The 144,179-nt window shown below is 44.4% G+C and overlaps 1 protein-coding gene across 1 annotated transcript; it reads right to left on the bottom strand.

Annotated features, from left to right (window-relative positions):
• Positions 1–71,025: 71,025 nt before the first annotated feature.
• Positions 71,026–133,457, bottom strand: LOC147426684 (methyltransferase). Its single transcript, XM_086498531.1, has 8 exons — positions 133,142–133,457; positions 78,587–78,660; positions 78,357–78,499; positions 77,715–77,761; positions 77,457–77,565; positions 77,319–77,380; positions 77,128–77,242; positions 71,026–71,541 (listed from the first exon to the last, which is right to left on the bottom strand). Exons 1-8 carry the CDS (start codon positions 133,325–133,327, stop codon positions 71,390–71,392), a joined length of 888 nt encoding a protein of 295 aa, XP_086354657.1. The 5' UTR covers positions 133,328–133,457; the 3' UTR covers positions 71,026–71,389.
• Positions 133,458–144,179: the final 10,722 nt, after the last annotated feature.

Genomic DNA, 144,179 nt, shown 5'->3' with positions numbered 1-144,179 from the left:
ATGTTTGCCACCGTATGTCCGCCACATTGCTACTTGATTGTGTTCATGCACGGTCTGTCCATGATCTTGCGAGGAATGTCCATCCTATGCAAGCAAAGCACCAGGGTATGGCGAATCGGAAAAAACACACATGCTATCGTGTATATGTGCGTGTATGTGTGTGTGTGTGTGTGTATTGGAGGAAGCATAGGGAGGGAGGGACTGCTCCACTCTGTATGTGCGGATCCGGATACTACCGGTCCCTCTGTGTGTGTATGTGAGTGTGTGCGTACCCGCTAGAGCAAGAGAGAGATATAGAGCCTGCGTGCTCGTGTGTGTATGAGCGGAGAAGGATAGACCACTTATCTGCGAGAACCAATCAGCAGGGGCATTGTAAATGTGCCCGCTCAATTTCCAGTGTGTGTGTGTGTGTGTGTGTGTGTGTGTGTTGCCCTATCATGTAAAGCATTTAGAATTGAATGCCAAAATGGGCTTTTAGTTCAAACTAGCCCATGCCAGCTATACCACTAGCTTAGGATGTAATCACTAGATTATGAGTGAGGTGGTGAGGTAATATTTTTAAGATGTATAATGCGTGCAACAAACCACACAGAGTGAGTGGGTGGGTGGTTAGCAGTAATCGCTCGCTTCAAAGTACGTGTGATCTGGGTTTAGCAGATCTTGGCTACTATCACTGAGAAGGCCGGGCAACACCAAGTTGTACCGCCAAACCAAGGGATCCCACAAGGACTTCCAGAATGCTGTCATAGCATAGATATAGGAATCAACATTGTCAACCCATAGAGTGAGAATAAGGTAGTGACTGGAGAAGGGCCGAAATAAAGAATAGTAGAGAATAGCAGCTCTAATTTGGCACACCAAAAAGGGAAGCTGTCAGCCAAGGGTTAGCCAATGACTTGTCAGCTAGATAAGTGTGTGTGTGTGTGTGTGTGTGTGTGTGTGTGCGTGTGTGCGTGTGTGCGTGTGTGTGTGTGTGGATGCATGTGTACGTGGTGCGGATGTGATGCAATGTGTGCCTGCAAGGAGGGGAGAGGGAGAGCGTAGACCGTTGTGTGGGTGGAGTAGGGCTCAACATGAGCTACTCCTTATTGTTGTATATATGTACACAAAATAAGGTGAGCATTGGACGGGTGCCCATAGCCTGGGCGGTCGGACAAGTCACAGACGTCTTTACCCCAACATCTCTCTCTCTCTCTCTCTCTCTCTCTCTCTCTCTCTCTCTCTCTCTCTCTCTCTCTCTCTCTCTCTCTCTCTCTCTCTCTCTCTTCCACGTTCTAGCCTTGCAAAAATTCTAAGAGCTCGTTCAGATTGCACGCCGAAGGTGAATGTACATGAGGGTGCAATTTGTGTGGCACACCCCCACTCATTCAAAATGTAGGAGAGCTTTTCCCGGCCCACCGTCAACATGGATGGCCTCACCACCCCTGGACATGCAAGAGTTACACCCACTTTTCAACGTCATAAGCGGAAGATTGAGGTGTAATCTTCTTGGAGAGCCTAAAGAAGTTTTTGTGTTGTATGATCTTTTTTCTTTCCGAGAAAAAACTCCTTCTATTAGTTAATGAAACTACCCATAGGGCTACAACCACCTCTATGAGAGAGGGCTACAACAACCATGATGGGGAGGCTCTCCCAATGAAAAAATAGCATATGTACAATGAGGCTAAATCAAGAAATGGGAGGGGGGAAAAGCCACACAGGTGGACAGTAGTGCCATCTGAGTACACCCTGGACCATGGTGAAAAAAGGCCCAGGACGCCAAAGTCGAAGGAAGGCCTCTCTGCGCTCCCTCATGCGGTTGGAGTTGCCCCGAAGTCTCTCGAGCTGTCCTCTAAGAGTGTGTATCAGCTCTAACCAAAGATCGCGAACAGTCTCTGCTGGTGGTACAGAGCAAGCCTCAAAGATACGGAAGCAACGGGCCCGCCAGATGAACCAGAGTGTCAAGACACTGATGAGCTCCCAGCACTCCTCTCTCTCACTGCACCACTCCTGTGGAGCAAGCTCTATGGCAGGCTGGAGTGTAGGTCGCCCCCCCTACATCACTATCATCCTGCTGGTGGAAAATAGCTCAAACTAAAGTGCCCAGCCCGTGAGTGTGGACCAAGCAGCTGCCCCCCAAGTGTACTGCTGAGCCGTGGAGAGAGCAGGCATCAGCCGAAGAACACGAAGCCACACCTGATATGCCAATGGACAGTCCCAAAGACACTGACGCTGACTCTCCACAAGATGGTCACAAGTTGCGCATGCAGCCGAGAGACCACTATGCACAAGCCATCTCCCAACTGTTGTGGCTCTGTGTGCAACTAGCCACTGATAAAAAGTGACTCGCCTCGGCTATCTGCAATTCCACAACCTCTCCCAAAAAGCTGCCAAGAACTCAGTTGTGAGACCCTCCTCTTGCCAATGAGGTGTTGCAGCAGGGCGAGCCTCTCTCTGTGGTGCTGCCAGTATGTGACGTCCCAATCAAACAGTGTACTAAAAGAAAGGGACGCCTGGGTGGTCTGCATAAGAGAAAGGGTCCCTCCAAAGCCACTCTCCAGGATCCCATTGTACTCGTGCTAGTGGACGGCACTCCCAAGCCCACAGTCTCCAATGTCCCGTCTCAAGAGATGCTGGGTCAAGATCGATTACACAAGTCCTCCAAGAGATGCCCACCACTCGAATCCTCTGAAAACAGCACTCTGCCACCTGTGGGGCCTCTACTGTAACTTGCTATAATCGTCCCTCACCCTGTAACTTGAAAAAGAGGGAGGGAACAGTCTCTGAGCAAGCCCAAACTGAGATGAGAACCTCTAGTCGCGTGAAGGCTCCCATCCATCTGGGTGTTGCTAACTCAAGAGGTGTGAGCCACTCAGCTGGTACTACCTCTGAGATGTCCTGGCACATGCTCTGCACCCCTCTCATGCCCTGTAATAATTGACAGCCTTGCAGCTCCTCTGACAAGCCTAAAAATTGTAACCAATCACCTAAAGAGCGTGTTAGACCCCCTGCCATGGGACCCCAGGAAACATGAGGCCAACTACCAACCAAGTGGCCTCTCCGAGTGCTAACCATGGGGTTCCAAACAAGGGGTTGTCACATGTGCTCCTCTGTGCAAGTAGGCTTCCACTGCTCCAGGCCTCACCGCAAGTGCTCCCAAGATCAAAGAAAACCCACAACGAAGCGGTCCTCCAGTCTCCTGCTCAAACCAACTATGTGCATCTTTGTGAAGATCCATCTGGTCGAAGGTTTCTAGGGGCCTCCTTCCTGAGGCACCCTAGCATGAAGCCGCTGTAGCAAGAATTCCTTCCACGGATCCTCACCTGGAAGAAGTCCTTGGACAATGAGCTTCCCAAGAAGGGCTCTGCTCTGTTGTGCTAGGTCTATGATCCCAAGCCCTCCCTGAGAACAAGGAAGAGTGATGACCTGCCAAACCACTTTGGCCCAGGCTGTCTGAGTGTCACTCCCGGACCAAAGGAAGTTCCTGATCATCCTCTCTACCTGGCTGATACAAGACCTCGAGAAGATTCAGCAAGAAGTGATGTATCACATAGTATCCAACAACACCTAGTTGGCCACTACAACTTTTCCATCCAAAAAAAGTCGTGTGAAACTCCAATGTAACAACTTCCTCGTGATAGACAAGAGGAGGGAAGCAAACTGCTGCTCGGGAGACAAGTCCAAACCAACCTAACAACCCAAGTACCAAACTGCAGTCCCTAGGGGAATCCACCTAAAACCCTCACCTGGCATCCAATCGGGTACAGGAGAACTAACAACCGAGAAAGCCACTGTCTTTCTCCAGTTGATCAGTGCACCAGATGCACAACAAAAGTTCTCAAGAGCCTGCTCATAGCTATAAAGGTTAGCCTCCTGGCCATCCAAGTACAAGGCTCATCAGTCGTTAGCAAACTCAGCTCTAGTATCTCATCTCCCCAAATGGAGAGTGCTAGGCCTCGTAGACCACCCTGCTGCGACACCAAAAACCTGCTCATCGCCTTAGCATAGAACAGCAAGAGGAATGGGGCAAGAGGGCAGCCCTGTCTAACTGAATGTGTGAGCATGAAATTTGTGAGCCCTGTCTAACTGAATGTGTGAGCATGAAATGCGGAGCTTCAAAAAATGGGAGCTTAAAACGAGAAGAATGTATCTTAGAAAGGGATTGCACAGATGAAGCCTATGTACCTGAACCCTTTCCAGAGCATTTGTTTGAGCCATTTGAGTGGACTCAAATTTTAGCAACAATGGATGTATGTGTAGATACGTCCATGCCTACTCAATACTGCAATGAGGACGGCTATGACATAATTCCCTTCCAAATGATCTCAACCCTTCACATTGAAAACAAAATTCACAAATCTAAGAACTTGATGAAAGCTCAACAAGTCTTTTCAATCCTTTACTATGATGCAACAGATGAGTTAGAAGAACATTCAGCTACCTCAGATGATTCGGGGTCTGAAAAAGAACATGTGAGAGCTAAGCTACTCATGAAAGGAGGGGAGGAAAAGTTTTTTGACTTTCCTAACCAGAAACCGAGAAGACAAAAATGGTATAGACAGAAAAGAGACACAAAAAACTTGAACTCTAGACCTATGCCATCAGGTTTTAGTAGAACACAGTTCCTGATGTTGATAGATGCACATGATTGTGTCAAAGACAAAATCACTGGTAGATATCCTTTAAACAAAAAGCAGGAAATATCAAAAACATCGAGTAAAACAAGAAAGGAAACTCAAGAAAAACATAAAAACCAGGACAAGGGTTTAATAATGACACGAGTTGAACGAAAAAAGAAATATCAAGAGTTGAAAAAAGCTCTGAAGGAGATATATACAACGGAAATGGAAACCACTAAAGAGGATGGTAAGGATGTAATGAGTGTTCCATCCCATTACAAGAAATATACTCTCCAAGATGGAAAAATCATAGTCGAACAATCTGTCAGGGAACTATGAAAACACGGTGAGTCCTACAAGGACCTGAAAACGCAAAAAAGATAGATCTGGCTGAACCAGGAGAAGAGCTTAGACCAGGCTACATTAAAAATGACCTTACGGAAGAAGAAGAAGAGCTTTTATTAAGCTTACTGAAAGAATACCGAGATATCTTTGCTTGTTCTTGTAAGGATCTCAAGGGTGTTGATCCAGAAATTTGTCAACATACCATACCCATGAGAGATGATGCTAAACCAAGTAGACAAAGGCCATACACATATAATGAAACATTTGCTAGAAAAATCAAAGAAGAGATTGAAAAGCTAAAGGAAGCCGAATTCATTTATGAAATTGAACACACAGATTGGGTTTCTCCAATTGTGGTAGTACCCCAGAAAAATGGGAAGTTAAGAGTGTGTGTCAATCTCAAGAAAGTGAATGCAGCTACATCAGAGACAACTTTCCTCTTGCAATAACTGAGCATATTTTAGAACGAGTTGCAATAAAAGAAGCTTATAGCTTTTTAGATGGCTTTTCGGGATACGATCAACTTTTGGTTGATCCCAAAGATCAGCATAAAACTGCCTTCACAACTGAATGGGGTATTTTTGCCTATCGGGTTATTCCTTTTGGGTTAACTAATGCTCCGCCACCTTTCAAAGATTGAGGAGCCATGATTTTAAAGAATATCTTAGGAATTTCTTGGAAATATATATGGATGATCTATGCGTACATTCATCAATCCGGGCTGATCATTTTGAACACCTCAAAAAGGTATTCGAAAAATGTAGATTTTATAAGATTTGCTTAAATCTTGAAAAGTGCACATCCATGGGTAGACAAGGAAAAATTCTTGGACATATAGTGTCTAAAAATGGCATAGCTACTGATATGGATAAAATTCATGTTATTGCTGATTTGCCTAGACCGACAACAGTCAAGGGAGTTCAAGCCTTCATAGGACATTGTGGATATTACAGACGGTTCATTTACATGTACGCCATAATTGCAAAACCCATGTACAGTTTCATCACACACTTTGAATGGATTGATGAGTGTAAAGAATCTTTCATGAAGCTTAAGCAAGCTCTCAGTTCAGCTCCAATATTGAAAGCACCTGATTGGAATAAGATATTCTACATACATGTAGATGCTTCCAATTTTGCCATCAAATGTATACTAGCTCAACCAGGAGATGGGAAAATTGATTTTCCTATTTATTATGAACATGGCAGAAAAGAATTATACCACCACCGAAAGGGAAGGATTAGGAATGATCTATGCCGTAAAAAAGTATAGACATTACCTATTAGCAAACAAATTTATGTTCTTTGTGGACCACCAAGCCTTATTGTACTTGGTCAACAAGCCATGCAGCAGAGGAAGAATAGTGAGATAGTTCATCATTCTTCTAGAATTTGATTTCATTGTAGTTGTGAAAAAGGGGACCACTCATCAAAGAGCAGATAATTTATCAAGGATTGTTTCAGGAGAACCACCTAAGGGAGTGGACGATGATCTACCAGATGCATATCTGTTCTCCGTAGAAATGATACCTCGATGGTCAGAAAACATGGTATCATTGATGACCATAGCTCAAGTGGACATGCAAATACCACTTCTTATCACAATTGGATTAATTGAGCAATCGGCTATGTATCAATTACTAGCTGGAAGGTTATACAAAAGAAATCCGGATAGAATATTGCTTTTATGCATTAATCCTGAGGAGAAAACCCCATACTTAAGTCAAGCGCATATTACCATAGTAGGACTTCGCTTTGTGGAAGATCAAACTATGCGGCCGATCTTGAGACTTGGCGTATTTTGACCAACTATGAGGAGTAATGTTCATTCTTTTGTGAAAAATTTTCCTCAATGTCAAAACAAAACACCCCTATCTCACGTAGCATTGTTCCAAATGTCGGGATAACTATCTAGTTACTTACTTATCAAGCCGAACATTTCCTGACGATATGAGTAAACACCGTCAAAGAGCAATTGAAACGGAAGCAAGAGACTATGCTCTTATCAGAAACCAATTGTATCAGAGAGGCAAAGATCAACATCTGCGTCTTTGTGCAAATGAAGACAAATATATTCCCATTATAGAACAAGCACATGCTGGATTAGCTGGAGGTCACTTTTCTAGTGAGACCACCGCGAGAGCAATCTTAATGGCAGGTACATGGTGGCCAACACTTTTTGCAAATGCCAAGGAGTATGTTCGAAGGTGTGATGTATGTCAACGATCAAAAATGCCAACCCATGTAGATAGCATGCCCTTAAGACCAATGATGGGGGCTAGAGCTTTTGCAAAATGACGTATAGACTTTGTTCGCCAATACAGCCACCTGCTTATAGAACCCAAGCTCAATATATCATTGTAGCCACTTGTCTATTTGACCAAGTGGGCTGAGGCTAAAGAAACTTAAAAGAATGATGCCAGAACCACCGTCGCATTCTTATATGAGTATGTGTTCACAAGATTTGGACTGCCAATAGAAATTTTCAGTGATAGGGAAACTCAGTTCCTCAATGAGGTAATTGAGTATCTACTTAATGAATTTATGGTCATCCATAACAAATCGGCTCACTATCGCCCACAAGCAAATGGACAAGTTGAGCATACAAATAAAATTCTTAGCTCGATTTGACTGAAATGGTTAGTTCAGGACGGACATACTGGGAAATGAATCTCCATGCAGCTCTATGGGCTTATAGAGTTTCATTCAAAATAGCTTTAAATGCTACACCTTCTAACCTTGTATATGGTCTTGATGTCATACTGCCAATAGAATTTCTATTGCCGACACTAAGGGTAGCTAAGGATCTTGAGTGGACTGGACATGAATTTTCAGAGAGACTTGAAAATTTTAAAAAGCTTGATGAGCAAAGGCTAACTGTTGTAGCTCACATCTATGCACAAAAGTGGAAACAAAAACAGTTTTTTGATTCCCATCTAATTACAAAAATCTTCAAAAAAGGGGACTTAGTTTTAATCTATTCCCTTAAGCAACACATTCCCAACTTTACGAAAAAGGGAAACGGACCTTTTGTCATTGAAGATGTATCTCCAAGTGGAGCAGTTAAGTTGTCCACCCTAGATAGTGAACCAATGGCTAACTGGATTAGTGTATGTCGTTTAAAGAAGTACAATTTTCCACTAACCAATGAATTGCTAGAAAGGATGCATGCAGCTAAGCAAAGAAAAATAAAACAACAACAAGTTATTGATGAAGCCCAAGAAAAATCTCAGCTTCGAGTACTCAAAAGGAAAGCTGCTTTGAAGAATCAACAAATACCTATTCCTATCAACACTCTAAAACCAGATGATCGACAATGGGAATTGCAGAAAGATGCAGTGTCAACAGATGATGAATGGTTAGATGGAATGGACCTTCGCATCAAAGTACAGCTAAACAATCATAGCACAAATGCATTGGTCGATACAGGAGCTCAAGTAAATGTGGATATCATTCCTCGAGGGCAACAAGGATCTATGCTATGACCTAAGCAGCCAACCTTCCGAAGAAGTCCTTTATGGCTTCTACGCCCGCTGCATGTTCTTGCCATCTCATAATATGTTGGCGTTTGAGGAAGCATTCTACACAAGGTTTTTCACTTAGCGAACAAAGACTTTTGGGCCACAGAAACCTAACTTCCAGATTCGTAGGCTACTCAGCCACATCGAGCTCAAGAATAGAGTCACCATGCAATTTTTGCAGGTTCCAGACAAAGAAAGAAAGATCAAAAATGAGAAAACTTTACATGCACTTAAAGATCGCCTTGCCAACCGTCAGTCCAAAGATTATTTCAGTCCATAAATCTGTGTCAAGGGACGACACAGGCGAGGGGGGGGGGGGGATGTTAGCAGCAAGCTAACCTGGATACCATTTTTCGAAGCTCTCTTTGTAACAACATTTATTATTTTGATGAATCGAAAATATTGTAACTCGTATTTTCCGGATAAACTTTGTAATTGATGAGCCAGGGCTACAAGCTTTCAGATTGAATCAACCTGTCTTTAGTTAGAGCTCCCAGATTATTAGTTTTGACCACGAAAAACCTTGGCTAAGGTATAAAATTCAATTTTGTAAAGTTATTATTAAGTTTTTGGATAATGAAATACACAACGTGAGCTAACCACGCTCAGTTCTCTCCTTCTCGCGCCTCCTACTCCCTCTCCTATTGTCACATTGCAGTCACGTCTATTGCGTTGCAACCGCAGGTAAGAGCTCTATGCATTGACGTAAGCATTTCACAGTATTTTGTAGCTTTGGCCATCATCAACCCGCAGCCTATTCTCATCATAAGTAGGAATTTACACTTCAAAAACAAAAACTAAGCATAGGCGGGGTATGGGAGCATCATTGCTAAGCATTTAGATGCATTCTGGGTCGAAAACTAGGTCAAAAATCCACTGTTGTTAATAATCGCGATTTTTGCACTTGACCTAAAGTGGGATTTGAGACCATAAGCATGTGTGCTTAGGTTTATTAACAAATCCTAGAAGCTTCATTACGTTTGGATGTCATTTGATGCTGTAACAGATGTGATTTGTTTATCGATGAGTGATTGGCTCTTGATGATTTCAGTCATTTGAGTGTAGCTTGAGTTAGATGCGAGTTGTTTGTTGTTTCTAAGAGATTGACAACCTCTTGTAGCCTCTATGCACTAGTCGAGTCAGCTTCGTCCCATGGATTGACAATTTATTCGTGGTTCTTGCTACATCTGCAATAAGATAGGAGTGAGGTTAGACACCCGTCCCATAGCACATCATCCACAAAGGGTCTTAGAAGACTCACGTGAAATGCAATATAAAAATTCCAAGTGTCAGATAATTTCAGCCTATAAGCAACATCGTTGATCTTATCAAGCATTTGAAAAGGCCCATAGTAACGCATGTTGAGGTTCGAAAACAATCTTTCCTTGCCCTTCATCTTCTTTAACCTTACCTTTTCAAACCATAACAGTACCCAATCACCAAGTGAAAACAGTAATTCATGACGATGACGATCAGCAGCCCTTTTCTGCTTTGCGTGAGTCTTCTTGAAGGCAAGCTTAATCTTCTTATACATTTTATCCATGTTCTCAACATATCGATCTGCCTCAAAGATCTTGTCCTTTGTATGCAAAATGGGAGGAACTCTTTTGCCACCTGAATGATCTCAAAAGGTGCCGTGTCTGTGAACGAATGCACCGGATTGTTGTACGCATACTCAAGCATAGGCAAATATTGTTCCCACTTGCCCTTAGTATCTAACACATTAGCCACTTCTGACTTTCTATCAGTTTGTGGATGAAATGAGGATGAGAACTTGAGCGTGGTGCCCATGTTTTCAAACAATTCTCTCCAAAAAAAATCTCGTCATGCGAGGATCACGATCACTCACAATTGACTATGGCATACCATGGTACTTAAACACGTTGTACATGAACAACCCTGCCATTTGGTCAGATTTTATCTTCTTCATGACAGGAATGAAATGGGCCTGCTTGTTGCTGAACTTGCAAATAATGGTCCATATACCATCATTCCCTGTCGGCGTTGTTGGAAGATCAAAGATAAAATCCATAGCAATGCTTTCCCATGGCTTATCCGGAATTGGCAGTGGCTGTTATAACCCTGGTGCCTTTTGCCTGTCAAACTTGAACTTTTGGCAAATCACGCACGCTTGCACAAAGGCATCCACATCTCTCCTCAAAGTAGGCCATAAAAGAATGTCTCTACCGCTTTAACTGTCACATCAATACCACGATGCCTTGCATATGGTGGGACATGTCTCTCTACCATGACCTTATGTAGCAATGGCCTAATGACACAAAGTTTTCCATGCATCATCATAAAACTGTGTCTGAGGTTGTAATGCTCATGGCATTGCCCATCTTGAAAATGTTCAAATATCCTTGCAAAATCTTCATCAGTAGCATATTGTTCCTTCATGTCATCAATCTTATGATGATAAGGAGTTGACATGGCTGAAATTTGTGGCTTCCTAGATAACGCATTAGCGAGAACATTCTTCTTGCCTTTTGCATTAATCTAGAAGTGGAACATAGAAAGAATGTTTGCCCATCGCATATGCTTTTTGGATAACTTTGACTATGTCAACAAGTATCACAAGGTTTGATGATCTGTCTGGAAAACAAAATCAGCACACCTAATAGGTAGTGCTTCCAACTAGAGAGCGTATGAATGACGACCAAAAGCTCTTTCTCATAGATTTTCATAGTCTTCTCTGGCCCTTGCAAAATTCTGCTTACATAACCTACTACCCATCCATCTTGCATTAGCACTGCTTTGATGCTATTGCCACACGCATCACATTGAACCACAAATGACTTCCTAAGATTTGGTAAAACAATCACGAGATTTGAAGTTAACTTTTCCTTCAAGAGACTGAAAGCTAAAATCTCTCTTTGGGTCCATCTGAAAGTGACCTCTTTCTTTTGCAAAGTGTGAAGAGGTGGAGCTATCTCTACAAAATTCTTGATAAACCTTCGATAGTATGAGCACAATCCCTGAACGTCATGCACAATCTTCAAGTCTTGCCATGTCTTAATAGCTTCAATCTTTGCAGGATCCATTCAGAAACCATCCTTTGACACTATGTGGCCAAGAAAGTGGATCTCTTCCAAAAAGAATTTGCTTTTCTTAGGATTGAAAAGTAACCTGTGACTGTGTAACTCTTTGAACACAATGGTCAAGTGACTCCTATGCTCCTCTTCATTCTTCGAATAGACTATCATGTCATCAAAGAATGTGCCAACAAACTTTTGACGCAAGTGAAAAATCTAGTCCATCATCCTATTGAACGTAGCAGGAGCATTTGTAAGACCAAACGACATCACTAAAGATTGATAGAGACCAAATATCTTCCTAAATACAGTCTTGTGCACATCCTTTGGCCTTATACAAATCTGATGGTACCCACTCTTAAGGTCTATCCTGCTGAAAATTGCAACACCTTCTAAATGGTCAAGAATATCATCAATCCTTGGGATAGGAAACTTGTTTTTGATGGTATTCTTATTCAACACACAGTAGTCAGTACATATGCACCAAGAGCCATCCTTCTTTTGCACTAGGAGCACTGGGGAGAAAAAAGGTGAAGATCTAGGCTGAATCAGCCCCTTTTCTAAAATCTCCTCAACCTGGCCCATAATCTCTTTCTATTGAGCCTCACTAACCTTCTAGGGAGGTTTGTTTGGTGGGATACACCCTGGCACCAAATCTATCGCACTGTCCTCAGGACTCTTTGCTGGCGGCAATTGTGATGGTAATGAGTTAGAGAAACAATCATTAAACTCTCGCAAAAATGCTTTTTTATCTAACACATGGAAATTTGACTGACAAGTATCTAAAACAACACGTGCAAAAATCAAGTAGGCAGAAAGATGATTCTTAATTACAGAAGTGATAGTCGAAGCTGATACAATAGGGACAGACTCCCCTTTGAGCTTTACATCCAAACCATGAGTTTTGCCCCTATGCTAAAGGGTGATCTTTTTGTCGAAGACATCCAACAAGCCATGTGTTTGTAACATCCATGGAATTCCCAGCAGTGCATCGCACCCTTCCAATGGCATGATATAGAACTCTTCTATGTCCACACATAACTGCATTCAAGATCATTTCTTGAAGTTCAACGTAACTTATGGGAAAACTTTTGTGGATAAATGAACCGAAAAGTAGCTTTCTAATGATGGGACTAACACACTCTGAGTGGCTAGGACATGCCAACCATGCCTCTATCGTGTACCCCATCTCTTTCACTCTGATGCCCAGCTTCATAGCGAACTCTGGGGAGATAAAGTTTTCTTTGGCACTTGGATCAAAGAAAATAAGTGACGTCTGATCTCTGACTTTACCCCATGCATTGCATAACTCACTGGCATCTGTGCTTGACCTATGAACTTAGAGAATAGCGGAATTAAGAGAATTAGAGTGAGCAACTTTGAGAGCATAGATGGTGAACTTAATTGGTAGTAGCAACTTAATCATAACACTTAATTAACTAGGCATGAGCAATACCTTTACGAGAGAGAGAGAGAGAGAGAGAGAGATTTTAGAGAATATGACAACAGTTGAGGACCGGATTTATGTGGAGCCGGTCCCCCCTCTAAAAGTAATTTGTATTATAGATTCTCTCATTAAGAGAGACTTGGTACAATACAATCTTTTTGTTCCTTGAGACCTCTTTGGCAGTATGGAGATGGAAGCTTCATACACCAAGCTTTTGCATAATATCAACAATCAATCTTAGCTTGAAAACAATCAAGAACTCGTGAACATCATTAGTCTTTGTGTTCCCTAAATCATTTGAGTGCATGAGGATGTATACTTTTATGCATCAACTTGTGCCTAAAGCAACAATTAATCTTCCTTGCAATACAATTAATCGACTTGCATTAAATAACTAATCTACTTGCAATAAACCATTAGCCTTCTTGCAATAAGCATAACATGCACTTTGTGGAAAGCATTAACTATCCGAAGCCTCAATCCCAAGACCTCAACCACCTTCGAAGGTGGAGAGAGCTAGCAGGGAATGAGGGTAGGGAAGAGGAAGAAGAAGTATTCCATAGGAGAAAGAAATAATTCTTCACATATCATCACTCTTCTTGCTTAGCATACATAATAGCATAGTAATGAAGATGGAGAAGATGGAAAGCTTAAGCATTGAAGCATAGCTCTTGGTTGGATTTGCATTCCATAGCCAGGAGTGTTGGTGTAGGCTCTCAACTTCTCAAGGAGCTTGGAGAAGGAGATGGAGCTCTTGCACCTTGCCTAGCACACCATGAGAGTGTTTGTGAATGTGTGTGGGTGAGTATACCCCCTAAGAAACCCCCTAGCTTGCTTGGGTCGACCCCCCCTTGTAGCTCATGCTTGAAGCTCATTGGACCCCTCCAGGCCTAGCCAATCATAAGCAGGAGGCATTACAAGCAGCAAGGGTAGCCTTGAGACAAGTGTCCCCCTTTCCCCTTTGAGAGAGAGGACTTGATAAATGCAAAATCAATTAATTAAATCCCCTAAATTATCATTGGACCCCTTGGGTGGCCAACCAATAGGCTTTAGGCACACCATGAGGGCAACATGAGGAGGAACTTGACAAGTGTCCCTTTTGCTTTCTTTGTACCATGCATGCCTTGTGTGAGTGTGTGGGTGTTCTCTCTGATCCCCCCTCATGTAGTGCTCGACCCCTCCTTGTAGGGATTGAATCTTTGACTTTTTGACACCTCAATCCCTCATGCATAGGCCCAGTTCCCACCACAAGCTTGGCCCTTAAGCACTCTAATCTTGGGCTGGGTTCTCACCTCAAGTGCAACCCTAACATCTCAAGCATGTCAAGCACCTCAAGCATCTCAATCATTAAGCACCTCAAGCATCTCAAGCACGTCAATCATCAAGCACCTTAGTCATCAAGCAGGACAAGCACCTTGAGCTGGGTCGGGTTCCCGCGCCTCAAGCTCAAACCCTAGCTTACCTAAGGTCAAAGGACTTTTACACACATTATTGGAGGTCTTCAATGAAGCTAACCCTAAGGTCTTATGCTCCATTGATTATCCTTGATCTTTGATAGACCATCTCTCATTTGGGCTCCTTTACCATTAGCCCCGTGTTGAGATAGATCTATAAGCACATGTCTATATCTTAACCCTTGTTTCCGTTTATTCTCCCACATTAAGTGATCAGTTTAATATGAGAAAATCATTTGGGTTGGTTAGATATTAGTTTTTATGACATTACCTCTCTCTTGAAATCATAGTCGCCCTCGACTATGAGGTAGAGATGGTAAAGTCTCACCCGTTAGTCCATTGGTCTTAGCGGGTAGAGGATCCATTTTTACCCTACGACATCATTCCAGAGTGGATGACTAATCCACTTGGTGCTTGAGAGACATTTTCTGCCGCAAGCATGTCTGCTCTTTTTAGTCCATATCCTACTTCCAAAGTAGAGTGACAAGTTCTACTTGGTGTTTGGGAGACGTAATCACCACAAACATGATCCTAAGTATGCATACTTTTTAGAATTTGTGCACGAAACATAAAAAGAAGGTCTTGTAAGACAAAAACATGGATCATTCAAAATGCATTTCTTTTACATTTGCTTCTTACCATTTCTTAATACCTTGTGTTCCTGTCGAAGGATGAACTTGGGTTGGAGCTTGTTTGCTTCATCTTCGATCTCTAATGGGTCTACATTTATAGCCTCTATTGGTGGCTCTCCTTAATAAGGCTCGAATAGGCTCTCATGAAAAATGATATATATGAGCCAATAGTTGGGAAACTTTAATTGTTTAGTAAGACCCAAAGACAGATTTCTTTTTCTTGAAAGGATAAGGCTCTTTTATGCCTAATGGCAGGAGCCTCTTTTGCCTAGCTAAAAGATGGATATAGCGTGTTTAATCTTCTAAAAAGATTCGTTTTGATCTCGGCTATACTCCTTTTCAATGAAGATCTTCACAGGTACCTTAAGCTACAAGGGACGTTTGGATCTTCCGTCTTTAGCCTCGAAAGGTACTTTCCCCTTTAGAAGTATGTTCATGTTATTAGAGACATATTGTTGTTAGGGTAAGTACTTCTCCCATTTTGAGCATTGATCTGCCTTGAATCACAAGCTTTTAGTAGATCAAGGATCATTAGTTTTCTAATTTTCCTTTTGTCCTTCCGTTGGAATAGTAGGCCAACATAAGAGGGTTACTCTAGTTCTGATAGAGACTCTATCAGAAATTAGTGGTCATGGTAGGATTTCTATCCGACACAATTAGATGTTGTCATGCCATGGTCCTTCTATCATACTTCATCTTTTGGTATACCATACATTTTGAAACAAACTCTTGTATGTTCTCGTTTCTTGGTAAGCCAATACAAGTATGATTTTACTCCTAGCAGAGTAAATTTGAATTCCTCTTTGCCCCGCATATGGGAGGAGCATGGGAAGTGAGGAAGATATAGCCTATTGAGGTATGGAAGAGAACCATCCTCTAACGTGAGTGGTTCTTTTTCTTCCATTTGTAAAGGGGTATAAGCATGTTAACTTGTCATACTTTTTGGTGTCCCGGACAATGCTAGTAAGAGGTGCTTGTTAGCATCTATTCAAAACCAAAGAGCAAGTAAAGTTTGAAATTTTAATAACCATAAGATATATTATTTGTTCCCTCCCATATGGGGTGTGGTTCTTTTTCTTCCATTTGTAAAGGGGTATAAGCATGTTAACTTGTCATACTTTTTGGTGTCCCGGACAATGCTAGTAAGAGGTGCTTGTTAGCATCTATTCAAAACCAAAGAGCAAGTAAAGTTTGAAATTTTAATAACCATAAGATATATTACTTGTTCCCTCCCATATGGGGTGTGGACTCTGTTTTCGGTTATGATGACGACGTGGGGTGTGGCCTCTGTTCTCTCTCTCTCTCTCTCTCTCTCTCTCTCTCTCTCTCTCTCTCTCTCTCTCTCTCTCTCTCTCTCTCTCTCTCTCTCTCTCTCTCTCTCTCTCTACGGCGCAGACTCCCTCTCTGTCTCACTCTCAGACCAGTTTACAGTTTGCCCTGTTCCTACTCCCTCCTTCCCTCCCTCTCTCTCTCTCTCTCTCTCTCTCTCTCTCTCTCTCTCTCTCTCTCTCTCTCTCTCTCTCTCTCTCTCTCTCTCTCTCTCTCTCTCTCTCTCTCTCTCTCTCGCATTGCTTCTTGCCTCGAAGTTGAGTTGTCAAAGCTTAGCAGACTTGCAGATATGGAAAACCAGCAGACAACATTATTGCCACTAGAAATGGAGGCAGAAGGGATCCATTACAGGAAATGAATCACAAATACCAGTATCCAGCTCTTTCTATTATCAGGAAATATGAGACAGAAAGAAAGCATAAACAGCGGGAGCACCGATAGATGACAACTAAACGAGGACATCATGTCGTCGACAATGAGGAGAAAAGGAAAATCTCCTTCGAGATTGTGAAAGCTTTCAAGAGCAGGACTGAAGGTCTCAACAAAGAAGCAAAGTGCGAAATCTGGAATCTTGTTGCTCAACATCCTCTTGTTCGGGCAATCCGTGATCAGTCTTTAGAGGAGGAGGCTGATGTGCGGACTGCAATTGTCTCCAATGTCCGCAACACACTAGCTATTGTCAAGCAGCCAGCTTCTAACGACGAGCTGTTTTTTAAGAATGCAGCATTGCAGATGATGATAAATTCAAAGGAAAACATGCCTATTGCCAAATTCTCCAAGGTCCTAAAAGTCGACCGCCGCAGCTTGTTCAAAGCAAAATCACGGCAGGTGAAGTCTGGTGTCAATGCTCGACTATTTTCATTGGCTGAATGTCACAAGCAACACCGTCATAGCCCTATCACATATGAAATTAAGGAATTGGTCTACACATTTTGGACAGAGGAGACTCGTGTTTCACCCAACAAGAAGGATGTTTGTCGAAAGAGAGTGGGAAGGAAAAGCTACATAAAACACCTTGTGCACCTCCTGGATGAGTCTCAGGTGATCAATGACATACTTGCGCCATAACTTATGCATTATAGCATGCTAGTAATCTACCTAGCATACAGAGCATGCTAGTTATCACAATATGTTATGCTATGTATGCCGTGCTAGTTAGCATAGTCTCACTCCTAGTATGGTGGGTATGTTGTTTAACATGATAAGTATTCTGTCCAGCACAATATGTAAGCTACTGTAACACCCTTTATGCTAGTTAGCATACCTATTATGCTAACTAGCATGCTCTGTATGTTCTTTGACACAATGAGTATGCTAGCTACCTTTCGTAGTATGCTAACTAGCATTATGGGTAAGCTGGTTTATGGTATATGCTAGTTAGCATTCCTGTATGGTGGGTATGGTGTTCAGCATAAATCTTCTGCTAGTTAGCATGCCTAGTGATCTTGAGGACTACGCTGGTTAGCACAATATGTATGCTACTTTAACACCTTTTATGCTAGTGTGTTGGCTATTCTATTCAACATAACAAGTGTGCTGGCTAACACAATATGTATGCTAGTTAGCATACCTTCTATTCTTTTTAGCACACTTTGTGTGGTTAACCATGACTCATATGTTAAACTACACACTGATTTTGCTTGTTATCACAGCTAGTATGCTAGTTAGCATACTCAGTTGTGCTAACTAGCAGTAGCATGCTTGTAAGCATACTCAGCTAGCTAACTAGCATGGTGAGTATGCTAGTTAGCACGGCTAAGAATGCTAAGTAGCATAACGGGTAAGCTGGTTTATGCTAGTATGCTAGTTAGCATATTCAGCTATGCTAACCAGCATACTCAGCATGCTAACTAGCATGCTCATGAGTATGCTAGTTAGCACAGCTAAGAATGCTAAGTAGCATAACGGGTAAGCTGATTTATGCTAGTTAGCATTCATATTGTGCTGGCTATGCTGTTCAACATAATAAGTGTGTTGGTTAGCACAATATGTATGCTAGTTAGCATACCTTCTATTCTTCTTAGCACACATTCATGTGGTTAACAATGACTCATATGCTAAATTACACATTGATTATGCTTGTAAGCACGGCTAGTATACTAGTTAGCATATTCAGCTATGCTAACTAGCATACTCAGCATGCTACCTAGCATGCTGATGAGTATACTCAGCATGCTGATGAGTATGCCTCGTATCCTAAACTACACACTGATTGTGCTTGTTAGCACAGCTAGTATGCTAGCTAGCATACTCAGCATGCTAACTAGCATGCTGATGAGTATGCTAGCTAGTATGCTAATGAGTATGCTAGTTAGCACAGGTAGTATGCTAACTCAGCATGCTAGTTAGCATACTCAGTATGCTGATGAGTATACTCAGCATGTTGATGAGTATGCCTCGTATGCTACACTACACACTAATTGTGCTTGTTAGCACAGCTAGTATTCTAGTTAGCATACTCAGCTATGCTAGTTAGCATACTCAGCATGCTAACTAGCATGCTTAGTATACAATGTTATATCCAGTTACATGCATGTTAGGACCATACAATGTGTTGTTTAACACACCAATTTGTTTCTATGGTGGATGTATTAAGTAGCAATGCGTATAGTCCTGTTTGGATTATTTCTCCTAGTAAACATACTGATCAAATATGGATATTGCAGGTTGAGCTCTTTCAAAGATTCAAACAAAAACATCCAGATTGCAAGATTGGCATGAGGATGTTTGAGATGTTAAAGCCATTCTTTTGCAGGAGGCCGAAGGATAGGTACACATGCTGCTGCGAATACCATGTGCAGATGACCTTTTTGAAAGACGCACTGAACCACATGCTCTCTCGTGCTTTGGGGCTGCATGATACATGTTGCAACTCTGTATGCAATATCTGTGCTACAGGAAAAAACATTAGCAGCGGCTGCCTGGCTTCACATCACACGTTCAAAGGTGTCACACAGATGTGGGAGTCCGTTCTCTATCCAAAGCCAGCAGATGCAGTTTTCCATAGAAGGGAATGCCTGATGGGAGACTGTAAGATATGTGGAGTAAAGAAGTTAGAATTATGTTGCTTAGAAACAGCAAAGGTAGGTAAGAGTATTAATGTGAAAGTATTTGCATATGTAGAAGCAAAAGACAGGCATGGAAACAGTAAGAAAAGAAAAGATCTGTTGCATAAAGAAATGCAGTGCTGGGAGTTTCTTTGACTGTTTGCAGACCAAGTTGAAGCTCTTCATCACTCATAACTATGTGGCACGATGGCAAGGACAACAATTTAAGGATTGTATACTTCGCTTTCCGAATGATGTCATTGTCTCAGTTGTTGACTTTGTTGAAAATTACGCCTTCAAGGAGAAAAATGAGATTCAGTCAATGCATTGGCACTCTAGTCAAGTAACTATTTTTGACACATAACGTACTACCGCAAGGCAGGGGAGGTAGTCAAAACAATCCACTTCTTCATATCAAATGATAGGGTCCATGACACACTGTTTGTGCAACATTGCTTCATGCTACACCGTGACTCGTTACAACAAGAGGGTGTCACTTGTAAACAACATTGGGTGTGGTCAGATGGTGCGGCCTCGCAATTCAAGGGAGCCAGGCCTTTCTATTTTGTTGCAAGATATGGTGGACTCACAGGGATTGGGATGAGCTGGTTCTTCTTTGGATCAGGGCATGGCAAGGGCGAGCATGATGGTGTAGGAGTAGTTGTGAAAAGAACCTTGACCCATGAACAACTAAAACCTAATGGAGCTATATTGCAGTGTGCAGCAGATGTGGTTGCTTATTGCCAGGCCAACCTATTGCATGGAGCACCTGCATCATATCCTTCAAAAGAAGGGAATGTGCTCGTGTGTTCTAGGCGGTTAAAGAGGGAGATGTTAACAGGGAAGTTAAGTGGAATTGTGCCACTGTGGCAAAAACTCGCTCTTTGCATGCTATTCGAGGTCATTGTTGGGGTGTAGGCCAGGTGGCCGTGGGAAACCACCCTTGTACACTTGATTCTCACCTAATCAATATAGGGAGAAAAAGAGGTAGAGTTGACTCTTCTCTTTTCTTCTCCACTAACCCAACACAGACTGTCTGTGTATTATCCCCTTCCCCATTCTCTTCTTCCCTTCCCTTGCACACACTCTGTTCACGCACTAGACATTCACAACAATTGGTATCAGAGCTGCGGCGACGAACCGCACGCGCGACTGCTCTCCGACGATCGACTCGGAAGCGACAGAGCTCGCCGGCTATGGCGGAGCTCGGAGCTTGTGCTTGAGCTTGGTGGTGGCAGCGGATCCGACACGGATCAGAGCACTCGAAGGAGATCAGAATGTTTCTCGGATTCTTGACGCGTGCTGCCCCTCCAAGGCGGAGGCGGAATTTTGAAACAAAATGTGGATTTGCAGATAGAGCTTGAAAAGGGTCTCTGTGTTGAGCTAGTAGAGCCGACACTAAGCAAGCCGAGCAAGGACATTCAAAGTTTTTTGTGTGGCATTGAGGGCTCATTTGAAGCTTGTCAGCAGTTCAGATAAGGCCAGCAGGTCGAGCAAAAGGGGGAATTTGCAAGCATTTGAAGGCTCAGAGCACTCGACGGGCACTCAAGCGAGAACAAGGCATCTGCAACTCACGAGCCAATTGACCTAAAGCCGATTAGAATTGGGCAAGCAAAAGGAGCAGCCAGTGAGGATAGAATTAGGCTACAGATCCGAGCAGAGATCGAGACACATAAACACAATGCAGTAGGGTAATTGCAGCAGTCGGATAGGCGCAATTGAGTAGCACAGCTGCAGGCAGAGTAAATCTAAGCGGCAAATTAGAGCAGTCCGGCAACACCCATCGTGTGCAAACAGGGGCAGTAAACCCGAGCAGGTAAACTCAATTGGGGGCTCCGTTGAGCAGCAGCAGCCAGCTTCATAGCAAGGGCATGAACTCATGAGCAATCGGTTGACATTGCCGCGCAGCAAATCGAGCCTCCTATGGCCATAGCAGTGGGAATTCGGGCAGAACCGGGCAGCATTAGCTTGCAGCACTGCTAACAAAACGAGCTTGTGTGGTGGTGTTGCTCACACACACACACACACACACACACACACACACACACACACAGAGTGCATTCAGGCAGCGCTGGTAGAGTGCAGCGAGTAGAGGGGAGAATTTGGGTAGTACCGGGCAATGAGCCGTGCTCGGAGAGCTTGTGATGGTGGCTGAGAAAGAGGAAATGGCAAAAGTACCATATTCTTCAGCAGTTGGCAGTTTGATGTACGCTATGGTAGCCACAAGACCAGACATTGCACATGCAGTGGGAGTGGTTAGTAGGTACATGGCAAACCCTGGCAAGAACCATTGGGAAGCAGTAAAGAAAATCCTCAGATATTTGAAAGGTACAGCTAGCAAGTGTTTACACTTCGGAAACAGTGATGCATCTATTGTAGGTTACATAGATGCGAATTATGCGGGTTGCGTGGATCCTAGAAGATCCACATCTGGCTATGTGTTCATGTTTTCTGGGGCAGCTATCTCTTGGAGATCGTGTCTCCAAGATTGCACGTCTTCATCTACCACTGAGGCAGAATATGTTGTTGCGTCTGACGCCAGCAAGGAAGCCATATGGTTGGCTCGTCTAGTGCGAGATTTGAGCATTCACGAGGTTCCAGTACTACATTGTGATAGTCAGAGTGCCATTGCTTTGGCAAAGAATCCAGTGTTTCACTCAAAGTCAAAACACATAGAGGTCAGATACCATGTCATACGAGATGCATTGGCTGGCAAGCGTATCGAGCTTGTCAAGGTTCACACTGATGACAACCCCGCAGATTCTCTCACAAAGAGCCTAGCCTCGGAGCGATTTACACATTGTATAGAACTTATGGGTGTAGGATGAAGCCTCGGCAATGCTTCATCAATTTTGTATAGTACTAATGCCACTATTGGCCACCATGACCTTCAAGTGGGAGGTTGTTGGGGTGTAGGCCAGGTGGCCGTGGGAAACCACCCTTGTACACTTGATTCTCACCTAATGAATATAGGGAGAAAAAGAGGTAGAGTTGACTCTTCTCTTTTCTTCTCCACTAACCCAACACAGACTGTCTGTGTATTATCCCCTTCCCCATTCTCTTCTTCCCTTCCCTTGCACACACTCCGTACACGCACTAGACATTCACAATAGTCACAACCCGCAGGATCCAACTGCCCTTGCAACAAGAAAGTTGGCATGCTTCTGTGATGCATGCATGAACGGAAGGTGGAATCGCTGCATCAATAAAGCTCACGTGGAGGCTTGGGATTGTCAGATTCCGCAGCCATTCGACAGAGGAATTCTTTGGCTATGATGACTTCACATACGAAGGTCATCATGATGTGTTGAGTAGCGCTCTATGTTTTGGAGACACATTTACTGTAAATCCAGATGCTTTAACCAACGCCGAAGATGTGGATTTCTATCTGGTCAAGTGTGTTGCAGAAAAGGAGAAGGTGGAGAAGGGGTACATTGATGAATGGAGCAATGTAATTGACAAAGGCTCATATGTTGTGCAAGGACTGTATTACAAGCAATTGGATTCATACACCTTCAAGCTAGACCACAAGCAGCCTATCATCCACCTACTTTCACATCTGGTGCGATGTATCAAAATACCCATGGAGCACGTCCCAAGGAGAAGGCAGGTGTACACAATCACTCCAGAAAGCTATGAAGCAATCTATAATAGCATGCCCTTTAGCTTTTAAGTTGTATCCACTGGATTTTCTATGTACCACTTTGTTGTAAGGGTATGCAGTTTTATTATAAAGTTGGTCAGCATGCTAACTATCAAACTGTTTACATTAATTGCCAGCATGCTAACTCGAACTGTTTACATCTTGTGTCAGCATGCTAACTATCAAACTGTTTACATTAATTGCCAGCATCAAATTATTTACATAGGGTTCAATTTTACAATGACAGTCACTGCCCCAAAAACCCTTAAGGCCTCCTCGAAGGGCGCTTGTAGTGACCGGGCTGTCCTCGCTGTTTGTCTTCTTCCTGCTGCCTCTTTTATTTTCTCTCTGCTTCTAGGTTGGCACTATGCTGCTCACTTTCTCTTCTTTCCCTCTCCAGCTTTTCTTTCTCTCTTTCTGCTTCTAGGTTAGCTTCCCGCTGTTTGCGACGAATTTCTTCCAGTCTTTTAGCCTCTATATCCTTCTTTTCAATGTCAAGCAAACGTTTGACGACTGCATCAGAAAACTCATCTGAGCCTATCTCAAACACATTATCAACAACATATGCTTTCCGATCATCCGTTTGCAGCCAAAGAAAAAGCCAGGACTTCAAAGTTTCTATAAGGAACTTTTTCCTCTGCTCAGCACTCTGGTGCTCTAAACTGGGAGTAACAAGCCAAGTTTGTGGTGGGTTCTGAAACACTTTGTAGAAGCTATTATCGATTATAAGTGTGTTTTGGGCGTTGTACCCCGGAGTGTGTTTCCAGAACAAGGATAAGTCTTTCATAAACACAGGTTTTCTTTGGATCTGCCAGGATTGCTTTGTACAGTGTGCTTGAGCAAAAAACCCAGTAATCTTTGGCACCTGCTCTTTAAAAACAGTATGGCAAATACTCATGAATTTACTATGGAGGCTTGTGCTCCATATAAACACATTAAAGAACTGCAGGTACCATTCCAAAAAAAAATGGATGTCCTTGCGACAGAACACCTGCTTATCAAGTACATCGTATTTCAGCATTTCATCTGCATATGCCGGGGGCTTTTCACAAAAACGAGGCTCTACCACAGCCACCAAAAGACCGTTCAGGTCCAGCACTAGAGCCCTTTTTTCATCACATAAACGCTTAGGCACCCATATTAGGTTTGGTAGAGGATACCATTCAGCAAAAATAACTGGCCCACTTGGGTGCACATAATTTAGGCGTTCAATAATACTACGGGCAAGCTGTGAATATTGTTCAAGGCGTTTTTCAATCTCCATTTTCTATCTCCTTAACTGCCTGGCTTTGTGGACTCGCCATCTCCGTAATTTCTGCAGTTGCATCAGGCATGACGATTAATGCCTGTTTCTCTTTCTCTGCAGGGAAACCGCGATACGAAATGAACAAGTTTAAAAAAGAAAAACTGCAAAATTACAATGAACTATTACAATGAACTGCTGCTCAGATTTATATTGCACAAAAATACATTTTCATTGGAAAACAAAATGCATGTCAGTTACAATACGCATTTGGGTTTCAAAATGGTCTAGCATATACAGTGAAGGGCACAACCAGGTAGGGAGCAATAAGTCTTAACACAATTTTTTGCAAGCTCTTGAGTGGGTGGCTTTCTTTTCACCTTTGGAGCTTTCAGCCTTGTCGGAACCACAGGCTGTGCTTGCAATGTCTTCGGGTACCTCTTCAAGGACAACTTTTCTTTTCAGCTGAGCTTTACGCAAAAAACCCTCGAGAGGGCAGTTGTCACCAACTTCTTGCTCATCTTCTATGTTGTCATTCTTCAAAGTTTCCCCTGAGCCACTAGCCACTGTCTGCTAAGAAGCTTCTGCTTTGTCAGTTGCAGCAGGCATCGCTGGCACATGAGGCACACGAGGAGCCGTGACAAAAAAATCATCTTCTTTTTCATCTTCTGAGTTCTTGCTCACATCACCGCCTTCCTCAGTTGTTTTCATGCTTTCATTTGGCATCTGCTGGGAGCCCTCATCCACCCCTTCACTCCTTGCATCCAGCTCAACACCCTTCTCCGTCGAAGGGTTCTCACCTATATCCATCTCATCACTCTCCTCGATCGAAAGGTCCTCCATTACAGCCTTTCCCTTTCCCTTCGTGTCATGCACACTGCCCACATCACGGAGGGACTGCTGCCCCAGGCCTGCAACAAAAAACGTGGATTAACACTCATATAAGCATGTCATGTATGCTAGAAAATGTTTGATATGCTGTGACTATGTGTGCGGCCTAGCATACATTGGAATCCATTATGTTGACAAGCCTAGTATGCTAATTCGAATTTCTGAGTATGCTAACTAGCATATCCAATATGCTAGTTTGCATCTGGAGATGGTAGCTTAGTTACTAGATTTGCCATTATGACAAACTTACTCTAGTCTGTACACTGAGCACAAGTATGCTAATTAGCATACAAGATATGCTAATTAGCATACTGGGTATACTAATGAGCATACTGGGTATGCTAATTAGCATACTGGATATGCTAATTAGCATATTGGGACTGTTTGTAGCTAGCATACAAGGACTGTCTTCAGTATGCTAATTAGCATACCCAGTATGCTATTTAGTATTCCCAGTATGCTAATTAGCATAGACAGTCCTTGTATGCTAGCTACCAACAGTCCCAATATGCTAATTAGCATATCCAGTATGCTAATTAGCATACCCAGTATGCTATTTAGTATTCCCAGTATGCTAATTAGCATACCCAGTATGCTATTTAGCATATCCAATATGCTAATAAGCATATCCAGTATGCTAATCAGCATACTCAGTACGTGAATCAGCATACCCAGTATGCTAATGAGCATTCCCACTATGCTAAATTAGCATATCCAATATGCTAATAAGCATATCCAGTATGCTAATCAGCATACCCAGTATGCTAATCAACATATACAGTTTGCTAGTTAGCATTTGGATATGGTAGTTAACTTACTAGATATGCTAATATGCCAAACTTACTCTAATCTATTCTCATTGAGCACACGGTATGCTAATTAGCATACAAGGTCTGCTAATTAGCATATCCAGTTAGCACACTCAATATTCTCACCGGGTATGCTAATTAGCATACCCAATATGCTAATTAGCATATCCAGTTAACACACTAAATATTCTAATTAACACACTGGGTATGCTAATTAGCACACCCTGTACAATCTTACCAGATGTTGGTGTGATTGGATGTCTTTGCCATGTGGGTTTCCAACACCATTCTTGTGGTATCCTTTGCTGGCAGGTCACAGCTCTACATTTTGTCGACAAGGAGCATGCAGCTGCAAAGCAGAGAAAGTGGTAGCTATGCCCACAGGGCATCTTGACCGTGGCGGAGATTCCCTTTACTTCAAGTGGAAAACTGCAGCCACTGCACGGGTTGATCATCGTCCCATCGCATACCCCTTCTATACTTTCTATAAAAGTGTCCATAGACATATTACACAGGGCAGTGGGAATGGAGGAGCCTTGTAGCATCTTTCTCATGTGCATTAGGAGTTGCAGTTGACCTTCACATGCATTCACTTTTGCTTCCATAACCTCCACATTAATTTGCACACCCAAAAAAAGAGGAGCATGGTAAGTACATAGGTTTGTTGTGCACATATTCCAATCATACGATAGAAGCATAAAAGTCACGCACTTACATGCTGACAAGTTGAGTCAGCAGCAAGAGTTTCCTCACTGTCAGGAAATTCCAAACCTTCCAATGTCTCTATTTTTACTTTACACTCTATTTCCCTCTTTGCATCCACGTTGTCGCTCTGTAGTAACCTCTGTAATTCATTTTCAGTGTCGTGAAGATTTTGTCTCATAGCAAGCACAATTGGGGTGACCCTAGAATTGCTTGCTTGGACAACCCTCGCAGCTTCAAAGTCTGATTTTGCAGTTAGAAGATGTTCTTTAGCATCTTGCAGTTGTTTGCTGAGAATTTCAGAGGCAGCCTTTATGTGCTGCAAATTCTCAACACCAAAAAATGACACGCTTTCAGCCTGCTTGTGAGTGCTGTGGTGAGAGATGGGTGTCTCCTTGGTATTCTCCTTCATTTCAGCTTTCTCCTCCTCGATGTTTAGACATACATTGCGCATCCTCCACTTTTCGACATGGGCCTTGTAGTACCCTTTCTCTTGGAGGTCCTGCAAATGCTGGACATCGAATTCAGCCCAATTGAATTGCATGGTTGAGCTACTTGCAATTGCCGCCGGGCTGAATTCTTTTACAAACCCCTTGGCAAATGCAGAGTTGATCTCCATGTTTGTTGGGGGCTTCCGGTACACCTTGTAATGCAGCTGCATCACCTAATCGAACATATCAGTACGCAAACAACTGTATTTAATGCAATAGTGACTACAATTCTTTGACTCTCTGAAAACACTGAACCACTCCACATCACTGATCTGATCCCACCTCACTAGTTTGGGGTTGGCACCAGCCAGGGAGAGTCCATGAACATCACTCAACTCCTCTGCTGTAATACGGAACTTGCTCTGTACTGGGACTGTAAACTTTGGAGCTTTCCATCGGCCTGCACACCCCCAATGTCACAAGATTAACAGTAGGAAAGTGCAGTATTGAGCACTTCCTTCCAATTTCAAGGTTCAAATCAAACACTGGTTTGTGCTTCTTGAGCCAGACTTCGACTTGAGCGATTGTATTTCAAGTGACTATTCACAAGATGTCCTACTGCTAAAGCCAACATCAAGGGACAACTCTCCAGCCAAGACAGCACCATCTACTATCCTCGCAAATCATAATGAGGTAGAGAGAGAGAGAGAGTACCTAAGTCATCCTTCCCCTTTGTATGCAAGGTCTTTGCCATTGGGGATGCTAGGGAATCAGAGAGCTTCACCCTTTTCCGGGGTGGAGAAGAAGCAGCAGAAAGTTCAGGGGTCGACTTTGTTTTTGGTTCTCTCTTACCTCTGGCCCCTGCGTCCCGCTTCTCTCCATGCATGTTGACTGGCCCACTCCGCTTCTCTCCACGCATTTTGATTGCCCCACTCCCCTCAGAGTAACACTACGTAAATGGTCTGGAAAGTGGATTCAGGGTGGTCTCCCTATTTTGAAATATTCGATGGATTCCCACACGTTTGAAAGGTTACACTCTCATTATGCTTACAAGATATGCTTGTTGCCACATGATAACTAGCACAAAAAGCATGACAAGTTAACATGCTTATACCCAAAGGCTATTATCATATCCCTAAAGCTTGGGTTAGAAGCATTTTTAACTATCATAAAACATAGTTCATTGTAAGTTGCTATTGATACCCTATCTGCCCTTGGCCATCGGGAAAGTGCATCGGCTACATGTTGTGCTTGCCAACAATGTGAGCAATGTAAAATTTAAATTGCAAAAATAAATTTGCCCACCTCATTTGATTGTCGAAGAGCTTGGTTCGTATCATGGATGGAGTCCACAAGAAGTACTTCCATGTGTCAACGGTATGTAAAACAGCTCGTAGTTCCTTTTGTATATGTCCAGCATTCGCTCATTGGATTTGAGTCTTTGAATCTTGTATTCTATGGTATTCCCTTTTTGAAGCAAATTTTTGCTTGAAGGCATGCATCCAGGCATTACATTGGACCTCAAATAGCTTTGAGAGATCCTGTAGTGTAAGCATAAGCTGAGAGATAAGTTTCTCTTTGAACTTTTCAAAAATATTTTTCTCTCTTTGTAGTTAATGTACACTTAACGTTCATTTTTGTTAAGTCATCTATTGGACCTGCTATAAGCATGAATTTTTCCTGTGAAGCATCTCTAGTATGCACTCATACCTTTAGAGTTTCGCAACTCATGTAGACTCCTTGGATTAGGCCATCTTTTTATTACCTCTACCTTTTGTGGATCCATACAAATACCACCTTTAGAGATAATGTGACCTAATTATTGAATCTCTTTAAAAAGAATCCACTTTTCTGTTGGTTAGAGGAAAGCCTAACCTCTCTCAAAACTTACTAGTTCATGCTATTGCCTTTTGAACTCCTCTTGTGGAGCTTATAAAGCTCAATAAGGAGGCTTATTAGGCAGTGAGCTTCATGGTAAAAGCTCCATTGCATGGTCATTGTCCCCTCATTGTGGAGATAGCTCACGGGGGTATCATCAATAAAAACATTTTGGAATCCATTTAGGAATGTAGAAAATTCTAATTCCTCTTGATTCCCGACTTTTTTTTTATTATTGTTATTGGTTGAAACATTGAATTCATTTACAAACTTTTCAACAAAAATCATGTATATGAATATATAGATTTTCATTAACTTACGAAAAGCATGCATATTTACATGGTATAGGATGCTACCCGACTCATAAACATGTATGTACATATCTCCTAGCTTAGGAAAAACAAAAGCCTTTTGCTATGAGCATCCTCTTTTGGAGTTTCCAGCATAGAAACTCAAGGCGTTCTCAAGATTTTTTTGGAGCAAGGGATTTCGCATATGTACATACACATGCATGGTGCATCGAATAAAGGATTGCCCAATTTCCATAGCCAGGTGGTTACGTGGGGCCCACATGTGTACAGGTAGGACAGCATGTACATAGTGCATCGATTTTCACTATCACCAGTACCAGTATATTTTTTCTACAATAATGAGGAGTTGATAGCGCGTAAAACTTCTCGAGGAGGCTATCCGCGGGCCGACGACATGAGGTAAGCAGGTGCGTCAGATGGCATCTAGTGGCGTCGAGAGGGCGAACGAGGTCAATATTTGCACATGGATGAATACGGACACAAAGTTGTATTTTCTTGTGAGAGTTATGCAGAAAGGTCATCATTAGGACCACTTTTTGGGGGAACTTCACGTGGTTGCGAGATGCATTATTGAAAAGAAATGAGTGCCAGGTGTGCACATGGATGCAGCAGGGTGACAACTATGCACTGTGAGGTCAGTTTTTGGCCTGTTCGGGGTCCGTTTGAGGTCATCTAAAAGGCCAAGGGTGCCCAACTAATAAAGCTAAGTGTGGGAGCTGAAAAAACTGAGAGAAGACCAGAAGAAACGTGGAGAAGAGAGGAGGAACAGCCGCAGGTGTGTTTTTGGGGTTTTTGGAGCCTGTTTTGGTCGTAAACTACTCATCCGAGGTCGGATTTGAGCACTTTGACATTGTAGACTGGGGTTTTGGGCCGTTCTGGACGCGATGGCGCTGTCCATTTTGCCAAATTCCTCCCTCTTTTTCTGCTGTTTTTGCTGTGTAAGTTTCTCCTATGAGCGAAGTTTCTGCTCTAGTTTGTGATTGTATCTGGCATATTTTACCCATATTGTGTGAGCTGTTTGCCCCATTGGTGTTGGCCCAAGCTCATTTGTATCTAATTATCAGAAATTCTCCTCTTTTGAGCTGAGCTTTTGGGTGTGTGTGTGTGTGTGTGTGTGTGTCTCTGTGTGGAGTGGGCAAGTGGATAGTCTCTCTCCTCTCACTCCATAGGTGTGTTCCCTGTCTCGGCCAGGTGTGTTGTGTAAGCCGAGTGGTGCCCCATAGTGTGTGTGTGTGTATCATCCCAAGAGTGTGTGTCGGGTCGTTATAGAGGCGTTCTGTGTGTTTTTATCCCGCTCACATTCTTTTGGTGCCCCCATTGAGGATCTTCTTCGAGTACCTTCTGCTTCGAGCTTTGAGCTTCGAGATTGGGGATTACAGATTACAGGTTACAGGTTGCAGGTTGCAGATTACAGGTTATAGGTTACAGGGATACGTACAGGTACAAGTGATTCACACATGTACACGTAGCTGGAGTACAGTGATATACTAGCAGTGATGTCACTTGCAGTTGTTGTGGGTATGCATCACTTGGCGCCTATTTGAGCGCATTGTCTGTTGGATTGTATGTTACTTGTGGAAACTGCCATTGTACGCATTTGTGGAGCCATACTTGGTTGTATTTGGCAGTCCCAGCCATTTCTGAGACTTGGTCTGGAAGATAGTCATTTCTGAGACTTGACTATACGCGATTTGCATTAGCCTTCGTGTGAGGGTCGATAGCGTGAGGTTTTTATTGAGCTGGGGGATTCTCAAATGTAGAGATCCTTTTGGTGATACAGGTAGCTAGAGTACCCTTTTTGTGACCTCGCCATAGGCTATGTACTAGTGAGTCCTATTTGATGCTCGGGTTCTATTGTTGACAGTTTATGCATACATATACAGTCTATATTTTGGGTTCCTACTGCTCTATTTCTGGGGAAACTCTGCCAAAATTTTTCCAAGTTATGATGGTTGGTTTTTTGGTCTTTTGAGCCATTTATGTTGTTATGCTGCTGAAATTTTGGAAAAATCTGAGGTTAAGTCAGGTGTGCCTTCTTGGGAGTTTTATGGTTGGCTTTAATGGATGATCAAAATGGCCCTCAATTCACTCCATTTCATTTAACTCAAAGAATCCAAATAAATGTTCATGTGTCCAGGAAGATTTTTTTCCAACAACGCATAGTCTTTATGTTTGGGCCAAGAAGATTACGAGAGATCTTGGAATGTCCTTTGCCTGTTGTAATTCCGATGATCAACTATGAAAACTCATTTGATGTGCATGTGTTTGTCCTTATCTAAAGTTGAGCTCCATTGAAGTTTCTGGGGATTGGGTAGTCAAAAGTTTTGGGTTCTTGCACGTGTGTTCAAAGGGGTTCTCAAAGCATTGAAACTTGGGTAGCCATGGCTTTCTCTTATCCGGAGTTTCATGGAAGAAGTGATGAAGATGTGGAAGAATTTTTGGAAAAGATGGAGGTTGCCTGCATTAGCAACCAGATTCATGACCCTGCGCAGATGTTACGTCTTCTCCAAATTTGTTTGAAGAGTGATGCACGAGTTTTCTCTAAAGCATTTGAAGAGGAGTTGCGTGTGGCTGATCCACCTGTAAGGTTGAGTTGGGACAATCTACGACATGGGTTGGAAGTGGAGTTTGTGAAGATAGAAGATCCTGACAAAGTGTGGCAAGAAGTACAGGCTTTGGTGCAAAAGGAAGGTGAGCCAGTAGATGCGTACATACGTAAGTTTTCATTGGCATGGGAGCGAATGTGCAAGGCCTTAGCACCACAGGTACCCCCGCCTGACATGATGAAGAAGGACAGGTTCTTGGCTGGTCTTTGGGAGAATATACGTTGGAGAGTGGAGCTAAAGAAGCCTAGGACATATGAAGATGCACTAGAGGTAGCAAGGAACAAAGAGTGGAAGCTGAGGAAAATGAGCCAGTTAGGGGTGGAGTCTTTGCCCATGAGGTCTGAATTTCAGCCTATAGAGTCTTTACAAGGTCGCATGTCAGGGGTTCATCACAAACCAGTGGTTCCTATTACTACTCAGGTTATGCCAGCAGTGGTCACTACAGCAGTGCAAGATGATGGGCTAAGGCAAGACATGAGGCAAATGGTAGATTTGATGAAGAATCTCAGCCTAAACATGCTAGGTCAAGTGGGAAATAATCGAGGTCGAGGGAGGTATGCAAATCAGCCAGGAGGTGAAGAAAGACCTAGGAATGGTGTTGGACAAAGCAATGGTAGGTTTTGGAGGCAGACGCCCACCTATTACAATTGTGGAGAGTTGGGTCACATCAGCCCGCAATGTGATAAGCCACCAAGGATGGGGGGAGACTTGTATCCATTGCCAATACAGGTGTTAACTAGGTCAAATGATTATGGCATCGAAATTAAGGGAGACGAAGGAACCAGTGGACTGACCCAGGAGGAAAAAGGAAAGACAAAAGTGCTAAGTGTAGTCACCTTGGAGAAGGCATCAAAGCTAGAGGATACATTAGTGATGCCTATTGGGAAGAGGACCACAGATGATAAGGAAGGAAGAAGTGCCCCAGGTCCTAGTAAGAAGAAAGGAAAGAGCCATGAAGGCGAGGATGTCAAGGCCAAGAGGAAAAGGAGAACTCGTCGAAAGTTTCATGTTTCAGATTTTCCACTAAGGGATGGGCAATTAAGCTATGACTTGAAGGAGGATCTAACGAGCAGGAAGGCAGATGTTACTTTTGGGCAGCTTATAGAGATGGTGCCTAAGCTAAAGCAACAGTGGAAGAGGATGGTTAACCAAATGGAGAAAGAGCCAGAGAGAGGTTCAGTAAAGGTGTTGGCAATGGATGAGCTACCAGACATTTGTCCAATAGTAGATGTGTGACATAAAAGGAAAAATTTGGGACAAAGTTATGTGGATGGCGGAGCCCAAATATGCATCATAACACACTCATGCATTGAGAAGATGGGTCTCACAGTGGCTGGGGTGTCAGGTTTTCGGATCAGATTGGCAAACCATCAAAAAGTAAAATGCTTGGGTGTTGTAAAGAGCTTAGAAGTGGAGGCATATGATGCAAAGGTAGTGGTTGATTTTCATGTGATGCCAGCAGGGTTGGGAGCATATCCTATTATACTGGGCAGACCATGGTTACGTGCAGTGGGAGCTGTTCAAGATTGGCGACATGGTACGATTAGCCTCTATGGAAAGACAGGTACCAAGAAGCTTTATAATATGGACACAAGGAAACGATTAGAGGAGCTTTATGAAGATGAGGATGAGTCTAGTGATGAAGACTCTTCCACAGTGACAGATGAGGACAGTGATAGCACTACCAGCAGTGATGAGGATGTTGATGTTGCATTTCTTTTGATGGACAAAGAAATCCAGGAGTTTGATTTAGTTGCATTTGCGAATGAGGTTGAAGATGAAAGTGAAGGGCCTTATGAAGTGATTGAAGGGCTGATGCAAACCAAGGTTGAGTTGTCAAAGAAGCAGGAATTGATGACACAAATGATCAGTGGAGACCTCTCAGCTATGGAGAAGGATATATATTTGAACATGCTGGCTAGTTTTCCTGATTTGTTCATTACTTCATATGAAGAGATCAGAGGGTTCAAGGGCGAAGAGATGCATATAGAGCTGAAAGAAGGTGCTAAGCCAGTGCGGCAAAGGCTAAGAAGGATGGGTCAAGAGCAAATGGAAGCCTTGCGAGAAGAGGGGGACAAGTTGTTGAAGGCAGGGTTCATAGTCCCTGTGGAGACCAGAATGGGTGAGTCCAGTAGTAGTCAGTCCAAAGAAGGATGGGAAGTGGAGGATTTGTGTAGATTTTAAGCCCTTAAACGCAGGCACTAAGAAGAACCCATATCCTCTTCCATTCATCGATCAGATCTTGGATTCAGTGGCAGGTTATGAGAGGTACAGTGTGTGTGATGGTTTTTCAGGCTATTTTCAATTGAAGATTTCTCTTAAAGACCGCACAAAGACCACTTTTATTACGCCATGGGGCTGCTATTGCTACACAATATTGCCATTTGGGTTGTCAAATGGACCTTCCTTCTATCAAGAGAGAGCGAATTGGGTGTTGGAACCATTCATTGGTAGTTGTGTTAAAGCTTTTATGGATGACTTCTGTGTTTATAGCAGTAGGGCTGAACACCATGAGAAGCTGCAGATGGTATTGGCTCGATATGATGAATGTGGAGGACAACTAAATCCAAAGAAATGTCATCTAGCACAGCCAAGGGTGAAGTTATTGGGCCACATGGTGTCAGAAAATGGCATTGAGGCTGATCCAGACAAGGTTAAGTCTATTATTCTTCTTCCATCACCTACGAGTACGAAGCAATTGGCAACCTTTATACACAAAGTGAAGTACATGGCAAGGTTTATTCCATTGTCTTCTCAGATTCTTTATCCATTACAACAAGTGGCAAAGCATGATCCATTGCAATGGGATGACAAGTGTGAAGAAGTGTTTCAAGAGGTGAAAGAGGTGTTAGGGGGGTTGTCAGCCATGCAGGCTCCTGATTGGGAGAAAGTGTTTTATGTAAATCCATCAGTAGGGGATGATGCCATTGGAGCCATGCTATTGCAAAAGGGGAAGGGCAGCCATTATATGAGGCCAGTGTATTGTGCAAGCCGAGTGAAGTTGGTAGCGGAGAGAAAGTTCTCGGAAGTAGAGCTAGTGATGGCCAGTGTAATATTTGCTTGTCGACGATTTCGTCATTACTTGCTAACACAGCCTTTTGTTTTCTTGACGAGTTATGCCTTTTTGCCACAGTTAATTAATGGTACTAACATGTCAAATGTGGTGAAGAAATGGGTAATTGAGCTGCAAGAGTTTGAGTTCTCTTTTCTAGTGGAAGATAGTACAAGGGCTACCCTAGCTGATTTGTTGACCTACAAGGAGAATCCCCTTATTGTTAAGGAAGAGGTGGTGAGAAAGGTAGTTGAAGAAGTGCCACACATTAGCAATGCACATGTGTTGTTCTTTGATGGTTCATACAGAAAGAGCCATGATGCAGCTTCAGGGGGTATAGCACTTTATGATCCAGAGGGGAAGCTAGTATGCAAGAGAGGGTTCAAATTGGATGCTCATAGTAACAATGAGGCTGAATATGCTACTCTGGAAGCCGGATTACACATTTGTTTGAAGCATGGGGTTCGAAGGTTGAGCATAAAAGGTGATGCCTTGTTAGTGGTGAAGCAAGTGCTGGGTGTGTGGAAGAGCAAGAACACCTCATTGAAGGAAATGTGCTTCAAAATTAAAGGCCTGTTAAAAAAGTTCGAAGCATGGATCATCAGACACATTGAACGTGCTCTAAATGGAGAGGCACATGAAGCAGCTCAAGGCATGATTGGGGAGCTATTTGTGTTGAGGACCACTTTACCTCTTTATCATGGCCGGGAAAGTTTGGCTCAAGAAGAGGAGTTTTTGCTAACAGGAATCATTCCAAAGGAGATTCAGAAGTCTAAGAAGTATGGCTTTGTGCGTAGAGCATACAGGTACAAATTGATTGGTGATGTCTTATACATGAAAGGGGCTGATCTCGTGTTGAGACGTGTACCTTGGCGGGAGGAGCTTTACAGAGTGTTAGAAGAGAATCATGAAGGCGCATGTGGTGGCCATTTTGCTCTAAAGATCACCTTGCATAAGATTTTGCAAGAGGGGTATGTATGGCCTAGTTTGCACAAGGATGTTCACCATTGGTGTAGGTCTTGCAATAGGTGTCAAGCATTTGGGAAGAGAGTGTTGAAGCCAGAGCTACGAAAAACCATTATGGCGTTTGATGTGTTTGAAAAGTGGGGGATTGATGCAATAGGCCCGTTACCTATCACAAGCAGGGGCAAAAGCTATGTCTTGACGGCAGTGGACTATCTCTCTAGATGGGCAGAGGCTATAGCAGTAAAACAGATCACTGCAAAGGATGTGGCAAAATTTGTGTATGATGAAATATGTTGCAAGTTTGGGGTGCCATTAGAGCTCCTTTCAGATAAGGGGCCAGGATTTAGAGCTAAACTGCTAGACTTCTTATGCACAAAGATGAAGATTAGGCATCAGCATACCACTCCTTATTACCCGCACTGTAATGGCTTAAATGAAAGATTCAATGGTGAGTTGGTACAAATTCTTTCTAAAGTACAGAGCACCAAGGAAAGAATTGGGATTTGGAATTGCCTAGTGCATTATGGGCTTACTGTACTTCGGTGAAGACATGTACAGGGTTTACTCCATTTCATTTGGTGTATGGAAAGGAAGCACTATTGCCTGTGGAGGTAGAGTTGCCTGCGGTCAAGATGTTAGAGAAGTTGCTTGGGCCGCCTAGTGATGCATTCAAAGAGAAGCTCTTGCAGTTACAAGAGGTCCAGTTGGATAGGATGAGCGCATTGGAGCATTATGGGCAGATGCAGGATAAGGCTTTGGCAAAGATAAATGAAAAGGTCAAAAGTAAGGGTATCAAGAAACATGACTTGGTTTTGCGCTACAACAGTAAGCTGGATAACACCTTCCAAAAGAAGTTTCAAATTAAGTGGGAAGGCCCTTTCAAGGTAGTGGAGTGTTTCCCGAATGGTACATATCAGTTGGCTAACCTGGATGGGTTTCTACATAAGTCAAGGGTAAATGGATTGCGTCTTAAATTGTATCATGCCAGGTTGATGATGGTCGAGCAGGATGAGCTGTATGTGGATAAAGGAGTGTTGGTGAGGGATGAGGAGACCTGTGATGCGGCGAGTCTCATATCTCTTTTTGCTGTTGCTGATCATGAATGATCTAGCAGGCTAGGGGATGGGCAAATTATGTCAGGAGTTTTTTGGAGCAAGGGATTGCGCATATGTACATACACATGCATGGTGCATCGAATAAAGGATTGCCCAATTTCCATAGCCAGGTGGTTACGTGGGGCCCCCATGTGTACAGGTAGGACAGCATGTACATAGTGCATCGATTTTCACTATCACCAGTACCAGTATGGACAATAATGAGGAGTTGATAGCGCGTAAAAATTCTCGAGGAGGCTATCCGCAGGCCGACGATATGAGGTAAGCAGGTGCGTCAGATGGCATCTAGTGGCGTCAGGAGGGCGAACGAGGTCAATATTTGCACATGGATGAATACGGACACAAAGTGGTATTTTCTTGTGAGAGTTATGCAGAAAGGTCATCATTAGGACCACTTTTTGGGGCCACTTCACGTGGTTACGAGACGCATTATTGAAAAGAAATGAGTGCCAGGTGTGCGCATGGATGCAGCAGGGTGACAACTATGCACTGCGAGGTCAGTTTTTGGCTTGTTCGGGGTCCGTTTGAGATCATCTAAAAGGCCAAGGGTGCCCAACTAATAAAGCTAAGTGTGGGAACTGAAAAAACTGAGAGAAGACCAGAAAAAACGAGGAGAAGAGAGGAGGAACAGCCGCAAGTGTGTTTTTGGGGTTTTTGAAGCCTGTTTTGGTCGTAAACTGCTCATCCGAGGTCGGATTTGAGCACTTTGACATTGTAGACTGGGGTTTTGGGCCGTTCCGGACACGATGGCGCTATCCATTTTGCCAAATTCCTCCCTCTTTTTCTGCTGTTTTTGTTGTGTAAGTTTCTCCTATGAGCGAAGTTTCTGCTCTAGTTTGTGATTGTATCTGGCATATTTTACCCATATTGTGTGAGCTGTTTGCCCCATTGGTGTTGGACCAAGCTCATTTGTATCTAATTATCAGAAATTCTCCTCTTTTGAGCTGAGTTTTTGGGTGTGTGTGTGTGTGTGTGTGTGTGTCTCTGTGTGGAGTGGGCAAGTGGATAGTCTCTCTCCTCTCACTCCATAGGTGTGTTCCCTGTCTCGGCCAGGTGTGTTGTGTAAGCTGAGTGGTGCCCCATAGTGTGTGTGTGTGTGTATCATCCCAAGAGTGTGTGTCGGGTCGTTATAGAGGCGTTCTGTGTGTTTTCATCCCGCTCACAGCGTCTTGTTGCATGCATTTCTTTGGGGACAAGCACGATAGACATGCCCTTGTTGTCCACACTTGTAGCATTTGTTATCCTTACGATAACACTCTAGCTCTGTTGGAGAGAGTCTATTCTTACCTTTGTAGACTCCTTTCTCCTTAGCTTTGTTATCGGTGTTGCTAGAGTTGCCTTTGGAGGAAGTTTGAGCATTATTCCTTCCTCTAGGCTCATTTTGATCCTTCACTTCCATGGGCTTAGAGTTTCTCTTAACCCCTTGTTGGAAGTTGATTTGAGAGGCGACCATAGTATGGTGTATGACCGCCGATATGGCATTAGGCCTTTGTGAGTTGATATACTCGGCCATCTCATCAAAAAGACCCGCACAAAATTGTTGCTTTTGCTCCTCAAAGCCTATCTTTTTGTAGACACTAGCCTTGAGAAGTAAATCCCAAAACTTATCTACATACTTCTGGATAGACTCATAGGGAGAGAGTTTCAAGCATTGCCATTCTGTGAGGACATTGTCTTTAGTGTTGCTTGCCAGAAATTGTTTCATGATGGAGGCTCTTAAAGCATTCCATGTCCTTGGAGCTTTCCTTTGGGCTCGTAGGCTAGCTCACCATTCACGAGCGGAGCTCTGAAAATGCATAGATACCTGACGCAGTTTAGAGGACTCCATAAAGTCCTCATCACCAAAAGCCACATCAAACTGTTGGATGAAGTCCAAGATCTTGTCCGTAGCACCAAAGGTGCCATCATAGGTAAGAAAAGTGGTGTCCTTTCCTCCCTCCTTGAACTTCTTCAGGTTCTTGGACCTTCTCCATACCGGATAGGACTTGCGATGGCCTTTCCTTTTGGGATCTTTGAGAGAAGAGCCGCTACCTTCATTGGAATATGAGGAAGGTGATGAATATGGAGAAGAGGGTGACCTCTTTCTCTCCTTTTCCTTCTTTTGGTACCTCTCTTCCTTTTTGTGATAACGAGGAGGAGGACTTTCCGGCAATCTTTCTCTCTTGGGGGGGGTTGGAGATCGTTGAGGCTGTCGTCTTCTTGGAGCCACATCTTCAGACGTATTGGGGGACTCACTTATTTTTCCTTCTCTTGGGGAAGGCTCTATAGTAGAGACTTCACCTTTCTTCTTGGATGGAGGTTAGCCTGCTAGTAATCATTTAAGCACTTCATATGGGTTCTCCTCTTCTCTCACCGTAGAGAGCCCTCTCTTGGAAATCTCTTGAAGAGACTTCTCAGGTGCTCTCTCTTTTGGGGGAGTTTGGAGAATCCCATAACTATGAAGTTGCTGGAAAACTTCACCTTGTAGGGCTGGGTTTCCCATAGCTTGTTGCAGCTTAGAAACAAGACACTTGATAAACATGGGAGCATCATCATTAGCACCTTCATGTGCAAAATCAAAGTTATCAATACTCGTTCTACTCTCTTGATTATTGTCAGCCATGTTAACAAAAGTTATGTATGTACTTAGTGTATGATTTGGCAATTCAAAACCTTAGTTGCCACTCCTCTTAGCCTTTGAAAATCGGCTCTTAAGTATCTACACCCATGGCTCAAAGTGGTTAATTATAGAGAGTAGAGGAGTAGGTCTAACATAGCAGAGTTACCGAGGGTTATCTCCTTTCGGACTTCTTATGGCTCAATAATGGTAAAGCCGTAGGGAAGTCTAAAAAGACTCCATTATTAAGTCCAAAGCTCCCGAGGTGTGCACCATATCCCACATAGTGGACTCAACAAAACCGATAATAGATCCCAGTTCCAATTTCCCTAATATAATTAACAACATCAACCATTTATAGGATACTTAAGGACCTCTCTTCTTAAGCAAGAAAAGAGAAACCAAATGCTCTGATAACAATGTAATGGAAATGGCCTATGAACTTAGAGAATAGCGGAATTAAGAGAATTAGAGTGAGCAACTTTGAGAGCATAGATGGTCAACTTAATTGGTAGTAGCAACTTAATCATAACACTTAATTCACTAGGTATGAGCAATACCTTTGCAAGAGAGAAAGAGAGAGAGAGAGAGAGAGAGAGAGATTTTAGAGAATATGACAACAGTTGAGGACCGGATTTATGTGGAGACGGTCCCCCCTCCAAAAGGCATTTGTATTATAGATTCTCTCATTAAGAGAGACTTGGTACAATACAATCTTTGTGTTCCTTGAGACCTCTTTGGCAGTATGGAGATGGAAGCTTCATACACCAAACTTTTGCATAATATCAACAATCAATCTTAGCTTGAAAACAATCAAGAACTCGTGAACATCATTAGTCTTTGTGTTCCCTAAATCATTTGAGTGCATGAGGATGTATACTTTTATGCATCAACTTGTGCCTAAAGCAACAATTAATCTTCCTTGCAATACAATTAATCTACTTGCATTAAATAACTAATCTACTTGCAATAAACCATTAGCCTTCTTGCAATAAGCATAACATGCACTTTGTAGAAAGCATTAACTATCCCAAGCCTCAGTCCCAAGACCTCAAACACCTTCGAAGGTGGAGAGAGCTAGCAGGGAATGAGGCTAGGGAAGAGGAAGAAGAAGTATTTCATAGGAGAAAGAAATAATTTCTCACTTATCATCACTCTTCTTGCTTAGCATACATAATAGCATAGTAATGAAGATGGAGAAGATGGAAAGCTTAAGCATTGAAGCATAGCTCTTGGTTGGATTTGCATTCCATAGAGTGTTGGTGTAGGCTCTCAACTTCTCAAGGAGCTTGGAGAAGGAGATGGAGCTCTTGCACCTTGCCTAGCACACCATGAGAGTGTTTGTGAGTGTGTGTGGGTGAGTATACCCCCTAAGCAACCCCCTAGCTTGCTTGGGTCGACCCCCCCTTGTAGCTCATGCTTGAAGCTCATTGGACCCCTCCAGGCCTAGCCAATCATAAGCAGGAGGCATTACAAGCAGCAAGGGTAGCCTTGAGACAAGTGTCCCCCTTTCCTCTTTGAGAGAGAGGACTTGATAAATGAAAAATCAATTAATTAAATCCCCTAAATTATCATTGGACCCCTTGGGTGGCCAACCAATAGGCTTTCGGCACACCATGAGGGCAACATGAGGAGGAACTTGACAAGTGTCCCTTTTGCTTTCTTTGTACCATGCATGCCTTGTGTGAGTGTGTGGGTGTTCTCTCTCATCCCCCCTCATGTAGGGCTTGCCCCCTCCTTGTAGGGATTGAATCTTTGACTTTTTGACACCTCAACCCCTCATGCATAGGCCCAGTTCCCACCACAAGCTTGGCCCTTAAGCACTTTAAGCTTGGGCTGGGTTCTCACCTCAGGTGCAACCCTAACATCTCAAGCATGTCAAGCATCTCAATCATTAAGCACCTCAAGCATCTCAAGCATGTCAATCATCAAGCACCTCAAGCACCTTAGTCATCAACCAGGACAAGCACCTTGAGCTGGGTCGGGTTCCCGCGTCTCAAGCTCCAACCCTAGCTTACCTAAGGTCAAAGGACTTTTACACACATTATTGGAGGTCTTCAATGAAGCTAACCCTAAGGTCTTATGCTCCATTGATTATCCTTGCTCTTTGATAGACCATCTCTCATTTGGGCTCCTTTACCATTGGCCCCGTGTTGAGATAGATCTATAAGCACATGTCTATATCTTAACCCTTGTTTCCGTTTATTCTCCCACATTAAGTGATCAGTTTAATATGAGAAAATCATTTGGGTTGGTTAGATATTAGTTTTTATGACAATACATAAGAGAACCTATCGTTGCAGCATATGGAACCTTTGACATATAGGCTATCTCCTCTTGTGTCTTTGGACACGTATCCTTGGTTAGTTTAAAGTGACCAGCCAAAGGTGTAGAAACCATTTTTGCATTTTGCATTGCAAACCTTTCTAGTACCTTCTTGATAATCCTCTTGAGATAGTTTTATTGTCTTCTTTGTCCTTTCCCTTGATATCTTCATACCAAGTATCTTCTTTGCAGCACCTTAATCTTTCATTGAAAAAGATTTAGACAACTCCTCTTTTAGGTCTTTCATGTCCTGCATGTTACCACTTGCAATCAGCATGTCATCAACATACAGCATTAAGATGATGAACTTCCCATCTCCCAAATTCTTTGTGTAGACACAATGATCTGAGTTGCATCTTCTAAATCCATGATCTAACATCCATCAATCGAACTTCAATTACCATTGTCTTGATGCTTTCTTTAAACCATACAAGCTTTTCTTTAATCCGCAAACCATTTTCTCCTTACCTTTTACTTCATACCCCTTTGGTTGAAGCATGTAAATTTCCTCCTCTAAGTCACCGTGAGGAAATGCCGTATTTACATCCATTTTCTCAAGATTTAGATCATGAGCAGCCATAAGGCTTCAGACAAGCCTAATTGAGTTCATCTTTACAATAGGAGAAAATATTTCATTGAAGTCAATACCTTTCTTTTGAGAAAACCCTTTTACCACAAGCCTAGACTTGTACCTTTTCTTCCCACCTTCTTCTTGCTTCAGCTTGTACACCCATTTGTTTTGAAGTGCCCGCTTACCTTTAGGCAACTCAACCAACTCCCATGTTTGGTCGCGATGTAGTGAGTCCATCTCCACTTGCATGCTCTTCGTCCATTCTTCTTTGGATTCGTGTTGCATAGCTTCTTCATATGATTGTGGCTCTCCAAAATCTGAGATCAAGAGATGGTTGAAGGAAGGAACAAACCTTTCTAGAGGTCTATTTTCTCTTGTAGATCTTCGGGTTATAGGTTGAGGCTCCTCATTTGGTTGACGTTGTTGCACATTGTCACCGTTTGCAGTCCTTGAGTCTTCACCGTCCTCAAGCTCCATCTACGCATCACCTGTTTCTTTTGTTTGTTTTCTTTCCAAGTAATCTTTGTACATATTTTGTTTGCGTTAAAAATTACATCCCTACTTCTTAAGATTTTACCATCTTCAGGATTCCATAGGTGATGCCCAAAGTCACCTTCTCCATAGCCAATGAAGGAACACTTTTTGGACTTTGCATCTAGCTTTGGTCTTAGGCTTCTATCTATGTGCATGAAAGCCTCACACCCAAACACTTTGAGAAATGCATAATTCACCGGTTTACCTGTCTATGCCTCTTCTGGAACTCCCCCATCCAATGTCGTTGAGGGTGATCAATTGATTAAGTACACAGACGTACTTACAGCTTTCGCTCAAAGCTCAAGCAGTAGGCCTGCATGTAGCCGCATGCTTTGTGCTCGCTCCATGATTGTCCTGTTCATCCTTTCCAAAATCCCATTTTGTTGAGGTGTCCTTGGGGTTTTCCTTTGCCTCCGAATGCCATTGCTAGCACAAAAGCTTTCAAAAGTTTGGATGCAATATTCGCCTCCATTGTCGGATCTGAGGCATTTAACCTTGGTACTTGTTTCATTCTCCACAAAGGCTTTCCACCTTTGAAATATGGAAAATACATCGGACTTATTCTTCATGACATAAACCCATGTTTTTCTAGTCGCATCGTCTATGAATGTTACATAGTACAATGAGCCACCAAGTGCTGGTGTACTTACAAGACCCCAAACATCAGAATGAACCAACTCAAGCTTTTTATTTTTTCTTTCATTTCTTGATGTTTGAAATTTTACCCTCTTTTGTTTACCATAAACACAATCTTCACAGAACTCTAAGTCCACTTCTTTCAAACCTGGTAGAAGCTTCTTCATTTGAATGATTTGCATTCCTTTGGCACTCATATGCCCAAGCCGGTAGTGCCACACTGCACGATCAACTTATGTAGTTGCTGCACAAGCTGAAGGTTGCGTGTTGATATTACACAAGTAAAGTGTACCGACCTTTTCTCCCTTGGCAACCACCAAAGATCCCTTTGAGATCTTCCACCGTTTGTTTCCGAATGCAATGTTGTGACCTTCATCGTCCAATTGTCGTGTAGAGATCAATCTTTTCCGAAGAGAAGGAACATGCGTAACATCTTTAAGCTTCCATTCATTTCCATTAGCAGTTTTGACAGAAACTATGCCTTTGCCAACAATCTCACAACCTTCATCATCTCCCAAGTATACATACCCAAAATTACCTTTGTGTAATCTTGGAAATGTTGCTTGTGTGGTGTCACATGGGATGAAGCCCTGGAATCTACTATCCAAGAATTAGACATATTGTCTAATGAGAGAATTAGAGCATCTTGCTCTACTTTACCTGCCGCATTGGCCTCCGATGTTGGCTTGTTGTCTTGAGACTCATTCTCCTTCTTCTTCTTAGACCAGCAATCCTTCTTGACGTGTCCCTTCTTGCCGTTCCAACATTCAAGAACTAACTTTGTGCCTAACTTGCTCCGTCTTGAGCGATCACCACCCTTTTGGCTTTTGAACCTCTCCTTAGGTCTTCCTCTTGAGCGATCACCACCCTTTTGGTTTTTGAACCTCTCCTTAGGTCTTCCTCTTGAGCGATCACCACCCTTTTGGTTTTTGAACCTCTCCTTAGGTCTTCCTCTTGTTTCCACTGACAGTGCAGCACTTGATGATTCTCATGTGCTTCTCCTTCGTATTTCCTTGCTTAGGAGAACACCCACGACATCATCAAACTTAAAAGTATTTGTGTCCAAAATAGAATTACTTACAGCAATCACAAGGCTGTCCCAACTATCTGCTGCTAGAGATGATAGTATAAGGAGAGCTCACACTTCATCATCAAAATGAATTTTCATCGATCCAAGTTGACTTATGTTTGTGTTAAAGTCATTTAGGTGTTCTGCAACTGAACCATTATCTGCCATCTTTAGATTGAACAAGCGCTTCATAAGAAATACCTTATTGGATGCCGATGGTTTCTCGTAGAAGTCGTCAAATGACTTCATCAAGTCCTTCATGGTCTTCATATCCAAAACATTGAAGGCCACCGTTGACGCCAAGCTTAACCGGATTGTTCCCAGGGCCTTTCAACCAAGGACAAGCCATGCTTCACCTGCCATTGTTACGGGCTTCTTTGCAAGACTGCCTAGTGGCAAATAGAGGTCCTTCTGGTAGAGATAGTCTTCAATCTACATCTTCCAATGTTGGTAGTTTTTGCCGTTGAACTTATCAATCTTGAGCTTCCCTTCCTCCCCCATAACTCCCACTCAATTCAAGGAATCCTTTCCTTGAGATACTTTAGCTATGAGCAAACCTTGCTCTATTACCAGTCCGCTTTTGAATTCGTCCATCGGCCATTGACTACCAGCCACCGGCCAACCGATTGGTCGTTTTCCGACCACTTTTCGACTGTCGTCCGGTCATAATATTCCGGTGAAAAGGAATATTTTGGCGAGGGTGTTAAAATTTTGGTTTCCGGGCAAGTGATTTAATTTTCCAGCGAGTTATTTTTCTTCACGCACGATGGCTTCTCCTCATAATGGGGGCCTTATAAATGTGCCTTTTTAACACAAAAATTACAAGGGGTAAGTCAGGCTCCATACTTAACAGTCCCAATCCGTCTTCACATTGGCTTCAATTTCATTTGACAGCTACGTAGATGCAAACATTTGCTTGAAGTATACCCATGTGGTGGGTGTGTGTCCTTGCATCAACACTATCGTCCACCATGTAAGCACATTGTCTTTCAAGAAAGTGGCAGCTTTCCTGACCTTAGAGGCCGCTGTAAAATTCCCCCCCTACATAAGTTGTACCAAACTGCTGTGGAGTAAAGTAAAAGCCTTTGCCTTATCCTCAAAGCCGCTGAGAGTGCTAAACTTTTCAGTTGCACCACCTTCTTTGTAGGCTTTTGGCTTTTTCAATGCCATAGCTAATTGTTTGCAACATGGGCACTGTAGTAGGGATCATCAACATTCCTTGGCCATTGACATTTTGTGTCATAAGTGCCATATCTGGCTGCTATCTAGAAAAACCAGCCATGCCAAAATTGCCTTGTGGCACCCCAAACTAGCCTTGATTGCTTTGAAAGCCTTGTTGCATGCCAATATTACCATACATGGGGTTTGGCATCATGCCTTGTGCACCCCCAAACACTGTTCCTGGCATACATTGATGGTTTCTAGGCACATAACTAGCCATACTTTAGAACACAGATCCACTCCCAAAATACCCAGGATTTACTGTGGCTGGTGGAAAAACCTGATGCATTGCCTGGAAACTAGTTCCCTCTCCATTTAATGCAACATGTGAACTTTAAAAGGTGGCAGGTTGAGCTGGCAAAACCTGTGGAATTGGCATCCTAACCACCTATTTATGGACAAAAGGAACCTATCTTGGAGCCCTTGACTCCACAGCGTGTGAGTGCTCCCTATCCTACTAGGATGCATGAAGTACATGGGCTTGAGCCTCAACGGGTTGTACTGGCTGTGTGAGTTTCCTTGTTTGCTGTGGCATTGGTGGCGCTTGAAAAAACTCCATAAACCTTGAGTTTTGGACCAGTTGAGTGAAAACATTCATAATGACAACCAACTATGTTCTGAATGCATCATCTTCAAGCTGCCCAGTCATAAAGCCCTACACCGGTGGAGCATTCACATCAACAAAAGGTACAGATAGGGGTGGCCTAGAACTCTCACCAACCTCAAACACTGTAGGAATGGACTGCCTGTCCTGCAAAGAGGAACCCTCTTCCATAATTCCTTTCCCACGTACTCTGTGTAGTCACCAAAAACCAATCGAGGCTCACTTCTTGAGGAAAAAGAGCTTCTGTCCCGACGAACGGAACCATGCAATCGACCCGTAGGGTGATAGACTTTGGCTTTCACCTAAAACTTTAATTTAGACTTTAGGACACAGAGAAACTTTGCCAATAAAATCATGTTGCTGGAATTAACACCTCAAACACACACGACTTGGAAGCTAGAACGCTCCCAAGGAGACGCCGACAACCAGTTGGCCCCAAAGACTGGAGCCCCTTTTGGTATTTCTTTATTGTATTCAAAGAGGGAATAAAACCTGCGATTTCCTACGAGCTGTCCCTCATTATCCAGGTTGAAAAAGGCCTATTTTGGCATGACTTTGGCAGCATAACCATACTAGGAAGCTTCACCGACAAAATCCCCACTGGATGACATTCTCGGTGCACACGAAAACTTTCCCAAACTTAGCAAGAATCTGCAACACGCTGAATTCTCAGTTTTTTGACTCAAAAATGCACCAGATCGCATGTACAACGATCCCCTCGCTTCCTCGAACCTCCTGGGGGTATTAGGGATAGATTAGGGCCAAGGTTATTAGGGATCGATTAGGGCCAAAACCCTAAACCTGCAAATTTACACAACAGTATGTAATTTCCTATTTTGGGCTCTATTTTGCGTGTCGATCGCATCCGTAGCAAGCCCTCGAGCTCCCGCACGTGTAGGGATACTTGCCCTTTGAATTGAACGAGATTTCTTGTGTGAAATCTCTCTGAATTCACATGTACCTATGGGAAATTAGCAACTAGCTAATCTAGTACTTGTGCAAGAGGCTCTTGCCTCGGCAATCGTGCATGAACCCACATAATTTTACATACAGATGAAAAACCTTCAAGCAGGGCATCATGTTTCTATATTCAAAGGGGGAGAGAGATGCACGAGAGCAGAATCATCGCGCTACATAAGACAAGGGAGAAGGCAAGCTTTCCATTAAAGCTGTGAAACCTACACCCACTACTCACCCACACTCTCTAGTCACTTAATGAAGAAAAGGGAGCCTCAAATCAGCTTTTTCTCTCAAAATGGACACCCGCAGCTAATGTGGCTTGCGGAATGGCTCACAGGCTGCCAAGTTTCTAGTTTGCCTCTTTTGAGATAATTTCCTAGTAGCCACCAACTTATAAGTGTAGCGAGGGGGCCTAAATGACTTTGAGTTGATCCTAGACACCCTTTTACTGCTTGGATTCTAGTGTCGGTTGGCTCGATGACAAGGCCTTCTCGCCTGCGGGTGAAACTCACGACCATCAAAAGTTTCACAATGGCCACACAATGTCCACAGTCTGTGACTTCAAAACGAGGGTCCCAAAAATTAAATAAAAATCATCGAAAAGAAACCAACAACTAAGGTTAGCAGTTGGCACGTCCTGGTGACAGTAATTAGCAGTTGCCACATCCTTGTGACTCTCTCTCTCTCTCTCTCTCTCTCTCTCTCTCTCTCTCTCTCTCTCTCTCTCTCTCTCTCTCTCTCTCTCTCTCTCTCTCTCTCTCTCTCTCTCTCTCTCTCTCTCTCTCTCTCTCTCTCTCTCTCTCTCTCTCTCTCTCCCCCCCTTTTCTGGCTGATGGCGCAAGCGATCCCTCTCTCTCCAATTTTGGTGCCCCTCCTTCTCTTCTATTCTCGTCGGCAAGACTGCCCCTATTCCTATCGTCTGCCAAGACCTACAAAAGAAGACTCTCTCACGCTCTCATGAGACAGAGAAGGCCAGCGCTAGCAAGAAGAAAACGTTGTTGCAAATTTTAGTCGCAAAGATGAAGCCATCAATGATTGTACATGGCTGCCTCGATGAACCATATGATGTCAAGACCCGATAGGCGAGTTCCAACACAAAGAAGTGCCTACAGAGAGTGTTTCATCGCGACATGCTCCTATTCTTTCTCTGTTTTCAACCTATAAATGTCATAGATGGGGCTCATTTACAAGAAGGAACCCGAGAGCACACATCTTTTGTGTGTAGGATTGGAAGAGAGTATTCTCTGCGATGAGAACTCTTCCGAGGGAGTTGCTTTCCAAGAACCAGGTTGCGTTTCGAGCATCAAGACATCAAAGGTTTTGTTTTTCATGTTATGATCTCTGAGTATTTGTTTGCAGGTGTACTTCCTCTTCGTCAGGGACTAGGATCACAAGAAGGCATAAGCCTTTGCAGGAGAAAATGTGCTCTGAGGGACTCGAGCCATATCATCCCCAGGGTTTTGCACCTTGAGTTTGGGAGTAGATTTACGGATCCAAGAGTGGTAAGACTCTCAAGTTGGGAGAGACTCCCAAGAAAGGACTTTGCATTCATAAAAGCATAGTTTTTCTACAAGAAGAGGGTTATGGGAACACAGTCGAACAAGAGTAACAGGAATGCTATACCTTGAGTCTGGAAGGTGAGATCTAGAGGTGAGAACCTTGGTTCTCAAGGATTTGGAGTAAGGAGTGAAAGTTCCTTGGAATAGGGTTCTGCCTTAGGAATAGGAAGTTGCGGTTTCCAAGAACCATCCAGTTTGATTCTAGAATGAGCATGGTAATACGTTTGGTTCAAGTGCTTGTATAGACTTTCCCTAGTAACAAAGATATTTTTACGAGGGGGTACCAACCTATCTTCTGATTCTCAGTATTGTGTTGATCTTCTCTCTCTATTTCTCTCGATATTCGTTGGCTTTAGTATCAAGTGATAAATTCTATTTATTTGAATATGTTTTATTTTGTTATGTGCTCCTGTTTGTGAAAATTAATCACTTAGAGTTGTAGCTCTCTAATGATTTTCGGATAGACTCTCTCTAAGCTAGAGATAAATTGCCAAGGTCTCCGAGTTTGTTAAAGTTGTGAAGACTAGGGCCCTATATATAAAAGTTTCTTGCAATCATGCTTGATTTTAGCAACCCTAGGCAACCCTCCATCTCAAGGAAGTGCCTTCTATTGCTATTTTAGTCCCTGACATGTCCAAAATATCCTTTGTAGCACCTGTGTAGCTTGATATTAAAATTTGCCAACTTTAGTTTCATTTTACTACTTTATGTGGAAATATATGGTCCATGTAATAAAACATCTACTAGGCCATATGAAAAATGCATGTGATTTAATAATTGTAAAGGTTTTCAATTGTTTTCTTTAATTAAGTAACCATGAAATCTTTCGACAAGGATTTGGGGGTCAGTTTTTATCCAAATTTGATTCAACAAATTTCTCGTTGAAGTAAAGTTGTGCTGAAGATTCTAGAAATACCAGATTCAGCTATGTTCATGTTAAGGGTTTACTAGCTTGTATGTCCGGTACTCTCAATTAAAGATCATAACTCCTTTTCTTAATGCCAGAGAGGTGGAAACCTTACAATCACCCCAACTTAAGAATTTGACATGTCCTCATCTCAACCAAAGTTAGGGAATTCTTTACAAACAAAATATCATGAAGCATTTTTAGTGGAATCATCTTTCCATAAGACTAGATGCTTCTTAATTACTTCAGTTTTAATAGTTCTTTATCTTTCTTCAAGAATATCATCTCGTATGAAACTCCATAACTCTTTACTTTTGCCCTTACTAACTGTTCACAAGCCAATTTATCCAAGAACCTCTTAGTGTTGAGCCATCTTAATTTTTTTCAAACCAAATGGATAAACTCAAAGCGAGGTCAAATCTCTTCCATATAAACAAAAAGATCCATATATCCGACTTGTCAACACGAACGTGCTTGGCCTAACTGACCATTTAGAGAAACCTCCATTTGACAAGTATTATACATCCCACCTTTGCCAATCTAAACGCGCTCGGTGTGTTCTTTCCTTTCAGAGAAATCTGCGTTCGGCTCAAGCTACTACCACTGCACTAGAGCTACCCAATATGTACCCTAACCTGATTGACAAAAAATAAGTACAGGGTTTTAACATACCAATAGTTTTTTGGCTTTCAATAAGTCTTTTACATTAATACTTCTATATCTAATTCAGAAAGGCTATCTTGTGCACAAGGAAGGTGTGTTGATTTTTGGATATAATTAGTCCATTCCTAAGATGCCATCATAGATTCTTGCTAGTAAGGTGCAAAATAGGATGATGGTGGGATTTCTTTGAGTTCGAATTCTACCTTATTAGCTAAGAATTGGGAGATAACCTTTTCTCCATTCGCTAGTTCTACTCCTTAAGTTTTTTATTGAATACTACCTTATTAGCTAAGAGTTGGGAGAGAACCTCTTTTCCATTTGCTAGTTCTATTCCTTAATTTCTTGAGTTTGAATTCTACCTTATTAGCTAAGAATTGGGAGAGAACCTCTTTTCCATTTGCTAGTTCTACTTCTTAATTTCTTGATTAAATACTAACTTAACTTTATATTCCTTTATTTTGGAAAAAGAAAATAATGTGCATTACTACAATATTTAAGTAACTCAAGTTTTTCACATTATTGATTCGTAGTGGTATACAATAACTGCCTATTGTTGTTGAGCTCTAGGATTGTTAACTGGGACAATTCAAGTAACTCTTTCATCTTCCTCCCTGCATTGAAATTGGTTCTTCCACGGTTACGTAAGCTCTTGATCCTCTACCTCTTCCTCTTCCACGTCCTTCATTTCTACCTCCTCTTTGATTGTCCCCTTGATTTATATAAGGTTGAGGAATGGCTCTAGCAGTAAATCCATGGTTTTTCTCTTCTAATCAATTATTTCTCTAATGTCCCACCTGATTGCATCCATAACATCCAACTAAACAAAAACTAAGAGAGAGACGACATGGCACGACAAAGTTCCGCGTCCAAAGAGACTGCCCCAAACCCTTTTGATACTTCTTTATTATTAATGCTTCACAAAGTATAATGTCTGAGGGTCCTTGTCTCAGCAATGCTCCCAAGATTATTTGTCCAAAACTGAGGCCCTGACAAAAAGATTCAAGTCAAAAAGCATTAGTGTCCCAAAAGCTAGCGCTAGGTTGCCAGTACAATTTGGAAAGATCCAGATAGGTGCCACATCAACAAGGTAAACGGTGCAAGTTTGTACGGCTTGCCACATCATCAACAGACTTTTTAGGTGTACCAGGTCATCAGCCCTTCCACATGTTTCTTTTAGCCTTTTGTCCCTTGGATCCCACCAAACAGGACCCCATGAGCTAGTATAACTTATAAAATTGGATGTCTTTCCATTTTTGGCTTCTCGGATTGCTTATGCAAGTTTGTAGAACTTTTGCATTTTTCAATAGGGCTCTGACCCTCTCTATCCAGAGTCTGTCCTTTAGGTTATGCCACATCATCACTTTGTGACATACCCCCCTCTTGAAAGAAATGTAATTGCCCTTGATTATGACTCCAAAACCAACATAAGCCAAAAATTTGATAGATGTTGATTCTAAGTATTTGTGCAGTAGACAAGACATATCCAGTACTTGCACAAAGAAGACAATCACTAAACATTCAAATTTACAATCACATAACTATCTACATTGAGATCTTAGATGAGAATCACGATCATTGTAACTAGTGAATTTCTGGATTGGCTAAACCTTGTATCATATCCACGTCACCCCTCAGGTGAGCAAGACTAAAATGGTGCAATCATTTTGTCTTTCAAACATGCACTCAAACACGACACACATGAGCAAGCACATATAACAAAGTGTTTTAAGAAATTTCCATTTCAAAGTATCGCTTTTCATAAAGTCATGCAATAGAATTCTGTCAGCCCATCAATACCTCTAAAATCTCAAAAGAAATCAGTGACTTTAATCTATCTGAGTAATCTATGGCAAAGGAGCAGAGTAAATCCCCTCTTGTGCAGTCCATTACTACACCAGATTCAACCCGCTAATCATCAATAACTCTTGGAACAATCGAAGATAGGCCAAAATCCTCAAGGTAAATCTCTAAAGTTGGAGGAGTATCTGCAAGATCCTCCTCCTCCATTCATTTTGCATCCAATGCTGGATAGTTCTTGAACTTGACTAAATACCAACGTATCAACTTACCTTTCACTTTTCTTTCCTTGTGAGTCAATATATGTTCTGGAATGAGAATCTCCTTGGTCTCTTTCACCTCAAGTTGCCCCTCTAGCTCCTTGACCATTGGTACCAAACCGTAGATGTTAGACAAGGGGAACTAGAACCTAGGAGTCCACCACCCAACCACCCACTATATAGCATAGCCCCTGGCCCTTTGCCCTAGTTGGACTCCCTTTCCACACTACCTAGCCCGGCCTTGCCCTTGTCTAGTCCGGCCTTGCCAGTGTCCTGACATTACTCCCCCCTTAAGAAGAGTTTTCTTCCTTGAAGACAAAAGTGGGGAACTTCTTCTTATGAACACTAATGTTTTTTCGAGTGGCACCTTCCTCAAGTCGATCTCTCCACTTGATTAAGGCTTGTTGACGTACATGATGACATGTACGCAACTCATGATAATCGAGAACACGTTCAGATTCATGCGGTAAGGTAGGAGGTTCAATGAAATCAACCAAAATCTGTTGGTCAATGACATTGTCGTCCCCATGTAACCGCTTACATAAATGGCTTACATGAAACACCGGATGAATACAATCATGTGAAGGTAGCAATAATTTGTAGGCACTATCACCTACTCGCTTGAGTATTTTGAAAGGCCCACAATATTGGAGAGATAATTTAGGTGTTGGCCTAGTTTTCAGACTTTCTGAATGTTCTAGCACACGTAAAAATACTTCCTCCCCTTCTTTGAAGGTAACTTGCCGACGTTTCTCATCAGCATACTTCTTATACCGATTTTGTGCTTGTTTCAGAATATCCATGTGGTCTTGGAGAAAACTTGTTGGAGTTTTTCGGTTGCCAACCCCACCGTAACTGGTGACCTAAGTTGAAACCCATACATGAGCATGAAAGGACTAAATCCAGTTGTGACATGCTTAGCACTGTTGTAGGCAAACTCAAGAATACGTAAGTATTCTTCCCAATCTGACTGTTTTTTGCTGACATATGCTCTTAGCATATCCTCTAGCACCTGGTTAACTCGTTCAGTCTGACCATCTGTTTCTGGATGATCGGTTGTACTGAGGTTCAATTGTGTACCCAATCGTTTAAAGATAGCTCTCCAAAAGTGATTGTTAAACTTAGGATCACGGTCGCTGACAATGTTACTTGGCAAACCATACAATTTGTATAGATTGTCCACAAATAACTTGGGTAGTTCTGGTGTCTTAACCGTTGATTTGGTTGGAATAAACTTACATAGTTTAGTCAATCGGTCTACGACCACCCATACCGAGTCATGACCTCTTACAGTGGTTGGTAAACCCACAATAAAGTCCATAGAGATGCTTTCCCATTTTCCATTGGGAATCTCCAAAGGATGTAAGAGTCCTCCTGCTTTCAGGCGCTCTTCTTTGTTAACTTGACATTTTTGGCAATGCAAGACATAAGCTTGAACAAAGCCATGTATACATGGCCAGTAAAACTGTTGTCATACGAGAGCATAAGTTTTTCTAATACCCGGGTTCCTTACACTTGGACTATCATGACATTCATAAAGAATTTGACGCTGAATGTCTGTGTCCGTCGGTACACAAACTCTCCCCTTATGGAGTAGATACCCATTGTCGATGGTGAAATGCTTCCATCGTTGTAGTTCATCACTCGATAGAGGAGAACTAGGTGTGGAGGTTAACGTTACACTACCATCATTGAAGTGAGAAGGATCCCTCCATTTGAACATGGGTCCACACTTTCTTCATCATGCTCATATTTGCCTTTGAGAGAATCCAAAAATTCACTACGAAGTTCCGTGAACAAGAGAGAATTGATCTCCGGCATACGACTTAGAGCGTCAAACACCACATTGTATTGACCTTTACGATACCTTAGCTTGGCGTCATATTCCTGAAGAAACTTGGCCCACCTCGCTTTTCGACCCTTCAAATCCGTTTGTTGTGTAAACCATTTGATGCTTACATGGTCAAACACAATCTCAAACTGAGCACCATACAGATAAGGCCGCCATGTTTTTAAGGCAGACACTATTGCATAGAGTTCGTGCTCATAAGCAGAGTAGTTCTACTGAGCTGCATCAAGATTCTTGCTTTCAAATGCAATCGGCCGTCCGTCTTGTAACAGGACTGCTCCAATAGCATGGTCACTGGCATGCGTTTCCAAAATGAATGGCTTCAAAGGATCTACTATAGCCAGTATGGGAGCTGTAGCTAATGCATCCTTGAGCGTATCAAAACTGTGTTGTTGAGCGGATCCCCACTGAAAAGCTTTGTCTTTGCCTTTTAGTTGATCCGTCATGGGAACATCAATATTAGCATAGTTTTTAATGAACCTTCGGTAAAAACCTAAAAATCCTTTAAAAATCTGTAACTTTTCCAGATTTTTAGCAGAAGGCCATTTTCGGATGGTATCCACTTTGGATTGATCCATATATAGCCCATTAGCTGAAATAATATGCCCTAAATAGTGAATTTCGTCTTTTAGAAAATCACACTTAGATTCCTTGGCATATAATTTGTTTGTTCGTAACAACTCAAACACCTGCCTGAGATGTTGTAAGTGTTCTTCTTCAAAAGCACTATAGATTAGAATGTCATCGAGGAAAACAATGACAAATTTGCCCAAGTACGGCTTCAAGAAACTATCCATAAGTGTCATGAATGTTGCTAGTGCATTAGTTAACCCAAAGGACATCATCAAGAACTTGTAGTGTCCAAACTGTGTTCGGAATGCAGTTTTGGGTATATCTGCAAGTCGAATACAGACTTGGTGATATCTTGACCACAATCTATTTTTGTAAAAATGCGAGCATGAGTGAGTTTATCAAACAACTCATCTACTCGGGGCAATGGGTATTTGTTCTTAACCGTAACCGCATTTAAGCCACAGTAGTCTATGCACATGCACATATTGCTGTCTTTTTTCTTCACTAATAGGATAGGAGAGGCCCATGGTGAAGAACTGGGTTGTATATACCCTCTGCTAAGGTGGTCAACAAGCTGATGTTCCACCTCAACAGCTTCAGAATAACTCATATGGTAAGGCGGTTTACTGACGTGTTTACAGTCTGCAGCCACGTCGATGCTATGTTGCACCAATCGTGTCGGCGGTAATCCTGGTGGCAAATCATGAGGAAAAACATCTTGAAATTCCTTTAATAATTTCTATAATTCACTAGCAACGTTTGCTTGTTTAGAATTAGCCATTGGTGGAAGAGATGAAAGAGAAGCATGCGGCGTTGAGGAATGTTCAACGGATTCAATGTTAGAAAGAAAATAAGACAGTGAGTAACACAAGAAAACTTGATCTATTTCATTATCAGAAACGAGCAGCATAAGCTCAGTGGTACAAATCAATGGTGATGAAGGTATATCCTTCTCTCCTAACAACACATGTGCGCCATGGGATTCAAACATCAAGTTGTTGTGCTCATAGCTACGCTTCAGTGATGGTCCTAGGCTATGCAACCACTCCCTACCAAGAACCACATCTGCCCTTTCCATGTTCATAACCTAAAAATCCAAGCATGTGGAGTAACCTTGTACTTCCAACGGAACGGCTCGGCATTGAGTATCCCAAATTTTGGTATTATGTCCATTCATCATTGCTACCTTGTAGCGGTGGGTACTCGAAGTTTGAGCAATTTGAGTTTTTTCACCAATCCATAATTGATAAAATTGTGAGTAGCACCGTCATCTACCAAGATGCACACCTTGTGGCCTTGCAAAGATCCGTGCATATGTACTAACTCATGTGGTCCAAAGGTTTGTTGCCACATGGAAGCTGTGAGACAGCATTCATGTACCACCTCTGTGTGTTACTTCCACTGTAGAGAAGCGTGAGGAAGACTCAAGAGGTAGCAATTGCACCATGTGCACTGCTTTCTCCTTGCCATGAGCAGAAGATTTTCCCTTGGGATAATCCTTTTTGCCATGACCGCTTCCTAAACATTGAAAACATTTCTTAGCTTTATCAAAGTCCTCAGGAGAGAGAGGACCCCTGGACCCCTTGGGTTTTTTAGATGCATCTGAATTGGCAACTATAAATTTCCTTTTATTGTGCCCATACTGAGTGCGTGTATTACCATGTGTATTAGCAGGCACGTGACTATTATGTGCTTTCTTTTCATCTGGATCATCATGAATATGTGCTTTCACTATGGCTTCCTCAAGTGTTTTAGGATCTTGGGTCTTGACGTACTTCTTAAGCTCTGGTGTCAGACATCGTACAAACCCCCGTACTTGTTGAAATTTATCTAAGCCTTCCAATTGAGGATAACATCCCGATAGTGAGAGATATATTCAAGCAATGATGGGTATCGGTGCATGCAACATGTGTCCCAAGCCGTCCAATTCCGATCTGCCTCATTTGTAGGCAAAAATTCTTTGCTAAACATAGCTTCAAAAGCTGCCCAACTCTGTGGTATGATGTTCTTCTCCTTGAGAGACATCCACCATTTGTAGGCCTTGCCTTCCAGAGTTAAGCTCGTTTGCAGAGCTCTGACTACGTCCGGAGTACGCCGTAAGGCGTGAATTCCATCCCACGTGCTGAGAAAAATATTCACTGCATCCTTATTGCGGTCTCGGTCCTCTCCCTTAAAAATCGGTGGTTTGGTGTTTTTCAACAATTCATCCACCTCTTTTGCAGTGAGAGTATGCAACGTATCAACATTTGGGCCTTGCCCTTGTGTAGCAACATGCTCATGCATGTGCGTGTCAGCAGGACCCTTGGACTGCTGTTGCATTAATTGAATTCCGAATGTGGATAGGTTAGTAACATTTGCATTTAAAGCTTTAAAATTTTCATCCATGACTATCATGCGTGTCTGAAGTGCACAAAATTCTTGAATATCAAGCAATTCATAAGTGTCATCACCTACCGTAGCGTCGCGGGTACTCTCCTTGAGAGGATCCGGCCACGGGCCATCGTTGGCATGATCAGGCGTACTTTGCTCAAAATCAAATGTCATATTGATATTCGAACCCATGGCGACACAGTGCGGTGCAAGGAGTAGTCAAGAAAAAAACCTGAGATTGAGAGCACTCGCAAAGTGTAATTAGCCTTGCTAATTCCGTCAAAATCGATAATCCCGGTGGAAATCAATTCGAATTGTCCATCGTATAGGGTTTTCCGCAATTCCTTGGTAGACGAATCAATTATACTTGCAATCGTTGATTGATTTTGAAAGGTATTTGTACTTTGAACTCCCGTCGGAATGGTTTTCTTAAATCTCTGAGTTTCTGCCGGTAATACGCAGAGAATTTGGCGCTCGAAGTTTGTGTCGGCCGTGTCGAGATGCCGCACCTCTCCGGACCTTCCCGAATCCGCACACGAGGGAGGGGGTGGGGTACCCCATTGTGGGTACCGCCCCTTGTTGTTGAAAATAGGGTGTGGCCACTAACCCCCAAGGGGGTTGGGCGCCTGTGTAGTGAGAAAAAACAAGCACACAACGGCTATGGCCGCTTACAGCAGCATGCGAGCAAGGAAAGGGGCCATGGTGGCCACTGAGGTGAGCTAGGGGCTTCGGCCCAAGGTCATGAAATGCTCCCTCGCCCAGCGCGCAGCCGTAGAGCCCGTGCTGGGTGATTTTGATGCAGGTCCACCTCAGTGGCTCCTCCTTGCAAGGGGGGTTGCCCACAGACTGCCTGCCTGTCGTCCTCCTCACAGGAGAGGTGTTCCACGGTTTGGTGACCCCGACATGCAACTTGCTCATGCAAGGCTGTGTGGCTCCCCTCCTCCACAGCTGTGGCATAGCCGTGGAGCCCGCGAGGGGTGATTTTGACGCAGGTCTGCCTCGGCGGCTCCTCCTTGCAAGGGGGGTTGCCCACAAACTGCCTGCCTGTTGTCCTCCTCATAGGAGAGGTGTTCCACGGTTTGGTGACCCCGACATGCAACTTGCTCATGCAAGGTTGTGTGGCTCCCCTCCTCCACGGCTGTGCCTTTCCCAAAAAGGAACCAAGCTCTGATACCAATGTTAGACAAGGGGAACTAGAACCTAGGAGTCCACCACCCAACCACCCACTATATAGCATAGCCTCTGGCCCTTTGCCCTAGTTGGAATCCCTTTCCACACTGCCTAGCTCGGCCTTGCCCTTGTCTAGTCTGGCCTTGCTGGTGTCCTGACAGTAGAAGCACCCAATCATCTTCCTTCAACTTCAAGTCACATCAATGCTTGTGTGCTGCCTTTTTGTGTTGCACTTCACACTTCTCAAGAGCTTCACGCACGTTTGCAAAAGCAGTCTCTAGAATTTGAACATACCGATCTACTTCAAAAATCTTATCCGTGGTGCTTAGAATAGTTGGAACCTTCTTAGCACCCTCGATGATCTCAAATGGCACCTTCCTCGTATGTATTGTGTTGTTGTAAGCAAACTCCACTAAGGACAAATACTTCTCCCAGTGAGCCTTGTGATCAAAGATGTAAGACGTCAACAAGTCAAGAACCATTGAATTTTCCATCTCCAATTGCCCATCTCTCTGTGGATGGAAAGAAGATGAGATCTGTAATAATCGAACACCAATATTCTCCCAAAGTACCCTTTATAACAAAGTAGTAAAATGGAGACTCTATTTGAAACTATAGATTGAGGCATTCCATGGCGTTGAAATATCTTTGAAACAAACAGTTTAGTCAAATGATCTGCCTTAACCGTCTTCTTGATTGAAATAAAATGATTCTGCTGCTAAATTTGTTGATGACTGCCTAGATGCCATAGTGCCCATTCTGAGTGTTGTTTGCAAAAGACCTGGTGCCTAATGCCTATCAAACTTGATGTTCCAACATAGTAAACAAATGCAAACAAAATCATCCACGTCCTTTTTGAGCCTCTACCAATTAAAAAAACCATTCCACACCTTTCAAGGTGGTTTTTATGCCGCGATGGCCCCAAAAATGGTGGACAGTGGCACTCTATCAAAATCTTATTCTGCAACGCTTGTGTCATACACAACTAGATATTCCGCATCAAATAGCCTTTCTTGAGATAATAGCTAGTAATCACTTCCCCACTTTGTAATTGGTCAAAAATGTTTGCAAAATCCGAATTTGTGGCATGTTGATCTACCATATCCTTGAAGCTGTGGTGATGAACCAAAAAAATAGCCAAAACCGCAGGCTTACAAGCATTTGCCACCACATTCTTCTGTCCCTCAACATGCACAATTTGAAAGTGAAATTGTGACAAAATGTTTGTCCACCATATCTGCTTGTGCAAAAGCTCTTTTTGAGATAAAAAATAGCGTAAACTCTGGTGATCGGTGAACACTATAAAATCAGCTTTGAAGAAAAAGTTTTTCCACTGATTAAGAGCATGAATAATTTCCAAAATCTCTTTCTAATAAATTTGTGCAACCGATTTTGGTCTAGAAAACATTCTGCTCTCATAAGCTATAACAAGGCCCTCTTGCATTAAGACCGCTCTCAGAGTAGAAGTTCATTGGTTTTTCTCAAGTGTAATAAGAATAAAGAATTACTGAAAGGGGCACCAGTCTTTGGGGTGAATAGGGTGTCGCTGTCCACTTGGAAGCACTCTAGCTCCCAGGTCGTGTTTTGTTTGAAGTGTAATTTCTAGTCACAGGCTTATTCATGAAGTTCCTTTGTGTCATAAAGTTTACAATGTAAAGATCAGGTGCAAGCCAAAGTCTACCACCTTACAAACCGGTTTCAATGGACATGACTTTTCAAAAGTATAGGTCATTTGTGGGCATTTTTTTGAAGATATCATTGTATTCTCAAGAATGACGTAGAACATTGACACCACCTATTACAGATTTTCTAGACACTAAGGCAACATGATTTGGTGGTGAATGGGAAGAAGAGTGAGTTTTTCTTACGCAAGATGCACTTTTTGAGACACGTCGTCTTTGCGAAGGGTGTCAAAATAGATTCGACTGAGGTTGAGACCATCAAAAATTGGCCCAATTTGAAGAATGTTCATGAGATGCAAAGTTTTTTGGGTTTGTGCTCTTACTACCGGTAGTTTATTCAAAATTTTGCGAAGATTGTTTCTCCTTTACATGCTTTGACACAAAAAGCAATTCCTTTTGCATGGGGACCATGTGAGATTGCAGCCTTCAAGACTCTCAAGGAGAAGTCGACAACTAATCTTTGTCGGACTTGTAAAAACCATTTGAGATTTATTGTATGCCTTTTGTCGTAGTCTAGCTGTCCCACTTTTATCGGGCTGAAATTCCCCTACTCTAACCCGATTTTGGTAGCATAACCACAATAGAAGTCTGCACAGACAAAATCCCAAGTAAACAATGACTTTCCACGCACCTTAGAGCACTTTACAAAACCTGGCGAGAAATTGCAGCACATTGAAATCTCTATTTTTGGCCTCCAATTTGCACCAAAACACCTGCTTAGTGATTCCCTAGCTTCACCAAAACTCTTGGGACATGTAAGCATAAAAAATGGCCAAAATCCTAACCCTGCAAAAATTAGAGCAAGTTGTAACTCTATGTTTTGCACTCCAATTTGCGTGTTGATCACTCATGTGGGTAGCCTTGAGCTCTTATACATGTAGGGTCACTTTCCCTTTGAATTAGACAAGATTCCTAGTGGGAAATCTCTCTATATTGTCCTATACAAGCACACAATTCTTTCTCGAGGCTTGCTTGGCATTTCCTTGCAGTTTAGGTGCAAAACCCTACACTTGCAAAAAACCATAGTAGACTGTAATTCCCTCTTTTGCATCATTTTGGGTGGATCAAACGTGTCTACGCATGTCTCAGAAGCTTTCGCATGCAATGGGACAATGCCCCTGTAAATTGGACGAGTTTTCACACGAGAAAACTCTTTGTTTTTGCAATCCTTCATGATGGAATTGTGCATACCTGAAGGGGATTAGGAATTAGCTAATCTAGTTCTTGTACAAAAGGCTATTGCCTTGGCAAACACGCATAAAACCCCCAAAAATGTACATGGTCATGTGAGAAGCCCAACAAGTGGGGCATTACCATATGTACAAGGGGAAAGAGAGATGAGCAAGAGCAAATCATCGTGCTACATGAGACAAGGGAGAAGGAAAGCTTTCCATTAAAGCGGTGACCACGTGCACCCACTACTCACACACATTGTGGAGCAATAACTTAAAAATCAGCCCCAACCTCAATTTTGGGCACCCCCTCTTGGGATGATATATTTTGGACTTGAGTTGACCTCCATGTTGCTCTCCTACAGCCATGTGTCCAGTTTGCTCCTTTTGGTTAAATTCCTAGTACCCACCAACTTATAAAGTCCGTTCGCGGGGCCTAAATGACTTTAAATGAGCCTAGCCACTTCTTTACTAGTCAAATTTTGTGTCGATCGGCCCAACCATCTTGTGGCTACTTGGCCTGACTTGTGAGTGAAACTCTTGTTTCACACTAGCCATGAATGTTTGGGCATTTGTGATTTCAACAACAGGCTCCCAAAAATTAAATAAAAATCAAGGGAAAGAAACCAACAAATATATATAGTGGTTGTTACAGTCTCGTGACATACCCCCCTCTTAAAATGGCAAACGTCCTCAATTGCACACTTGGAAGATTTTGTATCAATTGTGAAAGATGACAAGTACAAACGTTATGTATGGCTAAAAATTATGACACCAAAAAGAGCACCCATTTTTGTAGCCAGTTGCTACATTCCTCATCATGATTCTCCCTTTTATGCTTGCATGGATAGAGATCAACCATTTTCTGATTTGGAAGAGGACATTGCTTATTTCAAAGGTGAAGGTGATGTTATTGTATTTGGGGATATGAATGCTCGCACAAAAACATTGCAACATGATACTCAACAATTTGATATGCCATACATTTCAAGGGAGTTGGAGGAAGTTCACTTGTATGATCGTACTTCAATGGATGAGAAAGAGTCGGATCACTATGGAAAGTTACTTTTACACATGTGTAATAGCACGGGTATGCTCATTGCCAATGGTGTATCTTTGTGGAGTGGAACCAATGGATTTACATGTAGGAGACATAATGGGGATAGTGTGATTGACTATATGCTACTCTCGGAAGCCATCATGTATCACATAAAGAGTTTTATGTTTGGTCAATGGACCCCGGAATCCAACCATCGCACCTTATGTATTGACCTTTCATGTGGAGAAGCAACTAAGCATGATAATCTCAGCCCAAGGAAAGAGAAGTTATCACTATGTATGGATTTCAAACGGGCACCAATGTACATTGAAATGGTTGAGCAAAAATTATATGGATGACAAAGCTTCAATGTGATGCACCATTGGAAACTAAATGGGAAGCTTTCAAGAAAGCTATTTGTTCTTGTGCGGAAGAATGCTTTGCCATAAAGCATCTCCATGGTATCAACAAAGATAGATCTCGCAAAAGGTGGTTTGATAAAGAATGTCAAGATGCTCGAAAGTCCTTGATAAAGCTTGATGCAACTATGGACAAAGACAACTATCAAAGTCATTTGCATACATACAAGGCATTGATTCAAAAGAAGAGAAGAAGATGGGAAGTAAAGCAACAAGAATTTCAAGTCCAAGAAAAGGCACATGCATGTGGAAGATTTTGGAGAAACTTGAGAGGCAAGCGGGTTGAGAATTTTGGTAACTTGAGTCTAGTGGATATGTACACACATTGTAGGCAATTATATGAGCAAGCAAATACTGAAAAAATGCCATTTTATGGTTCACTCCCATGTATGTCGTCTTTTTTTACTATTGAGGATGTATGCGGTGAGCTTGAAAAGTTGGCCACTCGCAAAGCGGGAGATCTTCAAGGTATCAAGCCGGAGATGATCAAATGGACGGGAGATTTTACCCATGAGTGGATGTGTGATATGTTCAACCTTGCACTTCAACATGGTATGCCTTATGATTGGAGTACTAATTGGGTTAAGCCTTTGCATAAAGGAAGGGATGTAAAGAATGTAAGCAACTACTGGACTATAATGATTGGGTCTCTTATGGCAAAGTTGTTTGGGTGCATAATGGAGATGAAATTGAGTGATTGGGCTGAAGAGAATGACAAGCGTGCAAAGGGACAAGCGGGTTTTCGTAGATGCCATAGCACCATTGATCATCTTGTCACTCTTCGTGTTCTCATGGAGGAAAGTCGGTTGAAAGGCAAGCGATTGTATTGTTGTTTTGTGGACTTTAAGAAAGCCTTTGATATGATTCCACATAACAATTTGTGGAGAAGGATGGAAGAACTCCAAGTGCCAAGTGAGTTTATGCTTGCGGTTTCTCGAATCTATGAGAAGGTGATTTGTCAATTGCGCATGGGAAGAGAAATTTCTGAAATTTTTGTAAGCACTATTGGGGTTAAACAAGGATGTCCATTGTCACCAACTCTCTTTGGTCTATGCATCGATCAATTAAAACAAATGGTACTTGACTTTATACAAGAAGAAGGCATTGAAGAGGTCACTATTTGCAATGCGGTAATCATGCTTTTGTTGTATGCGGATGATGTAGTGCTTCTAGCACACACTTTAGAAGATGCACAAAAGCTTATGGTTGTCCTTGAGAACTTTTGCTTGCATAGTGGGCTGATTGTAAATGAATCCAAAACAAAGGTTATGCTTGTGAAAACCAACCATAAGGAGAAGCCATGCATTGTGTACAACAACGAGACACTTGAAGTTGTTGAGAGCTTTAAGTACCTTGGCCTTGAGGTTCCATCCAATCACAAGTGGCATGAATGTGCTATGCCTCGTTTGGAAGCGGGAAAGAGAGCATATTATGCATTTGAGAACATGTGTAATGCGGGAAACATCAAGTGTTGGGTTCTCAAGAAGTATCTTTTTGATGCATTGGTGACACCGGTTCTTCTTTATGGAGTTGAAGTGTGGGGCGGGAGCATCTCAAAGTCTACTTGGAAAGAGTTTGAGAATGTCCAAAAGCGTTTTCTTACAAACTTTCTCCAAGTTAAGACACAAACACCATATATATTCCTACTTCTTGAGTCGGGATCTCTTCCAATTGAAGTTATGGACATGGAAAGGGTTGTGGAGTACATGATAAAGATGCGTCAAAACCCCTCACATCGACTTCCTACAATTGCATGGGAAGCAAGCAAAAAAGTTCAAAAGACGCATAAAAGCAAGATCTTGAGCACGGGATGGATGCAAGACATAAAGAAGTGGTTTGGGAGATGGGATGCATTACACTTGCTCCATGATGCTTCAATTGACTCTCAAGTGAATGAAGCTTTTCTACAACGCCAATGTATTACGGCTTGGGAGAAATCCGGTGGGTCACGCTTCATACATTACACCACCTATATTGCCCCCAACTACAAAACCATGTTCTTCGCTGAGAGAGGAAACCGTACTCACACTTACATGCTTGAGCCTATTCCCTTGTCCGCGATACGCACTATCGCAGCAATTCGGCTTAGCTCCCATTTCCTTCGATGCGAGATAGGGCGTTGGGGCAATGGAGAAGAGTCAAATCGATTGTGCACATTATGCTCACTGCAAGTTCGAGAGTCTGAGTACCACACACTACTAGAGTGCTCAGCTTTTGATCACATCCGAACTTGCTTCTCTCACATTTTCAGCCATAACTTAGACCTACACACTTTCCTCTCCCAGCCAAAGTGTGGGCTCTCCATTGCGACTCTCATCACTACAATTTTGGAGCATCGAGAGTCACTCATCAGCCATACACATACTACATCACATGTAACTTTGGTCCCATAGGTCATATTTGACCTCCGAGGACGATAATAAAATCTATCTCTCTCTCTCTCTCTCTCTCTCTCTCTCTCTCTCTCTCTCTGAGATCGTCAGTCGTAGCACTCCTCATTAGCTAGTTGGGTAGCATGAAGCTATTCCGATGGCTAGCCGATTGAGGGTGAATGAAGTCCATCTGCCGGAGGCCTGCGCACATGCTCCAACTCCAGCCGTCAACACGACGCAGGTCAACGCTTTTGTTGAGCTGTCTTGTGCCACAGCCAATACCAACGCTCAAATCCAAGGAAACGGCTCCTCGTCGGCGGTGACCGTTAAGGCTCGCCTACTGACGTCTCGGTGGTGCCGGTGAGAGCCCCGGTAGCTAAGTGCAGGGGCGTGGTGGGGTTCTGGTGGGCTTCATGCACTTTTGGGTCGGAGGCAGAGACCGGAGACCTGCATGTGCGCAAGCTATCTCTCTCTCTCTCTCTCTCTCTCTCTCTCTCTCTCTCTCTCTCATAAAGGCAGTCCATTCGTTTTTTTCTTTTTGGTGTTACTAGGTGTCACAAGCTTTGAGAAAGATATATTTTTAGCTCATTTCACCCTCCAGATGTGTAGCAAGCTTAGGACACGTTCACACTCCCCAAGTGCAGCATGAACTTTGTGGCATTTTTTGTGATTGCTCATTCACACTACGCATAAACGATATAGAAACACAAGATTTGTTGCATTTATCAATGAGTGAGAATGCTCAAGTGGTTGGTGTTGTTTAATCTTCCTGGAGGGGTCGTAAGATCGAACAACACACAGCAGCAGACACAGATGGAGGCTCAAGCTCCGCCACAGAGGGACTCTGATGAAGTCCCCTCGCCCGACCCCGTTGATCCCACCATTCAACTTGATCTTACTCCGACATAGCAAACGAGCCTAGCCGCAAAGGGGATTATCTGCAGGTGACTTTCGTCATCTGTAAGATTCTCGGCACCAAACCCAACAGAGGAGAGCTACGTGACCTTCTCTAGGCCCGCCTTCTTGCAGAGGTGGGCAAGATCTTGGACGTTCAGTTCCTTGGACGAGGCTACTATCAGATCGAGTTTGAGACCTTCAAGATGGCATCCAAGGTCATAGCTATGAGCCCCTTGACCATCTGAGCAGTTCAAGCCCACTTTCGACAGTGGAGACACAGTTTTGACCCTGCTTCAGATGTTGTGGTAGAGGAGGCAGACCTTCCCATTTTTGTCTGCTTTCCTGGTTTGCGGAGGGAGTACCTACCACTTTTGTCCAAGATAGGCTCAGCGATTTGGACTGTCCTAGAGACACCTCGCACGGCAGCCTCAGTAGCTGCCAAGGCAGACGACATTCCCTCATTTGGCATTCTGTTTAGGGACACTCACACTCTTCTGAAGGTCATCTTCCTTCCTTGGGTGAGTGGGGGTTGGTTTAAACAGAGTGTGGAGTACTCGGGCCTCCCGAACCAGTGCTTCATTTGTCGACAGATGGGCCATCTTGCAAAGGCCTATCCATGGAGGAGGCCCCGACCTACACCACAAACTCAGCCCCAGCCTACAAGGGCTGGCCAGCAGCCAGGACAGAGACACAGAGCACACCGATAGAGCCACCCTCCAAGCCTGGGGCTTTATCGGAGGAGGGATGGCAGCAGGTTCGTGGTCGACGATGAAAGGGGCCACAGCGACAGCCTGGCACTCAGAGTGGTCCTCAGGTGCCTGCCCAGCAGCAGTGGGTTCCCACGGGGAACCGATTTGGTCTTCTTGAGCAGGACGAGGCCCCTGCTCCAGCCCCCACCTCAGCTTCACCCTCGACGGCCCCTCCTCCCCCCGAGTTTCCCCCCTCCTCATCAGCTTTGCCCCCGCCTCCTGCCCTCGCCGCCTCTCCCCCTCGCCCCTCTACCTTTGCCGGTCCCCCCCTGCCCCTCTTCTCCCCCACCTCCCCCTGCTCCTAGAACCCCCCCCCCCCCCCCCCCTCCCGCTCCAGTTCCACAGTCGACCCAGGGAACAGGGCCATCTCCGACTGCTAGGAGATCTCTTGGCAGCACCTTTGACATCAGTCGCTTGACGAGAGAGGGACAACCTTTGTTGTGACCCCCTCTACAGGTACAAACGTCTCCCTTTGCATCAATCCCTCGTGGTCTGACGAGTTTTGACATTAGGCACCGATGGGACTTCTTTGCTTGCAACTTTACAAGTTTTCTCGGCGACTCCTCATCAAACCTTGAGGCAGCCTGCTTCAGGGTTCATGTTCTGTTCCTTGCAGCTAGGGGGATAGAGGCCTTGGACTCAGTGGTTGGCTTCTCTTTTCTCCTTTGCGGCAGGGCCCAGACTGAGTGGACTCTCGACTCATTGTTGGAGTGACTGCATACACAGGCCCTAGAGTTTTCTCACCACATGGGAGACCTAGGAGTTACAGACATGCTTCAAACTGTGTCCATTGGCCAAGTTTGCGGTGACCCCTCCAGATGCAGCAGGATGTAGACACATTGTGGTTCACTTCTTTGCTGATACACAGTGCTTGCCATGCTATATACACATTCATGAGGACTCCTGGACAGAGGAGGTTGCCTTACGTATGGCTCGGTCTACTTGGGCTTGGGCCAGGCTCTCTTTGCAGCCACGTCTATCTAGAGGACACTCGGATGCGGATTCCTCCCCATCCAAGCCACCCTCGAAGATAGCACCTTTAGCTACTGCGGCAGCATCTGTTCTCTCTCGCTCCCCATCACGATCGTCTCATGGAACGTGCAGGGACTAGGTTGGGCCTAGTTTCAATGTCAGAGGGGCCGACTGCGTCGGGAGCTTCAACATTGCCTTGTGGGAGGAGAGATTGATCTCCTTATGCTACAGGAGAATCATCTGTGTGAGAGCCGCATTAGACGATGTGGTCAGCTCTTGCGTGGACGATATGATGCTTTTTGGTCAGTTGCTTTTGGACCTGGAGGCATCCAGGGTGGGGTATGTATGACTATTGCGGATTCTTTGCAGTAGGCCATTGTGGGCAAAGGGATTGTTGTGCCAGGTAGGGCTCAGTAGATCACTATACAGGTTCAGGGTTGCCTTGGAGGCTTCCTGAACATATATGCGCCCAATGTGGCGAGTGCACGAGCAGATTTTTGGTCACAGATTGTTGAGTCTCTACCGCAGGTAGAGCAGTGGTGCATAGGGGGTGACTGCAACATGTTGGAGGACCCTTCTGGTAGGATTGGTGGCATCTAGGCTACTATGCATGGATTTGAGTTGGCATCTTGGGAGAGGTTTTGTATGACTCTGAGGGTTTTGGATGTGTGGCAACACTCTAGCTTTGTGAAGACCCTAGACAGCCTAACCTTCTCTTGTTCGGACTGCAGAGTGGGAGGAGTGAATCTATCGCGGATAGATCGCTTCTACACTAGTGACCATTTATGTGCTTGGGTGGGACACTTGGCATCCTGGCAGGGACTTCCTTCTCTCGGACCATGCACTAGTGATCCCCACAATGGCAGATAGGCAGAGGAGGGGGAGCATGATGCTTCGCATACCTGAGAGGGTTTTGTTGGACTCTGCACTCAGAGAGCGAGTAGAGGCTCTCTCGACAGAGAGCTTGGACATGCAGGATTCTCCTGCTTACAGAGTGGCCTCAGGACTAGCTCAGCTTAGTTGCTTCTTTCTCCAGGAGTCTTTGACTCGCTCGACTGCAACGAGAGAGGAGGAGGAGTGTCTCAGACGGGGTGTTGCTTCCTTGCAGAGGATGTAGGAGCAGCATCCAGACAGTCCTTGGTTGGAGGAGCAGTTACAACAGGCTCGCCAAGAGCTTGTTAGCACAGAGGAGCGGTGCCATGAGTTTTCTTTCCATCGATAGGCATCTCAGTGGACACAATTGGGTGACATAGTGACTGGTGCTTTCTTCGAGGCAGCGGGACCTCGGCATACGCATGCCAAGGTCAGTTAGTTGAGGAGGCCCAACGGGTCAGTTCCTTTTGAGCCAGAGAACATGCGTGCAGTTGCTACTGACTTTTACCGTGAGTTACTATCTGCAGAGCCTCAGTCAGAGCGTCAAGATGCATGCAGGGAACATGTGTGGACACAGATGCCTTGCCTTGTGACTGAGGAGATGCCTCAAAGGCTTGAGCTGGCACTTCAGCTTGAGAAGTTGCACACGGCTCTTAGTGCACTCCCCCGTGGTAGCTGTCTAGGTAAGGATGGCTTGACTCAATTTTTTCTTGGAGTACTGGGACTTGCTTGGCCCAGATCTCTATAGTGCTTTTCAGTACATCTTGCAGCATCTATATCTTTGGGGAGGCTTCTGCCCTAGCATGGCTCCGAGGTGAGGATCTGGTGATTCTTCTTCTCGGTTTTGAGAAGGCCTATGATAGAGTTGATTGGGACTTTCTGGAGGGCACTCTACGCAGGATGGGCTTCTGATATGCTTGGATCAGAGGGTTGTCAGCTTTATACAGACAGGCACACAGTCAAGTACCTTTGTCAGGAGGTAGGTTCATTCGAGTTTGTCTAATGGCTGGTTGTCCCCATGATTCCCATATTGCTTTCGTGGCTATGGCTATGCCTGCTCCACTATGCAAAGGATGAAACATTTTTTTGCGCTTTTGTAATCATAGATGACAAGCTTGCTCCAACCACAGATTGGGACTAGTTCTTCATAAGATCCACTTAGGCAAGTGATGCCTACAACTACTACCATCTTTAATAATACAGGCATGACAGTATCCAAAGGTAGAATGGTCCTCCACAATTTCATCAAACATAGATTGATAACCTCCAAGATGCTTTGACGATGAGCGGGGCATACACTTGCTTGTCTTATCTTGTATGTACCGTTCTCACTCTACTACAACTGTGTTGAATAATGGTTAAAGCACATTTTCTCCACCTCCTGAGGACATCATCATAATTGTCAAAAGCTTGGTCTTGCATAAGATACAATTTGGGACCCACCCCCGATGAAAGGGGGAAGGGGGAAAAGGGGGGGGGGGGGGGGAAAAGGGGGGGGGGGGGGGGGGAGCCTGCACGCGTGACCATGGGAGTACCACGTGTTCTCTTTGAAGAATATTTATGACTTACATATATATATATATATATATATATAAGAATAAATATGAGAGAGAAGAAGAAGAAGAGAGTTCTAATGTCCTAGGAAACTATCCCAAGAGACCTTAAAGACCTAGCCAACAAGGAGTTGAACTCAAGACCTGTTACTCAAGAGGGAAATGGCATAACCAATCTACCACACTTGGGTGATAGAAAGGTTATACCACTTTCCTCTTTTTATTAGCACACACCCACACACACACCCGAGATGAAGAGAGAGAGAGAGAGAGAGAGAGAGATGCTCACCAAACAATTCATATTTGCCCTATTGAACATATTTTTGCCAAACCATCACTAACACTCAGCATTACCATGTAAGGACCTAATTCTCGACATGACGCTAATTTCTAGGCACTAATCGGAAAAGAAACATGCAAAAGAATGCCACCATAAATAATGGCGCAAATGAGACACATCTCTACCTTGCACAGAACTGGAGCTAGTTGATAGTGCATGTCATATGTATCAGGCAAGGTGTTGTGATCAACCCCTGATGCTTGGCTACTCCCATTGGAATACGTTTCAATACAAAATCCTGAAGCATTATATAGGAATTTTATTGAAGCAATTACAAAACTTGGTTTATGAACCTTCATCCTTGCCTTTCTAGTAAAAAAAAGGACCAGAAAGACAATTGAATTATGGTGTTGGGGCATGTAACCTGCTATAGAACTAATATTCCTATCCACCTAGCATTTTCACTAAGTGATTTACGAGAGTCAGCTTCTCAAGTGTTCCCAAAAAAAAGGGACTTTTGGGGGTTGGGGGTTAAGGATAGGGATTGAAAACATGCCCATGAGCTCAACTTCTTGACCAAGGTAGCTAGAGTTCCCACCTGCCGCCATAAGCAGCATCTGTCTATAGGTCGTGGACCAACATCTCGCAACTGCCATCTTCAGCTCAAGTTCCTGTAGAGCATTGTGAATCACCTAAGAGTGTGACAGCTGAGAGCATCGCTATCGCTGCAGTCTCTACACGAAGCCTGCGAGGCCCAAGACCAACAGGTAAAGCACCAGCTTTGATGATGGCTTCTTTCTCCTCCTCTGTAAAGTCTGCATAGTGTAAACCATATTGACACGTCTCTTCAGCACCACAAAGATGAAGTTATATGAACAGAGATATAAGAGCACATGAATAAAACCAGTGTACATAGTTCCCTGTAAAGTCTGCTCAGGAACGGGGGGGGAGGGGGGGGGGGGATATAAAGTGCATGGTTCAAACCATATTGACATGTCTCTTCAGCACACCACAGATAAAATTATACGAACAGAGATACAAGAGCACAAGAATAAACCGTGTACGTAGTTCACTAATCAAAAATCATTTGCTAGGCTGGAAAAAATGAGCAAAACTGTCTACAAAACCTTTACCTGGCTACACAGCCAGGATGTCAAGTTGTACGCTACAATATATAAGCTATATTTAGGCCCCTGTCACACATGGCCGATGGCCATGACTGAGCTGGCAGCCTCTGGGCAGCAGTCCTTTCTCTTGCGTAGATGGGCAGTCCGGGATGCAAGTCACACACATGCGGCATCCATAGCCTGCACAGCCAATCAGCAAAGCGATTCCAGCTTTGAGCGTGAGGAGGGCGGTCTGGGGGGGGGTCGCCCATGATTCTTGAGCAGTGGTCATGAGTTGGCAAGCCAGCTCAGCTTTGCTGTGTGCATCCACCGGATGCATGTGACTGCAGTTCGACCATGACGCCCATATTGATTGGGTCCAACTCAGTTTTCGCTATGTCCATCCGCCTATGTCTGACAGGGGCCTTATTTCTTTGTGACGCAGGGAACTTTCAGCCTCCAATCACTCATCAGTCTAATTTTAGCAACTTTCAAAAAAAAAAGAATTATGTGCCAGTTATCACAGGGAATCTATTACAGATAGTGATCCATTTGAAAGGGCTGAAAAGCGGGGAGCCACCATCTAGTCCCACGTCCCACTTCACACACCGTGCACCGTGGGTGTCAATGCAAGGTTCCCCAGGGCCAGCTTGGAGGTCGCACCTTGGAGCTTGGGACTACCTGTGGATAGGGACGTAGACGACGGGCTGGCCACCCCTGCAAGATTGATGCCCGGACCCGAGTTAGCTGCAAGAGCAGAGCCAGGCTATGTGGATTGAGACGGGACCCTGATGGGCTTGTAGAGGAGGGGTACTGGGCCTGGTATGGGACGTTTCCAAGAAACGCCTAGTAAAAGGCACACCTCCATGATGCATGTTAGCTTGAGTCCCGACCGGAGGCGCAACACTTCAGTATCAGGTCTTCGGTTCAAAATGCCAGGGCACAAACAGTGGACCCATGGGCAGCAACCCAAATCGGTAAAAACGACCCTTGGGCATCAAAGCACACATGACCACTGATGGCGGAGGCATCCATGCACCAGGTGACCATCCCCGCACCTCAAAATAGCAAAACCGCCGGTAAGCACCATGAAGCAATGTGGGTGCGAAGGGGGTCCATCCCACTTTCTGGTAGCCCAAGAGAGGCGCGCGGAGTGCAATGGACTCCAAAATGGCCCACCCATAAATGGGAGCCTAGGAAAGTAAAAACCATGCAACAGAGTTGCTGACGGTGAGCCGCCCACCAAAGGGAGCAATGAAGATGTGACAAGACCTGGAGGGGGACCGGCCCACCAACCGATTAGTCTGAGGCAGGGCATGCAAAGAACAATGAAGACAAAGCAGCCCACCATGCAACAAGGGCCCCAAACACACAAGACGGTGGGGCACGACAAGACCAACCAAGCCTAACCAAGCAAGGGGGAGACTAGTTGTTAGTCCCTTGCCAGATCCATCTTGCACACATGACATGGCACAGGCCATACGCTTAAACGAGTGTAGAGTGTAGCCATCATGCTCATCTCCCAACCATAGAGCCACATGCTCACCCCTGAGCCTGGGAGCCTGCAACCATCAGGCTAGCCTCTACCACAAGGGCGGGTCTCCCATACCACCAGGCGACCAGACGAATGTGTGGATAGAGATGCCAAAGGCCTAGAGTCCAAGTGTGGTGATCACAGAGATAGTTCACTAATGATCCCAAAGTCCTATTCATAGGATTCCTTAACCGGCCTAACAACAGGGCCATGTTCACACTTGGCTGGACATAGCTCAGGCGCCCATCCTGATGTCTAGGGATGTAACACTTTTCCCCTTATTTTTAATTCATGTCCTTAGCAATATCCTCGGTAGAATATCAGGGAAACGACTCTTCAATGATCTTATTGATTCCCACGTAGCATTGGACTCAGGTCAGTGCTTTCAATTGATCAAATACTTGGGGTAAGAACCCTTTCAAGACCTCCTGACCCATTGATCAAGAACCAATTTGATCCTCCAAACTTGGGATTTCCTCCAAAGGAATGACCCCTTCATCTTGTCCCAACCGCTCCTTCAAGCGGCTTACATGGAATACAAGGGGGACAGTAAAGTCGGATGGTAGATCCCAGTTTGTAGAAGACATAACTAATCTTCTTAATAATTTGGAATCGCCCACAATATTGCGAAGATAATTTCAAACATTGACTGGTATGGATCGTTTTAGACTCCTTTAGTCCCTTTAGATACACCCATATCCCTCTCGGAGGTCATGAGGTTGTCAATGCAGGTTAGCATAAAAGGCAGGCCAAAGTACGGTGTAAGCTAGGGTGTCCCGCGTTGGGAGCATCATGACACTCAAACAAAATCTTCTTGCGGATATACTCATCAATGGGTGCACACACTTTGCCTTGCTTGAAAAGTACTCCACCACGACTGGAATTCTGTCAAATGAAGGATTGGCACCAACTAACTGCGGCTACTTGCAATAGCCTACAGGAGTACAATCGGAGGTTCTGTGAAGCGTGCTCTCAGTAACCTCCTATAGGTTTGTGCCTTTGACAGAACACATTGAGAAGTATTGTCGTGGGCTACCTAAAGGGCTTTGAGACTATTGTACAAAAAATAGAGTGGCTACCCTCACTTAGCTTATGGAAGTTGCCAACAATGGTCATGCCTTGTTGAAGGGAGAGGACCGTGGGATTCAGGGCACGAGAAAGGGGTTCAGCAAAGAAGCCCATTGTGAAAGTGACTCCTGAAGCGTCCCAAGGGTGAGAAAAGGCAAACAAAGACAAGGACTAAGCCGAAATGTCTGGAGCGCAGGCTAAGAAACAAAAAAGGAAGCCTTCTGTGCACAAGTCATTCGAGGAAAAGAAAGTTCTAATGGCTGAGAACAAATGTTTCATATGCGAGCAGCCTGGTCACTTTGCTACAGATTGTCCACAAAGAAGAAGACCAGCTTAATTCGGATGATAAAGAGGACACGAAAGGCAAGAAGCCCAAATCCACGACAAGTCTAGTGCCAGATATTGTGGGTGATAGGCCAACCTTAGATGCCAGTGAGCTATGCAGAGCATGGGGTAAAGTTAGGGACCAGACAACACTTATCTTCTTTGATCCAAGTGCTAAAGCAAACTTTATCTCACCAGAGTTGGCCATCAAAGCTGAAGGGATGGGGTACACAACAGAGGCAGGGTTGGCATGTCCTTGCCACTCAGAGTGTTACTCCTATCATTGGAAAGTTGTGTCTACATATCCAGTCATATGTGGACAGAAGAATTCTACATCATGCCACTGGAAGGGTGTGATATGCTGTTGGGAATCCCGTGGATATTCCGTATACATGGCGTACTGGATGCCTTCAACAAGTCACCCTTCAGTATAGGGGCAAAACTCACATCCTGTATATAAAGCTTAGAGGGGAGTCTGTCCCTATTGTATCTGCTTCGGCTATTACTTCTATAATAAAGAATCATCATTCTACGTACTTGATTGTTGCACGTGATGTTTCAGATAATTGTCAATCAAATTTCTCTATGTTAGATAAAGAAAGGTTAGCATTTTTGCGAGAGTTTTGAGACTGTTTTTCTGACTCATTACCATCTCGGTTGCCACCGGAGAGGCTTGAGGATCGTGCGATAGATTTGGTGCCAGGTTGTAGCCCACCAAATAGGCCTCCCTATATTCAATACCTCTAGAGAAGAGGTCTTTCAAGGTATCACAAGAAAGAATAGATCAATCGGTGGTAACTACATGGACTGAAGCTCCATTCATGTAAGACGGAAAGGCAGCTTTACTACAAGGACAATCAATACCAGAGATAGCTAACCTCTCTTGCTTTCGAGATTACGTCTGATATCACTATACTTGAAAGCTTTTTGTCAGTTTTCACAAATTTGAAACCTACAGTAGGATGGTTCAAAGCTTCTTGAAATCTCAAAATAGAGCTTAATCCAATCTTGTTTATAAGTCAAGGGAGAGAGAGTTATTAGCAAATCTATCAAATTTTCACTCTAAACATTTGCCAAGCTAGCAGAAAGGAGCCCTCCACTTCTCTGTTATGAATAATAAATTTGAAACTTTTGCCTAGATCTTGACAAATGCCACTACCTTCTAGATTTCCATATGCTCCACCATTCTGCTTATGCGTTTCTTCCAGGCCATTACAGCCTTCGAGCTTCTACGCAATCCCTCTCTCATTTATTCTCCTACATTGTCAAATGGTTTGCTATCATATAGTTTCAAAAAAAAGCTCAAGATACGTATTAGTAACATACTTTTTTGTACGATATTTTCTACCAATGACTATAGTGGCCACCTCTCTATGTTAGCAGAAAGCTGTCAGCTCGGCCTGAATGTCCTTTCCAAATGTAGCCTGAACTGCTTCAAAAACCACATCAGTAACGTGGGCAGCCTGGCTACAAGGGTGCCTTGATCAAGCCAGCAGTCTAGACCCCCAGCTGAGTCTTAAGGGCAGCATAATTGAGGTAACGCCGTTTCACCTTACTGTCTCTAAATCTTCCCAGAGGCTGTCTACCTCTATCCATCGAAGGACTCTTATATTGAGCGTTGTGTTTGTTTGATATGCCCCTCTCTCATAATCAGGTGGAGGCGTTCTAAATCAGGAGATGAAGCTGTCAAGAGCAGATCTAAGCAGAAGATTCACATACCTCAAAAATGTTTTGGAGATATCCCATAATGAAAATTAAACTTGCCAGTATCGCTAGAATTATTGAGCACACGGGGGACAGTGTGTCTCTCAGATGAAGCATGAAAGCTACTGCAAGGCCTGGAAGCCCTAGAACTTGACCAACTAGGTAGTGTAGAAGCATTGAGTGGCCTCCAGGACCCCCCTAGGCCTAAATTAGCATGCTAGGGTGAGCTACCAAGCTAGAGTCTTGCTTCTGTAGCAGGGTGCAGTTTATAGTACTTGACAAAAGCTATAAATAGGCACTTAGTTCTCAACAATTTACACATTGTGTTGGAAATACTTTGATCCCTAAGTTACTTGCTCTATTCAATCAGCTAGCAGATGGAGGAAAATCCTTCCTGTGCAAAGTTCTGAAGTTAGGCCATTCATGAAGAAGGCCCTTCAAAACGCAGCTGAATGCAGCCTTACCCACTACATGAAGGAACTCAACACTCCACGTTTTCGGCCTTGCACTTTTTCACAAATCTCAGGCATACTCTCTTCAATGTGCAATATGTATGTGTTATTTCCAGTTGAGTTGCACACCATTAAAATATATTCACCTCTCCATCCCAGAGGTTCAACAACGGTGACAGCAATATCAACTAGCAAATAAGGCATAAAAACTACCTCCTTCAGGCCCAATCAAAAGCAAGCCATTCCAATCCACCTCAACCCTTGGTAGGCCTTTGCCAAGTGAAGTAGCACAGGCATCTGCCAATAAAATGGCCTCGTAGGATCCAGCCTGCATCACACTTTCTTTAGACTAAAACGACTAAACCAGATTCTAGAAAACATCAGTCAATCAGAAAACCCCTTACTTCTGCAAGAATATCGCTCAAATCCATTGGATTTCTTACCACCATTGAGTGCAACCGTTGACCTGATAAAATAAATGAGAATCACAACTGCATAAAACTATTGACCGAAAAAGTCTAAACTCTTAGGATAGTACACACATTGCTTGGTAGCTGCAGTGACCACGCGATTCCATCTATCATTTCGTCCATCACTAACACTCGGAGACCTCTTTGACAACAATGGTATAACACTTTTTGCCCCAAGCTCCTATAATTGGAGAGAAAGAAGACAAATTGTTGCCAGTGTGTTGTTCATTATCTTGACAGAAAAAGAGGGTACAAAATCTTTATGCTACTTGAAAACTAAAATGCCAAGCACAAAACATTACAACTTGAATCAAATCTACAAGCACTTACTGTGCATTTCTCAATAAGCCAATCTCCTCGACCACCTTTCAATGATCCTGCACAATCATGCATCTAATCTGTTATAAGTCAACATTCAACCACCACACCTTACACAGTGAGGCTGAGGTTGGATTGTTCAAAACAGATTTCAGTACATATTCAAATAGCACCTTTAAACATCAATCATAAGCATCCACACAGGCTACCTCAAATACTTGCCTAACTCAAGTGCGAGATGTGAGCTGGTTTTAGCAAACTAAAAAATGTAGACTGCTCCCTCTTTAGTCCATGAATACCCTTGCAAACTGTCCTCAACTAGCTTAGTCCTAAACAGTGCTCCCTCATCCGTAAATGCCCTCTAAGCATGCAAAAACTAGACAAAAACCCCCTCTTTAGGAATCACTAGCTACGGAATTGTAAGTAAGACATCCTAGGCTATCCAAAGCCCAATTTATAGCTTGGTGAAGTACAAAGCATACAAAGTTCGCCAATTCACCCCAATTTTTCCGCTACTTAATAGCTGTGTGAAGATATACATATATACTTGTGATTAAAACTGTTTCGAGGCGTGATTTCTAGGCAGTGCTCCTCAACTTCTGATAAAATGATAACTGGAGTGATAAATTCAACCTATGTAAGGCAATTACCAACCAAAAGCCGCAGCTACATGCCAAAATGGCCCCACTGGAGATAGATGGAATACGTCTCCAGCAGCGGTAATATGTATAGAGTTGCGACTGGTTGCCGTCACAACCCCTTCAACAATACCTCCTTTCCCATCAAATAGCTCCACCCTTCACAACCAAATCATTTATGTCTTTAGTTAATACTTAACCTAATCTTAAAGAGCAACTTAGTGAACCGTTTATGAGTCAGCGCACCTATCATCAGTAGCAAGCCGCAAGACTTTGGACATGTGCCAAAATTCATCCCCTTCAATTGAAATGGTGGAGCCCTACAATTTGAGCAAGTAAAACAGACATCTCAAGACAATACTCGGTCTATGTTATAAACAGAACCAAAACAAACTTTGGGCAGTTTCAAAAAAACTTACACCGCACGCATGTATGTGCAAGGGGGCAAAAAAGAACAGTGCAAAGAACACAAGCTGCACCATCATTACGTGCAGTGACTCCTGCAACTTTTGTTTTCGCCTTACAAGCACCACAAACTCCTTGTTAACCAGTAAGAAAAGGCACTGAAGATACCAAGCAACAAGCAGCATCATTTTCACATACCTTCACATCACACAGCCCTATGTCCATATTCGAACTGTGAAATCCAAGTGAAACAAACAGAGTACACCACCCCTGCTCCACACATACCCCCCCCCCCCACCCCCCTTCCCTCAAAAAAAAGACCCAAGCGAATATTTCTTAAATCTTTTATATTTATGCTCATCCACCCAACTGGGCCTTCACACGACTCACGACTGATAGGACTTGACTAGCTTTCATTAATCCGTAGTGGTTGCTAGAATCAGACCTTATAATCTTGTCACATAGAAAGGCTCCTATTTTGAGTAGGATGACTATTAGCATGGGGGTGGATGCATTCTACATTGAGAAGTATAAAAATTCAGAGGCACGTAAGGCAGCTGGCGAAGGTGAGAATGTTGTGGGCAGCACCAAGGGATAGGCAGGAGGAGGAGAATGTTGCGCAATCGAGAAGAGGTGGCTGCAGCCTAGCTTCTAAGGATAACCAACAAAGGCAGGATCATGAGGCTTGGCATGCTTCCCACATGCAGGACACACCAAGAGCAGAGGCACCGTGGAGGACTATGTTATGGGATAAGTAGAGGCCTCCCGCTTAGTCACTTAGGAGTTGTACCAGCTATTCTTGAGCCAGGACTCAGGCGAGGCATGGAGATTTTTTCATGAGCGTTCCCCCCACCAGCTATCACATCCACCGAGATTTGGGGCGCCTGCCCGACCCTCCAGAGCCATGCCCACAAGCATGCACTTTCTTTACCGTTGACATGGTGTCAGGTGCAGCGGAATTGAAATGGTGACAAGATCTAGACTTTACATTTCCACAAATTTTTACTTCTTTCCTTGCTTGAATGTGTGCTACTTAGCACGAGTGATGGTTCCTTTTATTTCCTTGTAGAGAAAGAAAGAGAGAGAGAAGGGGGGGGGGATGACACCCAATGGGTCCCAACCAACCCTCTCAAGGGTCCCCCACACCATTGCCGATGTGGTATTTTCTTTTGATTGCGTAAATGGAATGTACACACATGCAATACCTCAAATGCAGACTCTATTGACTCGAATGGGGGATGTCGTCATGGTAACTCTTCAAAATGAAGCCCCTCCACGGCCGATTTGATGCACCTTTGGATCCGTCTTGATGAGGGGTTGCTGATGGCGGTATGGGGCTGATTTGCGCTCCCGATGCGGGAGGAATCAAGGGCTGAAAGCTGGCTGCAAAAACGCAACCAGGGCTGAAAACATAGATCTTGATGTTGCCAATGATGGGCAGCAATGGGAGCACTCGGGGAGTAGTATAAAGGAAACCCTCAGTCTAGCGGTTTTTTTGCATAAGTGTGGAGCGCTAGCAGAGAGCCAGCCCAACGCTTCCATCAGATGTAGCTAGCGCCAGATCAGCCCTATCATTTTCTGCAGACCAGCCCCGGCGTTCTTGCATCCTAGTAGCAGATCAACCAAGCGCCATCACTTGGCAGCAGAGCCCATCTTTTTCAGATTTTAGCCCTTTCCCTCCCCGGAACCGGTCACGATCTGTCACTGCTAGCCTCTCCATTGCAGCACGGTACTTCAGCAGCCCATTAAGCCTCTTCTTGGCTGACTTTTAAGTTCAAGTCGGGAAATTTAGTAAAAATGTGCAAATGTACGCACCTATAATCATCCGCGAACCATTTGACAAACCAACTGGACCAAGACGGTTCTCTAACCTAGAAGGCTAGACCTACAAGCTCGTCATGCCAGATGCCCACCGTAGTGTAATAGACAGATATGGATACACGTAGAGCGAATTGTTGGATATGCAAACAATGATGCCCACAAAGGTTACCGGCCAGCCTATTTGCCCCTACGCGGGTAGATTGGCGAGAGCAACACCGAATGGGAGATGAAGATCGATATGTCCTTTGGAATGCCCACGAGCCATGCAAGTCCTGTGTATGATGTCTCATGAAACCGCCAAATAACTCCTCAAAGATAGCGGCTCCTCTTGGGGCTTTGACTAGATTGTCGTATGATGAAAGCTCTAGATGAATCCTTGTCTCTGCAACGGATGTGGCTGCGAATGTAGGCTCATGATGCATGCGAACTCCCATGGTGGTTGCCTTAGATTGGAACCTTTTGGCTCCGGATTGATGGCCACCGATCGTGCAGATGGTGTGGACCCGATGTGCTGCCAAAGATGTGTACAGATCCATGACGATGCAGTGCCTCTTTTGGAACGATGTAATTCTCCACGCAGATGGGAGAGATGGTTGTGCAAACAATGCCAAGACTCCAAAGCTAATAGGCTAATCTGGATGGTGCCTTCCTTTGTCGTCGTAGGCCACTAACAAATCCTGATACTCGCAAAAATCAACATCTTTATGTTTCCAGTGCATGTCTTCAATGATGCGATCTGTCATGTGGTCTAGTTATGACTGTAAATATCCGTGCTAGGATTTCTTTATGTCGACGTGGTCGAGCACGCACACTGAGTCAACTACCCTCTCGCAGGCGCACCAAAACTGTGACTCCCAGTATATAGTGTTTGCATTTCCTATGCTCAAGGCACACGCTCCTACCGCAATGGCAGGTCCTGCAGTTTCCTGAGTGAGAGAAGCGTCCTTGGGCGAAACACTACAACACACACTCAAACACTAGAGAGAGAAAAAAAAATCCAAAGATTAGCTGATTAGTGCAAAATCACAAAGCTCTGATACCAATGTCAGGTGCAGCGCAATTGAAATAATGACAAGTTTAGACTTTACACTTCCACAAATCTTTACTTCTTTCCTTGCTTGAATGTGTGCTACTTAGCAAGAGAGATGGTTCTTTTTATTTCCTTAAAGAGAGAATGAGAGAGGTAGAGATGTGTAGAGAGAGAGAGAGAGAGAGAGACACCCGATGGGGTCCCAACCAACCCTCTCAAGGGCCCCCCACACCATTGCCGATGTGGTATTTGCCTTTGATTGCGTAATTGCCAAATGGAATGTACACACATGCAATACCTCAAGTACAGACTCTACTGACTCAAATGGGGAATGTCACCGTGGTAACTCTTCAAAATGAAGCACCTCCAAGGCTGATTTGATGCACCTTTAGATCCGTCTCGATGAGGGGTTGTTGATGGCCACCAAGGGTAGATCTGAGGCAGATTGCGCTCCAGATGTGAGAGGGATCAAGGGCTGAAAGCTGGCCGCAAAAACGCAGCCAATGTGTCGTGTAAAGCAAGGCTCAAAACACAGATCTTGATGATGCCGATGATGGGCAGCAATGGGAGCACTCGATGTGGCGAGGGAATGGCCGAGAAGAGGCTCAATGGGCTGCCAAGGTACCGAGCAGTAGGGAAGCTAGCGTTTTTGGACAAGATCAGCCCGGCAACAACAGAAGACAGATCAGCCTAGTGTTAGCAGCTTGCAGCAGCAGATCAGCCCTAGCATTAGCAGATTCCACAACAACACAGCAGATCAGCCCTAGCGTTAGCAAATTTCCCGCAGTAGACAGTTTTCAACCCTAGCGTTTTTGGTTTGCAGATCAGCCCCGGCGTTGTGCAATTCCATCGCGACAGAATTAGCAGTAGCACCAACGTTTTCAGTTTTCAGCAGTTGGATCCCGCAGTAGAAGTCCAGAACCTCGCAGATCTCTGACGGGGACTCACTGTGCAGGGAGTCTAAAAAGTCCTGCAAGGAACCTACGGTAGCTAGGGGGGCAAGCGGTAAAGGACACAAGCTGGGTGTTGGGCGGTACAGCCATGCAGGTAAGGCCAAGAAGTTATAGTAGTGATGGAGGTTGGGGAACGACCCGAGGATGGGAGTAATCAAGGATCGAAAGGTTGTAAGCTTGGATTAATGGAGGAAAAGGGGACAATATCTCTGCCCTTATCATCCATGTGGGTGTTGTTGCTATTGCAAGCAAGGGGCTCATGGAATCTTGAGGTTGACGGAGCCACGCAATCCTTCACTGATGTGGGCGCCGCACTTGAATGAGTGCTTTTAGTACTCTCTGCATGAAGTTGAGCCCTCTTCTTAAGAGAGGTGACTCTCATTAACTGCTTCACTACCTCATCATCAAGCTTAGTAGGGTTGGTCGTCACCACGGTCGTCGTCATTGGCATAGTCCCATTGCATTCGCATTGTACACCTTTGTGCAATCAAAGTAGACCACTCTCGCAGACGAGAGTGGAGCCTTCGGAGGAAGGTTTTACAAACCTCTCGGTGTCGTATCTCTTCTCTCTCCTTCTCTCAGTCTCATTCACTTGCACGCACAATCCATTCACTTTGTTCGTGATCATAGCACTCTCCATAAGACGGAAAGCTCTCTCTTTCCCTAAAGAACTAAAAGGAACCTTGAGCAATAAAGATCACTAATCTTGAGAAAATACAACATTCATTCCGCTGCACCTAACATTGGTATCAGAGCTTTAGGAGTATTACTCAAGGAAAGAACCACAAGAATTTATTTTTTTTGCTTCTTGTGATCGCATGAACCCAAGTTTACTTGGGCGTGGCGATTCCTAATCGTGTTTTGTTGAAGAGTGACAAGAATCCCAAGAAAGAAGGGCTTGTCCAGCCTCCCCTTGTGTCTCTTTTCACTCATTGAGAGCGGACCGTGCACTTAGCGGCCGGCCAATCGACGTGAGGTGGAAAAAAGCAACCTTGGTGAGAGCGCAAGGCCGCCAAGGGGTGCGCCCGCAGAAAAGGATAGAACTCGGGTGAAGAGAAGATCCTTCTTCGACGCGATTTGTAAGCGAAAGAAAACCTCAAGAACCCCAAGAACCCAAGACTCTCAAGACTCAAGAACCTCAAGAACCCTAGATTCTCACGAATCAAGGACCTCAAGACCCTCAAGAACCCAAGTTCCTAGCGAGCTTAAGACCCCAAGATCATAGTGCATGGTCGTCACCCAAAGCGGCATGGATACTTCGCATTCAGGTGATGAGCATGAGAGAGGCGACGAAGGATTTTCCCCGCCAGGAGATTTTTCAAACCCTCTCCCTTCGCCATTTACGCCAGACCCTATGGAGGCAATGATGAAGCAAATGATGGCCATGATAGATAGACAGGAAGACAAGCGCCTTGCTTTAGAACGCGAGCGCGACGCAAGAAAAGAAAGAAAAGAACTCAGGAAGGAAGAAGCGGCAGCAAGACACGCAGCATTGGAGGCCGAGCGTGAAGCTCGACGAGAGCTTCACACTCAAGAATTGCTTGCCCAAGTTCTAGCCCCGAAGACCGAACCACCCAAAGATCATGGGAGTTCCTCTCGTGGTGCAAGCCACGATGCGGATTCCCACAACCCAGTTACAGAAAAGTTGATTTTCAGTAAGTACGACGGTAAGATGGATACTACAGTTATTCATTCTTGGTTGCATCAATTTAATGCTTATTTTGCGACAACTAAGAAGACAAGCAATAGCAAAGTTTTGACGGCAGCTATGTACCTTGCCGGTGATGCCATTAATTGGTACCACGCTTGGAAAGAGGCATAGCTAGCCGCGCACCTAGAGGCAGCCGACGATTTCACGTCCCTCTCTTTTAGTTGGGCGGATTTCCAAGACAAGCTCAAGGCGCGGTTTATACCACCTCAGTACCTCGCACGATTGAAAGACGATTGGCGCGCTCTCAAGCAAAATGGTATGCCGGTTATGTCTTTTTCTAATCGTGTTTTGTAGCTAGGTACCCAACTACGCATGTCAGATAATAAGCGCAAAGAGATTTTTCTCTTTGGATTGGACGAGTATATCAAGTACGATGTTGAGGTACTCGATCCAATCGATCTCAACAAGGCGGTAGAGATTGCTCTCGCACAAGAGATGACGCACAACAAGGGAAAGCCTAAGGAGAACAAGACTTCCACAAGTACCTCGCAGACTCCTCAGAACGGTAAGAACAGTAAGAATGGTAAGAATGATAACTCTTCTAACCAATCTACCAACACTCTCTCATCAAAGAATTCTTCCAATGAATCTAAGGGTAAGGCTAACACAACTGCTAAACCTAAGCTTACTCCAGATGAAAAGGTAGCACAAGGAATTGTAGGAGGATACATGAAACCGGCCTGTTCAATCCAAAAAGGGCGGTAGACTTTACTTTAAACCTTGATTTAGCTTTCACCCATTATTAGTCGTCTATTTTACCTGTACTTTCAAGACACAACAAAGGGGAGAGGGATACAGGCTGCTAGATTGCACCTGTATGAGTAGACCGACACCAGATTGGCCCCTAACTTAGGCGCCCCTTTCGGTATTTCTTTATTCTTCAAAAGAGGGAATAAACGTTGTGAATCCCTACAAGCTGCCCCGCACAAACTCGACTGAATTTCCACTGTTCCAACCCGATTTCGGCAGCATAACTGTACTAGGACACTTCACAGTCAGTATTCCCACGCATTGACTGACTTTCCCGACGCATACGGGCACTTCGCAAAACCTGGCGAGAATCTGCAGCACGCTGAATTCTCTATTTTCAGCCCTGAAAATGCGCCAGATCACCTTTACAGCGGTCCCCTTGCATCCCCGAACCTCCTGGGGGTATTAGGGTCCGTTTAGGGCCAAAACCCTAAACCTGCAAAAATACACAGCAGGCTGTAATTTACTGTTTCGGGCTCCGTTTCGCGTGCCGGTCGCATCCGTAGCAAGTCCTCGAGCTCCCGCACCTGTAGGGCTACTTGCCCTTTGAATCGGACGAGATTTCTGGCGTGAAACCTCTCCGAATTCACCTGTACCTGCGGGGGGATTAGCCGCTAGCTAATCCAATACCTGTGCAAGAGGCTCTTGCCTCGGCAATCGCGCATGAACCCACACAACTGTACATTGGTCAAATGAAGAGCCCACTAGAGGGGCATAACATACTGCCAAAGGGGAGAGAGAGGGCAGTGTGTAGCGTGCAGGGCATCACTCCTGGCACCGCACTGTGCATAAGAGGGAAAGCAAGCACTCCATAGCTCTTAACCTGTGACAAAAGCTGCAAATGAGCCTCTCCCAGCTTAAAATTCAGCGCCACTTCTTGTTGCATGAGGCAAGTGCACCAGAAGGTGCCACTTGGCACATTTATAAGCATTTTCCCGTTTCGGGGTTGCCGCCTAAAAATCTCCCAACCGGTTGCCCAGTTGACTTCACGGCAGAGTAAGAAAATGTTCCCCTTGTCATTCCGGAGGTAATGACGTCAACACATTTTCAGGTCCCAAAATAGCAGTTCCCTAAATTTTAGGAGATGCTGCCATTGTATCTTTCTAGGTCATCCGACCCTCTTTGTACACTGCGGCCACATCCAGAACTGAAATGTAGCCTCTGTAGCAAAGGATTCCACTTTGGCTAGTCAATGACCCCACTTGGCTAACCATAGTCCTTGTCCAACCTTAGTACTCTCTTGCCCTCAAGCCTGGACTCCCTCTGGACAGTTCCACACTAGCTATGCAATGCAAGGCAGTTAGATTTCCCGAGGGGTGTTTCCAAAAAGTGAAAGTAAATAGATAATAAGAAAGAAATCAACAAAAAGGATAGATAGTAGTCACATGTTGGTGACAATACATCACGTCGGAAGAACAAAGCACTTATTCTAAAGAAGGTCGTTGTTTTCATTGTCACATTAAGGGTCACATAAAACGAACATGTCCTAAGCTTGAATCGAATGAATCTAAAGAACCCACAACATACACTACATTTGTCAATGCAATGAATGATAACACGATTGTGCCCAAAGTTTCTCAGGACCCTCCCATTGATGATTCTCTCATTAAATGTTATGGTCGTACGTCGGGGCACCGTTTTGTCATATTGTTTGACCCAGGTAGTATGCATGATGTGATCAGTTCCTCTCTAGTTGAGAAAGCCCACCTCGAGTTGGTCCGAGATCTCCTATTGAGGTCTCTGGCTTTCGTCCTGGTATGGAAGCTCTCATCACCGAGGAATGCCTTGATGTGTTGTTTGCAATTCAACAGACTGCCTTCACTAGAAGATTTGTTGTTTCTCCTCTCTCAAGATGTGATATGATTTTAGGCATTAAGTGGTTTCGTGAGACTGATGTTGTCATAAAATTTGCGGCTAGCACTATCACTCTCCATGCCGACAGTGATTCTCCTATTGTCTTTCATGGAGTGGATACTTCTCCTTCTCCATCCCTCATTGCTAATATGCAGGACAAGATTGAAAGGATTCGGGATAAGGAGATTCTCTTAGTCTCTCTTTCTCCACAGCATGACACACAGGATTTGCATGATTGTGTGAAGCATGATGATGATTTGATTAACCATGATTTGCATGATGATTTGGATGATAAAGACAAGCATGATGAATTGCATGAACAAGATGTGATTGTTCACAAGGATGATGTGTTAATGGATGCTTTTCTTAGCGAAGCTAACCTCGTTGTAGATTCGATCAATCACGAAGATCCGACCTTGGCTTTCGAGTCGAGGTCCAAAGAACTCCCACGGGACGATTCGATCATTCAGGAAGAATCCATCTTGGCTCTCGAGCCTTGGTCCAAAGAACCATCACAAGAAGTATTATGTGTTCGTATGATTGATACGCACGCATTGTTCGAGTGTTTCATTCGTGAAGGTTTCCTGTATTTTAGTCAGCATCGTTATGTGATCCCTTTTCCTAGGCATGACATATTGTATGTTGAGCACGTTTCTCTCATGGATGAGCACGAATGTATGTGGATTGTGCATGAAAGGTTGAAAAGATTGTATGTCAGAAAGTCACATTCCATGTCTCTTCCTTGGCATGGCACAGTTTCTGAACGAGCACGTGATAGTATGAGCACCAAGCATGGGCACTTCCATTGTGATTTGCCACAGTTGATTGATTTCGATCAAACAGAAACGATTCGACCTCATTGTTTGCACATGTTTGATGAACGGGTTGTCACTCCGTCTCTATCACAGTCTTTAGAGAAGACAAGATTTTTTTCCTTCACTTTACATGGAATAGGTATGTTCATGGTTTTGTGTTGGAGATGGGTTCAGGAATTTTCAACCATGGAGATTCTTGAAGACGAAAGACACGGGATTCTAGACGAAGTTGAAGCATCGAAGGAGTCACAGAAGACTTTGTCGCTTTCGGCGCGGCCCAAAGAAGCTATGAAGTTCAAGTACCGCACGACCCACACATCAGAGTGGGCCAGCGAAGAGTCCCTTCAAGGATTCCGGATGCTGTTGGCGATCTCCCTCGACGCCATACAGTTCGGTACCAGTACCTCACTTTGAAAAGGAGGGGATGTCACGTGACACATCCCAACCCTATGTGTCCGTGGACAAGCTACACCATAGCAGGGGTCCCGTCAGTTCAGTCAGTCTAGATTAGCAGTGATCTGGCACTTTTGTGAGTCTATTCATAGACCGTGCATGCCCAATCACTTAGCATAGATGCATATCCTCTGGTTGCACACAGCATGACCATCGGAATTCCCATCAGAATCCATTAGCATCAGTTAGGGGAATTTTCCAGTGCATTTAGCCTATTTTCCTATTTATTGGTATTTTCACTTATTATTTTTAAGTGACTTTCCAACAAAAGTAGGTAGGGCAATTTTGCTAAGTTAATATATAAGCAAACCCAAGTTAGCACTTTCTGGCAGAAGAGGCAGCAGGAGCTTCCCGCTCAACAGGCAACTTCTCAGCAGTAACCCCCCCCAAGCAGTAGATCCTCGCCATACCTTCCTTCCCTTGGCGTTTTTCAAAGACCTTCCTTCGCCGTGAAGTCCTCCACCTTCTAGTGCTTGTCCCCCTTGCATGATCGCCTAGAGTGCCAATCAGCCAGCGTTTTCTTTGCAGAATCGCCACAGCTTCAGCAGTGTTTTCCTTCCCAAAAACGCCAGCAGACTTCACCCATTTCCAGCGTTTTTCAGCCCAATCACTAACGCTAGGGAATCTGCAGATTTCAGCAGTGACAAAACGCAGTTTTCAGCCTAGACTCCGTAGCAGATCAGCCCCCAAGATGGTTGCAGATGCTCCCCCATTTTCAGCCATAAAAACGCAGCCAAAACAGTCATTTTCAGCCACCGAAACAGTCCCCGAATTCAGCGATTAGAAGATCCCAGATTTCAGCCATCAAGTCGTCGTCGTCACCACCGTCGTCGTCATCGGCATAGTCCCATTGCATCAGTCCATTGCATTCGCATTGTACACCTTTGTGCAATCAAAGTAGACCACTCACGCCGACGAGAGTGGGGCCTTCGGAGGAGGGTTTTACAAACCTCTCGGTGTCGCATCGTCATCATCGCATCGTCGCCAACATAGAGTCAGAATTCAGTAGATACAAGATTTGCAGATTTCAGCCATTAGCGTTTTCAGATTTCAGCCCGTCTCGTCGTCGTCCTCATCATCGTCGACATCGTCGGCAAGTCCAAAGCATTGTAGACATTTGTGCAATCAAAAGTAGACCGCTCATAGAGAGTGGGACCTTCGAAGGAGGGTTTGACAACTTTTCCGGTGTCATATTCTTCTCTCTCTGTCTCTCAGTCTCATGCACCTTCATTCACAGTGTTCACCACTTTGTTTGTGTCCATTGCACTCTCTCACTAAAGGAACGGAAGACTCTCCCTTCCGTAAGTAAAAGGAACCTTGAGCACAGTTCGAAGCACTCATCTTGAGCAAAGTTCAACATTCACTTTCGCTGCACCTTACATTGGTATCAAAGCTTTGGCAGTGCTCTGTATCACTCAAGGAAAGAACCACAATAAAAATAAAAATTTGCTTGTTGCAGTCGCACGTAACCCAAGTTCTCTTGGGCGTGTCGATTCCTGATCGTGTTTTGAAGAGTGACAGGAAACCCAAGAAAGAAGGGCTTGTCCAGCCTCCCCTTGTGCCTCTTTTCACTCGTTGAGAGCGGACCGTGCACTTAGCGGCCGGCCAATCAACGTGAGGTGGGAAAAAGCAACCATGGTGTGAGCGCAAGGCCTACGCCCGCAGAAAAGAGCAGAGCTCGAGTGAAGAGAAGATCCTTCTCTAACACGGATTGCAAGCGAAAGAAGAACCTCAAGAACCTCCAGACTCCAAAACCTCAAGAACCTCAAGACTCAAGACCCTCAAGAACCTCAAGACTCAAGACCCTCAAGAACCTCAAGAACCTCAAGACTCAAGACCCTCAAGAACCTCAAGACCCAAGACCCAAGACCCACAAGAACCCAAGTTCCTCGTGAACTTAAGAACCCAAGACTTCAATGGATGGTCATCACCCGAAGCGGAATGGATACTTCGCATGGAGGTGGTGAGCATGGGAGTGGCGAAGAAGAGTTTTCCCCACCATGAGGTTTTTCTGACCCTCCCCCTTCCCCATCTACGCCAAGGATTGCACTAACATCTATAGAAGAGTTGAAGCAGTTGTTTATGGACAGGAAGTTAGAACGCAAAGAAAGAAAGGCAGCTATTGAGCGTAAGCGTGAGCAAGCGCGATTGGCGACCGAAGAAAGAAGGGCAGCCATAGATCCTGAATACGAAGAAAGAGTGGCAGCCATCAGGCGTGAGCACGAGCAAGCACGCTTAGAAGCCAAAGAAAGACAAGCTAAATTTGATCGCGAGAACAAAGCAAGAAAAGAGAAGAGCGACCAACACATGAAACAGTTGTTGCCACTCTTTTTTTTTCCAAGAAAAAGATCTTCTATTAGTTAATGAAAACTGCGCATAGGGCTACATCCACCTCTGCAGGAGAGGGCTACAACAAGCATGATGGGGAGACACTCCCAATGAAAAAACAGCATATATACAATGAGGCTAAATCACGAGATGGGAGGAGGGAAGAGCCACACAGGTGGACAGTAGGCACCCCCTGGACAATGGTGTAGAAAGGCCCAGGGCTCCAGAGTCGAAGGAAAGCCTCGCGGCGCTTCCGCATGCGGTCGGAGCTGCCCTATAGTCCCTCAAGCTGTCCTCTGAGAGTATGGATCAGCTCTAGCCAAAAGTCACGAACAGTCTCTGCTGGTGGCACAGGGCGAGCCTCAAAGATGCGGAAACAGCGGGCCCGCCAGATGAACCAGAGAGCTAGGCCGTTGATGAGCTCCCAACACTCCTCTCTCTCACTGCACTGTAGCAGGCTGGAGTGTAGGTCGCACCCCCTGCATCACTATCATCCTACTGGTGGAAGATAGCTCAAACTGAAGTGCCGGCCCGTGAGGGTGGACCAAGCCGCTGCCCCCCAAGTGTACTGTAGAGCCGTGGAGAGGGCAGGCATCAGCCGAGGAACTCGTAGCCACACCTGCTGGGCCGAGGGATAGTCCCAAAGACAGTGACGCTGACTCTCCACCAACTGGTCACAGGCTGCACATGCGGCCGAGAGACCACTATGCACAAGCCAGCTCCCTACTGCTGTGGCTCTGTGTGCAACCAGCCACTGGAACAAAGTGACGCGCCTCGGCTGTCTGGAGTCCCACAGCCTCTCCCAAAAAGCTGCCAAGAACTCGACTATGAGGCCCTCCTCCTGCCAATGACGTGCTGCAACGGGGCGGGCCTCTCTCTGTGCTGCAAGGACATGACGTCCAAGCCGTACAGTGTACTGAAAGAAGGGGACTCCTGGGCGGTCTGCAGAAAAGAAGGGGTCCCTCCATAGCCACTCACCAGGATCCCACTGTACTCGTGCCAGTGGACAGCACTCTCAAGCCCATAGCCTCCAGTGTCTTGTCTCGAGAGCTGCTAGGTCAGGGTCTATGACGCAAGTCCTCCCACAGATGCCCACAACTCGGATCCTCTGGAAACAGCACTCTGCTACCTACGGGGCCTCTACTGCAACTCGTTGTAATCGCCCCCCCTCCCTGAAGCTCGAAGAACAGGGCTGGGACAGTCTCTGAGCAAGCCCTGACTGAAATGAGAACCTCCAGTCCAAACCAACCTGACAACCCAAGTACCGAACTGCAGTCCCTGGAGGAATCCACCTAAAACCCTCTCCTGGCATCCAATCTGGCACAGGAGCACTGCCAACCGAGAAAGCCACTGTCTTTCTCCAGTTGATTAGTGCGCCCGATGCACAGCAGAAGGTCTCCAAAGCCTGCTCACATCTGTGTAAATTGGCCTCCTGGCCCTCTAAGTACAAGGCTGAGTCGTCGGCAAACTCAGCGTCCAGAAGCTCATCTCCCCATATAGGGAGTGCTAAGCCCCTCAGACCAACCCGCTGTGACACCAAAAATCTGCTCATCGCCTCCGCATAGAACAGAAAGAGAAAGGGGGCAAGAGGACAACCCTGTCTGACCGATCGTGTGAGCATGAAGCGCTCACCTCTGCCTCCTACCAAAAGCACCTGACTGTGAGCCTGCCTGTACAAAGCTGACACCCCTCTGATCCAAGCATCTGAGAAGCCCATCCTGCGTAGCGTGCCCTCTAGAAAGTCCCAGTCAACTCTGTCGTATGCCTTCTCAAAATCGAGAAGAAGAATCAGAAGGTCCTCCCCACGGAGTCGTGCAAGGGCAGAAGCCTCCCAGAAAGTGAAGATGTTGTCAAGAATACTGCATTCCTTGACAAAACCTGTCTGAGTCCCATGTATAAGGCTCTCCAAAAGTGGCTGAATCCTCAAACTCAGAGCCTTGGCAAGAATTTTGTAGGCTGAGTTGAGGATGGTGATGGGGCGCCACTGTCGAATCTCATCCAAGGAGCCACCCTCCTTTGGAATGAGGTAAATCAGGCCCTCACTCATGCTATCCAGCATCACTCCTGTGTGCAGAATGTACTGAAAGGCATTACAAAGATCTGGGCCAAGCAGGTCCCAGTACTCCAAGAAGAAACTAGGAGTCAGCCCATCCTCACCTGGACAGCTACAACGGGGGAGGGCCCTAAGAGCCGTGTGCAACTCCTCAAGCTAAAGAGGTATCTCTAGCCTCTGGCGCATCTCCTCAGTCACAAGACAAGGCATCTGTGCCCAAACCTGCTCCCTGCATGCATCCCGTCTCTCTGATTGGGGCTCAGCCGACAATAACTCGCGGTAAAAGCCAGTAGCAACTGCACGCATATCCTCGGGCTCACAAACAACTAACCCATCGAGTCTCCTCAGCTGATTGACCTTTGCATGCGAGTGCCGAGGTCCCACTGTCTCAAAGAAAGCACCTGTCACTCTGTCACCCACCTGAGTCCACTGAGATGCCTGTCGGTGAAAAGCAAACTCATGGCGCCTCTCCTCCATGCAAGCAAGCTCCTGTCGAGCCTGTTGTAACTGCTCCTCCAACCATGGACTGTCTGGATGCTGCTCCTGCATCCTCTTTAGTGAAGCAATGCCTCGTCTGAGACGTTGCTCCTCCTCTCTCGCTGCAGCCCGTCGAGCCAGAGACTCCTGGAGAAAAAAGTGGCTAAGCTGAGCTAGGCCTAAGGCCACTCTGTCTGCAGGTAGAGCCTGGCTGTCCATGCCCTCTGTCCAGAGAGCCTCAACCCTCTCTCTGAGTGCTAAGTCCAACAAGACCCGCTCTGGGATGCGAAGCATCGTGCTCCCACTCCTCTGCCTGTCTGCCACTGTGAGTATCACTGGTGCATGGTCCGAGAAGGATGTCCCTGCCAGGATGCCCACTGATCCCCCCAAGTCACTGAAGTGGTCACTAGTGTAGAAGCGATCTATCCGCGATAGATTCACTCCACCCACTCTGCGGTCCGACCTAGAGAAGGCAAGACTCTCTGGAGGCCTCACAAAGCCAGAGTGTTGCCATGTATCCGAGACCCTCAAAGTCATACACAACCTCTCCCAAGCTGCTAACTCGACTCCATGCACAGTAGCATGGCTGCCTCCAATCCTGTCAGAAGGGTCCTCCAACATGTTGAAGTCCCCCCCTACACACCAATGGTCAACCTGTGGGGCAAAGACTCAACAATCTGTGACCAAAACTCTGCACGAGCACTCGCCACATTGGGCGCATAGATGTTCAGGAAGCCCACAAGGCCACCCTGAACCTGCATAGTAATCCACTGAGCCCTTCCTGGCATAATAATCCCTCTGCCCACAATGGCCTGCTGCAATGAGTCCGCAATAGTCATACATACCCCACCCTAGATGCCTCCAGGTCCAAAAGCAGCTGACCAAAAGGTATCATATCGTCCATGCAAAATCTGACCACATCGCCGAATGCGGCTCTCAGACAGATGGTGCTCCTGTAGCATAAGGAGATCAATCTCTCCTCCCACAAGGCAACGCTGAAGCTCTTGACGCAATCGGTCCCGCTGTCGCTGAAACTCGGGCCCACCTAGTCCCTGCACGTTCCACTAGACGATCCTCATGGGGAGCGAGAGAGAACAGATGCTGCCGCAACAGCAAGACGGGCGATCTTCGAGGCTGGCTTGGATGGGGAGTAATCCGCATCCGAGCGTCCTTTAGATAGGCAAGACTGTAGTGAGTGCCTAGTCCAAGCCCAAGCAGAGCGAGCCGTGCGTAAAGCAACCTCCTCTGTCCATGAGTCCTCATGAATGTATACATAGCAAGGCAAACACTACGTATCAGCAAAAAAGTACACCACAATGTGCCTGCATCTTGCTGAGTCTGGGGGTGTCACCGCAAACTTGGCCAGTGGCCACAACGTCTGCAGTAAATCTGTAACTCCAAGTTCTCCCATGTGGTGAGAGAACTCCAGAATCTGTGTATGCAACCATCCCACCACTGAGTCGAGGGACCACTCTGTCTTCGTCCTACCACAGAGGGGGAAGGAGAAACCAACTGCTGAGTCCAAGGCCTCTGTCCCCCTAGCGGCGAGGAACAAAGCGTGGACCCTGAAGCAGGCTGCCTCGTGGTTTGCTGCGGAATCGCCGAGAAAGCGAGTGAACCTTTAATCAAAGAAATCCAAGCGGCGTCGGAGGTCAATGCTCGTCAGACCATAAGGGATAGCTACAAGGGAAGATGTCTGAATCTACAGAGGGGGCCGCAAGAAGGGTTGACCCTCTCTCGCTAGGCGACTCGTGGCAAAGGCGCTGCCAAGAGATCTCCTAGCCGCCGGCGAGGGACAAGTCTCCTGAGTCGACTGTGGTACTGAAGCAGGAGGAGGGAGAGAAGGAGCTGGGGGGGGGGGGGGGCGCGGAGGAGAAGAGAAACGGGGTGGGGCGACAGAGACAGGGGGAAGAGGTGGGGAGTAGGCGGGAGTAGAGGGCGGGAGAGGGGATGAGGAGGAGGAGGGGAAATCTGAAGGTGGGGCGGCTGGCGAGGGTGAAACGGCGGTGGAGGCTGGCGTAGGGGGCTCCTCCTGCTCAAGAGGACCAAAGCGGTTCCCCGTGGGAACCCACTGCTGCTGAGTAGGCACCTGAGGGCTACTCTGAGTGCCAGGCTGTCGCTGTGGCCCCTGGCCTCGACGGCCACAGACCTGCTGCCACCCCTCCTCCGCTGGAGCCACAGGCTGGGAGGGTGGGTCTGAATCTGTGCGCTGTGCCGCTGGCTGTGGCTGCGGCCCAGTCTTGGCAGGCTGGGGCTGAGGTGCAGGTGCAGGTCGCGGCCTCCTCCGTGGACACGCCTTCGCTAGGTGGCCCATCTGTCTGCAAATGAAGCACTGGTTCAGGAGACCCGAGTACTCCACACTCTGTCTAAACCAACCCCCACTCACCCGAGGCAGAAGGATGACCTTCGGGAGCCCGGAGCGTGTAGGTATCTCCGACCAAAACTCGAACTCAAGGGATGCCAGCTGCCTTGGCAGCTACTGATGCTGTCGTACGAGGTGTCTCCAGGACAGTCCCGATGACGGAGCCAATCCTGGAGAGAAGTGGAAGGTACTCCCTCCGTAGACCAGGAAAGCAGACTGAGATGGGGATGTCTGCCTCCTCTACTAGCACATCCGAAGTCGGGTCAAAACCATGTTGCCACTGTCGAAAGTGGGCGCGTGATGCTCGGATGGCCAATGGACTCATAGCTATGACCTTGGAGGCCATCTCGGAAGTCTCGAACTCGATCTAGTAGTACCCCCGTCCGAGAATCTGGACATCCAAGATCTTGCCCACCTCTGCGAGAAGGCGGGCCTGGAGAAGGTCTCGCAGCTCTCCTCTGCTAGGACGGGTGCCGAGAACCTTGCAGATGACAGAAGTCGCCTGCAAGCGCTCTACCTCTACGGTAGGCTCGCTTGCTCTGTCGGCGAGAGAGCAAGTCGAATGGTGGGCTCAACGAGGTCGGGCGAGGGGGCTTCAGGCGAGTCCCTCTGTGGCGGAGCTGGAGCCTCCATCTGTGTCTACTGCTGAGTCGAAGAAGCGGACGGTGAAGAAAATCTGCAACCGAGTACGCCGAGCACTTGTCCGAAGAAAAAGTGTTGCAGAGCCAGGTGCAGAAGACCTTCGGGAGCGATGAGAACAGGGGGGGGGGGATGGGGAGGCGGATAAAGCGGCGAGCTAGAGTTCAAGAGGCTGCGGGGGGGTCGGGGGGAGAAACGGCCAGGGAATGGGGGGCAGCGGACGGGCTTGGGGGCAGCTAGGGGCGAGGGCGGCGCGCAACAGAGGGCAGGTGTAATGGAATTTGCCTATTCAATTTGAGAATAGCGGAATTTAATGAGAGTACTTTCAAGAAATGATTTTGTGAGCATAGCGAGTAGACATAATTGAAGATAGCAACATAATCATAGCAATTAGTTAACTTGGCATAGACAATACTTTTGCAAGAGAGAGAGTTTAGAGAACATGACAACAATTGAGGACCGGATTTATGTGGAGCCGGTCCCCCCTCCAATAGGCATTTGTATTATGATTTCTCCCATAAAGAGAGACTTGTTACAATACAGTCTTTGTGTTCCTTGTGACCTAGGTGATGCCATGAAGATGGAAGGCTTCATGCACCACAAACATAACATAAACTTGAAGAAAGCTTTAACTATCCCAAGCCTCAGTCCCAAGACCTCAAACACCTTCGAAGGTGGAGAGAGCTAGCAGGGAATGAGGGTAGGGAAGAGGAAGAAGAAACATTTCGTAGGAGAAAGAATTAGTTCCTCACTTATCATACTCTTGTTGCTAGCATACATAATAGCATAGTAATGAAGAAGAAGGATATGGCAAGCTTAAGCATTGAAGCGTGGCTCTTCGTTGGATTTGCACTCCATAGCCAAGAGTGTTGGTGTAGGCTCTCAACCTCTACTTGCTTGGAGAGGGAGCTCTTGCACTTTGCATATCACACAATGAGAGTGCTTGTGAGTGTGTGTGGGTGAGTATACCCCCTAGGCACCCCCCTAGCTTGCTTGGGTCGACCCCCCCTTGTAGCTCATGCCTGAAGCTCATTGGACCCTTCCAGGCCTAGCCAATCACAAGCAAGAGCCATTACAAGCAACATGGGTAGCCTTGGGACAAGTGTCCCCCTTTCCTCTTTGAGAGAGAGGACTTGATAAATGCTAAAACAATTAGATAATTCATGTAATTTATCATTGGACCCCTTTGAAGCCTAGCCAATAGGCTTCAAGCAACACATAAAGGTAACATGGGTAGGGGCCTGACATGTGTCCTTGCTGCCTCTTCAAGTTGGGCTTCCCTTGTGTGTGTGAGTGGGTGTTCTCTCTCTAGCCCCTAGGAAAAGGGCTCGCCCCCCCTCTTGTAGGAATGCTTTTGACTTTTAGGTGATCAAGCACCTTACTCACCAAGCATGACAAAGCACTTGAACTAGGGGGTGTTCCCACAAGCATCTCAGGCAAGCTTCTCAAGGCACCTCAAGTACTTTAATCATGCAGCAAGTCAAGCACCTCAAGCATGGAGCCAGCCAAGCACCTCAAGCATCTTAATCAAGCACCTCAAGCATGAAAAACACCTCAAGCATGACAAGCACCTCGAGCTTGGGCCGGGTTCCCACCTCAAGCTCAGCCCTAGCTTACTTAAGGTCAAAGGACTTTTACACACATTTATTGGAGGTCTTCAATGAAGCTAACCCTAAGGTCTTATGCTCCATTGGTTAGCCTTGCTCTTTGATAGACCATCTCCCTTTTGGGCCCCTTTACCATTGGCCCCGTGTTGAGATAGATCTATAAGCACATACCTATATCTTAACACTTGTTCCCGTTTATTCTCCCACATTAAGTGATCAATTTAATATGAGAAAATCATTTGGGTTAGTTAGATATTAGATTTTATGACATTACCTCTCTCTTGAAATCATAGTCGTCCTCGACTATGAGGTAGAAAAGATAAAGTCTTAGTCATTAGTCAATCGTACTTAGCAGGTAAAGGATCCCTTTTTACCCTATGACATCTTTCCAAGATGGATGACTAATCCATTTGGTGCTTGGGAGACATAGCTGCCGCAAGCATGTCTGCTCTTTAGTACATTTTATTCTCCCAAAGTAGAGTGACAAATTCTACTTGGTGTTTGAGAGACGTCGTCATCACAAACATGATTCTAAGCATGCATACTAGTTAAATTTTGTGCACAATTAAAAAGAGGACTAGTCATATAAGACAAAAACATGAGTTATTTAAAAGAAATTTATACATTTGCTTACTCTAATGTAGCATTGTAAGCATTGACAAGGTTCATACTATCCTTAAGTTGTACTCCTTGCATCCATTTAGCATCTTCAAAAGGATAATTTTTGAACTTAATAAGATACCGTCGGATAATCTTACCATGTCGTAGTACCTTGTCTTCATGCCAAAGGATAGCTTCGGGTTGTAGCACCTCTTCTTGGTCTTCAACTTCGGGAGGGTCTTCAATAATTGGTTCAATTGGTGGCTCTCCTTTGTAGGGCTTAAGTAAGCTTACATGAAAGGCATTGTGTATAAGCCAATGGTTGGGCAACTTGAGTTGATAAGCCGTCTCATTGATAGGCTTCAAGATTTGGAAAGGACCATAGTATCTTTTTGCTAGTTTAGCATAATACTTTTGATGGCCCGTAGGATTTTTGCCCGTCGTTTGCCTTAATCGAGCCTTAGGAAACTTGAGCAAGACCCAATCATTTTCTTTGAACATTAAGGCTCTTCTGTGCTTATCAGCAGCAGCTTTTTGCCTTTGTTGAGAGATGGCTATAGCCTCCCTAATCTTTTGAAAAGATTCTTGTAGGTCACGGCTATACTCATCGGCGGCGAAGATTTTCCCATGTACTTTCAGTAGCAAGGGACTTTTAGGTCTTCCTTCTATGATCTCGAAAGGTGCTTTGCCCGTAGAAGTATGTACAGTATTATTGTAGGCATACTCTACTAGCGGTAAATACTTTTCCCATTGTGAGCGTTGATCTACTTCGGTAACATAAGTCTTGAGTAGATCGAGTATCGTAAGATTGGCTATCTCACTTTGGCCATCCGTTTGTGGGTGATAGGCCGAAGAGAAATTCAATCTTGTTCCTAGATTTTCAAAGAGACCTTTCCAGAAATTACTGGTCATTCTAGGATCTCTATCTGACACGATGGATGTGGGTAATCCATGGTGTTTGAAAATCTGAGATATGAAGAGAGTTGCCATTTGATGTGCCTTAATAGTCTTTTTGACAGGAATAAAATGTGCTTGCTTGCTAAACCTGTCGACTATTGTCCATATTCCTGTATTCCCATGGATAGACTTGGGTAATCCAAAGATGAAATCCATGGATATACTCTCCCATGGTGAATTTGGAATAGGCAATGGCTGGAGTAATCCAGGTTGCTTCCCTCTATCATACTTGGTCTTTTGGCATACTACACATTTTGAAACATACTCTTGTATGTCCACTTTCATGGTAAGCCAATAGAAATACGTCTCTACTCCTCGGAGAGTAGGTTGAATACCTCTATGCCCTGCATATGGAGGAGCATGGGATTCATACATAACCTTCTCACGAAGGGAATGGGTAACACATAGCCTATTGCCGTGAAGAAGATAACCATCCTGCAAGGTGAATGGTTCCTCTTTCTTCCCCAAAGCAAGGGCTGACATTATGTCTCTAAAGTCAAGGTTAGTAGCATACTCATCTATCATAGAGGATAGATCATTGTGAGTAGCTATAGACACCGCATTAACTTTTGGTCGTCGTGAAAGTGCATCGGCAACTTGATTGTGCTTACCAGCTATGTGAGCAATATGAAAATTAAATTGCGAAAGAAAATTTGCCCACCTCATTTGTTTGTCAGAAAGCTTGGTTTGCGTCATGAAATACTTGAGACTTTGGTGGTCGGTTCGTAGGATAAATGGAGTCCCCAATAGGTAGTGCTTCCATGTGTCTAGGGCATGTAGAACAGCTAAAAGCTCTTTCTCATAAATGCCCAAGACTCGTTCATCACCATTGAGCCTTCGGCTCTCATATGCTATGGTATGCCCTTCTTGAAGCAAAACCGCTCCAAGGCAATCACCACAAGCATCACATTGGACCTCAAAGGGCTTTGAGAGATCCGGAAGCACAAGGACTGGTTGGGAAGTAAGCTTCTCTTTGAGTTTTTCAAAAGCATTTTGCTCCTTAGCAGTCCATACAAACTTAACGTTCTTCTTGGTTAAGTCGTGTAGTGGTCCTGCCACTTGAGAGAATTTTGCTATGAAGCGTCTATAGTATGCACACATACCAATAAAGCTTCTTAGCTCATGTAGATTCCTTGGGTTAGGCCATGATTTTATTACCTCTAACTTTGATGGATCCATACGAATACCATCGTGAGAGATAATATGGCCTAGATATTGAATCTCTTGAAGGAAGAATTCACTTTTATTTTGGTTGAGAAAAAGTTTGTTCTCCCTCAAGGCTTGAAAAATCACTTGGAGATGTTGCTTATGTTCCTCCAAAGACTTGGAGTAGATGATGATATCATCGAAGAACACTCCAGTGAATTTTCGATATGGTCTAAAAATTTTCTCCATCAAACGATTGAACGTAGCTGGTGCATTAGTCAAGCCAAAAGGCATGACTAGATATTCATAAAGACCAAATGTTGTGCGAAACGCGGTCTTTAAGATATCCTCATCCACTATCCTTATTTGATGATAGCCACTCTTAAGGTCAATCCTACTGAAGTAGGTAGAGCCTTGTAGCTTATCAAACAGATCTTCTACCCGAGGTACGGGAAATCTGTTTTTAATAGTGATATGGTTTAGTGCTCGATAGTCCACACACATACGGTATGTACCATCTTTCTTTTGCACTAAAAGGACTGGAGAACAAAAGGGAGAGGAACTAGGCCTCACCATCCCTTTGTCTACCAGCTCTTGTACTTGCCTCATGATCTCCTCTTGTTGAGCTTGTGAGACTCGATAAGGAGGTTTGTTAGGCGGTGAGCTTCCTGGAAGGAGCTCAATACGATGGTCATCATCCCCTCGTTTTGGAGGTAGGTCAATAGGGATATCATCGATGAACACATCTTGGAATCCTTTTAGAAAAGTAGACAAGTCTAACTCTTCTTGATTCCTATCATTTTCATTTGATGAAACATTATTAGCTTTTAGAGACTCTTTGACATAAATCATGTACGCAGAAACTGAGCTCTTCATTGATTTATCAAAAGAAAGAGGATTTACAAGTGGAATAGTGCGACCACTCTCACTAGCATCTACATACATGTTCTTTCCCCTGTAGGTGAAGTAAATTCTCCTTTCAGGGAACTTCATGTTGGCAGCCATGCGATCAAACCATGGTGCCCCTAGGATAACATCCTGATGTTGGAGGGGAGAGATGAAGAAGTCTTCTTTGTCGACATAGCTTTGGACATGAAGCCTCAACTTCCCAATCAAGGGAGTAACGAAGGCTTGTTGTCCCTTGAAAGCTGCATCAGCTGTTACTATATCTCCCATCTCAAAAGCTTGAATGTCCAACTTGGTGGCCAACTCTATTGATATGAAGTTGAGAGTAGAGCCAGGGTCAAACAAGATGAAGGCATCATGCTCTCGTACCTTTCCCCAAGCATAGGAGAGTGATGATCCTTTGCAATGAGCATCCTCTTTTGGAGCTTCGATAGTGGAAGCCCTAGGAGTCTCATTGCGAGTATTCTTCTTGGGGCAAGAACGATAGCCATGTCCTTGCTCCCCACACTTGAAACACTTATGGTCCTTGCGAAAAGCTTCAAGCTCTTCAGGAGAGAGTTTGTTTTTACCTTTATAAACTCCCTTCTCCTTGGACCGATTGTTGTTGTTGTTGTTGGAAGTGCCTTGGGAATTATTTTGAGCATTGGATTTCCCCTTTGCATCATTTTTATCTTTGTTTTCCATGGGCTTGACATTACGTCTAGCCCCTTGATGGAAATTGATACGTGAAGCAACCATGGTGTGGTGGATTACTTCGGTAATAGTACCGGGCCGTTGAGAGTTGATATATTCGGCCATCTCTTCAGGTAATCCCGCACAGAATTGTTGTCTTTGCTCGGCAAAGTCTATCTTTTGAAAGACAGTAGCTTTGAGATGTAAATCCCAAAACTTATCTACATACTTGTTGATAGACTCATGAGAGAGGAGCTTCAAGCCGCGCCATTCGGTAAGAACTTTATCTTTAGTATCGCTTGGAAGAAATTGCTTCATGATGGAAACTCGTAGAGTTTTCCATGTCTCTGGGGCTTCTCCATTGCCACGAAGGCTAGCCCACCATTGACGAGCTGATTTTTGGAAGTGCATAGCTACATGGCGTAGCTTGGAGGACTCTGTGAAGCCCTCGTCCCCAAAGGCCGCATCAAATTGCTGGATGAAGGCCAACACTTTGTCGGTAGCACCAAAGGTGCCATCGTAGGTGAGAAAAGAGATACTCTTTCCTCCCTCCTTGAACTTCTTTAGCTTTTGTGACCTTCGCCATGCAGGAAATGATTTGCGATGCCCTCCCCTCTTGTATTCTCTAGGAGAATAGCCATAACTTTCATCGGAAGAGAAGGAAGGTGAAGAAGAAGGAGAAGAGGGTGACCTCTTCCTAGCCCTTTTCTTCCTTTGTTTCCTCTCTTGCCTTTGAGAGTGATGAGGAGAAGGACTATGGGTTGCTCTTTTCCTCTTGGGAGGAGTAGGCGATCGTCTAGACCGCCTTCTTCGTGGAGCCACATCTTCAGAAGAACTTAGACTTTCATTGCTTTCTTTCTCTTTGGATTCCTCCTCTCGAATGGGAGAGAGTCTTCTTTTGGGGGTCTCTTCAAGAGGCCTCCTAAGCTCTCTCTCCTCTTGGAGAGGAAGGGAAATTCCATAGGCACGAAGTTGTTGAGTAACTTCGGCTTGCAAGGTAGGGTTGCCCATAGCTTGTTGCAACCTAGTCACAAGATAATTCACAAACATGGGAGCATCATCATTAGCACCTTCATGTGCAAAATCAAAGCTATCAATGTTCATTCTACTCTCTTGATTATTGTCAGCCATGTTAACAAAATTTTATGTATGTACTTAGTGTATGCTCTGGCAATTCAAAACCTTAGTTGCCACTCCTCTTAGCCTTTGAAAATCGGCTCTTAAGTATCTACACCCACGGCTCAAAGTGGTTAATTATAGAGAGTAGAGGAGTAGGTCTAACATAGCAGAGTTGCCAAGGGCTAGCTCCTTTCGGACTTCTTATGGCTCAATAATGGTAAAGCCGTAGGCAAGTCTAAAAAGACTCCATTATTAAGTCCAAAGCTCCCGAGGTGTGCACCATCCCCCACATAGTGGGCTTAACAAAACCGGTATTAGATCCCAGTTCCACTTACTCTATTATAATTAACAACATCAACCATTTATAGGCTACTTAAGGACCTCTCTTCTTAAGCAAGAAAAGAGAAACCAAATGCTCTGATACCAATGTAATGGAATTTGCCTATTCAATTTGAGAATAGCGGAATTTAATGAGAGTACTTTCAAGAAATGATTTTGTGAGCATAGCGGGTAGACATAATTGAAGATAGCAACATAATCATAGCAATTAGTTAACTTGGCATAGACAATACTTTTGCAAGAGAGAGAGTTTAGAGAACATGACAACAATTGAGGACCGGATTTATGTGGAGCCGGTCCCCCTCCAATAGGCATTTGTATTATGATTTCTCCCATAAAGAGAGACTTGTTACAATACAGTCTTTGTGTTCCTTGTGACCTAGGTGATGCCATGAAGATGGAAGGCTTCATGCACCACAAACATAACATAAACTTGAAGAAAGCTTTAACTATCCCAAGCCTCAGTCCCAAGACCTCAAACACCTTCGAAGGTGGAGAGAGCTAGCAGGGAATGAGGGTAGGGAAGAGGAAGAAGAAACATTTCGTAGGAGAAAGAATTAGTTCCTCACTTATCATACTCTTGTTGCTAGCATACATAATAGCATAGTAATGAAGAAGAAGGATATGGCAAGCTTAAGCATTGAAGCGTGGCTCTTCGTTGGATTTGCACTCCATAGCCAAGAGTGTTGGTGTAGGCTCTCAACCTCTACTTGCTTGGAGAGGGAGCTCTTGCACTTTGCATATCACACAATGAGAGTGCTTGTGAGTGTGTGTGGGTGAGTATACCCCCTAGGCACCCCCCTAGCTTGCTTGGGTCGACCCCCCCTTGTAGCTCATGCCTGAAGCTCATTGGACCCTTCCAGGCCTAGCCAATCACAAGCAAGAGCCATTACAAGCAACATGGGTAGCCTTGGGACAAGTGTCCCCCTTTCCCCTTTGAGAGAGAGGACTTGATAAATGCTAAAACAATTAGATAATTCATGTAATTTATCATTGGACCCCTTTGAAGCCTAGCCAATAGGCTTCAAGCAACACATGAAGGTAACATGGGTAGGGGCCTGACATGTGTCCTTGCTGCCTCTTCAAGTTGGGCTTCCCTTGTGTGTGTGAGTGGGTGTTCTCTCTCTAGCCCCTAGGAAAAGGGCTCGCCCCCCCTCTTGTAGGAATGCTTTTGACTTTTAGGTGATCAAGCACCTTACTCACCAAGCATGACAAAGCACTTGAACTAGGGGGTGTTCCCACAAGCATCTCAGGCAAGCTTCTCAAGGCACCTCAAGTACTTTAATCATGCAGCAAGTCAAGCACCTCAAGCATGGAGCCAGTCAAGCACCTCAAGCATCTTAATCAAGCACCTCAAGCATGAAAAACACCTCAAGCATGACAAGCACCTCGAGCTTGGGCCGGGTTCCCACCTCAAGCTCAGCCCTAGCTTACTTAAGGTCAAAGGACTTTTACACACATTTATTGGAGGTCTTCAATGAAGCTAACCCTAAGGTCTTATGCTCCATTGGTTAGCCTTGCTCTTTGATAGACCATCTCCCTTTTGGGCCCCTTTACCATTGGCCCCGTGTTGAGATAGATCTATAAGCACATACCTATATCTTAACACTTGTTCCCGTTTATTCTCCCACATTAAGTGATCAATTTAATATGAGAAAATCATTTGGGTTAGTTAGATATTAGATTTTATGACAGCAGGGGTGGCGGGCTGGGCTGGGCGAGGGAGGCAGCGCGAGGGGCGAGGGGGCAGCGCAAGGGCTGGAGGCAGCACGAGGGCGAGAGAGAGGGGGGGGGGGGGATGAGGGGGAGTGATGGCGCAACAAGGGGGGGGGGGGGGGGGGGAGCGTGCAACAGCAGCGAGCGTACCAACTCTCGTCTAAAGAGCCTTTGCTTTTGAGTTGTTGCGACTCTTTTCTATTGTGCAAGCGCAGTTTGAACAGAATCATGAGCAAGAGACTCTCTCAGTCTCTTCTTCTCCAATGCATAACACACATGAAGATTTGCATGATGATAAGCATGATGATTTGAATGAGAATGATAAGCATGATGATTTGCATGATCAAGATGTGATTTCTCACGAGCATGATGATTTGTATGATCACGACGTGATTGTTCACAAGGTTGATGGTTTAGTTGATACTTTTTCTAGCGAAGCTAACCTCATTGCAGATTCGATCAATCACGAAGAACCGATCTTGGCTCTCGAGCCTAGGTCCAGAGAACTCCCACAGGAAATATTATGTGTTCGAATGGTTAGTCAACACACATTGTTCGAGTGTTTCATTTGTGATCGTTTCTTGTATTTTAGTCAGCGTCTTTATGTGATCCCTTTTCATAGGCATGCCATATTGTACGTTGAACACGAAACACTCAAGAATGAGCACGGAAGTATGCGGATTACTCATGAAAAGATGACATGTTTGCACTCAAGGAATTCACATTCCATGTCTCTTCCTTGGCATGACAAAGTATCCGAAAGAGCACAAGAAGGATTGAGCATAAAGCATCGGCATTTCCATTGTGATTTGCCACAGTTAATTGATTTAGATCAGAAAGTCGACATTCAACCCCATTGTTTGCGTGTGTTTGATGAACGGTTTGGCACTCCGTCACTTTGTTCATCTGCATTGCATGCACAATTTTTTCAAAGGAATAGTATTTTTCCAGTCACTTTACATGGAATGGGTATGTTCATGTTTTTGTGTTGGAAGTGGTTTCAGGAATTTTCATCCTCCGAGATTCTTGAAGAAGGTAGACGCATGACTATAGACGAAGTTGAAGCATTGAAGGAGCCACAGAAGACTTTGTCGCGCTTTCCGCGCGGCCCAAAGAAGCAAGCGTTGCAGACCTTTATGAAGTTCAAGTATCGCATGACCCACGTATCAGAGTGGGCCGGCAAAGAGTCCTTTCCAAGATTCCAAACGTTGTTGGCGATCTCCCTCGACACCATACAATTCGGTACCAGTACCTCACTTTGAAAAGGAGGGGATGTCACGTGACACATCTAACCCTATGTGCACGTGGACAAGCTACTTCATGACAAGGGTTCACTCCAGTTCAATCAGTCTAGAATAAGAAGTGTTCTGGCACTTTTGTGAGTTTGTTCGTAGACCGTGCATGTCCAGGCACTTAGATTAGATGCATATCCTCTGGTTGCACGCAGCATGATCATCAGATTTCCATCAGGAGCATTTTTACAGTGCATAGACCTATTTTCCCTATTTTGATCATTTTTCACTTATTATTTTTAAGTGACTTTTGTTGGGAACTGGGTAGGACAATTTGACTTGGCAAGTACATAAGAAACCTAGCGCTAGCAATTTCTGGCAGAAGAGGCAACAGGAGCACTTGCTCAACAGGCAACTTCTCAACAAGACCCCCAATATGCTCTAGCGTTTTTGCACCACAGCAAGGAAGCTAGCGTTTTTGGACGAGATCAGCCCGGCAACAGCAAAAGACAGATCAGCCTAGCGTTACCAGCTTGCAGCAGCAGATCAGCCCTAGCGTTAGCAGATTCCACAGCAACACAACAGATCAGCCCTAGCGTTAGCAGATTTCCCGCAACAGACAGTTTTCAGCCCTAGCGTTTTTGGTTTGTAGATCAGCCCCAGCGTTGTTTAATTGCATCGCGACAAAATCAGCAGTAACACCAGCGTTTTCAGTTTTCAACAGTTGAATCACGCAGTAGAAGTACCAAACCTCACCTTCCCGCAGCAGATCCTCGTCGCACAGTCAGATCCAGCGTAGTTCGCAGATTCAGCCCGGAAAACGCAGATTTCAGCATCTGCATTTTTAGCGCGTCGTCGTCGCATCTTCGTCAGAATTCAGCAGATACAAGATTTGCAGATTTCAGCCATTAGCGTTTTCAGATTTCAGCCCGTCTTGTCGTCGTCCTCATCATCGTCAACATCGTCGGCAAGTCCAAAGCATTGTAGAGATTTGTGCAATCAACAGTAGACCGCTCTCACCATAGAGAGTGGGACCTTCAAAGGAGGGTTTGACAACTTTTCCGGTGTCGTATTCTTCTCTCTCTATCTCTCAGTCTCATGCACCTTCATTCACAGTGTTCACTTTGTTTGTGTCCATTTGTCACGTGACACATCCAACCCTCTGTGTCCGTGGACAAGCTACAGCATGATCAAGGTTTAGTTCAGTCCAGTCAGTCTAGATTTAGAAGTGATCTGGCACTTTTGTGAGTCTATTCGTAGACCGTGCATGCCCAGTCACTTAGCAGTAGATGCATATCCTCTGGTTGCACACAGCATGATCATCAGTATTCCCTTCAGAATCCATCAGATTCAGTCAGAGGAATTTTCCAGTGATTTTAGCCTATTTTTCCTATTTTTTGTATTTTCACTTATTATTTTTAAGTGACTTTCCAACAAAAGTAGGTAGGGCAATTTTGCTAAGTTTGTATATAAGCAAACCCAAGTTAGCACTAAATGGCAGAAGAGGCAGCAGGAGCACATGCTCAACAGGCACCTTCTCAGCAGAACCCCAACAGGACCATTGGCGTTTTTTGGGTCTCCATCCTCGCCATACACATCAGCCAGCGTTTTCAGTTTGCATCATCGCCGGAAGCCCTCCAAGCCCTGGCGTTTGCAGATCGCTAGCAGCAGTACCCAAATGCATTAGTGTTTTTGGATTTCATCAGTAGCAAACCCAGAACAAGCATAGCGTTTTTACTAATGCTCAGCAAGCAGGTAGCGTTTTTGGTTTTCAGCCAATCCTCAGCAGAAGCAAATCAGCGTTTTTGGTTTTCAGTCATTCCGCATCAGAACAGCAGCGTTTTCAGCCTATTGGACAGCAGACCATTCAGCCCTAGAAGCATTGCAGATACCCCCATTTTCAGCCCTCGAAAATGCAGCCAAAACAGTCATTTTCAGCCACCGAAACAGTTCCGAATTTCAGCAGTTAGAAGACCACAGATTTCAGCCCTACAGTCGTCGTCGTCGTCGTCATCGGCATAGTCCCAAATTGCATCAGTCCATTGCATCGTCATTGTACCACTTTGTGCAATCAATAAGTAGACCACTCTCACCGACGAGAGTGGGCCTTCGGAGGAGGGTTTTACAACGTCTCTGGTGTCGTATCTCTCTTCTCTCTCTATCTCTTAGTCTCATACACTTGCACACACAGTGTCCATTCACTTTATTGTGATCATAGCACTTTCCATTAAGAATGGAAGGCTCTCCCTTCCATAAGAACTAAAAGGAACCTTGAGCAGAGTTCTGAGCACTCATCTTGAGGCTTGAGCAAAGCGCAAACAATCATTCCGCTGCACCTAACATTGGTATCAGAGCTTTGGCAGTGTTCTGTATCACTCAAGGAAGGAACCACAAGAACCACAAGAATTTTTTTTGCTTGTTGAGGTCGCGCGAACCCAAGTTCGCTTGGGCATGTCGATTCCTAATCGTGTTTTGTTGAAGAGTGACAGGAATCCCAAGAAAGAAGGGCTTGTCGAGCCTCCCCTTGTGTCTCTTTTCACTCATTGAGAGCGGACCGTGCACTTAGCGGCCGGCCAATCGACGTGAGGTGGGAAAAAGAAACCTTGGTGTGAGCGCAAGGCCGCCAAGGGGTGCGCCCGCAGAAAGGAGTAGAACTGGGTGAAGAGAAGATCCTTCTCACACACGATTTGCAAGCAAAAGAAAACCTCAAGACCCTCAAGAACCCAAGTTCCTCGTGAACTTAAGAACCCAAGACCACAAGAACCCACGACTTCAGAATGGTCATCACTCGAAGCGGAATGGATACTTTGCTTGGAGGTGATGAGCATGAGAGAGGCGAAGAAGAATTTTTCCCACCAAGAGGTTTTTCCGACCCTCCCCCTTTCCCATCTACGACAAGGATTGCACTAACTCCTATGGAGGAGTTCGACCAAGAAAGAAAAGCAGAAATAGAGCGTGAACACAAAGAAAGAATGGCAGCCATAGAGCGTAACTACACAGAAAGAATGGGAGCCATAGATCGCGAGAACAAAGCAATAAGGCAAGAGATGTTGCGACTCTTTTCTCGAATACAAGCACAGATGCAACAGGATCGGGAAAAGGAGACTCTCTCAGTCTCTTCTTCTCCAAAGCATGATACACGGGATTTGCATGATTATGAGAAGCATGATGATTTAAATGATAATGATTTTCATGATGGTTTGGATGGCAAAGATAAGCATGATGATTTGCATGATCAAGATGTGATTTCTCACAAGCATAATGATTTGCATGATCAAGATGTGATTTCTCACAAGCATGATGAGTTGCATGAAGAAGATGTTATTGTTCACCAGGATGATGTGCTAGTGGATGCTTTTTCTAGCGACGCTAACCTCGTTGTAGATTCGATCAATCACGAAGAATCGATCTTGGCTTTCGAGTCGAGGTCTAAAGAACCCCCACAAGACCATTCGATCATTCAGGAAGAACCGATCTTGGCTCTCAAGCCTAGGTCCAAAGAACCCTCACAGGAAGTATTATGTGTTCGCATGATTGATACGCACGCATTGTTCGAGTGTTTCATTCGTGATCGTTTCCTGTATTTTAGTCAGCATTCTTATGTGATCCCTTTTTCTAGGCATGACATATTGTATGTTGAGCACATTTCTCTCATGGATGAGCACGAATGTATGCGGATTTTTCAAGAAAAGCTGAAAAGTATGTATGTAAGGAAGTCACATTCCATGTCTCTTCCTTGGCATGACACAGTTTCCGAACGAGCCCATGAAAGTATGAGCACCAAGCATGGGCATTTTCGTTGTGAATTGCCACAGTTGATTGATTTTGATCATAAGAGAAAGATTCGATCTCATTGTTTGCATTTGTTTGATGAACGGTTTGTCACTCTGTCTATTTGTTCATCTACATTGCATGCACAGTCTTTCAGGAAGACAAGATTTTTTCCACTCACTTTACATGGAATGGATATGTTCATGTTTTTGTGTTGGAAATGGTTTCAAGAATTTTCAGCAATGGAGATTCTTGAAGAAGAAGCATGACTCTAGACGAAGTTGAAGCATTGAAGGAGCCACAGAAGACTTTGTGTCGCTTTCGACGCGGCCCAAAGAAGCAAGCATTGCAGACCTTTATGCAGTTCAAGTACCACACGACCTACACATCAGAGTGGGCCGACGAAGAGTCCCTTCCACGAGTCCGGATGCTTTTGGCGATCTCCCTCGACGCCATACAGTTCGGTACCAGTACCTCACTTTGAAAAGGAGGGGATGTCACGTGACACATCCAACCCTATGTGTCCGTGGACAAGCTACAACATGATCAGGGTTCAGTTCAACCCAGTCAGTCTAGATTTAGAAGTGATATGGCACTTTTGTGAGTCTATTCGTAGACCATGCATGCCCAGTCACTTAGCAGTAGATGCATATCCTCTGGTTACACACAGCATGATTATCAGTATTCCCTTCAGAATCCATCAGATTCAGTCAAGGGATTTTACCAGTGATTTTAGCCTATTGTTCCTATTTTTGGTATTTTCACTTATTATTTTTAAGTGACTTTCCAACAAAAGTAGGTAGGGCAATTTTGCTAAGTTTGTATATTAGCAAACCCAAGTTAGCACTAAATGGCAGATGTTATGTCCTGTTCACAGGAGAGGGAATCTAGCCCAGATGCCGTCGGGATGGGCGTCCAGTGTTCGGGTGGACGTAGTGTGAACACAACCAGTGTGGCCGGCCATTATTATAAAAGGGAGGCCAAGGCCTCATTTGTAGTTATCGACGCCCATTGGCAGAGTGCCAGTGGTTAGCCCGCGAGGCTAGGAGTGCGCGAGGTCACCTCGAGGAGGTGAGGCCCGGTGGTATGGGACGCCCGGTCTTACAAGTGCACGCCTACGTCCTCGGACGCTGGCCCCAACAGGGGGGACCTGCCGGATGGTGGCTATGGTCGGGAGGTTCGTCCGACGCGCATCTGTAGGTGGTCCGTGTGGCCGGGAGATCCTATCTCCACGTACGTTTCATGGTATCAGAGCCGGCTTGGCTACACTAGGGACTGTGTGCACACCTACGGATAAGTTTGAGTCGGATAATCACTGTTTTATGTAATTTTTGATGAATTAATTGTTTGATCAATTATTTTCTTCTCATAAGCTTGTGTGCAGGTGATGCGTTGCTGATTTTTTACTGACTTTCCAACGGAAAGCAGATTTTTCTTTACAGTTGCTGGTTTTTTATTTAAAAACAGCAATTTCCACTGGTCGAGCTGCTGAATTTTTGCTGCTTTTGCATGAAAAACAGGGAATTAATTGCTTGATTTATCCTGGTGCAGTGAATTTCAGCGGGGCCATGCTCTCTCTGTTGGAGAAGAGAGAGAGAGAGAGAGAGAGAGAGACTCATCAGCGCAAGGGAGCTCGCTCTCTGCAGGTCGCATGTAGAGGAGTCACCAGCGTGGACTCTAGCGTGGCAAAAAACTCAGCGCTACCTTTGATTTGCGCGTGCTGGCCACGGGTGGGCGCAAGGCATGAGTGTGCCCAATTTCCCTTCGAGTGAGCCTCCACGCGTCATCTGCTCTCTGTACGTGCGTGTGATTTTTTTTTGGGTTTCGTTGGCTACTCTGCGTTGGTTTTTTTAACCCACAAGAGAGTTTATTTAAATGTCCCTTTTATTTTAAGTATGGCCAGGACTTTTTGAGTTTTTTTAAGCTATGGTCTGAAACCTGAGTTATTAAAAAAACACACTTACACAGAGACTTCAAACTTTGCAGAGAAACTCATTTTTGAGCTCTCTACTTCTCTCTGCTGCTCCTCTCCATCACCTGCTCGCGCTCCCGCGCTCCAGCCATCACCTGCTCGCGTTCAGACGCTCACGTCGACGCGTGCAGCTCATCGAACTTCACTTTTTCGCGATCGAAAAGTGCAAAAAAAGCTCGGTTTCTCGTGAAAATTCCAGTTTTTCACGTACTTCGCCATGGATTCCTCCAGCTCTGATGTGCAACGTAACGACGCGCCAGGTAACATCCAAATCCCATTCACGCATGCTCTCTACACATGGATTACAACTACTTTCCACAGCTTCGACCAGCGTGTTACTACTCTGGAAAACGCGAACGTTCATACGAACATTCGCCTGGCCTCTCTCGAAGGGGTCGTGCAGGGGCTCAATTCCCGCCTCTCTACTCTTGAAAATATGGCTCAGTCGACGACTGCACATATTTCCGAGGGCAAAACCCATCTCCAGCATTTGCGGATGCAGATTGCTGCTTTTGGGCGTTCGCAAGGTGGTCCGACTGCTACAATTCCGTACAAAACTACAAATTTCTCAGGTGAAGAGAAGGAGTGTACGGAATTGGCTGTAAATAACTGGCTGCACCAGTGGACCACATACTTTGATCTCCATGGGGAGCATGATGAACGGAGGATTCAAACGATTCCTCTTTATCTGCGCAGTAAGGCGCTTACCTGGTGGCGTGACATGACAGAAAAGCCTACGACGTGGGCTGATTTTTGTGTGAAATTCAAGAAGGATTTCGCTAAAATGGACCCTTTGAAAGCCTATGCCAATCTGCAGAGTCTTTCGATGAAAACTCTGTCTTTTGATAAATATACGACAGCTTTCAAAGAGGCGCTCACCTTCTGCAAGGTGGATTCTACGCACGCCGTGCACATGTACTTACTGGGGTTACATGAAAATTACCGTTGGGCCTTCATCAAGGATAAAGCCCCGACTGACGTCGAGGATGCAGTGGCAAAGGCCAAGACGTTCCATTTGATAAATAGAGCGAATTATGAGAAGAAAAGAATTGCGCACCATCAATCCGTTGAGGGTGCTTCGAGGAAGCGACCCCGATTCCAACATAAGTCCAAATCACGGCCGAGATCTTCTCAAGAAAAGAAAAAAGCCAGAAACGCTTCAGTTGCTGATGCAGTGAAGAAGGGGGCTTGCTTCGGATGTGGCCAGACGGGTCACCAAATCAAGGATTGCCCTAAGAAGAAAAAGACGCAAAAACCGCAAGGCCGTCCTTCGGTTCAAATTCACGAGATCTCTGGTAACTCTGATGTTGTTCAAGTTGAAATCCATCATTTAGCGCACAGTTCATGCACTAATTGTACTTTTAGTACCAAAGTGTTTGGTAAGCACGATCTTCTCCGTTTCCGCGAGAAGATCAATGGTCACGACGTGACCGTACTCCTTGATAATGGAAGCTCACACAATTTTGTGGATGCAAAATTGGTGCAGAAACTGAACCTGCGGACGCAGGACGATGACCATGAGTATCGCGTGAAGATGGCTCGTGGCGTGGATACGGATGTATGGAATCGGATGGGTCTAGACTTGTCGCTCGAGCTGGCTGATTACAAAGAGAACCTGGATTTCCACATCATGCGCCTGGATAGAGCAGATGTTATTTTGGGAATTCCATGGTTTTATGATAAACAAGACTCATTGTATATAGACTATGTACATCACTCTCTTGTTTTGTTAAACAGAACATGCCTCATGTATCTGTGTCGCTTTGTAATCAGAAGTCTGTAAATAACGGTTTTGCAATACCAGTTGTTACTGCTTTGGAAATGTATGAAGAAATAAATTCTTCTGATGTTGACTTTTATCAATGTGTACCATCTGCTTGGTTTGATTCATTAGTGCTTGGTACTTTTGTCACTGAATTTCGTAAAAATATTTCATGTTCTTCTGTTGAACTTGCGGATTCCGACGAATCCAACCTTATCCACGAAATCATGACTGATTTCAAGGATGTTTTTCCTGATGATCTACCTCCAGGCTTGCCGCCTTCGAGAGGAGTAGATCATGGCATTGAGTTGGTGGCTGGCAGTCAGCCCTTCTCAAAGCAACCCTATCGGTTTAGTAAAACCGAGGAGGACGAGATTCAACGACAGCTAAAGGATTATCTCGACAGGGGTTTTGTTCGGCCTAGCAAATCCCCGTGGGGAGCGCCGGTGCTACTTTCTCGAAAGAAAGATAACACTATGCGCTTCTGCGTGGATTACAAGGGGTTGAATAAACTCACTGTCAAGAACAAGTATCGGCTCCCGCGCATGGACGATCTGATAGATCCGCTCCATGGAGCGTTGTATTTTACGAAGATAGACCTCCGATCAAGCTAATCATCAGATACGGATCAAACTGGAAGATATTCCTAAGACAGGCTTCCATACGTGTTATGGTCACTACGAGTTTTTGGTCTTGCCTATTGGTGTGACCAATGCTCCGGCTACGTTTCAGCAGAAGATGAATGATCTGTTGAGACCATTTTTAGGCAACTTCGTTGTTGTATTTCTCGATGATATCTTGATCTACAGCCGAAGTTTGTCTGAGCACCTAGTGCATATACGCACTATTCTCGAAGTACTGAGAACTGAGAAGCTTTACGCTAAGGCTTCGAAGTGTGAATTCTTTAAAAAAGAGCTTATGTACTTGGGTCACATCATTACTCGCGATGGAATTCGCGTCGACCCTGAAAAATTGGAAAAAGTGCGAAATTGGCCTATTCTGAAGAATGTACGACAAGTAAAGTCCTTTTTAGGCTTTACTGGATTCTTTCGCAAGTTTATCAAGGATTACTCTAAAGTTGCTGCTCCGCATACGCAACTTTTAAAAGGAGGGGTGAAAGGGCCAAAGACTTCGGGTCCTCGTCGTAAAGGTAATCCCCTTCTTGTTTGGAATGAGCGTCTCGACGAGAGCTTTCGGACACTAAAGCACTTGGTGACTACTGCGCCAATATTGCACATTGTCGATCCTAGCAAACCATTTGTGGTTGAAACGGATGCTAGCGATTATGCTATTAGTGCGGCATTATACCAGGATGGACGTCCTGTTGCGTTTGAAAGTAAGAAGCTTTCTGACGCTGAGATGCGTTATCCAACGTACGAGAAGGAGCTTTACGCCGTAGTCCACGCCCTGAGGAAATGGCGGCACTACTTGTATGGCTCTACGTTTGTTGCATGGACAGATCATCATTCCTTGCGCTATATCTATGATCAAGGTGATCTCAGAGGCCGAAAGGCTAGATGGGTTGAGCTTATGCAAGAGTTTGACTTTGAGATCCTTTATAGAAAAGGATCCAGCAATCGAGTTGCCGATGCGCTCAGCAGGATTCCTGAGGTCAATGCCTTGTCTATGGCTGAAATCTCGACGAATTTCTATCTCTCTCTCCAAGGGCTATGTCGTTCCGATGGCCATTTTGGCAAGATATGGAACGAGGTCGAAGTGGGGCATGACTCGCATACAGGCTTGGGTGGTCCGGAGACCCAAGTGAGTCGTGCTGGAGAGACGAGACAGCGACAATATTCCATTAGAGATGGACTATTGTTCAGAAATGGTAAAGTCTCCGTGCCGGAAATCGATGAGATTCGACAAAGGATTTTGTGTGAATGCCACGATGTTCCTAGCGCTGGGCACCCAGGCATCCAAAGAACTTTGGCTTTGGTCAAGCAATATTTCTATTGGCCAAGAATGCGCTCTTACATAGAGAGCTATGTGAAGAGATGCGCTCACTGTCAGGTCAATAAGGCAGAGCGCCTTAGGAAAGCTGACCTGTTACATCCATTGGAAATCCCAGATGCCAAGTGGCAGAGTATTTCCATGGACTTCATCGTTGGTTTGCCTAATACTAGTCGGGGCAATGACGCTATTTGGGTTGTGGTCGATAGACTCACAAAAATGGCAAAGTTTATACCAACGAAGTCGACAGTAAAAAGCCATGAGTTGGCGGTTTTATTTGTCGATCAGCTTTATAAGCTGTACAGTCTCGTTAGTGATCGAGATACTAAATTCACTGGCCAATTTTGGCGAGATGTCTTTGCTCATCTTCAGACGAAGGATTCACAACGATGCTTCCACTTCATCAAATATTCGAGGTATGAAGACTTGCGAGACTTGCGGACCCTTTGATCAAGGACAGATTCGGGTTTAACTGAAATATAACGGGTGGTATCTTGCAAGTTCGAGATTGTCTCAAGAGGAATCACTCAGTGATCCTGCCCCAACCGTTCTTTCAGGCGACTCACGTGGAACACAGGATGAGCAGCAATGCCCAGCTTGTAAGAAACTCCACTTATCTTCTTTGTGATCTGAAACAGACCACAACAGTGAGAAGATAATTTTGAGCATTGACTCGTTCAAATCGTTTTTGAATCCTACGGTACCCTAAGGTATGCCCGCCTGGAGTTCGCAGGGTTGTCGATGCTGATTAGCGTAAAAAGTGGCACTTCCTGGAGCATTTCCTGCATATTGTGTAAGAAATCAGTTACCGATCGCATCTTGATCCCCTTGAATCCGGTGGCGATTGGTGGTTTCAGCTCATATCGTACATAAGCATAAACGCGCTATAGCCAATAGCCAAGTGCTTTGTACTGCTATAAGCAAACTCAATCTGTGGGAGATAACATTCCCAATCAGATTGACGTCGAGAGATATGCTCGTAGCATGTCCTCCATAATTTGATTTGTGTGTTCGGACTGTCCATCAATTTTAGGATGATCGGAGACGACATGCATAGACGAGTCTCCAATTTTTGGAAGACCGTTTGCCAAAAATTGCCTGTGAATTTTGAATCACGATCACTGACAATTTCGTCGGGCAAACCATACAATTTGTATAAAAGTTTCACAAAGAGCTGAGCTAACTCGTGGCTCTTTATGGTGGAATGTGTAGGGATAAATCGCGTCATCTTCGTGAGTCGATTGACGACGACCCAAATGGCATCGTGTCCACGGTTGCTTTGGGGTAATCCAACTACAAAATCAATAGAAATGCTTGTCCATTTGCTATCGGGAATTTACAAAGGATGTAATACTGCAGCATGTTTTTTAAGTTCAGCTTTGTTGAGCTGACATTGGGCGCATTCCCGTACATACTTTTCAACAAAAGTTCTCATGCGTAGCGAATAGAAATACCGGCCACAACCAAGGCCAAAGTACGGTGTGTGCCAAGGTGTCCTGCACTTGGTGCATCATGACATTCAAACAAAGTTTTCCTGCGGATATCCTCATCGACGGGCACACATAGTTTGCCTTGCTTGAAAAGCAATCCATTACAAATGGAATACTTCTCCACTACCTTTCTCTCTGTAGCCAGCCCAGGGACGTCAGAACAACCATAGCTTTTCAGACCCGTTGCCAGAGTGCACCAAAGCGACGATCATTTTGGCAACCCCCTTTGAGAGAAAGATAGAAGTCAGTCGAAATTTCAGCAAATGAAAGAGTATTTACCTCAGAGATCCTACTAAGGGCGTCGACTACCATATTGGTAGCACCCTTGTGGTAGCATATCTCGAAATCAAACTCCTGCATGAAATCTGCCCACCTTGCCTTTCGACCTTGGAGGTCAGGCTAATCACAGAGATATTTCAAAGAGTGGTGGTCTGTCCAGACCACGAAGCGGGCACCACAGAGGTGATGGCGCCAAATCTTCAAGGCATAAATGACCGTTGTAAGGTGCAGCGGAAGTGAATGTTGATTTTGCTCAAGATGAGTGCTCCGAACTATGCTCAAGGGTTCCTTTTACTTACAGAAGGGAGAGCCTTCCGTTCCTTAAGTGAGAGAGTGCAATGATCACAAACAAAGTTAATGCTACTGTGAATGAAGGTGCTGAGACTGAGAGAGAGAGAGAGAGAGAGAGAGAGAGAGAGAGAGAGAAGAATACGACACCAGACGGTTCTCAAACCCTCCTCCAAGGGCCCCCCTCTCTATGGCGAGAGAGGTCTATGCTATTGATTGCACAAATCTAGTACAATGGTCTAGATGCAACGGACTTGCCGACGATGTCGACGACAATGATGACGAGGATGAGGACGGGCTGAAACCTGCAAAACGTTGACTTCTACTGAATTCTGACACTGTCTGCGAGGACGGCGATGGCGACGACAAGACGATGCGCTGAAAACGCAGATGCTGAAATCTGCGGACAGCAGGGTGAATCTGAAAACGCTAGCTAATCTAACAATACGGCGAGGATCTGTTGCGGGTGGGTGAGATCTACGAAGCTAGGGGCTGGATCTGCTGTGTCTAGGTGCTGAAAACTAAAAACGCTGATGTGCTTGGGCTGATCTGACGTCGAAATCTGCAAACTGAAAAACGCCAGGCTGAATCTGTAGCAAAACGCTAGGCTTGATCTGTTGATGAAAACGCTAGGCTGTTCTGCCTCTCTTGACTGAAAATGCTAGGTGTCTTGCTAAGAAGGTGCACTGCAAGTTACTCGAACTTCTGCTGCCTCTTCTGCTAGAAAGTGCTAGCACTAGGTTTCTTTTATAGATACTTAGCAAATTGCCCTACCTAGTTTTCCAACAAAAAATAATAAGTGAAAAATGGATCAATTGAAAAAATGGGTTCTATGCACTGTAAAATGCTCATGATGGGAACTGAATGTCATGTTGATGATCATGTTGTGTGCAACCAAAGGATATGTAGTTCTCTAAGTGCTTAAACATGCACGCCCTGCGCACACGCTCACAAAGGTGCCAAAACACTTCCTAAGCTGATCTGAACCCTAGACCTGAGATAGCTTGTCCACATGCACAAAGGATTAGATGTGCACATGACAACCGTCAACAATTCCTTCTCCTGTGGGAAATAACATGTCTGAAGGTCTCTGAGCTTGCGACTCTCAAATGCTACAAGCCGCCCGTCCTAATATAGGACAACGCCAATCACTGGCATCCGTTTCAACCACGAAGGGTTTGTTGAGATCCACAATTTGCAACATCGGTGCAGTAGTAACAAGTCACTTCAGTGTTTGGAAGCATTGATCGAGCTCATTGGTCCATTGAATAGATGGGCTAACCTACGCTTTTTGCTTCGGACACCCTTTAACAAACGGGTAAAGGGTTCACCAATACAAGCATAATCTTTGATAAATTTCCAAAAGAAACCCGTAAAGCCTAAAAAGGATTTCGCTTGCCTAATCGTACGAAGAATGTATCTTTTCGCAGCCAATGCGAATGCCATCCGCAGAGATGACATGACCCAGATACAATAACTCTGTGCGACAAAATCCGCACTTGGTTTGGTTCGCATCCAACTTTTCCTGTCCTAAAATACGCAAGACGAGCCGAAGATGTTGCAGATGCTTCTCGAGTGTTTTACTGTAAATCAAGATATCGTCAATGAACACAACAACCCACTTTCCCAAATATGGACGAAGAGATCATTCATCATGTGTTGGAAAGTGGCAAGAGCATTGGTTAACCCAAAGGGTAAAACCAAGAACTAGTAATGTCCATATCGTGTACGAAACGCGATCTTTGGGACATCACGTGGATCTATCTGTATCTGATGATACTCGGAACATATATCGATCTTGGTGAAATAACGAGCGTCTAAGAGTCGATCCATAAGGTCGTCCATGCAAGGTAACGGATACTTATTCTTGACGGTGACCTTATTGAGACCTTTATAATCTACACAAAAGCGCATCCCTCCGTCCTCCTTTTTGGCAAGAAGAACCGGAGCACCCCACGGAGACTTACTAGGTTCAATACAACCGTTTGAAAGATAGGCTTGAAGCTGCCTAGCTATCTCGTCTATCTCGTCCTCCTCTTTCCGGTTGAACCTATATGGTTGCCGAGAGATGGGATAGCTGCCTGGAAAAAGCTCTAATTTGTGATCAAGATCAGGCCTACAAGACGGTGGAAGCCCATCTGATAAATCCGGCAAAAACATGTTCGCAAATTCAGCCAAAACGGAATCCAAATAACACTTAATTGTGACATCATGATCAGATAGACACTCAGAAGTTTTTGATGCAATAATTTCACTTTTTGAAAGCAGAGAATGACAATGAGATGGAAAATTAACAACAGAATTTTTAACCCAACAAACTGCAAGTTGTACACCGAGATCATGAGACAACACATTGAATTCATTAGTTGAAAGCAGATTTAGTATTTACATCACAATCAGTGGTCAGGAAAGAAGGAGATCCCTCGACCACATGGTACATACCATCAAGCTCAAAGAAAACTGTATGCGATGCATAATCGATAGACAGAGAAACTGTCTTATCGTAAAACCTTGGCATGCCTAAAATAACATCTACATGTTCAAGGCCCATGATGCGGAAGTCCAAGACTTCGTGGTAACGCTGGATTCGGATGTCAAGTCGCGGCACAACCTTGATCCATTGATCGCTCCTACGTTCCGCATAACGGACCACATACGAATGGCCTGCGGGTGACGTGTTGAGCTTAAGTGCCTGTACCATACGAGAAGAAATGAAGTTATGAGTAGAGCCGTTGTCGAATAAGACCGTCACAGTGTGGCCATTGGTCTCTCTTTAATGCACAGAAGATCATGCGGGCCATATACCGCCTTATTAACGCGACAATCGGGGCAGCTACATGCATTGGATTGTCCATGGCGTATTCGCGGGTGCGGAGGTAGACGTCTTCTTTTGCTTGGGACACGCCTTATTGCTGCGGAAGTGGCCGGTCTCGTGGCAGGTGAAACATCGATTTTTCTTTTAATCCTCCATACGAGCTGCCTTTGATTTGCCATCGTTCTTGGATTTCTTCCGCGGAGGGTCTAACGACTCACTTGTAGCTGATGAAGCATTCGAGCGCTTGAATTTTGACATGGAGGAACCACAGCGAGGAGTCTCCCCATCCGTCGAGCCACCTCTTGAGGCCGCCAAGGTATTATAATAGAAGTAATCAGATTGCCTAATACCTCATTTTGATATGCTGGCGGCAATCCGAAAAGGTACAACATTTGCACGATGATCGTAGGGTCATCAAGAGTCTTCGTCCTATGGAGAAGATCTTTGAAGGCCTGTGAGTAAGCGTCCAGAGTTCGCTTTCCCATTTCGCATCAGAAAATTTTCTTAAAGCATTCGATCCTGTCAACCTGCACAAAGCGCACACGAAAGATCAGTTGAAACTCTACCTTAGTTGTGGGTTGCAGTCGTAAAGCAGCCCACCAACAGTAGGCCTTCCCCTTTAGCATGAATTGAAGCTGCCCAAGACGTTGGGCGTCAGTAAAACGATGCATATCGAAGAAGGCGGTCCATTTCGCCACCCACGAGTCTATAGTGGTCTCTTCGCACTCTTTCATTTCCGCTTTGAAGGAGTCGGGATAGAGCTGAAGAGGCAAGGTAACCATGGTGACGAGCAAAAACGAGACCTGCGTAGAGCACACCTCCACGAGTTGCCTTTGCATCTCTGCTAACTCCTTCTACAATATAGCAACGAGAGATGTGTCAGAAGCAGAGGACGGGAAAGAACCGTCGAGACGAAGCCCACGCATGGGTGGATTCAAGAGGAGAAAGAGGCGTCTCCTCCATAGGAGGATGCATGTTGGCGGCGTCATTCTCGTGCGGAGAAGCGTCATGTGATGCCATGGCACTTAGATATGTAGGTGAATACGAGAGTATGTAGTAGAGGCCCGCTTGGGAAATACGCCCAAGAATGATAGTACAGTAAGCGAGAGGTGTTGAGAGTGCGAGAGAGAGAGAGAGAGAGAGAGAGAGAGGAATAGTTGCACACGCAAGAGAGTGCTTTCAACGAGACGGATGTTGCGCTCACGCTCGGCGGCGTACTTTATATAGAAGAGCGGAGGAGGATTAACCGCCCTAGGGGGCAGGACAGCTCTTTAGGGGTTGTACACCCAAGTGGCCAAGTAGTTCAGGCAATAAAAGACCTCACACTTTTAAAAAAACCACTCACCGAAAGAGCTTTTTGGGCAGCCTCTTGGTTTAAAGATGGGCAACTAAATGTAGAAGGGAAAAAATAAACCCTTAGCGCAGGGCAAATTGACAAGCGGGTCGTAGCGCTGTCGCCTGAGCTACTGCGCACGGGCTGCACGTGGAGGGTTCAATGCCCATTATCCGGACCTAAGACGAGCCCCACCCAGACAGAATAAAATTATAACTATAATATGTAAGCAAAAATGCCTCACAATGGCACCGGTTCGTTACAAACCTCATGACGGTGAGCAAGATCGTAAAACACCGCGTGCCAAACATAAGACCAATAAAAAATTCTCCACTTCTCCATCTCTGCAAAACATACTCCTAAATCCATTGATTTCTCTCACCAATTGCATACAGAGGGGTTGTCATGTCCTCAGAGTGGCAGCTCTCGAGGACACCCTCATGCAGTAAATGGCAACGGAGACGCAAAACGAAGACATACCAAGCATCCATGTGACTGCCCACTTTCCATCAACATTCCACACACGAGAATCCACGAGAAACAAAAAGAGAACTCGCAAAATTCCCACGACCGGCTAGCATGGGCCCCCCTTGTCCTCCTCTCTCACTAGTAGCATCCCATACCACCCTATACGAGAGTTGGGACAGCCTGTCAGGCTGGGCCATCACGGTCCCATGAGCTCTAGTGGTTTTGTGCACGTCGCCATGTTGTGCATAAGAGCATGAAGGGGCTCTGATACCAATGTGAATCCCTCGCCGGATCCATCCTCCACACGACATGATGCAAGCCAAACACACACCTAGACACACGAGGTGAGCTCACCTCCCAGCCATAGAGCCAGCCAATACGGGCTCACCCCCAAGTTGAGAGCCTACAGCCAAGCGGGCTAGCCTTTGTCACAAGGACCAGTGTCCCATACCACCAAGCCCAAACCAGTACCGGTGTGCCGGAAGAGTACCGGTGTGCCGGAAGAGCTACCAAGGGCCAAGAGTCCAAGTGTGGTGATCACACCAAATGTCTTACAAATGAGACTCAAGTCCTATTTATAGAACTTCAAAGTTCATAGCCAAAGGGCCACGTTAAAGGTTCACACTGACCGAACATATTACAAACGCCCATCCTGATGACGTAACAATTTGATACTATTCCCACAGCTTGACTGCTGCAAAGACTACAAGAGATGGTGTCACGTGACACATCCCAACCCTATGTGTCCGTGGACAAGCTATACCACAGCAGGGTTCAGTCAAGTCTAGATTAGCAGTGATCTGGCACTTTTGTGGCTCTATTCGTAGACTGTGCATGCCCAATCACTTCGCATAGATGCATATCCTCCGGTCACTTCGCATCGATGCATATCCTCCGGTTGCACACAGCATGATCATCAGAATTCCCATCAGAATCCATTAGCATCAGTTAGGGGAATTTTCCAGTGCATTTAGCCTATTTTCCTATTTATTGGTTATTTTCACTTATTATTTTTAAGTGACTTTCCAACAAAAGTAGGTAGGGCAATTTTGCTAAGATAATATATAAGCAAACCCAAGTTAGCACTTTCTGGCAGAAGAGGCAGCAGGAGCTTCCCGCTCAACAGGCAACTTCTCCCCATCGCCATACCTCCCCCTTCTTCAGCGTTTTCACAGATCTCCCATCGCCTTGCAGTTTCCCCTTTGTGGCGATAGTACCCGGCGGTTCAGCCCAAGGCCTAGCGTTTTGCTTGCCACAAACGCCACCATATCAGCCAGCGTTTTTCCCACAAAAAAACGCCAGCCTAACAGAGCAGATCTCAACGTTTTTGTTTCCAGCCTCTCAGCGTTTTGATCAGCAGATTTCAGCCTTGAAGAGAACACAGTTTTCAGCCATGACACAGTAGCAGATTTCCCCCAAGAAGGTTGCAGATTGCTCCCCCAACTTTAGCCCTAAAAACACAGCCAAAACAGTCATTTTCAGCCACCGAAACAGTCCCGAAATCAGCGATTAGAAGACCTCAGATTTCAGCCATCGAGTCGTCGTCATCACCGTCGTCGTCATCGGCATAGTCCCATTGCATACGCATTGTACACCTTTGTGCAATCAAAGAATAGACCACTCTCGCCGACGAGAGTGGGGCCTTCGGAGGAGGGTTTTACAACCTCTCGGGTGTCGTATCTCTTCTCTCTCCTCTCAGTCTCATTCACTTGCACACACAATATCCACTCACTTTGTTCGTGACCACAGCACTCTACAAGACGGAAAGCTCTCTCTTTCCCTAAAGAACTAAAAGGAACCTTGAGCAATAAAGATCACTAATCTTGAGAAAATACAACATTCATTCCGCTACACCTAACATTGGTATCAGAGCTTTGGAAGTGTTCTGCATTACTCAAGGAAAGAACCACAAGATTTTTTTTGCTTGTTGCGATCGCACGAACCCAAGTTTACTTCGGCGTGGCGATTCCTAATCGTGTTTTGTTGAAGAGTGACAGGAATCCCAAGAAAGAAGGGCTTGTCCAGCCTCCCCTTGTGTCTCTTTTCACTCATTGAGAGCGGACCGTGCACATAGCGGCCGGCCCATCGACGTAAGGTGGGAAAAAGAAACCTTGGTGTGAGCGCAAGGCCGCCAAGGGGTGCGCCCGCAGAAAAGGGTAGAACTCGGGTGAAGAGAAGATCCTTCTCAACGCGATTTGCAAGCGAAAGGAAACCTCAAGAACCCCAAGACCCTCAAGACTCAAGAACCTCAAGACCCTCAAGAACCAAGTTCCTCGTGAACTTAAGAACCAAAGATCATAGTGCATGGTTGTCACCCGAAGCGGCATGGATACTTCGCATTCAGGTGATGAACATGAGAGAGGCGACGAAGGATCTCCCCACCAGGAGATTTTTCCAACCGCCATCTACGCCAAACCCTATGGAGGCAATGATGAAGCAGATGATGGCCATGATGGATAGACAGAAAGACAAGCGCCTAACTTTAGAACGCGAGCGCCTTTCTCTTGCCGCAAAACAAGAAGAAAATCGCCTTGCTCAGGACCGTGAGCGCGACGACAGAATTGCAAGAATGGCCGCAGATCAAGCAGCCAAGGACCGCGAGCGCGACGAAAGAAACACAAGATTTGCCGCCCAACAAGACGAAAATCGACTTGCTCTCGAACGCGAGCGCGTTGAACGAAATGAACGAAAAGCAAAAAAGGAGACCGAGCGTGAAGCTCAAAGGGAGCTTCGCAATCAAGAATTTATTGTCCAAATCCTAGCCTCGAAGACCGAACCACCCAAAGATCGTGGGAGTTCGTCAAGTGGCGCAAGCCACGATGCGGATTCACACAATCCAGTCACAGAAAAGTTGACTTTCAGTAAGTATGACGGTAAGATGGATGCTATTGTTATTCATTCTTGGTTGTATCAATTTAATGCTTATTTTGCGACAACTAAGAAAACAGGCAATAGCAAAGTTTTGACGGCAACTATGTACCTTGCCGGTGATGCCATAAATTGGTACCAGGCATGGCAAGAGGCACAGCTAGCCGCGCACCTAGAGACAACCGACGATTTCACGCCTCTCTCTTTTAGTTGGGCTGATTTCCAAGACAAGCTAAAGGCGCGGTTTATGCCACCTCAGTACCTTGCACGATTGAAGGACGATTGGCGAGCTCTCAAGCAAAACGGTATGCCGGTTATGTCTTTCTCTAATCGTGTTTTGCAGCTCGGCACTCAACTACGCAAATCGGATGCGAAGCGCAAGGAGGCATCTCTTTACGGATTGGACGAGTATATCAAGTATGATGTCGAAGTACTCGATCCAATCGATCTCAACAAAGCGGTAGCAATTGCTCTCGCCCACAAGATGAAGCATAACAAAGGAAAGCCCAAGGAGAACAAGACTTCCACAAGTACCTCGCAGACTTCTCGGAACCCGCAAAACGGTAAGAACAGTAAGAATGGTACGAATGATAACTCTTCTAACCAATCTACCAACAGTATCTCATCAAAGAAATTTTCTAATGAATCTAAGGGTAAGGCTAACACAATTGCTAAACCTAAGCTTACTCCATATGAAAAGGTAGCACAAGGAATTGTAGGAGGATACATCACGTCGGAAAAACAAAGCACTTATTCTAAAGAAGGTCGTTGTTTTCATTGTCACATTAAGGGTCACATAAAAGGACATGTCCTAAGCTTGAATCGAATGAATCTAAAGAACCCACAGCACCCACTACATCTGTCAATGCAATGAATGATAACACGATTGTGCCCAAAGTTTCTCAAGACCCTCCCATTGATGATTCACTCATTAAATGTTATGGTCGTACGTCGGGGCACCATTTTGTCATATTGTTTAACCCAAGTAGTATGCATGATGTGATCAGCCCCTCTCTTGTTGAGAGAGCCCGCCTCGAAGTTAGTCCGAGATCTCCTATCGAGGTCTCTGGCTTTCGCCCTTGTATGGACGCTCTCATCACGAAGGAGTGCCTTGATGTGTTGTTTGCAATTCAACAGACTGCCTTCACTAGAAGATTTGTTGTTTCTCCTCTCACATTGTGATATGATTTTAGGCATGAAATGGTTTCGTGAAATAAACCCTCTCGTTGATTGGGAGGCTAGCACTTTAACTCTCAATGCCAAAAGTGATTCTCCTACTGTCTTTCATGGAATGGACACTGCTCCTTCTCCATCTCTCATTGCTAATATGCAGGACAAGGTTGAAAGGATTCGGGATAAGGAGATTCTCTCAATCTCTTTTTCTCCACAGCATGACACACAAGACTTGCATGATTATGAGAAGCACGATGATTTGAATGATAATGATTTGCAAGATGATTTGGATGGAAAAGACAAACATGATGAATTGCATGAAGATGATGTGATTGTTCACAAGGATGATGTGTTAGTGGATGCTTTTTCTAGCGAAGCAAACCTCGTTGCAGATTCGATCAATCACGAAGACCCGATCTTGGCTTTCGAGTTGAGGTCCACAGAACCCCCACAAGACGATTTGGTCATTCAGGACGCACCAATCTTGGCTCTCGAGCCTTGGTCCAAGGAACCCTCACAGGAAGTATTATGTGTTCGCATGATTGATACGCACGCATTGTTCGAGTGTTTCATTCGTGACGGTTTCCTGTATTTTAGTCAGCATCGTTATGTGATCCCTTTTCCTAGGCATGACATATTGTATGTTGAGAACGTTTCTCTCATGGATGAGCACGAATGTATGCGGATTCTTCATGAAAAGTTGAAAAGTTTGTATGTAAGAAAGTCACATTCCATGTCTCTTCCTTGGCATGACACAGTTTCCGAAAGAGCACATGATAGTATGAGCACCAAGCATGGGCATTTCCATTGTGATTTGCCACAGTTGATTGATTTCGATCAAACAGAAAAGATTCAACCTCATTGTTTGCATGTGTTTGATGAACGGGTTGTCACTCCGTCTCTATGTTCATCTACATTGCATACACAGTCTTTAGAGAAGACAAGTTTTTTTTCCTTCACTTTACATGGAATAGGTATGTTCATGGTTTTGTGTTGGAGATGGTTTCAGGAATTTCCAGCCATGGAGATTCTGGAAGACGAAAGAAGCAGGACTCTAGACGAAGTTGAAGCAAGAAAGGAGATTCAGAAGACTTTGTGTCGCTTTCGGCGCGGCCCAAAGAAGCAAGCGTTGCAGACCTTTATGAAGTTCAAGTACCGCTCGACCCACACAGCCGAGTGGGCCGGCGAAGAGTCCCTTCCACGATTCCGGATGTTGTTGGCGATCTCCCTCGATGCCATACAGTTCGGTGCCAGTACCTCACTTTGAAAAGGAGGGGATGTCACGTGACACATCCCAACCCTATGTGTCCGTGGACAAGCTATACCACAACAGGGTTCAGTCAGTCCAGTCAAGTCTAGATTAGCAGTAATCTGGCACTTTTGTGAGTCTATTCGTAGACCGTGCATGCCCAGTCACTTAGCATAGATGCATATCCTCCGGTTGCACACAGCATGATCATCGGAATTCCCATCAGAATCCATTAGCATCAGTTAGGGGAATTTTCCAGTGCATTTAGCCTATTTTCCTATTTATTGGTTATTTTCACTTATTATTTTTAAGTGACTTTCCAACAAAAGTAGGTAGGGCAATTTTGCTAAGATAATATATAAGCAAACCCAAGTTAGCACTTTCTGGCACAAGAGGCAGCAGGAGCTTCCCGCTCAACAGGCAACTTCTCAGCAGTAACCCCCCCTCATGACCCCCATCGCCATACCTCCCCCTTCTTCAGCGTTTTCACAGATCTCCCATCGCCTTGCAGTTTCCCCTTTGTGGCAAGCCGCAATGGTACCCGGCAGTTCAGCCCAAGGCCTAGCGTTTTGCTTGCCAAAAACGCCACCATATCAGCCAGCGTTTTTCCCACAAAAAAACACCAGCCTAACAGAGCAGATCTCAGCGTTTTTGTTTCCAGCCTCAGTGTTTTGATCAGCAGATTTCAGCCTTAGAGAATGCAGTTTTCAGCCATGACACAGTAGCAGATTTCCCACAAGAAGGTTGCAGATTGCTCCCCCAACTTTAGCCCAAAAAACGCAGCCAAAACAGTCATTTTCAGCCACCAAAACAGTCCCCGAAATCAGCGATTAGAAGACCTCAGATTTCAGCCATCGAGTCGTCGTCATCACCGTCGTCGTCATCGGCATAGTCCCATTGCATCAATCCATTGCATACGCACTGTACACCTTTGTGCAATCAAAGAATAGACCACTCTCGCCGACGAGAGTGGGGCCTTCGGAGGAGGGTTTTACAACCTCTCGGGTGTCGTATCTCTTCTCTCTCCTTCTCTCAGTCTCATTCACTTGCACGCACAATATCCACTCCCTTTGTTCGTGACCAGAGCACTCTACAAGACGGAAAGCTCTCTCTTTCCCTAAAGAACTAAAAGGAACCTTGAGCAATAAAGATCACTAATCTTGAGAAAATACAACATTCATTCCGCTGCACCTAACAGATGGGAATAGTGAAACAGCAATGCCCACTCTCCCTTGCATTGTTTGGTTTGTATGTAGATGAGATTTCTGATTACATTGAGAGGGAAGGCGACAAAGGAGCACAGCTAGCAGGGACCTGGATCTCATTGCTAATGTAAGTAGATAATATTGTGTTGATCTCAGATTCACCGAGGGGGGATGCAGCAACACTTGGATGCATTGCACACTTTTGCTAGTGATAGCAGCTTGTCGGTGAGCCTTGGCAAGACCAAAGTTATGGTCAACACTAGAACACAGTGGGTCACCCGATCTACATCGAACTTTGCATATGGTCAGCACTGAGCAGACGGTTGAGTAAACACACGCATACACTTACCTGGGAGTGGTCTTCAGTGATTCAAAGTTCTCCTTGAGGAGAGCAACAGAGGCCAGACTGACAAGAATATATGCAGCTTTAGGGAGCATGGAGAGGATGTGTTCGCAGATTCAGTTTCAAGATCCTCGAACAAAGCTCTGGCTATTTGACACATTGGTTACTTCGGCCATGCTTTATGGGGTACAGATCATAGTTACCGGGGAACGCGTTCCGCAGGCCCTAGAAGGCCGGAACGCCGTTCCCTCCCCCTCTGCCAAGCTGGAACGCCCCGAAACGTTTTGCCGTTCCAGGTGACCACCTGATACCGGAACGGTCGGCCGGAACGGCCTCGGAATGGCCCGGAACGGCCAACTCTCAAAAATGGGAAGAAATAGGCAGTTTTTTGCAAATTTGCAATGAACATTAGGTGTTTTTTTAGTGTACAAGGACTCAAAAATTAAAATGCACCCCCTCACACCCATTCCCTTCTCAAGCATTATTTGGGTGTTTTTATGCCTCCCGTTCCGTGCCGTTCCCGTTCCGGACCCCTGGCCGTTCCCCCGTTCCGCGAGGGTCCCCGTCGCCGTTCCCGTTCCGCGTTCCGGGTAACTCTGGTACAGATATGGGGACCATCAATTGACCATGATAGCCAAGCTCGCAGTATTGATAAATGGAGATTTTTGGAAAGGCCTTTAGTCTCTATGATTTCCCGGACGATTAGGGAATAGGCCTCTGTACCGCACGAGATGTCACGTGCACATCTAACCCTACGTGTACGTGGACAAGCTACTTAATGACATAGGTTCAATTCAATCAGTCAAGTCTAGAATAGGAAGTGATCTGGCACTTTTATGAGTGTTCGCAGACCGTGCATGTCCAGACACTTAGATTAGATGCATATCCTTTGGTTGCACACAGCATGACCATCAGATTTCCATCAGAACCCATCAGGAGCATTTTTATAGTGAATAGACCTATTTTCCTATTTTTGACATTTTTCACTTACTAGTTTTAAGTGACTTTTGTTGGGAACTAGGTAGGGCAATTTGACTAAGCCAATATATAAGGAAACCTAGCACTAGCACTTTCTGACAGAAGAGGCGGGAGAAACACAGCATTCAATAGACACCTTCTCAGCAGAACCCCCCACAGCAACCTAGCGTTTTTGGAGTAGGAAGACATGGCGTTTTTCTTCAACAACAACCTAGCGTTTTCAACAAGACAGACCAGCCTCGGCGTTTTTGCACTTGCAGATTCCCAACGACAGTAGAACAACAGATCAACCTAGCGTTTTGCATCTGCAAGATAACCGACGACAGCAGAACCAACAAAAGCCCTAGCGTTTTTGCATCAAGACTCATTTTCAGCCCTAGCGTTTTTGCGTCAGCATGATATCTCAGCGTTTTTGCAGATCTTCGAGACAGAATCAGCAGTAGCACCAGCGTTTTCAGTTTTCAGCAGTTAGAACCCACAGTAGAAGTCCCGAACCTCGTAGATCTCACCTTCCCGCAGCAGATCCTTGCCGCACGGTCAGATCCACCGAAATTTGCAGTTTCAGCCCGGAAAACGCAGATTTCAGCATCTGCGTTTTCAGCGCGTCGTCGTTGCATCGTTGTCGTCGACATCGTCACTGACATAGAGTCAACATTCAGCAGATAAAAATTTGCAGATTTCAGGCCTTAGCTTTTTCAGATTTCAGCCCGTCTCGTCGTCGTCAACATCGTCGGCAAGTCCAAGCATTGTAGAGATTTGTGCAATCAATAGTAGACCGCTCTCGCCATAGAGAGTGAGGCCTTCGGAGGAGGGTTTTGACAACATTCTGATGTCGTATTCTTCTCTCTCTATCTCTCATTCTCAGCACCTTCATTCACAGTGTTTATACACTTTGTTTGTGATCACTTGCACTCTCTCATTGAAGGCACGGAAGGCTCTCCCTTCCATAAGTAAAAGGAACCTTGAGCACAGTTCGGAGCACTCATCTTGAGCAAAGTTCAACATTCACTTCCGCTACACCTTACACGAGATTATTCGTACAGAGCTTGCTGCTCCTCCGTTGGTCATAGAGGCACTTACCAGATCCGTCTCTTTTATACACATTACCTAAGATCTCCCAAAGATAGATATGCTCGCCTAGCTTTGGAGTCTTCTCCACAGCTTGTCTCACAGGGAGATACATCTTGTTGGTATGCACAAGGCTTTCTACAGAGAGCATCTTCTCAAGCTCAAAGAGGATGGATATGTGATCAGACCTGCCTATATGGACACTCATTTATCCCATGGGATACGATGTGCTATTGGTCAGATGCACAATCATCGAATAAGCTAGAGATTGAGACTGGTAGATTTAGGAGAATACCAACAAAGGCCAGGATTTGCCAATTGTGTCATAAAGAGCCAGAGATAAGAGTTACATCACATATGTCATTGTCAGATACACTATGAGATACGAGGCTGCTTTCACTATCTATTGAGAGAGGGCTTTGGACCACTAGCTAGAGTCATGAGATATCAGAACCAAAGATGCCTCGGGTTGTTTTTCTAGAGCTGCACACAGGCACGGAGAGCCTCTTAAGGAGATTAAACCGTCGGAGACATTCATAGAGGGAGATCACTGACTTCCTTAGAAGAGAGACTCGGCAGTCAGATGAGCAAGCTTCACAGCGGACTCCATTGTCCACCTATACCAGAGGTATATTGATTGGCAAAGCCATTGAGCTTGAGAGAGCTAGGCGTCCACATCTACGAGGGCTACCATGACATTAACGCAGGCTCCATCAGAGGATCGGAACTATTCTAGCACGACATGGAAGACGTCCAGTACGACTATTTACAAAGGCGGACATTGACGATGCTCTTTAATGACCGACGCCCGATGTTCATTTTAGTTTTTACTTTACTTCAATTTAATTTGTACCCGGACATTGTATTAGATCCACCAGGATTGTATCAATTTAGTCCCATAAGTCATTTTGGCCTTTTAAAGACATTTAATATAACATTTCATTTCATTTCATTTCATTTCTATACTACCAAGACCCATCAATGATGATCATACATACTAAGACACGGGCAAGAGCACCAATGATATCAACCCCTCTCCCAAAGACACCACACACTAGGATCAACTTCACGCATGATATGGCTGCATATACACTAGTAGAGTACATGATGGGCTACTAGGCATGAACCCCCTGACACCCATGGTTACGACCACCACCCAACTAGCCTCACCTCTACGTACACGAGCAGTACGGAGCTTCCCTCATTGAATACACTGAGGAGAGCCTATCGAACCTTGGGACTATGCCCCAGAATAGATGGTATGATGATGAGTGCCGAGCTTTATATTCACGCCTAGGTACCAGAGAGCATTGGGAATCATCACACAGCAAGAGGCCACGAGAGAGATCGGAACACTCACCCACCGTAAAAGGCAGGCTTTTGCAGAGACACACAAGATGGAGATCTTCCACTTCTTCTTGAGCAGAGATAGCCCTATCTCATGACAGAGAATCCGAGAGCCATGAACGCTGACACGTATTGCCGACCCACATATATGCCATACATATGCAGAGGGCTCATGCTCTTGAGGAGACATTTAGAGGACGAGATAAAACTCAAGGTATATATGGGTATCAATGGCAAGAAAGAACGATCATGAGAATACACTATATGTGGATTAGAGTTCAGGCGAAGGATTGCCTCCTCAATGAAAACCAAGGGAAGATACCATGATGTAGCAACCTCTCTAAGTCATCATCAATCATGCGGAAGAAAGACTTGTAATTTATAAAACTTTGTGTCCCTCATCATCTCTGTGCGGTCGTGGGTCATCCAAACATAATGTCAAACTTCTTTCTTATGCACATTCAGAGCTCTGAGCATGATTTTGAACTGTACTGTACCTGCAAAGAGGGAAGCTTTTCGACAAAGAATCGGGGAAGGCCGCCCACGGCTTTATCTGGGGAAGCTGACACGTGCGTCCGCAAGGCAGAAAACGTGCATGCGAAAAGCTTCTTCTTCGGCAAATAGAACGTGGAAGCCAATGGTTCCCTGAGAACTTTTGCTGTGCTGGCCAAGAGAGCCGCCATGGGGGGAGAGAGCGTCGTACGAAACTATCCCAAGAGAGACGGGGTGAGAGACGCGGGATCGACGGCAGGGGATCCTTATCGGCGGCGCGAGGAATTGGGGCTGTCGGATTGACGCGGCAGGACTGGCCGGATTTTATAGCGAGCTAGAATAGGTGCAGCTCTTGGAGGTGGAGGTGGAGGTCCGGGGTTCAAAGGGCCAACGTGTGACGCAAGTGGAGCTCTAAAGTTTTTTGGTCCCATTAGATTTAATCAACAGTGGATTAAACCTCCATCGTTGATCCCTTTACTTTTGTCACTTATAAACGGGAAAGGGGGGGGGGGGGGGGGGGGGGAGAGAGAAAAAAAATTTGTTGTTGATTAAAGTACGAATACAAAATCAACCATTTTCTTGAAAGAATGTGTATGATTGGAGTTAAAGGGAGAGGGTGAAAATGTGAGATGTAAGAGCAATCACAAGTAGGTCTTACACGTTTTGAAAAGGAAATAAGTAGGCGAATCTTGAGAGATCCGGCAAGCACCACATTTGGCATGCATGTCGACCAGCACATTGCCACGCACAACATGTTTCTCCAATAGGCCTCCAATAGCCCCTGACTACATAGGTGATTGCATTTGAAGAAAGGCCTTTCCTTCACATCTAGTGAGAAAATCTCAGTGCTTCCTTGCCACAAACTTGTTGGGCATAACTACTGAAAACATCTTAACCATGAAGAGAGGTTTTTCCTTCGCAACAACTGGTGAAAACATCTCAGTGCTTCTTTGCCACATCCATGTTGGGCATATCCTGTAGTGAATACATTCCAAGAGACCATTTTGTACAAATTGCTCATCAAGAAGTTTATGCACTTTCATAAGGGGCCCACATTTGACATACATATTGACCAAAGCATTGCCGAGCACATGTTTCTCCAACAACCCCTAAGTAGAAATCTCATCATGAATTTTCTTCCCCATGTGAAGATCTTGCAGAAGTCTAGAGGCCTTCAAGGTGCAACCATAGGAGATTGCGTTTAAAAGAGGGCCCTTCCCTTTGCATATGGTGAAAACAACCCATCCTTCCTTGCCACATCCATGTTTATGTTGGACATATCCTACACCTTTGTGAAGCAACCCACATCACACGCTTTTAGTTCGGATGAAAGGAATGAAAAAACTTCTTGTTGCCTTAGTGGAGCAATTGATTTGGGCACGGTGTTGAGTTGGAGAAATTGTTGCAAGGAGGAATTGGTCGAGTAAGAAAACCGACCAGAGGAAAGCGACGAGCTATTGTTGTTCAAAAAACGACGCTCATTACAAATAAAGATATGCCGTCTAAAAAGCAGACGTGTGGATCAATGTGGTGCTAAAGTTTTGAATGTGAGTATATAGATAATGAAATAACCATTTTCTTGACCTTGGATTTATTGGTTGACGTGCAATTACAAAATTCGATATCAAGGCATTGTCAACAACCATTTTCTTGACATTGATTTTTGCAAGGTATTGGCATCCCACCTCATTGAGATCAAAGAGTAATTGTGAGCCCATAAGATCAAAGAGTAATTGTGAGCCCATATCTTCTCATGTGAATGTTAAGTGAACTGGGGAATCACCATGTGAACTGCATGTAATCACAAAGTGACTTCCCCTAGTCTTTTTTGATATAGATGAATGTTAGTTCACACTTCCATTTCAAGTGGCACGCGATAGCTTAACGGTAAACCCAGCTTGAGAATGGGATAATGCGAAAGGGCAATTGGGGAAACTTCTTATTCGTTTCCCAAAAACGATCCAAGGTCCACACCATTCGGAGATCACACACCATTGATCCCTCTTGAAAAGGGGGTTGTCAATTAGTCACATGGCAAAATATGGGTGTGTTGCTACCTAAATTCTACACATGCTCTTTCTTTTTACGAGTTTTATATAAAGCAATTGTGCGATGTTAGTTTTGTATCATGTCCTTATGCAATTTCTATTATTGTGGATGTAATTATGAGGCATTAATAATTAAGTAATTATGGGGGCTACAAGCTTCCAAATTGAAATTCTCACCTCAACTGTGAGTTTGTATCCATTGTGAGTCCGTTTTGACAATGGACCAAATGTTTAGACTTTGACCCAAGTATAAAGGGACTCACTGTTGTGACCATTTTGGATAACCTTTTATTAAAGAGAAAATAGTGTTGACTATACGCCTATTGTGCTTGTGTATTTGCAAGTCCATCTTATCCTTACTCCCTTGTCAGTTGTCGCATTTCAATTCTAATTGCTTGTACACATTGACAAATGAAGGCTCTTTGAATTGACGTAAGTCTCTTGCACTATTTCATAAGGTTTTTGATGAGCACCTACAAGTTGTTTGATGTTGTATCTTAAGATTTAGGCATCAGATTGACAAATCATTAGGTGCATATGATTCCTCTCTCCATTGTTAGGCCGTAGTGCATCTCAATTGACCTGTCAATATTAGGGATTCAGTATCATTTTTGTGACTGTAGGTTTATTGGGTGACTCTAGACCATAGGATTGGTTGTTCTGGTCCTCTTAGTTGTTCTTAGAAGTTTGGTTGCATTTGGATACTATTTGGCCATGAAAAATAGTAAAGATTGATTAACAGTGTGAATCCAACCTTTGGTGATCTAAGAATCACTTCAGTGGGAAAATAGATGGTTTCTTACATTGATATTGTTTTCCAGAGATCTAACATATTTGTGTTGCCTCCATGCCCTAGCCGGGTCTACTATACCCCTTGCATTGATAATTAATGTGAGGTTCTTGCTAGTACTAATAACATTAGAACGGTTCGGGAAACCATTTTAACAATTGGTACTATTGCCAAGGACATAACCACGTAAGCTAGAGAAAACATTGACACAAAATCGTCTCTCTTAAAAAGTCTTCCTCTAGTTAAGTCTAGATATTCTTCCTTTGGCACATAGATAAGTCATTATCTTGATTGTTTGTGTTTAGGTATTTGGAGATATGTGGGTATTGGCCAAAGACCTATTGATTAGGACTGAGACCAGTGAGATAGTCTCGTGAACTCTTGGGTTGAGTGAGGGATATTCACTAAGTCCAAAAGTGCAATAAAGGTCTATTCGGTGTTCTTAACATCTCCCCACCCTTTTATTTTTTGCATTAGGAGTAGCGTAAGTAGACTTATTTAGAGGGTGTGATCCACTTTTAAATCCTTGTTTGATCTCTAATGCCAGTAGGCAGTCAAACATGGCGGAGAAAAACTACACACCACCAAAAGGGACGGGTTAGGTATGATATATGCCATCAAGAAATTCAAGCATTATCTATTGGCAGACAAGTCTATCTTATTAATAGACCACCAAGCCCTACTCTACATGGTAAACAAGCCATGTAACATCAAAATAGTTGTGACATGGTTCATAATACTGTTGGAATTCGACTTTATGACTGTGGTTAAGAATGGTACCACACATGTTAGGGTCGATCACCTTTTGATGGATACATTGAGATAAGCATCTAAAAGAGTGGACGATGATCTACCAAATGATTATTTCTTCTTCGTTGAAATAGTTCAAAAATGGTCCAAAGACATATAGCAAAACTTGACACAGCCTAACTACATGAATGTATAAATTACTTGTAGAAAGATTGTATTAAAGGAATCCTAATGGAATATTGAACCTCTGTATCGAACCACACAAGAACAACAATTCTATAGAAGCAAATCATATGAAACCATAACAATGGGAACTTCTAAGAGACTGAACTTGTTAAAAGGCTCAAATGGTTGGGACTTTATTGACCATCAATGAAAAAAGATGTCCAAAATATTGAAAGATGTGACTAATATCGTGAGATAGCACCAATACCACATGCCACACTATTCAAACTCGGTCATACCTTGATGGTGGGGACAATAATTAGTGGAATACCTCATCGCATAAATCTTTGCTTCAACTTTCGGTAAAAAAAGACAAAGGCATATCTTTTGGCACATGTTAGTAGCAAGCTAACCCGGATACCATTTTTCGAAGCTCTCTTTGTAACAACATTTATTATTTTGATGAATCAAGAATATTGTAACTCCTATTTTCTGGATAAACTTTGTAATTGATGAGCCGGGGCTACAAGCTTTCAGATTGTATCAATTTGTCTTTAGTTAGAGCTCCCGGATTATTAGTTTTGACCACCAGAAACCTTGACTAAGGTATAAAAGCCAATTTTGTAAAGTTATTAATAAGTTTTTGGATAATAAAATACACAGCGTGAGCTAACGACGCTCACTTCTCTCCTTCTCGCGCTTCCTACTCCCTATCTGGTTGTCACATTGCAATCGCGTCTTTGCGTTTCAACCGCAGGTAAGAGCTCTACGCATTGACGCAAGCATTTCACGGTATTTCGTAGCTTTTGGCGTCGTCGACCTGCGGCCTAATCTCATCATAAGTAGGAATTCACACTTCAAAATAAAAAACTAAGCATAGGTGGGGTATTGGGGCATCATTGCTAAGCATTTAGATGCATTCTGAGTAAAAAACGACTAGGTCAAAAATCCATTGTTGTTAATAATCACGATTTTTTCACTTGACCTAAAGTGGGATTTGAAACCATAAACATGTGTGCTTAGGTCTTATAAACATACCATAGAAGTTTCTTTACGTTTGGATGTCATTTAATGTTGTAACGGATGTGATTTGTTTGCCGATGAGCGATTAGCTCTTGGTGATTTCAATCATTTGAGTGTAGCTTGAGTTAGATACGAGTTGTTTGTTGTTTTCCAATAGATTGACAACCTCTTGTAGCCTCTATTCACTAGTTGAGTCAGCTTCGTCCCATGGATTGACAATTTATTCGTGGTTCTCGCTACATCTACAATAAGATAGGAGTGAGGTTAGACACCCGTCCCACATTTGGCGCCGCGTCGGGGATCGAAGAGACCTAAACTAGGAAAAAACACGAGCGTCTTGTGAAGCTATCCTTTAACTTCCTCTAGGGTCTCCTAGAGTAGAAATTTCTTTTTAAAACTGCATAGCTTAAGTTTGTCGTCTTTTGTTGTGTAGAGGTAGCTTGGAAGTAATCGTACTTGCTGAGTGCCTTTAGGATTGTAGGATTGTAGAATTAGATTAGGGTTTTGAGAATGATTGATGGACAAGACAAGTCTTAAGATCAAGGCTCTAAAAACCATAAAAAATAAGAAAACGAGTGTTTGTGGACACTTTCCACAATCCCATTGCAGTAGAATCTAGGAGTAGGGTAAGTAGGATCCGAGGTGGGTTTCAGAATATTGCTCTCTTCAAAAGAATCAATTGTGAGTTGTTATGTGAAGTTGCAGAATTTCAGGTCTACGACTAGAAATAGCACGAAAAGACTACCAACCACTCAATTCGATTGGAGAGTATGCTTAAAAGTTGTATGAACCAGTGGGTAAGCTCAAGGAAACATTGAGGTAAAAATTTCAAGAGTTTGCAAAAACTCAGATTATTTACGTTTTTCTTGATATTTTAGGCCAAATTAAGTTTTGACTTGACTGAGAGGCTCAAAATAGCTCATGAAAAGAATGTCCAGTGAAAAAGTTCAAAAAAGTGTTCATTTTGGGTCTAAAGTAAATAATCGTGATTATTTACTTTCAGCTCAAAAGTGACCAAGGTTGATACCAGAGACTCTATGCATGTGTGCAAACAACTTTTGTAAAGGACCATAGGATTTGGATCACCAAATTGACCAAAAATTGGGTAAAAACTAAAGTCTGTACTGACTTTCAAGCACTTGAGTGTAAATTGGGGAAAATTTTGTTCAAACTCAATGAAACTTGATTCATAGGCTTATATTGATGTGATAGACATGTGTATATGCTCAGTTGATAAAAAAGATGCAAAAATTTGTCAGAAGTAAATAATCGTGATTATTTACATCTATCTCATTTTTCAACTTTTTTGACCAAGTTAGCATACCACTAGCTTTACCATGTTGTAATAAGCCCACAAACCAAATTTGGTAAGATTTAGATCATTAGATTGAAAATTATGGCCAAATTTGCAAAGTTAGTCAGCAGATACAAAACTGATGACCATTTGAACAAAAATTGTCCAAACTTGATGAAACTTGGCTAGGGACCTTAAGTTGAGATACTTAACAGATCTGTGTCAAGAATGGGACAAAAACTTGCAAAAAAAATAGATGGAGTAAATAATCACGATTATTTACATCTACTATAAAAATTGATAATCTTGCACATTTGAGTATATCACAAGGTCAAGCATATCAAGTAGACCATACAAATCAATTTTGGTGAAATTTGGATCACAAAAGTGAGATTTAAGCTAGATTCTTGAAAACTGAGTCTATGGACACAAAACAGTTAATAACTTGAACAAACTTAGTAAAACTTGTCCAGGGACCTTAACAGGTTGTATACTTGGCAAACCAAGCCAAAAAGTACAAAAAACTAAGAAAAGTAAATAATAGCGCACAGAGACACAATTTTTGACCTTTGGACTTGTATAGTGTTAGACCAAATACAAGGCCACCGGGCAATTTTGGGTTCAATCGGATCCAAATTAGTACATGTTCACTCAGTTTTCAGGTTGCAAATTAGTCTTTTGGCTTTTTGTAAAAGTGGAATCTGAAAGTCTCAACTGCTGACACACTTAGCTCGATTTGAAGTGATACACATAGACCAATCACAATAGTTAGCAAGAATTGTACAGTCTTTGTGAAAGAATAGCTAACTTGATCAAAATTGATACAGGAATCAGGTTGCAGACAAGGAATTGACAGCTTGACGGAAGTTGCAATCAAGTCAAGTGGAAGAAGTTAACAACAAATCAATCCAACGGTAAGTACTCTATCCAAGGCTTCACGAGTCTATATGAACCTTAGATCTGGTCGTATACTAGCTAATCAAGGTATATTTGGAGAGACCACTAGTACAGTATCCACTGAAGAAAGTGTGAATCAAGGCAATCCCTTGCTCACTATCCTTGAAGAAGTCTCATACACTTTTTCAGATTCAACATCTGAAATGTCGTCCTATTCGACTCACTTAGAAACCGGAACGACAGTGCATTATAAGCATATACTCTCTTTTTATAAGACTAATCACCATGGATCTGAGGTTTACCTAGATCCTAACGAAGAGTATGCTATTCGCATTGATGACCATGGTATTGAGTTCGAAGAGGAAATCAGGGCAAACAAAAAAGGAAAAATGTACATGGATAGAAACGGAACTCAATATTTACAAGTTGAAAACCCTGACGTGATAGACAAATGGGGGTTAGAAGTAAGTACCATAATTCTAGATATGGCAGCAAAAGAAGGACCACCAACTTTAGAATTCTAGGGATATGATCAAGTTGACATGAAGCCTTTGAAACAGCTTAGTACAGATAATCTTAGGATCGGCGTCTATTGTTGGAAGGATAGAAACGTCAAAGATCTTCTATGGACTTCTCATGCCAAATCAGGACAGCTAACATCCATGAAGATCATTTATATCTTCAAAATCAAAGATAAGGGATCATCAGATCTATTGACCTACTTGTTTAGGGATTGTTATAACAATAACTTTGTTATGATGACTCTGAAGAGGTGGAACAAACCAAATACCAAGGGTACTCCATAAGGGATTGGATATTGGGCCAAGAACCAGAAACTATTCCAAGAGATGAACACCATGAAAAATCTTCTGAGAGTAATGCTAAGAAACCAAAAACCATCTCATCACGAAGAAAACCGGGTGACACTAAGGCCAGTCCAGGGCTACATGAGTCACTTTTCCCAAAAGATTGGTTTGAAGGACTCGGAACAGGACCAACTGCCAGGAGACCGGGAGTTGAACCAAATAGACGTTTTAGACCAAATGATTTTCAAAAATAAGGTTGGAAAATACAGTGGATCTGGGGATCCATATGACCATTTAGCAAGCTTTAAGCAAGTGCTAAGAGCAGAAAGATTTGTAGCTGTTTGTTCCAAAACGGGGATCAAACACAATACGGTAGCTCAAATCTATAGCTTTAAATAGAAAAAAGGCGAGTCTGTTAGGGATTGTGCAACTAGAATGAAGCAATACATTGCAAGATGCCCAGAGCTCTTGATACCTGCAGAAGAAAGACTAGTATCATTGTTTCTAGAGGGGCTGCTAAACAAAGAACTTCATGCTATAATGTATAGCAAGAAGCATACGACCCTAGAAGATTGTGTGTTAGATGCTATTGACTTAGGAGACAATTGTGATATTTTCAACGAAGATGTCCCTAAGGATAACCAAAGCAAGAAAATAGCATCCACCAAACCAGCACAAGTGGGAACGGTTGCTGTAGCACCGCTTTCAGCCATAGAAGACATGCTCAAAAGGATGAATGACATGATGAATAACATGCAAAAAGCACCTATGAGGGGACCAAAGCAAGGGATACCTCAACAAGGACAACCAATTAGGCCGCAGAAATGGTGTGCAATCGAGGAAAATGGACCAACCATGAAACCAATGAGTGTTATTATTGACCAAAGTATGATGGAAATGTTCAATACATGCCTATGAGGCCACAAGGACAACCCATGTACAGGCATCAGCCTAATATGGCCCAAACTCAAAGACCACCAATGGGTATGGAAAGACCTCAACCCGTGTTGGGCCAACAACCTCCATATCCGGGACATAATGCAGTGCCTGTAAAGTACATGCATTTAGAGGGAGTCATAGATGAACAAACACTAGTGCCTGTTACACCCTATGCTGAGCCTAGTCCATCTCCAGTAATGGTAGAAGGAGAGTGGTATAATTCACATCCACCACCAATGGAAGAACCTGTGACTTACACTACACCAGAGCTTGCACCAATGTACTATGTAACTAATCAAGATATAGACCTCCTATGGTAAGACCCATGATTAAGCCAAGAACTGGAAACTGTCATAGGTGTGGTGCAGATGATCATTGGAAAAATGAATGCCCAGAGCCTGACAAGAACCTCAAGCTAGTTGAAGCTTATTGCATACAATGTTGCAAAAAAAAAGGACACTTCCTTGAAGATTGTCCAAAAGATCCTTTGAACAAGTGAAAAACAGTAGTGAACGTAGTCCAAGTGATACCTAGTAGCTCATCTAAGAGTGAACCAATTGTTCCAATCAAGGTAATCACCAGAGCCCAGACTAAGAAAAAGAAACATAACTCCTCTGATGATTTGAAGAATAGAAAAATCTCCTCTCAAAAGACCAAGAGAAGCAAAAACAAAAGGTATGAGATGAGAAAACAGAAACAAAGGGCTGAAATCAAGGAGAAAGCGAAGAAGCTATTCCAGGAAAAGGTGAAAGAAACTGGAAGTGAAATCAAAGAAACCACCGTGAAATCTGGAGGATCAATTTTGGTTGACAAAATTTTTGAGCCTATTAATGCAGCCTTGGAAGCTTACCAAGCGGGACTTAAAGCAGGCCAGACATGGAAGCAACCAAGCTTGAAGCTTATCAAAATTTGGTGAGAATCATGCAAGAGATACTAGAAAAACAAAAAACCAAGTTCGAGAGTATGGCAAAACCTGAGGAGCTTGTGGTAGAAAACAATAAAGAAAAATCCGAAGTGGTGGTAGAACCCCACCTTGAAACAAAAGAGCCAGAACTTATAGTGCCAGACATGGAAGATGCCTTAGACGGAATTCCATTCGTAGAAGAAGACTGGCCAGGATACTTATGGAAAAAAGTTAGAGCGATAAATGATGGGAGCTTAACTCTGAAGTCAGCTCCTTTAGAGGAATTTTGGTTAGACAACCTACCTCCTGTTATGGACATGGATATACAATCTTTGTATGGGGATTGCGGATCTGAAGCTTCAGGAATGTCTAAGCCATTGACCTTGAGAACACTACCCTCTTACTTGGGAGATAATGAAGATGAATCCATAGTGTGTAAAACCACTCAGGTAAAAAGAGCGGAACAGACCCTAGAAGTATACAACATCCATTCAATCAGGTCTTCACCCATCCAATGCACTCTTACTTTAGGAGAATTGTTAAAAATCAGACTATATTTATGGAATGATCTGCAGAAAACTCTAGAGAAGGTGGGAATAACAGGGCTAACCTCAAAAGATTTGAGAAAATTGAAACACGAAATGGACAACAAATGGATTAGATCCGTTCCAATGAACAGACACCTAGAACAATCAAACATTGTTTATGGCAACTTATAGATCCTTGTCGCATAAAGCCCTCACAAATCTAAACACCTTTTCTATCAAGAAAACTCGATCGTGATCTCTTACAGCCTCTCATGACGATGCAAACTTTTGAGCTTAAGAAGGATTTACAAAAAATGACATACAATGACAATTATTGTTTTGCCATCATTCTTATGCTCGGTGTGTGTGCTCTAGAACCCGTTAGAATATTCAATAGACATTGACCTAAACTTGGTTTTGCAAACTTCACTTATCATTGCAACACGAAGATAGCCACTAAATATTGAGCTTCAGTGCCCTTCTGCTGCCTTCCACATTTGCCTATTTGTTTCTTTCTAAAGAGAAGCATTGGAATAAAAATTGCACGTTTGATCCAAATAAAAAGTTAGAAAGTTATAGTGTAAAACAGGAAGTGGTAATCAAAGGTTTGGCTACATATATGGTGCATCACAAACACTCCAATTGTTAGGATTAAAAAAATGACATATACTAACGATCATTCTTTGATTAAGGTTAAGATAAATTGGAGTGGGTACAATATGTACAAAAGAACACTCAAATTATTAGGAAAGTAGAACTAGCATTATGACAAAAATCCTTTGATTAAGGTGAGGGTAAGCTAAAGTAACCCTATCAATATTTACGGTAGTATTGGTTAAGAATCTACTTATATGGCACTAGTTTGACTAAGGGAAAGTGTGTTTGTGTGAAAAAATCCCT

The sequence above is a fragment of the Adiantum capillus-veneris genome, chromosome 24, assembly GCF_014529385.1.
Source record: "Adiantum capillus-veneris isolate H3 chromosome 24, ASM1452938v2, whole genome shotgun sequence".
NCBI classification, from domain to species: domain Eukaryota; kingdom Viridiplantae; phylum Streptophyta; class Polypodiopsida; order Polypodiales; family Pteridaceae; genus Adiantum; species Adiantum capillus-veneris.
The sequence above is the reverse complement of the archived record's forward strand: the minus strand, read 5'-3'. Positions and strand labels throughout refer to the sequence as shown.

What these genes read in the sequence shown, in the direction of transcription:
- LOC147426684 (XM_086498531.1), bottom strand. Translation starts at nt 133,327, where the DNA reads ATGGCGGCTCTCTTGGCCAGCACAGCAAAAGTTCTCAGGGAACCATTG. An exon ending in CGGCTTGCTACTGATGATAG is followed by an intron (nt 78,500 to 78,586) that starts GTGCGCTGACTC and finishes TTGGTTGTGAAG; the next exon opens with GGTGGAGCTATTTGATGGGA. An exon ending in TTTGATTGGGCCTGAAGGAG is followed by an intron (nt 71,542 to 77,127) that starts GTAGTTTTTATG and finishes TACACTATGCAG; the next exon opens with ACTTTACAGAGGAGGAGAAA.